This window comes from Eubalaena glacialis, chromosome 3, assembly GCF_028564815.1.
Source record: "Eubalaena glacialis isolate mEubGla1 chromosome 3, mEubGla1.1.hap2.+ XY, whole genome shotgun sequence".
Classification (NCBI taxonomy): domain Eukaryota; kingdom Metazoa; phylum Chordata; class Mammalia; order Artiodactyla; family Balaenidae; genus Eubalaena; species Eubalaena glacialis.
In genome coordinates this window covers 133,669,547-133,813,725 of record NC_083718.1, presented here as the reverse complement: position 1 = coordinate 133,813,725, position 144,179 = coordinate 133,669,547, and the positions used below count along the sequence as shown (strand labels likewise).

The window sequence follows — 144,179 nt, the reverse complement described above, 5'->3', positions numbered from 1 at the left end:
GTCTTTTAATTTCCATTTTTGATTGTTCATAGCTAGTGTACAGAAATGTTATTTATTTTCAAAATTTAACATTGTATCCCATAACCTTGCTAATCTCACTGGTTAGTTTCAATAGCTTATTAAAAATTCTTTAGGATTTTCTACAGACAATGAAGTCATCTATGAATAAAGAAAGTTTTATTTCTTTTTTTTTTAATTTTTAAAAAAATTTTTAAATTTTTTTTTGGGGGGGAATAGAATTTGATTTATTCAACTCAAAAATTTTATTTCTTTATTTCTGATCCATATTTCTTTTATTTCTTTTTCTTGCCTTACTTCCCTGGCTGGGTCTCCAGTACAATGTGAAATACAGAACAGACGTCTTTGTCTCATTCTCTATCTTGGGAGGAAAGCGTTCAGTTTTTAAATACTAAGTATGATATTAAGCTATAGAATTTCATTGATGCCATTTATCAGATTAAGGAAGTTACCTTTAACCTCAGGTTTGCTGAGAGATTTAATCAGGATTGAATGTTAGATTTTTTTCAAATGCTTTTTCTGCATGAATTGAGATAATCATATGGTTATTCTTCTTTAGTCCTTTGATATGAACTATATTGATCTTTGAATGTTAAGCCACCTGGCTTTTCTAGGGCAACTGCACTTAATCATGATGTGTTATGATTTTTTATGTCATTGGATTTGATTGACTAACACTTGTAAAATAATTTTTGTGTCTGTGTTCGTGAGAGATATTGGACTACAGTTTGTTTTCTTGTAATGTCTTTTTCTGGTTTTGGTGTCAGAATAATGCCAGCTTCATAGAATGAATTGGGAAGTATTCCATGGTATTCAATATTTTGTTTAACCAGCTGCTGGTTTGCCCTTTGTTACAGGTGATACACTTGTACTTTATCTAATATTATGTGTGTGTGGAAAGAGAAATAGATGAATGTGGCTGTAAGTAAAAGAGAGAAAAACACAATCTTTTAAGAATAAATTGTACTTATTGAATATTTGGATTTAATGAAAGACATTGTGCCTCCATTACCTGCAAACTGGAATTGATATTATCAATGTCATGGAATTGTTAGGATTTGTTTAAGATAACATGTAAAAATCATTTGGCACATTGCTGGAATGTAGTTGGGTCTAAATAAATGGTACCCATTTTTCTTTTTATTATTAACTTCATTATTGTCATAATTGACATCATCATAACCCTAGTTTTATAATGTCCATCATTTAATGATGAAGAATATGGGCATTTCAGAAACAAATATAGTCATTTGTCATTAGAAAATGTCACATCTCTGGCTCTGCACTATTCTCATAAACTTGCCACAGAATTCCCAAGGCTGGCATTCTGCAAGGGAGCAGTTTGATCACCTCTCTGATGTGATCTGATGGACTCTCTGATAAAAATTAGCTTCTCAGCTGAGGTGCAATGCCTAGAGAAACAGTCATCTTCTGCCTCAACTGATACCACTGTTAAGTTTGTTAATATATTGGGCAGTAGCTTCAGAAGTATTAATTAATTGAAATGCTTTATCTCAAGTAGATGGGACTCAAGGTAGATGAGAACCATTGCTCTGAGGAGCAAAGAGAGGGAATGGTCACAGCTGACACTGAATATGGATCCAACAGAATAAACACTGGTCTCAAGATTTGGACACCTGAGTTTAAAGCTCAGTTTCATATTAACTAGCTATGTTCAATCTTTCAGTCAAAAAATATTTATTGAGCTCCCTGTGTATGCCAGGAACTTGTGCACAAGTCACAGGGGGAACAGGACAGATATGGTCTCTGAGATTTACTGATAACATTTTAACCTCTTTGGGACCTCTGTTTATTCTGCCTACCTCACAAGCTTAGTGTAAGAAGCATTTACATAAAAGCACATTGTAATCTACCTTACTAGAGAAAATCACAGAACGGTGCAGATGATTCTCATGCGTATATCAACTTCAATCTCAGATTTTTGAATTGTCATTTTCTGTTACAATCTATGTTCCCCTTCCTGGGCTATGAACTCTGAGAAGAGAAACTGTCTTATACATCTCTGTGTCCTGGCATGTGATAATGTCTATGTGTGTGTTGAATAAATGATTTAATGAGCAAATGAATGAATGGAGAGTTTGGAAAGGAAATATACTGGTTAAGAATTACAAAAACCTTAAAAGAGATGACTATTCTTATAAAATAACCAAAAAGGAAGTGATGAGGATACAAATCTAGTATACTGGTTAAAAACAGAGAATATGGGGTCAAATTGTATCCGTTTAGATAGTTTGGAGAGCCTGATTATCTTCTGCCAACTTGTTAACAATCTCTGAAAGTCAGAACAAACTTAACAGTTATTGAGTCCCCAAACGTGTTAGCAATTATTAAGAGCCTCTAATATAATTGTTCATCTCACCAATTTCTGACAGAATTCAAATTTGGAAGCTGTTCACTTTGTTCCCAAACAAAAATTTACCTTTTCTCTGGAGCATCTGGAGTACTCTGATTAAGCAATGATCATTCTATATCTGAGTCATAGGAACTAGGCATCAGAAGTCTCAACCCCAGAGCTGGTCATACTTAAAGTCTAGGTATAGTTTTGGGCAAGTCCCTTCAAAACTCTGGGCCTCTCTCTTCTCATCAAGAACAGGAAACCATTAGAATAAACTATCCTGTGGCTTCTGACAGCACTAGCATGCTGATTCTATGGTCGGGTTTTGAACATGAACAAATAGGCTTCCAATTTGTGTTATACTTCATATTGAAGTTCCCACAGCAAATGATGATAGCTAATATGTAGGTAGACCTCCCTACATACCTACATGGGATACAAATGCCCAAGAAAAATGAAGCAAAGAATTAAAACAATTTGCAATTACATTTAAGCCTAAAATATCCATATTGGTGAAATACGCATAGTTTCTTAGACACTTATTCAGAGGTATAAACTGAAGCTCTGGCTTTCAGTAAGAAGTAGAATCACAAACAGCACAGAGCCAGGGACAGTGCCCTGAGCTCGTTTGGAATGACACTGCATTCTGTTCAAGCAGGCCATCTGTAAAGCCTGGGTTCTACATCCTTCTTCCCATTCCCCGACTCCTGCTAGGGCCATAGAAATTTATTTCTCTGATAATTTGACCCAGAGCCTCAACTCTGCCCTGCAATTAGTCTGCAGGGAACTAACCCAAACCAAAGAGGTCCTGGATTCTGAAATGGCGACAAAGAAGTAATTTTGCCAGTTGATTCTTCCCTTTCTTAAAAGGAAATTTCACTAGTCAGTGCATTTCGGTGATGGTCTTTTGGCTCATGTGATCAAGAGTCCATTCCTTGATTTGTTTTTCTAATTCTCAGAACCCATCACGAAATAACTTTTGCTTCCAGTAACCTGAGAGGAGCTGAGAAATCTGGGAACACAGATGATCAGTAAACAAAGAGAGTGGAAAACATATCTTCCAGAGCATATTTACCCAGGTAGAATGCATTTAGATTTCAAACACCTCTCTGATATGTCTGATTGTACGTATTTAAATGGTTAGATATCATTTCAATTAAGTCAGCAAACCATTCAGCCAGCATATCATTCACGGGGACTAAAATTCAGGCTGTTAAATAGGCATTTTTAATTTCTGCTTCTATTGAAGAAAAATGCCTTTATTTATTTATTTTTCATTTCAAGTTTTACTATATCTAGGGTACAAAAGAAGATGAACATAGGCTATGGCTATTGCCTACTGAATCTGCGTTTATTGGAAATACTATTTTATACTCTGTATAGTAGAGAGGAATATAATTAGAAGCCAGGGAAAGTTCCATCTATAGTGTCCAAGAAAAAGAGTCATAGAGGATTAGGGTTAACTCCCATTGATCACAGGCACAGAGCCATCATTAAACATCTTACCAAGTTTTATGTCCCACCAGCCTAAGGTGATAAGTGTCTTCACGAAAGAGGAAGGAGCCCTAGGTCTTACTGGGGCAGGGCTGGCTCACGGTGACTTTCTTGCCCTCTACAGCGGCTCTATCGATTGTGGCAAATTCTGGGGCTAAGAGTTGGGGGCCTGATTAATCTTGACAACTGTTTCTATTTCTTTGTTGTCTGTAGAAACTACCATGAGTTTTTCAAAAGAATATGAGTGACAATGCAAAGTGAATGTTCAGGAAACAGACTAAGAGTCTCTGGAGAAATTTTAGAGGTTGAGGATCCATTTTTCTACTCCACACCAAGCTCGTTATCCATGCCTTTCCAGCCTTTTGGTTAATTTCGTGTTTTGAGTGACAGTCTTCTCAGTGGGCTTAAGAAAATGCGGGACTGGCAGATTCCTACCCTTTCTGTAATTTAGCTGCTCAGGCTGCATTTCAAAGTCTCACTGTGACTGGGCAGGGCTTCAAAATAATTTTGACCAGGATTTTACTTTCTTAGGGTCTACATGCTAAAAGAAATCTCACAGAAACAAAATTGAACCAAGGTGTTAATGATTAATTATGGTTTACTTTGTTTCTCCCCCAGATTATGTTTGCATGTGGACATATAGTATCGATGTCCATAGCCCAAAATATAAGTAATATGGGAATTTTAGGTATAGATACAAAGACAAGGATTGAGATTGTTCTTGGTTACGAAAGCATTTTTCAACAACCCTAGTCAAGAGGGGAAGACACGTATATGAAAAAATAATTATATAGGAAAATTTAAAAATGCTGCTTCTGTGTCTGAATAGAAGCATGAATTTAGTTTCTTCATAGATATAAAATAGGGATAATATCACCATTTCAGATAGTTATTTTAAGAATTAAATGAAATAACTTGTGAAAGAATGTAGCACATCCTAGTAACAAAGTAAATGTTAGCGTCTGTTCTCCCTTTTGAAGCAGGAATACTGACTTTGGCAGCTGTTGGTCGTATTTTATTTCTGACCGTTAAATGTGGTCAGATGTCGAAGGACAAGAAGCACTAAAGGAAAAATCAAGAATCCGGACAACTTTTGTATATTGTTGATGCTACACATATTTTGTACAAGCTGACTCTTATGAATAAACTGGCTATAGATAAGACTATTCACGAAGCTGGTAAAGTTTAGTTACACACATTACTATGATTATTAAAGTCCTCCATTTATTTTTTTATTCATACACTCATTCACTTTTTCATTTAAATTGTAAATAAACATGATAAATGCTCAATATTTCTTTGAATAATGAGCGAAAGAGATTTACTAGGAACCGATTATGTCCTAAGTACTATTCTAAGTTCCAGCAATTAACAAAATAGAAAGTCTTTGCCCTCAGGGAGCTTACGGTCTTGTAGCAGATAGGAATACCCAGAAAAACATGGAAGCATCTCTGAATGTACAAAGGAGGAGGTGTCATGAGTATGTGTCTACACAGGCACTCAGTGTGCTGCCCACCCACAGAGCATCATTTCCTTGCTAACAAATCTGGGTCATCATTTATTCCAACTAGTATCTTACTAACGACCAGTATCTGTGCAGACCAAGCAAAAGAATCAGCCTAGTTTTTAAGTTCAAGTTATTGTCCAAATGTCTAGATTCTTCCCCAGCCAAGTAAATATTTGGACATAGAAGGGTGTTCCTTGAGGTAGTTTCTGGGTCTCTGATGAACAACCCATGCCTTTCAAAAAGGACGTTCATTAAATAGAGGGCCCAGTACACCTTGTACCCCAATGTGGAGAAAGAAGGGGGGCTGTAAGGCTAGAAATTCCAACAGAACAAGCTCACACCCAGCATCCCTGTTGTGCATATATAATGCATAGTTTCTCACTGGCAGAATATTTTTCTACCTGAAACAAGGGCTGATTTGCCCATAAGGTGTAGTTTGCTTTGGCATAGCAGTAAAATGTCAGGAGTTAAAACTACCTGCTGACTCCTCGTGCATGTGAGAAAGGCATGACTAATTGCGTCCTGTTTCTGTTCTCCTGCAAAGCTGTAGTCAGCAGTGATTTCACGACATGAGGGCACACATATAAATAAGCTTGTCCATGCTTGAAAGCTTGCTGTGTTAGGGCCAACCATGTTATTATTACCACTTCATTGCCTTTGGTGTCCTCCATCAGCTTTGTTGAGCTGCTGCAGGTACTAACAGTTGGTAACGATGCCCTGTAACTCTCCCTTCTTCTTCCAAATTGCTCCCCAGTGCTGACACCTTGAGAAAGCTTTGGAAAGGAAGGCTGTAACCTCCTTATCTCTACCAGAGTCCTCTCAAGCCATCCCAAATAAATTAAGAAGTAATAATGTGTTTGCTATGTAAATACAAATTCAGAAAACAAAACAAAGCAAAAAAAAAAAAAAAGAAAAAAACCGCCGCTGATCTCCTAGCCTCTCATCCCTGTTGGTAGGATTGTCTCACCTCATTTCTTACTGTGCTGACATTCTGGAGTCACCGCTATTGTGGCAGTATGGGAATGAGGCTAAGAGCGTAGTGTATGGAGTGAAAAACGATACCTATCTCATGGGGTAACTGTGAAGATTAAGTTAATCAATCATGCATTAATGTAGTTATTGGCACATATTAAGTGTTCAGTAAATATTATCTATTATTATTGTTATAAAAATTATTATTATTATTGATATTCTTATTGTCAACATCATAGTACTTGCCTAGTTAAATGTTTCTGTGATACCCATTAGCTCAATACAATAATTCAAACCCCAAATCCTTTATATTCTGGCTCTAACTTACCCTTCTTTCTGGCTTTATCTCCTGCTACATGCTGCCCCACATCCTGTATTTCTCCCACGATGACTAACTTATTATTTCCCAGATAGCATGTGTTTTACCTCCTTTGTCTTTGGTCTTGCTCTTTCCTTCTTTGTATGTCCTTTAACACAGCATCTACCTAGAAATCTCAATCATCTTTTAACATATTAGACTTCAATGGCATCTCTTTTGTGAGGTTTTCCCTGATCTTCATCCCAGGGAAAAAGTAGTCACTACTGTGTTACTGTCATTTATAGATTTTTGTATCTCCTGTACAAGATTTCAAGACCCTCCAACTGCTGACTATGTAATTCATCTTCTTTGGGGGTGTGTGTGTGTGTGTACAGAACAATGTATGTGCTAATTACTAAATAAATATTTGTTGAATGGAAAAAGTGTTAAAAACTATAAAACGTTCTCACATAGATTATCTCATTTGATTCTTTTAAAACTCCGGGAAAGAACCTAGATAAGTGACTTGTGACTTGTGTCTTAGGACCTTGAGGAAGTTGTATAATCTCTCCGATCCTCATTTACTCCTTCTGTAAAATGGGGTAAACTTTATGCTTATTATTAAATGAGATGATTCATGGAAAGTGCATATCACTCTGCCTGACACATGTTAATAAGCAATAGCTCTTTTAAATTATTACATGGATTGTCAAAGAAATTGAGCAATTTGTGTAAAATCACAAATACAGAACTGAGACAAATATTGGTCTGTCTGATTCCTAGCCCAGTTATCTTTCTGTTCTAACATAACCTTCTTCTTCTAGGAATATTGATAAAGAGAACATAAGTTAGAGACTGAAGAGAATTTTCACTGCTCTGCTACGGTGCTAGTGCACCTAAGGTGAAGATAAAGAGCAAATAGAGTGTTGACTTTCTTGATTAATTCTAAACTAAAACACAAGTTTTGATATTCAGGCTACAGAACACCATAGATCAAATTCTATCTTAAAGCACTAATGCTTAAATTTATATAATGCTTTTTTCCCAGAGTATACAGGATTTTCTTGTGATACTTCATTTCTCAGCTATATAAAATGGTATTCCTACCATTTACCTTAGTTCATTCATTCAATAAATATTTAAATTTGTGCTTACCATATGCTACCACTGCCAGGTACTAGAGATACAAAAATGAGTGAGACTAGAATTCTGAAAAGAAGTCTGTCCTTGACCATTAAGTCTAGGTGAGGAGATGGACAAGAAATAAACAACAACTACTCAACCTGATAAATACTATTATGGTGATACATGCAATGGAAGCTTGTAGCAGCAAGAGCCTAACAGGCTTATTTTGGAAAAATGGAAATGAAAGAGGGAATTTGGAGCTAGGTCTGGGAGTTTTATTTTATTCTATAAACCAGTGCATTTTTGATCACATACTCTTATTCAGAAAAAAAATGTTTTGGGCACTCACTCTTAATATATCTTTAATACATTTAAAAATAAAGTATATGCCTGTATAACTGCTAATATATTATGTTTTAGACATTTGCTTATTCTATAATACAACAATTCCACTGCCAAGTATATCCCTGAAAGTTTTACATGTGCACCCAAAGAATATACAATATTATCCATAGTGGACTTGTCCATACTAGCTAAACTTGGAAAGAATCCAAATATCCATCAATATATATATGAATGAATGAATATAAAGAGAAGTCCCAATATTTTCTTCCTGAACCTAACTGTACCCCCTGGGGTTACACAGAGACTACTAAATTATGCAATGGAAGTCACTGACATTTTTCAAGTAGAGGAATTAAATGTTCATATTCCTGATTTTTAAAAGTTTTTTTTTAATGGATGGATTGTATTTATTTATTTATTTATTTTTAATGTGTATTTATTTAATAATTTTTTGGCCATGCTGTACAGCATGTGGGATCTTAGTTCCCCCACAGGGATCAAACCCTCACCCCCTGTATTGGAAGCACAGAGTCCCAACCACTGGACCGCCAGGGAAGTCCCCTGATTGTTTTAAAAAAGATATTTTATCAGCATTGTAGAGGATAGACAATTCATGTGAGAGATCTTGAGGTTCTGGCTCAACACAGTGGCTTTGGAAACAAATTTTATGAGGCTGGTTTGAGAACTATTTAACAGGTAGAACTAACAAGAATTGGTGATATGTAAAGGATATGACAATCATTTAAAATGTGTCAGTTTCCTAGATTCAACAACCAATGTCATAAACCAAGATAGAGAAAAGAGAAAAAAAAAAAACCCTCATGACTATGGAGAATGATGACAGAAAAGATGGCATTATATACCTGAGAGTTTGAAACATCTAAATAACATAAAAATGGGGTTCTCTGGCAGCAGTTAGAAATCCTTTCTGGAACTCAGGAGAATGGTGAGCTTTGGAAATAAGGATCCAGAAGCTACCAACACACTAGTAACTAAGACCACAAAAGTAGACAAGATCATGTAAAAAAGAGCATGTCAAATAAAAAGGTGAAGAGAGCTATACTGGATTCCTAGAGATCATCCCCCATGAAGGACACTGAGGAGAAATTTTCTGGGGTGTAGAGGAGAACCAGGAAAGTATGGGAAAGCCGAGTGGCCGATGATGTCAAGTGCCTCCAGATAAGTCAAGTGAAATAGAAATTGCTACTGAAACACAGAGCGGCTATGCAAAACTCAAACCTGTAAACCAGATATCTTACTACTTTGTGGGAGCCCTATCCACTAAGTTAATGATTTTCAAATTGTGCACCAGAGAATGCTATAGCTACTTGAAATGTTTAGCGAAATATTATTCTTCATTCCACAAATACTGGGCAACTTTATATCTCCCAGGCACTATATAAGGTTCTGCTGTTATAGTGCTTAAGAATATTTTCTGTTGATAGTAAAGAAACTCATTCATCTATATCTGTACCTTTATCTGTATATATATTACATAATAGGGACTACAAATAGTCCCTATTATGTCACAAGGCTGCTAATAATAGAATGATAGTTAACTCACTCTGCCTCAAGGAACCTACAGCATTAAACCCCCCAAAAAATCCCTCAAGAATTTGTTATGAATCTAGTTTATGGGATAAAAATGACTTCCCAGGGGAAGTGACATTTAAGCTGAGATCAACCTTTAAGCATGGAAGTACCCTAATTTTCATGAAAGATTTAATTTGGAAAAAAAGAACTGTTAGCTGTAAAAATGATTGAAAACCACTGCATTATATAGAAATTCCAAATTGTAGATCATGTTGGCCATGTTAAAAATATCTAACTTTGATTCCTAATGTATAAGATGTGTCTTAAAAGATATGGAGGAACATATACAAGACACTTGTGGTTTTAAGGAAGGAAGGAAGGGAAGCAGGAGAAACTATAATATTTATCTTCATATGCTTCTGTATTGCTTGGCTTGCTAATATTAGAATGAACTTGTATTAATTATAATGAAAAAACAGCTATCAGTAGAAAAGTTTAGAAATTCATATTACTTCATTGGCCTGTTGTTTTATCTTAGGAATTTACAGATACTGTATTTTTTTAAACACACACAGTGACAACCTAGAAACTAGGGAGTTCAATTCTAAGATTTGATTTAAGAAAAATTCCTGCTAGTTGCTTTGAACTGAGAAAGTCCCCAGAACACAGATTTTTCAGAACTCCATTCCTCAGGAAAGCTGCAAACTAGAGCTTTGTAAATTGGCCTTGTGTATAATGTTCTGTTCTGTTCTGTTGTAGAAAACATATGACTCCTTTGACATTTTTAATGACTAATCTGAATTTATGAAATAAAGTAGCAGTAAAGACTAACAGACACAGTAGTGCTTTGATTCCATACTTTTCATGAAATCCACTCTCAGAGGCATTTTTCCCATTTATCTTCAAACCGTAAAAGCTGTGTAGTTCTTGTCTATCATCCTGCTGTCACATCCTGATGTGGGTTTTTAAAAAAGCATGGTGCTTTTTCTGAAGATTTTCTTTCTTACAGCAAACAACATGATTTTATAAGATGAGGTCAGCTATAGGTTTCTGATAAAATATGATTTTATGTGTAGATATGTAGATGTTTTACATAACATCAGATGGAGAATAGCGGGAAAAGTAATTAAAAGTAAAATGGGTAATAACTGAAAAACCTAGTAAAATATTGACCAAATAATTAACTTTCTCTTTGGCTACCCTAGTTAATCAAATACTTTGTGACACACATCACTCTGTACAAAATGACATTGCTTTCACCCTAAACCAAGTTTCTCTGAGTGGTGTTTATATCAGAGTGGTGAACTGGGAAATAGGTGGAAAGATAATCCTTTACTAAATTCCCAGAAGTTCACAAGGAAAGGCTCTTATCTCTGCTGCTCAGGTTACTGGTAACTAGATGGAGAAATAAATAATACTTTCAACTTGCAGTTATCTCCAATGCTTTATTTGATCTTCAAAAACTCCAGTAGAAAAAGAAGAATTAAAAGTGCTTGCAATAATACTTCTACCTGTAGGGGAGATTAGTGAACTGAACGAGTAAATGAAATATGATGTTAATGTTCCAAGAACAAAGGAAGTAAAGATTCTAAGCTATTCAAGGTGGAAGAAACCACTCCTGAACTATTACTCGACAAATAAAAAATCTCTTCTCGGTTTAAAAAAATGTATCCGTCTATACAGGACTGTTTTATGTCTCTTGATTTTCAGATCTAAATTACAACATCTGTATCCAAAGATGAAGCTAAGAATTCCAAACTAAGTAAAGTGTTATTTCATGTTCCCAAAGTTTTTCAAATAATACCAATAGATTCTGATTTCATGGCTCCTGAATTTGAGGGTATATATTTCAACGTAGCTGGCTGGGAGTGGGGTGAGGGGTGGCAGAGATGAACTAAATGCATCGGGTTGACCCCGACTCCTCCATGGCTGGCTCAGCCTCCCAGCAGCCACCTCAGTGACTCCCTGTGCTTAGAACAAAGCTTTCTATGATCTGAGCTTACCTGAGCTTTAGCTTCTTCTCCGTCATGTCTACATCATAATTCACACGCTCATTCCCACTCCCAGATCTCATTCCCCATCTCCTTATACTATACTCCTGACACTCCCTTTTTTGCAGTTTCCTAAGAATATTCATTTTCCTTCCTTCTTCACTTGGAATGCTCCTGTGTCTCCAACCCACTGGGCAGCTTTCTGAAGTTCTCTTCTTCAAGACTTAGCTCAAATGTCTTCTCTAGGAAGATTTTCCTGATTCGCCTTCCATACACAAATACACATATACACACACACACAGACACACACACACACATACACATGATTGAAGACCCAAGGTAGAATCAGGAATTCCTTCAGAAATTACATTACATTACATTACATTATATTATATTATATCAGTATGACATAATATATTAATTGTATTGTAATATTATAAATCTATTATAGTCTAATCATTTTTTACATGTCTGTCTCTTCCATGACTAGACTGTTAGCTCCTGAAGGGCAAAGCTATAGCTTCTCTGTATCTCAGATACTTGCCATAGTGCCTGATGCTTAGAAATGGTTTGATAAATAAACTGAATGGTTTGACAAATGCTTGATAGATGAATAAATAAATTTATTCTCATCTCTCAAGACCCACATCAGTTTCGAAGGAACTGTGAAGCCTTGCAGATTCATCTAAGATAGGAATAAATTCTGTCTTCTCTGAGTTCACATCACACTTTATTAATTGTTTGCTTGTGGCTGTTATCACTAACTTTCCTGGATTTTAATTGCATCTACCCTGTCATCTAGCCTGTCAGAAAAAAATCATGCCTTCTTCAATTATCTTTTTCCCCACATAGTACTGTGTTTTGGAAAACAGTTTCTCCATGATGTTTGCCAATATAAATTTACATATTTGCAGTTTTTCCCCAAATATACATTATCAAACAATGCAATGTGTTTTGGTTTTTTTGCAGGGCAAAGATGATCTCAGACTCATTTTTATTTGCCAGGACCCAGCACATAGCAGGTGCCAAATAAACAGGTGCTGGGTACATGAAATAAGAGAATGATAACTGGAGAAGCAAAGACCCTTTACTTGGTTCATCTGTGGGCAATGATCTGGTCCTTGAACAAGCAATGGGAGTGAGAACAGTTACAATCATCCAGTTTTAATAGCTAAATTCACTGTACTCTTTTACTTCCAGTGCTTAGGTATCGCTGGAAATAATGACTTTGGAAAGGGTAATGGTAGTTTTTTAACTCAGAAGTTAGGGAGGCATTAACTTTTTGATTTACTGCCATATCCCCACAGATGGTGACCACACTGCAAGCAGTCTTGAGATAGTCTCTTTCATGGTAGTTGACTGAGAAGTTAAAGGATGCTCTAAGCACTGAAATCAATAACCACATGGAAGAAGAGAATGGATCTAGTTACTGAGAATAAAATCTTCAAAGATCTCATTGTTCTTACAATGATAATAATAGCTCAATTTATTGAAAACTTTGGCATGCCATCCTGTTGCTAATCTCTTCACCTATATTCTCATGTAATTCTCTTGACATCCTACAGACCAAGTAGCATTACCACCTTACTACAGAGGAGAAAACTGAGGCTCAGAAATATTTATAAATTTACCCAACATTATGTAGCTATACTACTTTATCACAGGATATAATTCACTTCAGACTGAAAATTAGGGTGGGAAAAAGTCTTTATTGGCTCTCTTTCAGGGTCTTATTATGTCTAGTAAGGGACCCATACTTGTCTCTGTGACTTAAGAACAGAATTTTATTACCCTAGTTCATCAGAAGGACAGATAAAAATTAGAAACTTTAATTCTTAATTATCTGGAAAGGGGGACACATTAAACTACACACAAACCTATCCACAAGACGAAATGATCTCAACCAACAACTTCAGCCGAGACTTTTACCGAAGTTAACCAATAAATTGACCTACTAGATTCTATTCCTTTTATTTCACAGTCGTGTGTCTCTGAGCATACACAAGAGTAATATACATCATTGTGAAGATGTTGTACCATAAATATAACACTTATCTCAAAGTGAATGGTTCCACTTCAGGAATTCAGCTACTTCTGCTGAGTAAATTTAGTTTGCCAAAGCTGAACTTCTTTTAACCTTCTACATCCTTTAACTCTGTAGCTTCACGTTAACTGTATTTATGTTTGGGAAACTCAGTCTCTCCCTGCTTGGTTTTCATATCAGCAAAAGTGGCCTGCCCACACCAGCATAGCTTTAAGAATATTGAACTTCAAAAAAGCTCATGAATCGACAGTAAGGAAAATTAGAGGTCTCCACTGATACGTTAATAAAGGCAATACATGCAATATTACAAATTCCAGAGAATTTGCCTACATCAATGTGAAGATATAAATGTCATAGTTATATAAGATACTTTATCATTTGAATTATCACAAGCATGTTTTCTAAAACACTCTCCAGATCTCTTTTCCTGACAGAAGCAGCTATAACAGCAGAAACAAGACTTCCACAAGAAACAGTTGGTCAATTTTATAAGAAGCCGTAATGTCAGCTGTCAAAATGATTCCTTCCTCAAATGGACCTCCTCTAACCTAGCAGCTCTAAACTCTCTCTTCTTGACTCTTTAAGGTACATTTTGATCACCAGATCTAAAAGTAACCAGTCTGTACAAAATATCATTGAGGTTACAGGTGGTTTATATTTTAAACCAAAAATAAAGGGAGAAGTTTATGTCCAAAGTGAGCCCACCAAGGTGGCTTGATCCTGAAGTCACGTGTAATAAAGCATCCAAGAGATTTGAGGAAAAGAATCAAATCTTTGGGAGGAAGCACATTAAAGGCAGAAATGGTTAATAAGAGGTCATGGGAACTAATTTCAGAAATTTCTCACTTTGGATGATGTTAGAGATGCTTTTTTTTTTTGCACACAGTTATAATATACCAGCAAATCTAAATATTTCCTCACTTCCTCCTCTAATTTTCATCTAGGTAGTTTAATTTAGCCTAAGTGGAGATATTTCTCATTTCTTCTTGCCTAGTCTTTCTGCTCAGTACTTATAAACAGAAACAAAAATAAATATATCATTCTGTTATTTGGCATGCTTTTAGTCCAAATTATTTTCTTTTTACTGATGTATAGTTGATTTACGATATTGTGTTAGTTTCAGGTATACAGCAAAGTGATCCAGTTATATATATATACATTTTTTTCAGATTATTTTCCATTATAGGTTATTACAAGATATTGAATATAGTTTCCTGTGTTATATAGTAAGTCCTTGTTGCTTATCTGTTTTATGTATAGTAGTTTGTATCTGTTAATCACATACTCCTAATTTATCCCTCTCTCCCTCCCTTTCTCCACTGGTAACCATAAGGTTGTTTTCTGTCTGTGAGTCTGTTTCTGTTTTGTATATAGATTCATTTGTTTTATTTTTTTAGATTCCACACACAAGTGATATCATATAACATTTGCTTTCTCTGTCTGACTTACTTCACTTAGTATGATAATCTCTATGTCCATCCATGTTGCTGCAAATGGCAACATTTCATTCATTTTTATGGCTGAGTAACATTCCATTATATATATATATATATATATACCACATCTTAAACCAATCATCTGTTGATGAGCACTCAGGATGTTCCCATGTCTTCAGCCTAAATTATTAATAGAATCTGGAATTTTGCCTTAATAAGAGGGTCCACCTAGATTACTAACTGATTTTTCAATATTGGACATGGCAATTCAGTGGGGAAGTTATATCTATAGCACATTCCTTTTTGCTGTTGTTGTTTGGTTGTTTTGTTGTTGTTTTATTGATTGTGTTTGCTTTTATATCACACCTTACTTTACCAAAAATTGGTACTCTTTCAAAAAATGCCTTTAGTGAGGTACTGTGCTTGGTACTAGGGATTACACTATAAATATGATCTGCTTCCAGTCTCTTAGGAGTTCAGAATAAACATATACAGATACTTTCAATGGTATTGATTAAGTTCAGTGATCCATGAGAGCAAAGAAATGGGGTACAAGTGGTAATTACCAAGAAATTCAAAGAAGACTTTACAAAAGAGGGGACACTAGAACTAGGTCTCAGAGTTTACCAAGTTGAAAAAGATTAAAGGTAAGCTAGGGAAAGGAAATAACATGAAGTCACAATGATTCATGGTCTTTTCAAGGAGAATTGAGAAGTTCAGCATGGTTGGGGGTAGGATGTGAAAGCATCAAGTTATTGGATAACAGACTCATGTGTGATAAGTTTCTAAAAGTATAAAAAACTGAAGAAGGGGGCTTCCCTGGTGGCGCAGTGGTTGAGAATCTGCCTGCCAATGCAGGGGACACGGGTTCGAGCCCTGGTCTGGGAAGATCCCACATGCCGCGGAGCAACTAGGCCCGTGAGCCACAACTACTGAGCCTGCGCGTCTGGAGCCTGCGCGTCTGGAGCCTTTGCTCCGCAACTAGAGAGGCCGCGACAGTGAGAGGCCCGCGTACCGCGATGAAGAGTGGCCCCCGCTTGCCGCAACTAGAGAAAGCCCTCGCACAGAAACGAAGACCCAACACAGCCAAAAATAAATAAATAAATAAAATAAATAAACTTAAGAAATTCTCCCCTCAATTAAAAAAAAAAAAAAAAAATATATATATATATATATATATATATATCAAAACACCAGGATTCTTTTTAAAAAAAAAGAAAAGAAACTGAAGAAAAGGACTTATAAGTGGTAGAGAACAATACAGATTCAAATCATAGGAGAGAACATCACCCCCGCCCCCCCCAAACGTGAGATACAAGGTATGTCTCAGAAGTTACCTGAGCTCTAGGTAAGTGTTCTCAGTGTGGTCCCCAGACCAGTGTCATTCACATCTCTGGAGAACTTGTTCAAAATGCAGATTCTTGGGTCCCACCTTGGAACTCTGGGGTGAAGACAAGAAATCTTTGTTTTGACAAGCTCTCAGGTGATTCTAGTGCACACAACAACCACTGACGTAGAAGAAGAAAGTGTGCATGCCAGGTGCAAGATTAGCACAGGCAAAGGTGTAAAGGTTGAAGGGAGAATAGTGGAATCCAGAGAACAGGCACAACAATGTTTCATTCAGTAATGGTTTCATTTACGGATTCATTGTTTAATCAGAAGATTTAACAAATATAGCATACCAAAGCTAGATGGTACTCCTACACTAGGAACTTTATTTTGTAATATAATACCAGAATTCAAGACATCTAAAGTCTGGAAGAAAAATTGACTGCGAAGGTAAAATCAGATTGAGGATCTGACAGAGGAATGTTTAATTTTAATAGCCCGCAAAATGAAAGAGCATTCGTAGGTTCTTTGGATGGCAGCATAAATAAACCAAGATTTAAGGAACTTGGAGCTCTTTTGTTGAAGTAACGAAAGAGAACAGAGGTTGTTTAGATTCTTTTTAAGTGTTCTTTACTGGAAAGGCATGCTTGTTTGTGGCGAGACCTGCATTATTTAAAAGTGTCAGGAAAGACCCCACCTCCCAAGTATATCTACTTTATGCTTGGTTTTCTCTCAGCAATCCTCTGGGAGAATAAATACTTTATCCATTAAAATCTAGGAAAAGAGGAAATGGACAGCTGGCTGAAAGCAATGTTTCAGTCAGAGCGGAAGGAGCCGTAGCAACAAAAATACGCATAAGGGGGAGGAGTTCCTGCCCATGACACATTTTTCCCCATTTTGCACATTTAAGAGAGCTCCTTTGGCCCAAAACAAGATGCATGCTATTTAAAAACAAAAGAAAATTAGTATTAGAGACTGCAGCTGGTCTCAGAGTAAGATAGGAATGTTATGAGCATAAACATGGTGAGTTTGGGGTGAGGAAATACAGCAGATAAAAATCACTTGTGGCCATTGGAAATTCAGAACAGGACTTGATGCAAGCTGATGTAGTTTTTATTTAGTGCCACCAAACATGCCTATAACTCTGTGTTTTTGATCGACCGTGTAACATTTCTCAGTAAACTATTAAAAGAACATCACTTATTTGGTGTGAAGTATATTGTAAGGTACCTGATTCCAGTAACTTAAGTTAGTGCTTAGAGTGCAACATTTATCTTCTCTCAGCATAATAGATTTTTTAAGCAATAGAGCACAGCTAATAAATGTTCTGTGTGTAATGGCCATACCCTGAGTCCTTTACTGCTCGTGGGTTTAGGACAGTATGATTTGTGCCATTATATTTCAGACAAGCTCAGACTAGGTCATCAGAGTATAGAAAGCACAGGCCATGCTTTACTTCCAGACACTCCTAAATGCACATTGAAAACCCAAAGAAAAACCGACAACTCTTTCTGATGTGAGAGCTGGCTTCTATGCATCATTGCACATTTCTTCTACTCTTGGTACTCAGAAGAACACTGCTGTTGTTTTTCCAGACACTGGCACTGAAAAGAACCAGAGGAAGCCTTTCCTTTTTTCCTCTATTTTCTCAAACTTCCTAGGTGTCAGATTCTCCAGTTGCTTCCTCCCTCCAGCAATTTTCTAATAGTCACACTGTTTGCTACAATGTAAAAAACTAAATGTATTGATCACCATCTTAGTTTGTCCCAGTTATTGTTTCTATTTAAAGTCCACTTATTCCTAATTTATTTAAAGGTGATAACCTGAATTGGAAGAAAGTGGGATTGGAAGGAACTGAGTTTTTAAGGAATCCAGGTATTTATTCCTTCATATCAATCTTAAACAAATGGTTTTAAGAATTAAACCAGTTTCCTCACCTCCTTCCAGAGATATGTATTTCCGCACCTCCTACTAAAAGTGTATATATTTATTTGTTTCTTCATTTATCTATACATTTATTTATTTTTACCAAAATGAATGCTCCCCTCATGTCAAAATTTTAGGTACTAATTACAAACTGATAAGAGAATCCTTTCTGAGATAAGATGATGTTTGCAGGTAATAATCAAATTTAAACACCTGTCACATCTGTGTAAGGAGGATCTAATAGGTATCCATTGATTTAATCAACCAATATTAACTGAGTGCCTACTTTTTTTCAGGGTCTGTGCTAGACACTGAGGAGACATGGGTTAAAAAAAAAAGAATAGTCCCTGCCATCAAGGAGGACTTCAAGAAACTTGCAATCTATGAAGAAAGAGAGGAAATTTGATATGATGGGTGGAATGCTGGAGTAAGAACAGGGTGCTGAAGAAATACACAAGAAGAACATAAAATCCAACCTCGTCTGGTCAGAAAAAAATTCACCAGGGAAGTAAAATCAAAGCTAAGTCTTGAAAAAGACTATGAGATAAAGCAACCAGTTTGGGGGGGTGAGGGGGGGGGAGTTAGAATTTGAGGTGAGGAAAAACTTCATCCAAGTCCAAGATGCTATAGACGAGCCTGGTACATTTAAGGAACTAAACAAAGAATAGAATAGAAGTTTAAAGGGCCCCAATTATTAAGGACCATATATGTGGTGCTAATAAGTTTGGAATGTATTCTGGGAGAAATGAGAAACTCTTAAAACTTCTAATCAACAAAGTGCCAAGGTTATATTTATGCTTTAGAAATATCTCTCTGGCTGCCTCACAGAGAATTGATGTGGAAGAGAGGTCCTTTGGCTACACAGTGAATAGATTTTGGTGGGGGAAACTGAGGATTGGGTGAGGGCAACAAGAAAGCATTTGTGTAAGCAGTAATACAGGCAGCTTGAACTAATTTAGCTGCAGTGGGGAAAGAGACAAATGGACAGATTCAGGTATTAAAGAGACAGAATTGGCACATATATGGGTATAACAACAGGAGGGAATAGAGGTCATTCAGGTTGATTCTAGGGATGGTGGCCAGGGCACGGGAGTCCTGGGGAAGGAGCAGGCTTTGGGAAGCAGGCTTTGAGTGGGGTTAAGTTGAATGTGATGTCCAGCCAGCCATTAGTTGTACAGGTGGGAGATCCGAATAGGAGAGAGATGGGAGCCATTAGCATGTGGATGTGAATTTAAGCTACACAGTTGACGAAGAGTATGCTATCCAAAGGGAATCAGTTAAATCTCTGGGGAACATCAAAAGGACTATTTAGGTGAAGAGCAGCCTGCAAATGTAGATATACCTGAGACTGCATTTTAGGTATCTTCAATCCAATTTGAAGTTGGTCACCCCCCAAAAAACCTATTTAGATAGCCTCAGACTGTCTATGCCCATTAAAGAAATCCACGATGCTTCTTTTATCATTTTACATGGTGAATTAACTATAAAACATGAAAATGAAGGTTACTTTTAAAAACATAAAAATTAATCATATTTTATTATACTTATGCATCATTTAAATCAGTTGGCTAGTTTTGCTTTCAAGTATATTTCACTTTTATATTATCCCAGAGAATAGGAAGTTTGTTCTATAATTTCATACTCATCAAATTGGGTAAGAGTTCACTCTTACTCAACCTTTACTTTTGAAATAAAAGATGGCACTTTGGAGGCAAACTCAAATCCTATAGCTAAACGACTGCAGTATGGATTACAGATATCTATTTAAAAATACTATTTATATCCTTTTTTAAAAAAAGAAGGGGAAGATCATACTGCATTTTAGCAAAAGACTTCTTTAAAATACTTTGTGACATAGAAATAAAAATAGAAATCGGAACTCAAAAGAGGATGAAAATCTAAGAAATCAAATATAAATCAGAGCCCAAACATCACACTTAGCCTGAACACCACGTTAGCAGGCAAAAATCAGATCACTATAGAGGTTTTCAGTGCAATTAACTCAAAAATATTTTGTAAGTGACCCTTGTTAAAATTATAATGATGATTTATAAAATTTATCATAATTTCCTAATTGAAAGGAAATAGTGTTGGGGGAAGTATTCCATGATGGTGTCATATTTTAAAAACATTTTTCATTTTTATTTTCTGAATTTAGTAGCATCATCCGAAGAAATTTCAAGCATTTTTCTAACATCTGGATATTATTTAGTTGTTTATTTGGCATTTTTTATCACCTAATAGGAACTTTCATTGGAGTCTTTGATTCATGTTTCTAACTCAGTGGTCACATGATCATCTTTAATCTAGTAGTAATTACACTGGGCCCATCCTTAAATGAACAGGTTAATGAAAATATAAATGTAAGTGACTCAAGGTTTCCATAAAGGGGCTGGTTATTTGCCAGGAAGATGGATGGAAGAATAAACTGGCCACCTCTTGCTTTATGAACATACTTGACGGATATTTGCAAGAGCATAGGGTTATGAATTAACTTCATTGACTCTCTATATATAATGGCAATACTCAGGCATAAAGACTTGTCAAGTTCAGAAAATCTCTCTTAATTGAAACAATTTTCTGTTTCATGATAATTATCTTCTTTAAGTATTTGAATCTCTGATATTTGGTAAGAATTTTTTGTTTTCTTTTTGCCATTAAATACTTATAAAACAGCTAATCACTGCTTTCATAATCTGGCATTATTTAAACTTTCCCCTTTTACTTAAAACTTTCTTGGGGGTTTAAAATGGAAATTGGAAATCAACATTTTTCTGTCATTACATAAATCTATGATTACTGTGGATGACCTCATCCACATGTGATTTCAATTACCTCTTACCATTATTGTAATAATTATAAAATCAATTTTTAAGCTTCATCTTCTCTCTTGAAAATATAATTCACATATACAACAACCCATTGGATACTGCCATTTGGATAGCCCACAAAAGTCTCAAACTCAGTACATTTCAAAGTGAGACTTTCTCTCAACCTGTTTCCCCTCATTTAATGTTACCAAAATCTCATCATTCACCAAAGCCAGAAATCACTACACACCTAGAATTCTCCTCTTCCTCTTTCCTCATATGAAATCAGTCAGGAGTCATGATGAGTCTATTTCTGAAATATCACTGGAATCTGTTTCATCTTCTCCTCACCTACCAGCACTGCTTTAATTCAGAACCACCTGCCAGAATTTCCAAAACAACCTCAATGTTATATCTTTGCTTCTAGTATTGCCCCACAAATTCTTTCTTTTATTTTAAAATTAAAATTTAATCATGTCATTCTTGCTTAAAAATCCCCAGAGTTATGCTCTCTTTCTCAGTATAAAAGTCTAAATTTTTTTGTATGACTTACAAGACTGATGGAGACAGCTCCTACGTACAAAATGCTTTCCATAATAGAATTACATCCATGAAAGGCTTATCCAGCTAACCCCTCTTATGATATTATAACATCCATAACCAGGCAATCAGGGGAGATCATATGACTAGTTCTCACCAAGGACACAATAGCAGGAGTGAACTGTGCCACTTGCTGGTTCAGACCTTAAAGAGAAAGTGCTGGACATAGCAACCCAAACTTGACCACAGAGATGAGAGCCTTAACATGAAGGAAATCTGGTCCCTGAATCACTGTGTGGAAGAGAGCTCCTGGTGAATCAGTAACACTCACCCTGGACTGTTATTTGAGGGAGGAAAAAAAAACTGTTGTGTTTGGTCTATTACATTTTGAAGCATATTTGTTACCATGGTTTAGCCCACCCCAATACCAAACCTTTTATAATTCAATCCCTAATTACCTCTCCAATTCATCTTTTACCAAATTCCAACCTGTCATATGTATCCTGTGTTTCAGCCATACCAAACTACTTGAGATTCCATAGATAAGTCATGCTGCTCACTCTTGCTTTTACACCTTTGTTCCTGCAAGGTTAGACCCTCTCCTGCCTTATCATGTAAGGCTGAGTCAGGTATCACCCTTTTGGAAAATTTCTCTTTCTCTTTGTTAAGGGCTGAACTGTGTCCCCTCTCCTCCAAATTCACACATTGAAGCCCTACCCCCCAGTACCTTAGAATGTGACTGTATTTGGAGACAGGGACTTTAAAGAAGTGATTAAGGATAAATGAGGTCTTTAGGGTGGGCCTTAAATCCAATCCAACTAGTGTCATTATAGGAAGAGGAAATTTGGGCACGTAGAGAGGCATCAGGGTTGCTCTCACACAGAGAAAAGACCATGTGAGGACAAAGCAAGAAGACAGCCATCTGCAAGCCAAGGAGAGAGGCCACAGAAGAAACCAAACTTGCCAACACCTTGATCTTAGACTTCTGGCCTCAAGAACTGTGAGAAAATAAATTTCTGTTAAGTCACCCGTCTGTGGTATTTTGTTATGGCAGACCTAGCAAACTGATACACTCCTTGAGACAGGATGTTTGCTCCTCTGAAATCCAACAGCATTCTGAGCATGTGCCATTTTAGCACATATCACAGCTACTTTCCAATCATCAGTTTAGTTGTCTGTCTCCCTAACTAGTCTGTAAACCTTTGAGGCAAATCATTCTGTCTTATTCATCTGTTTCATTAACCTCTGACAATTCGTTTGAAAATTTGTAAGAAATGAATAAATGTTCTTTAGAATGAATTAATTTCTTGTCCACAACTTGCCAATAGGTAAGTAAGCAAGCGGTGTGGGTTTTCCTTTGTTGTCTAGCCTCCTGACATATCTGACCAGGGTGCTAAACATGCAGTATTGCTTTTGATATTGGATTTCATTGTTAGAGGCTCTCCCTTGAATTTTTTATATTGTTGTATGGGCATTACTTAAAGATGAAGTTTCTGTATCTTTGTGTATTTACTAAGGTCCAGAAGATGATGATGGGGTTTCATAGCAAGGACAAGGTCTTCTCTCAGAGTTGGTGAAGTTGTCGTAAGTGGACTATTTTTGGTATTTTATCCACATTATAATAGCCTCCTTTTTCCAAGAACTACCCCCTTATGCAGGAGTGGGTTTAACATAGTCTGCATGCCACACTTGGTTGGAACAAAGTGGTCCCTAGATCCGTGTTTGACTAATAAGATGCTATCTCCTAAATTTTGAATTGAGAGTGAGAGAAGGTAATCTTGGTCTCTTTCAATTGGCTGAGACCAAGGAGATATAAACTCCAGAACTGTGGGACAGTCTTGTGCCCATGGCTCTAGACCTTTTCTTCTCCAACCAATTTAACACAATGTAATGAGAGACATCTATCTAACCATGGTTTCTGGCTGTGGTTGTCATACAAATTACAGATAATGCATGTAAGGGAACTAACACTGTGCACGGCATGTCAATTAATAATAAAATCTCCACAACTATGAAGATAGTACAGGAATATTAATCGGGATTTTTTTAAAAGTACTGACTATATACTTGTTGCTTTACTCTAGCTACCTTACTCTAGCTACCTTACATTAACTCTTTGAGGAACTATTACAGGTGAAGAACCCAAAGCTCTGAGACTTTAAATAACTTGACTATAGTCATGTAATTAGCTAGTTGCTGAGATTATATTCAAACCCAGGGTTCCTGACTTCAGAATCTTTGCTTAATTTCCCTGCTATTATCTATTGCATCTGTCTATAATTCTTTTTTTTTTTATTAAAAATACTTTATTGCTGAAAAATGCTAACCATCATCTGAGGCTTCAGTGCATCGTAGTAGTAACACTAAAGATCGCTGATCACAGATCACCATACAAATATAATAATGATGAAAATGTTTGAAATACTGTGAGAATTACCAAAAGATGACACAGAGAAAGGAAATGAGGAAATGCTGCTGGAAAAATGGCGCTGATAGACTTGCTAAAAACAGGGTTGCCACAAAATTTTTATTTGTAAAAAAGTATAGTATCCATGAAGCACAATAAAGCTAAGCACAATAAAACTAGATATGCTGTATTAAGTTACATGATTAAAAAAACTACTTATAATTTACTTATTATATAAATCAGGTGGAGATGAGCATTCTATTGCTTGACATTGAAAAATTATTAACATTGCTTGACATTGAAAAATTAATTATTAAAATTAATTATTAATTAATTATTAATGGAGGAAGGCTATTATTTGTAATTCCTCACAGTCATTCTTCCAAACTATTCTTTCTGGTGATAGAGTACCTCTTTTCATTTTGGAAACTCTTCCTTCTCCCTGTGGTCTTGTGAATTTTGCCCCACCTCCTCCACAATCAGAGCCCTTTTAGAAGTCTTAGATGCACACTGAGGGTGAGAGGGTCATCCTGGAACTAACTAACAGGGAAGACAATGGAAGCCTGAAACTTCTCTATGGTCCTCTTCTCACTACAAAAAGAGAATCTAATAATCATTTAGCTGACAAGATGAAAACAGCATCGAGTGTAGAAGAACAAGGTCTTGATGGCATCACTGAGAAACCTATACCCAATTATTTCTGAAGCTGGATCCACCCCCTTGCAATTCCCAGCTATGAGAACCAATAAATTTCCTTTATTGGCTCAAACTGGCTTGAATTGGATTCCCAACATTTGTAGCTTGGACGGCACTAATGGGGACATTGAAACTCTCATAGATCCTTGAAGCTCTCTTGATGATTCTTGCCTCAGTGCCCTTGCATATGTTATTTCTACCCTCTAGAAGGTGATGTTTTGTTATTAAGTTTTTGCCATGTAACAACCCCTTCCAAAATTTTTCAGCTTGAAACAGCACTCATTTATTTGCTTCATGATTCTGTGTGGTAGAAATTTGGAACGAGCTAACCTGGATGGCTCTCTGGTCTCGGCTGGGATCATTGATGCAGTTCTGCAGCTAGGCTCTCTGCTTCTGGAGGTGGATGGCTATTATCTGGAGTGGTTGAGCCACATGTCTTTTATCCTCCAGCAGACAAGCCTACACTTGTTTGTATGGTTGTCTCAGGATTCCAAAGATAGAGTGGAAGCATGCAAGTCCTCTTGAGGTTGAAACTTAGGACTGATACAGCATTATTTCTTCTGTAGTCGCTTGGCCAAAGCAAGATCAGGTGGCCATCCCAGATCCATGGAGGGAAGAACAAGGTAGGAAAAAATGTAGACTTTAGTTCTTCATGAGAAGAGATACAGAATTCATTTCAAAGAGTCTCAGATACAAAGAAAGGAACAACTGCAGACATTTTCGCCAATTATCTACCACAGAGTCCAACTAGTAAAGTTTTCTTCACCCTTTGAAACACTGCTCATTTGCACTTTTGTCTTCAAAATCTTTCCTGATCCCACATCTGGGCAAAACATCATTTTGTTTGACACATAGTTAGCCCTCATGAAATATTTAGTGAATGAACAAATGAATGAATGAATGAATTTCTTCTCTGTGAATCCTTATTCATACTATTGTTGTACACATTATCTTCAACTGCAGTCTTCCTTTTAGAATGGAGAACTTTTTTTTTTCAATTAATTAATTAATTTATTTTTGGCTGCGTTGGGTCTTCGTTGCTGCATACGGGCTTTCTCTACTTGCAGTGAGTGGGAGCTGCTCTTCATTGCAGTGCACGGGCTTCTCATTGTGGTGCCTTCTCTTGTTGTGAAGCACGGGCTCTGGGCGTGTGAGCTTCAGTAGTTGTGGTGCGGAGGCTCAGTAGTTGTAGCTCGCAGGCTCTAGAGCGCAGGCTCAGTAGTTATGGCACATGGGCTTAGCTTCTCCACAGCATGTGGGATCTTCCCGGACCAGGGATCGAACCCTTGTCCCCTACACTGGCAGGCGGATTCTTAACTACTGCGCCACCAGGGAAGTCCATAGAATGGGGAGCTTTTTAATGGAAAAGGCCATATCTTTCTCATATTCCTATCCTTGGTACTGTTGTGTGCAGAGTAGGCATGTAAGTGTGCCTGGAGCAAACTTTCCTTTACCTTCCTTATCAAAAATGACCTGTTGATGTGGCCGGAGACTCTGTTCACTGACAAACTGGATTATAGTGGTCCAGAACCACAAAAATTACAAAACTCAGCTAACCATAAATAAATTAGCTCAGTGAGTCTCCATCTAAATCAAAACAAATATCCATTTTGTAGGCTTATGAACAGACACAGTCATTCTTGCAACACAAAGAGAGCTAGGGATAACGCAAGCACCAGCGAGGATGTGAAAGGGCTGATGTATCACTTTTTTTTTTAACATCTTAATTGGAGTATAATTGCTTTACAATGGTGTGTTAGTTTCTGCTGTATAACAAAGTGAATTAGCTATACATATACATATATCTCCATATCTCCTCCATCTTGCATCTCCCTCCACCCTCACTATCCCACCCCTGTAGGTGGTCACAAAGCACCGAGCTGATCTCCCTGTGCTATTCAGCTGCCTCCCACTAGCTATCTATTTTACATTTGGTAGTGTATATATGTCCATACCACTCTCTCACTTTGTCCCAGCTTACCCTTCCCCCTCCCCATGTCCTCAAGTCCATTCTCTATGTCTGTGTCTTTATTCCTGTCCTGCCCCTAGGTTCTTCAGAACCATTTTTTTTTAGATTCCATATATATGTGTTAGCATATGGTATTTGTTTTTCTCTTTCTGACATACTTCACTCTGTATGACAGACTCTAGGTCCATCCACTTCACTACAAATAACTCAATTTCATTTCTTTTTATGGCTGAGTAATATTCTATTGTATATATGTGTCACATCTTCTTTATCCATTCATCTGTTGATGGACAATTGGGTTGCTTCTATGTCCTGGCTATTGTAAATAGAGCTGCAATGAACATTGTGGTACATGACTCTTTTTGAATTATGGTTTTCTCAGGGTATATGCCCAGTAGTGGGATTGCTGGGTCATATGGTAGTTCTAGTTTTGGTTTTTTAAGGAACCTCCATACAGTTCTCCACAGTGGCTGTATCAATTTACATTCCCACCAACAGTGCAAGAGGGTTCCCTCTTCTCTACACCCTCTCCAGCATTTACTGTTTGTAGATTTTTAAATGATGGCCATTCTGACTGGTGTGGGGTGATAACTCATTGTAGATTTGATTTGCATTTCTCTAATTATTAGTGATGTTGAGCATCCTTTCATGTGTTTGATGGCAATCTGTGTATCTTCTTTGGAGAAAAGTCTATTTAGGTCTTCTGCTCATTTTTGAATTGGGTTGTTTGTTTTTCTGATATTGAGCTGCATGAGCTGCTTGTAAATTTTGGAGATTAATCCTTTGTCACTTGCTTCATTTGCAAATATTTTCTCTCATTCTGAGGGTTGTCTTTTCATCTTGTTTATGGTTTCCTTTGCTGTGTAAAAGCTTTTAAGTTTCATTAGGTCCCATTAGTTTATTTTTGTTTTTATTTCCATTTCTCTAGGAGGTGGATCAAAAAGAATCTTGCTGTGATTTATGTCATAGAGTGTTATGCCTATGTTTTCCTCTAAGAGTTTGATAGTGTCTGGCCTTACATTTAGATCTTTAATCCATTTTGAGTTTATTTTTGTGTATGGTGTTACAGAGTGTTCTAATTTCATTCTTTAACATGTAGCTGTCTAGTTTTCCAGGCACCACTTATTGAAGAGGCTGTTTTTCTCCATTGTATGTTCTTACCTCCTTTATCAAAGATAAGGTGACTATATGTGCATGTGTTTATCTCTGGGCTTTCTATTCTGTTCCATTAATCTATATTTCTGTTTTTGTGCCAGTACCATACTGTCTTGATTACTGTAGCTTTGGAGTATAGTTTAAAGTCTGGGAGCCTGATTCCTCCAGATCCGTTTTTCTTTCTCAAGAATGCTTTGGCTATTCGGGGTCTTTTGTGTTTCCATACAAAATGTGAAATTTTTTGTTCTAGTTCTGTGAAAAATGCCATTGGTAGTTTGCTAGGGATTGCATTGAATCTGTAGATTGCTTTGGGTAGTATAGTCATTTTCACAATGTTGATTCTTCCAATCCAAGAACATGGTATATCTCTCCATCTGTTTGTACCACCTTTAATTTCTTTCATCAGTGTCTTATAGTTTTCTGCATACAGGTCTTTTGTCTCCTTAGGTAGGTTTATTCCTAGGTATTTTATTCTTTTTGTTGCAATGGTAAATGGGAGTGTTACCTTAATTTCTCTTTCAGATTTTTCATCATTAATGTATAAGAATGCAAGAGATTTCTGTGCATTAATTTTGTATCCTGCTACTTTACCAAATTCACTGATTAGCTCTAGTAGTTTTCTGGTAGCATCTTTAGGATTCTCTATGTATAGTATCATGTCATCCGCAAACAGTGACAGGTTTACTTCTTTTCTCATTTGGATTCCTTTTATTTCTTTTTCTTCTCTGATGGCTGTGGCTTAAACTTCCAAAACTATGTTGAATAATAGTGGTGAAAGTGGACAACCTTGTCTTTTCCTGATCTTAGAGGAAATGGTTTCAGTTTTTCACCATTGAGAACGATGTTGGCTGTGCGTTTGTCATATATGGCCTTTATTATGTTGAGGAAAGTTCCCTCTATGCCTACTTTCTGGACGGTTTTTATCATAAATGGGTGTTGAATTTTGTCAAAAGCTTTTTCTGCATCTATTGAGATGATCATATGGTTTTTCTCCTTCAATTTGTTAGTATGGTGTATCACATTGATTGATTTGCATATATTGAAGAATCCTTGCATCCCTGGGATAAACCCCACTTGATCATGGTGTATGATCCTTTTAAAGTGCTGTTGGATTCTGTTTGCTAGTATTTTGTTGAGGATTTTTGCATCTATGTTCATCAGTGATATTGGCCTGTAGTTTTCTTTCTTTGTGACATCCTTGTCTGCTTTTGGTACCAGGGTGATGGTGGCCTCATAGAATGAGTTTGAGAGTATTCCTCCCTCTGCTCTATTTTGGAAGAGTTTGAGAAGGATAGGTGTTAGGTCTTCTCTAAATGTTTGATAGAATTTGCCTGTGAAGCCATCTGGTCCTGGGCTTTTTTTTTTGTTGGAAGATTTTTAATCACAGTCTCAATGTCAGTGCTTTTGATTGGTCTGTTTATATTTTCTATTTCTTCCTGGTTCAGTCTCAGAAGGTTGTGCTTTTCTAAGAATTTGTCCATTTCTTCCAGGTTGTCCATTTTATTGGCATAGAGTTGCTTGTAGTAATCTCTCATGATCCTTTGTATTTCTGCAGTGTCAATTGTTACTTCTCCTTTTTCATTTTTAATTCTGTTGATCTGAGTCTTCTCCCTTTTTTTCTTGATGAGTCTGGCTAATGGTTTATCAATTTTGTTTATCTTCTCAAAGAAGCAGCTTTTAGTTTTTTGATCTTTGCTATTGTTTCCTTCATTTCTGTTCCATTTATTTCTGATCTGATCTTTATGATTTCTTTCCTTCTGCTAACTTTGGGTTTTTTCTGTTCTTCTTTCTCTAATTGCTATAGGTGTAAAGTTAGGTTGTTTATTTGAGCATTTTCTTGTTTCTTGAGGTAGGATTGTATTGCTATAAACTTCCTTCTTAGAACTGCTTCTGCTGCATCCCATAGGTTTTGGGTCGTCGTGATTTCACTGTCATTTGTTTCTAGGTATTTTTTGATTTCCTCTTGATTTCTTCAGTGATCTCTTTGTTATTTAGCAATGTATTGTTTAGCCTCCACATGTTTGTAGTTTTTACAGATTTTTTCCTGTAATTGATATCTAGTCTCATAGTGTTGTGGTCAGAAAAGATACTTGATATGATTTCAATTTTCTTAATATTTACCAAGGCTTGATTTGTGACCCAAGATATGATCTATCCTGGGGAATATTCCATGAACACTTGAGAAGAAAGTGTATCCTGTTATTTTTGGATGGAATGTCCTATATATATCAATTAAGTCCATCTTGTTTAATGTATCATTTAAAGCTTGTGTTTCCTTATTTATTTTCCTTTTGGATGATCTGTCCATTGGTGAAAGTGGGGTGTTAAAGTCCCCTACTATGATAGTGCTACTGTCCATTTCTCCTTTTATGGCTGTTAGCATTTGCCTTATGTAAATGTACCTTATGAGGTGCTCCTATGTTGGGTGCATAAATATTTACAATTGTTATACCTTCTTCTTGGATTGATCCCTTGATCATTATGTAGTATCCTTCTTTGTCTCTTATAATAGTCTTTATTTTAAAGTCTATTTTGTCTGATATGAGAATTGCTACTCCAGCTTTCTTTGGATTTCCATTTGCATGGAATATCTTTTTCCATTCCCTCACTCTCAGTCTGTATGTGTCCCTAGGTCTGAAGTGGGTCTCTTGTAGTCAGCATATATACGGGTCTTGTTTTTGTATCCATTCAGCCAGTCTATGTCTTTTGGTGGGAGCATTTAATCCACTTACATTTAAGGTAGTTATCAATATGTATGTTCCTATTACCATTTTCTTAATTGTTTTGGGTTTGTTATTGTAGGTCTTTTCCTTCTCTTGTGTTTCCAGCCTAGAGATGTTCCTTTAGCATTTGTTATAAAGCTGGTTTGGTGGTGCTGAATTCTCTTAGCTTTTGCTTGTCTGTAAAGGTTTTGATTTCTCCATCAAATCTGAATGAGATCCTTGTTGGGTAGAGTAATCTTGGCTGTAGGTTTTTCCCTTTCACCACTTTAATTATGTCCTGCCACTCCCTTCTGACTTGCAGAGTTTCTGCTGAAACATCAGCTGGTAACCTTATGGGGATTCCCTTGTGTGTTATTTGTTGTTTTTCCCTTGCTGATTTTAATATTTTTTCTTTGTATTTAATTTTCTTTAGTTTGATTAATATGTGTCTTGGTGTGTTTCTCCTTGGATTTATCCTGTATGGGACTCTCTGCGCTTCCTGGACTTGATTGACTATTTCCTTTCCCATATTAGGGAAGTTTTCAACAATAATCTCTTCAAATATTTTCTCAATCCCTTTCTTTTTCTCTTCTTCTTCTGGGACCCCTATAATTCGAATGTTGGTGTGTTTAATATTGTCCCAGATGTCTCTGAGATTGTCCTCAATTCTTTTCTTTTGTTTTTTCTTTATTCTGCTCTGTGGTAGTTATTTCCACTATTTTATCTTCCAGGTCACTTATCCGTTCTTCTGCCTCAGTTATTCTGCTATTGATTCCTTCTAGAGAATTTTTAATTTCAATTATTTTGTTGTTTATCATTGTTTGTTTGCTCTTTAGTTCTTCTAGGTCTTTGTTAAATGTTTCTTGTGTTTTCTCCATTCTATTTCCAAGATTTTGCATCATCTTCATCTTTACTATCATTACTCTGAATTCTTTTTCAGGTAGACTGCCTATTTCCTCTTCACTTGTTTGGTCTTGTGGATTTTTACCATGCTCCTTCATCTGCTGTGTGTTTCTCTGTCTTCTCATTTTGCTTAACTTAGTGTGTTTGGGGTCTCCTTTTCACAGGCTGCAGGTTCGTAGTTCCTGTTGTTTTTGTTGTCTGCCTCCAGTGGCTAAGGTTGGTTCCGTGGGTTGTGTAGGCTTTCTGGTGGAGGGGACTGGTGCCTGTGTTTTGGTAGATGAAGCTGGAGCTTGTCTTTCTGGTGGGCAGGACCATGTCCAGTGGTGTGTTTTGGGGTGTCTGTGACCTTATGATTTTTGACAGCCTGTCTGCTAATGGGTGGGGTTGTGTTCCTGTCTTGCTAGTTGTTTGGCATAGGGTGTCCAGCACTGTAGCTTGCTGGTCGTTGAGTGAAGCTGGGTCTTAGTGTTGAGATGGAGATCTCTGTGAGAGCTTTCACCATTTGATATTACGTGGAGCTGGGAGGTCTCTGGTGGACCAATGTCCTGAACTTGGCTCTCCCATCTCAGAGGCACAGGCCTGACACCTGGCTGGAGCGCCAAGACCCTGTCAGTCACATGGCTCAGAAGAAAAGGGAGAAAAGAAGAAAAAAGTAAATAAAATAAAATAGTTATTAAAATAAAAAATAAAAATATTATAAAAAATTAAAAAGGAATTTTAAAAAACCAGACAAAGAGAACCCTAGGACAAATGGTAAAAGCAAAGCTATACAGACAAAATCACACAAAGAAGCATACACATACACACTCACAAAAAGAGAAAAAGGAAAAAATATATATATATATCTATATATATTAAAAAAAGGAAGAGAGCAACCAAATCAATAAACAAATCTACCAATGATAATAAACTCTAAATACTAAACTAAGAAAGATAAAACCAGAAACAAATTAGATGCAGAAAGCAAACCCCAAGTCTATATCTGGTCTCAAAGTCCACCGCCTCAATTTTGGGATGATTCTTTGTCTATTCAGGTATTCCACAGATGCAGGGTACATCAAGTTGATTGTGGAGATTTAATCCGCTGCTCCTGAGGCTGCTGGGAGAGATTTCCCTTTCTCTTTTTTGTTCACACAGCTCCTGGGGTTCAGCTTTGGATTTGGCCCCACCTCTGCGTGTAGGTCTCCTGAGGGCGTCTGTTCTTTGCTCAGACAGGACGGGGTTAAAGGAGCAGCTGATTTGGGGGCTCTGGCTCACTCAGGCCTGGGGGAGGGAGGGGTACGGATGCGGGGCGAACCTGCGGCGGCAGAGGCCAGCGTGATGTTGCACCAGCCTGAGGCGTGTCGTGTGTTCTCCCGGGGAAGTTGTCCCTGGATCCCGGGCCCCTGGCAGTGGCGGGCTGCACAGGCTCCCGGGAGAGGCGGTGTGGATAGTGACCTGTGCTTGCACACAGGCTTCTTGGTTATCACTCTTAGTTTACAAAGGAAGAAACTAGGTAACAGAAAAAGTAAGTTTCCCCAGCTAGAGAGTACAAGCCAGTAAGAGCCAGAAATCAGACCCAGGCAGTTTGGTTCCAGAGTCCATGTTCTTTACCACTACTCAACTGGCCAGGCTAAACTGGCAAATAATTTTGCTTCTTCATGGCTGTGGTGAGATTTAATTAAGATAATCCACACAAAACATCATACAATAACAGGCATAGATCCACAGTCAGTCTGTGGGTTCTGAAACTAGCCTGTTGCTATAAAGCTGGTATGTCTGGAAGGCCCTGAGTGTTCATGAGCTCTCCCCAGCAGTCCACCCTGCTGGCACAGTCTGCATACCTGGACTTCTGCTGCAGTTTTCCTGTTTGACATTCCTGTTTGCAATGTGACTGTGGCCCAAATCTGACCCCCAGATCGTTTGGCTGGGGTCCTGACTAGTTTTGTTCCAGGAGTCATGTGTGCCTGGTCACAGCTCTTATGTTTCACGTACTGCTACACTTTACTTTTCCTTGTTGATTTGCTCCTGCATGTCCTTGGGCAGGTTTATATCATTCCAGGTATAACTATGTAAGAAGATTTTTGGTGACCTGAAGTAGCATGATAAATTAGAACAGGAATAAACTCGAGGGGCTCAGACCTGGGTTTAAATCTTAGCCTCAGCGGCATGTTCTTGAGAAGTCAGTTATCTGCTGAGTGACTTAGTTCTCACTGGTAAAATAGGGATACGAATTTTTACTGTTAGGGTGATTGTTAGAATTAAACATGATATCGTATGTGAATATATCTAGCACCATGTTTAGGCTAAAGTAGACGCTCAACAAACTTACTTTCTCTCAGCTTCCAAAAGTAAAGGGGAGCTCCATGTGTCTAGAAAAATAACACAAGTTAACTTTTGCATCAGACCACACACACACTCAGGTTCTCACTCTGCTGTAGATTGGGATTATCGAGCTTCAGTTTGCATTGCTGGGACTTACCAAAGCTGATGGGATCACGCATGGCTTCATCAGTGCTGAGTACTTGCAGCTCAAATAAGCAGCATGATATCATTTAGAAACAGTCACACTCCATACACTTTTGTTTATTTATCTGTGTATGTGTTCTAAAAATTTATACTTTTACATGCTATGGTTTGTCTTGTTTTGATAGGATGCATGATTGTTTGTGCTTGGGAATCCTAAGAAACAAGATATTTTTTTTAAATGTCCATAGTAATCAAAACATAACCTAAGTACCAGAGAACACAATCATGGGTTTCATCGAGGCTGAAGATGTAGTGAGTGTAATGGAACAGTAGAGTTTTCCTGTAATGCCTGAGAAAGAGCCTGATCACCCCTCACTGCTGGGAGGAACAAGTACATGCTATCATACAAAACCAACACTCCCTGCAAAACAGAACATGAACATTTGAGCTTTACATGTTGCCATTAATCTGAAAATAGCTGCATACTAATTTACACTCGTTTTTGTAATATTTAAAGAAAGTGGAGGGACACAATCTAATCACAGAGACTGGAGACCGGCACAGTTCCACATGCAGTTAGTTTAGCAAGTGTGTCTGATGATTCTTTTATATACTTCATTTCTTGAACAAGACATTTTTTAATTATATAGAAACAGATAAGCATGCTTTTCTGAAATGGGCCTTGCATGAACTGAGAAAGAAAAATGATCAGCTTCATTTAACTTGAATTGTAAATAATTTCTCAAGTCGATCCACATGCTTGGCTTAATCAAGATTATGAGTTCCTGGTTCAAGTGCCTGAAAATTGAGGTGAATGTTCTGATCTTGGTCAAATTGGGATCCTTTGAATGGGGATTTGTAAAATCTTTGTTATAGTTACTGCATTTTCAGGATGATATTGCAACTACAGATGTGTTATAAAATCTAAGTTTTCTCTCCATTTTCTTACCAACCTGAGACATGCACATCAGGTTCAATTCTCAAGTCTTGAGTAAAAATGTCTGGTATGTTTGTCACACTGTAAACACATTTCCTGCAGAGACCTTTGTCCTCAGTCTCTGTACCTCAAAGATGGAGACAGGGAGACCAGGGAAAGCCAATGAATATCCACTCAAATATATTAGTACTAATCTATTTTAATACCAGAAAGTATCTTTATCTTCAGTGGGGGTATTACAACTCTCTGCATCCTTTGCTACAATTTAACCTCATCTTTAAATGCTGCTAACTAGATAGAGGTCAGGTGTGAATGAAAGGAAGGACCAGAGCCCAGATGGGAGCTGAGCTATTCCTGACAATTCTACTCTTGTTGTGGATGGTTCTCCTGCTGAAATGTTTTCTCTATGTATAGCTATCGTAAAGAAAAAAAAAGAAAAAAGATAAATTACAGCGTGTTTCTCAAAGGCTCTGCCAGTATTAGAATACGTTCTTAGAGTTAAATATTGGAATAGATTCAGACATAATTTATACCTTATCCACAGAACTCCACATGTCTCTTCATGTGTGGAGTAAAGGGTTTGAGAGAAAAGTTTTTAGTGATGGGGAGGGAGTCACACACACGCACACACACACATAAACACACGTACACGCATGGACATGCCTACAGGTATAAAGATACAAAATGTTTGTTTCTGTGCAAAACGCTTGGAACAGCTTAAGTCCCTAGAGTTAAGATCTTTTCCCTTAAGAAGTTTAGTATTTCATCATTTTCTATGTGTGAAATACAGTTCCACTTTCTCCCTAAGCCCTAAATCGCTTTCTGATGTTTAATGAAATGAATAGTCAAGCAACATCAAATTAACCCCACGTCTCTAAACTGTCCAGAGAGATGGAGGACCTCCTCTTCAGGTGTCCCACAACACCAGAGTATACTTGAGATACTGAGTGGGAACAGAAGAACAATCCGAACAAAAGGAATGGCATGTTTAAGATTGGAGTCAAGGATTGTAAAGTAGTTCAGAAGAGTACACTTGAAGGGAAGGAGGGATGGTAAAGTTAGACAAATGGTAAAGGTCAGGATGGATTTTGTAAGCTTTGTGAAAGAGTTTGGAAAGCAGTGATATGCATCATTAACTGAGAAGAGAAAAATGTCAAGGACATTTATACTGAGATTTAGCTTGCTAAGAGTTGTGTGGTCACTGATGCATTCCAGTCGGGGCTGCTCACATTTTGGTCAGGTTGTCATATGTTAAGAGACACACATGGAACAGATAAGTGAAGCTCTGTGTACTCCAGAGCAGCTCTATTCAGTACAGATTTCTGTACCTTTTAGACACAATACCTGATAATAAATTCTAGCAGTTCACAAATCCATTGAGAACTTGAAATGGGGCTAGTGCAATGAGGATGGTAATTTCAGTGAAGGAAAAATAGATAGGCTTGTTGGGGATCAAATGCTAGGAAATATGGGCATAATTCCAAAACCCATTCTGCAAATCCAGAGTAATATTAAGAAGATGGCCAATTTTGGTGACTGCAGGACAAGCCAAATCTAGAGAATGAATGAGTCACAGTCAAGAGGCAGATTCCCGCAGAATCTGGCAAAAGTTAAGGAGCACAGCAGGCTTGTAGGAAAGTCACAAACATTCTTCTAGACCTGATTCATAGAAGAAGAATTGTTTTAGAAACACAAGATGTGGTCCCCACAGGTTGACCTTCATCAATCTTAAAGGAGAACAGATGGAAATGAACATCCTATTGCCTATGAAGTGATCAACCAAGAAGAAAACAAGTGAAGAAGATATCTTGAGGGTCTTTCTTTTTGTGCATCTAGAACAATTGGCTGTACACTGGTAAATATTTCCCACTCCAAAATGGACACCATTTATAAATGAATATTAGTCCAGAACTACGAGAAGTTTCTTTTAAATAAATACTGGTCTCTCCACCTGCAGAACTCGACTCTAAAATAATTCAGGCAACTGATCAAGAAGAGTTAAGACATGCCTGTAGGACTAATTCCTTCACCTCACTGAGTCATAAATTCCTCATAAGTAAACTGAGGGAGTGGGTTTGTCCATCTTTCAGGGAGAAAAAGGAGCATGCTCCATTAGCAAACTACTACTTTCAGACAAAACCAGACTAAAAACATAAATGAAAGCCAAACATGCAAGAAGTGTATTTTAGAGTGAGATTCTGTTCCACACAGAGCTAAACTGATGTAAATTTCATAATTATGCCTCACCTTTCAGACATAATATCTGATAATAAATTCTAGCATTTCATGTTCTTTAAATTTATTCTTTTCCTTTTAAAATACAGTATTAATCATTTTAATTTCAATGTGTCCAATAAAATCTAAATGTTAACCATTCATTATATGTTTAATTATTTTCACCTTTGTCTTAATTGTATTCTTACCCTGACTTTTTAATCAGTAGTTTATGCATGTTTATATTTTCATTTCCACTATTAAATAAGAGACAATGGCAACAAAAGATTCAAATAATTTTGCATTACCATTGCTCAAGACAAATTTAGAGATACTGTAGCACCTATAGGAAGAGATAGTAAAAAATAAATGTTTGCTAGCTGATTACTAATCTCCAAATTTGGTATAGAAAAGGTCATGTAAGGATGTCAGTGCATAATTCACAAAAACACAGATGTACTTAAAGACAAATGTATCAAAGCCAAGAGTAACCTTTTCTGTTCTCTGTACTTCAGTATCACTTGCATTTATTTAGAGTTCTAGGACATTCATAGGTGATGGGGAGACATGCCAGTGTACCTTCAGCAGGGAAATGTATAGGTTAGAAAAGGTGGAGATTGATTGGGCAGCACTAGTAAAGAAAAGGGAAGGAATACCAATATTTACTGAGCGCCACCTAGGTACTTAATTATGCAATTAATTATCTCACTTACTCTTCACAACAGCTCCTTATATCATTGCACGTATATTTCTTGAACACCTGCAATGTGGCAGGCACTGGGCTGAACAAGAACAAGCCAGTCTCTGCCCTTGTGAAACTCACATTCTAGTACAGAAAACAAGGAAGTTAACAGACAAACAAAAACAAATGACAACAAATTGAAGGAGAAAAACCATAATATCATCTCAATAGATGCAGAGAAAGCTTTCGACAAAATTCAACACCCATTTATGATAAAAGTCCTGCAGAAAGTAGGCATAGAGGGAACTTTCCTCAACATAATAAAGGCCATATATGACAAACCCACAGCCAACATCATCCTCAATGGTGAAAAACTGAAACCATTTCCACTAAGATCAGGAACAAGACAAGGTTGCCCACTCTCACCACTATTATTCAACATAGTTTTGGAAGTGTTAGCCACATCAATCAGAGAAGAAAAAGAAATAAAAGGAATCCAAATCGGAAAAGAAGAAGTAAAGCTGTCACTGTTCGCAGATGACATGATACTATACATAGAGAATCCTAAAGATGCTACCAGAAAACTACTAGAGCTAATCAATGAATTTGGTAAAGTAGCAGGATACAAAATTAATGCACAGAAATCTCTTGCATTCCTATATACTAATGATGAAAAATCTGAAAGTGAAATTAAGAAAACACTCCCGTTTACCATTGCAACAAAAAGAATAAAATATCTAGGAATAAACCTACCTAAGGAGACAAAAGACCTGTATGCAGAAAATTATAGGACACTGATGAAAGAAATTAAAGATGATAGAAATAGATGGAGAGATATACCATGTTCTTGGATTGGAAGAATCAACATTGTGAAAATGACTCTGCTACCCAAAGCAATCTACAGATTCAATGCAATCCCTATCAAACTACCACTGGCATTTTTCACAGAACTAGATCAAAAAATTTCACATTTTGTATGGAAACACAAAAGACCCCGAATAGCCAAAGCAATCTTGAGAACGAAAAATGGAGCTGGAGGAATCAGGCTCCCTGACTTCAGACTATATTACAAAGCTACAGTAATCAAGACAGTTTGGTACTGGCACCAAAACAGAAATATAGATCAATGGAACAGGATAGAAAGCCCAGAGATAAGCCCACGCACATATGGTCACCTTATCTTTGATAAAGGAGGCAAGAATATACAGTGGAGAAAAGACAGCCTCTTCAATAAGTGGTGCTGGGAAAATTGGACAGGTACATGTAAAAGTATGAAATTAGAACACTCCCTGACACCATACACAAAAATAAACTCAAAATGGATTAAAGACCTAAGTGCAAGGCCAGACACTATCAAACTCTTAGAGGAAAACATAGGCAGAACACTCTATGACATAAATCACAGCAAGATCCTTTTTGACCCAGCTCCTAGAGAAATGGAAATAAAAATACAAATAAACAAATGGGACCTAATGAAACTGAAAAGCTTTTGCACAGCAAAGGAAACCATAAACAAGACCAAAAGACAACCCTCAGAATGGGAGAAAATATTTGCAAATGAAGCAACTGACAAAGGATTAATCTCCAAGATTTACAAGCAGCTCATGCAGCTCAATAACAAAAAAACAAACAACCCAATCCAAAAATGGGCAGAAGACCTAAATAGACATTTCTCCAAAGAAGATATACAGATTGCCAACAGATACATGAAAGAATGCTCAACATCATTAATCATTAGAGAAATGCAAATCAAAACTACAATGAGGTATCACCTCACACCGGTCAGAATGGCCATCATCAAAAAATCTAGAAACAATAAATGCTGGAGAGGGTGTGGAGAAAAGGGAACACTCTTGCACTGTTGGTAGGAATGTAAATTGATACAGCCACTATGGAGAACAGTATGGAGGTTCCTTAAAAAACTAAAAATAGAACTACCATACGACCCAGCAATCCCACTACTGGGCATATACCCTGAGAAAACCATAATTCAAAAAGAGTCATGTACCACAATGTTCATTGCAGCTCTGTTTACAATAGCCAGGACATGGAAGCAACCTAGGTGTCCATCATCGGATGAATGGATAAAGAAGATGTGGCACATATATACAATGGAATATTACTCAGCCATAAAAAGAAATGAAATGGAGGTATTTGTAATGAGGTGGATGGAGTTAGAGTCTGTCATACAGAGTGAAGTAAGTCAGAAAGGGAAAAAGAAATACAGTATGCTAACACATATATATGGAATCTAAGGAAAAAAAATTAAAAAAAAAGGTCATGAAGAACCTAGTGGCAAGACGGGAATAAAGACACAGACCTACTAGAGAATGGACTTGAGGATATGGGGAGGGGGAGGGGTGAGATGTGACAGGGTGAGAGAGTGTCATGGACATATATACACTACCAAGTGTAAAATACATAGCTAGTGGGAAGCAGCCGCATAGCACAGGGAGATCAGCTTGGTGCTTTGTGACCACCTAGAGGGGTGGGATAGGGAGGGTGGGAGGGAGGGAGATGCAAGAGGGAAGAGATATGGGAACATATGTATATGTATAACTGATTCACTTTGTTATAAAGCAGAAACTAACACACCATTGTAAAGCAATTATACTTCAATAAAGATGTTTAAAACAAAACAAAACAAAACAAATGACAAATTAGGATGGGCACACCATGAAGGAAGCAAATGAGCAGAAGTAGCAAATAATAAGAGGAAACAACAACAGATAGGAAGATCAAGAAAGACTGCTTTAAGAAAGGATTTAATTGCTAATCAAAGGAAGAAATAGAGCTGTCCAGATAGGAAATAGCAAAAAAAGTGGGGTAGCATGTGCAAAGGCCCTGGGATAAGAAAGATTCTTATGTCTACTGAGTTGGAGGCAAAAGCAGAAATGGAAAAATCATTAGGAGGCTATTGGTGGTGATCTAGCTGAGAGATGAGTTTCTCCTGAATTAGGAGCATTAAAGATGAAAAGAAGTGGACAGTATCAAGATGTATTTTGGAGGTAGAGATATATTTTGTGGTAGTACTTGCCACATTTATTTATTAATATCCCCCACATAACAGATGATAAATAGCCTAAAAGAATAGGAAATTAACTAAACTCTTATAGTAACTTCAGGATGGGGTTATGAACCCTGCTTTCTTTAAAGCCCTTTCCACTACATCACACTTCTTTGCTTTATTAATTCAAGGTCAATGTAGGCTTTATAGAGTCCTAAAAGTAGAAGCATTTGCCAGTCAAATGATTTTGAATTAGAATATTCTTTAATTACCTGGACAGTTTACAGATTTTCAGTTCGCAAATCCAAAACTTCATTTCATCTGAAACGGGCACCACATTCTATGAGCACTCCAATATATTTTTTCTGTACAAAATGTCAAAATACTCTTGCATTTCTTCCAAGGATGTGCTGAGTTATCCCCATACATGTGGAAAATTTTCTATTGACTAAAGCAGCAATCTGTAGCAATTCTGGACCATATGCTGTTCTTACCATAAGTCTTAATTGGGTAATTTGAGTGACCAAACTGTTTTTTTCAGCTTTGCTAAAAATATGCCTGTCTCTGCCCATATTTAAAATGACTGGGTGCTGATAATCTCTCACCTCGCCAAGTAAATCAACACGTGAATAAGGCTTGAAATAAGCAGGTTTGGGTTCAAAATCTAAGCTGGAAAGGACCTTGCTCTTCATAAACTCAGTACTTCTGCAGTTTGGGTTTTTATTATTATTCTACCTTTACTGTTGAGATTCTGCTCACCAGTACTTCCATTTCTCCTTTTTCTCTGTGCATGATAGGCTTGTACTTCCTCGTCCTCTTGGGTTGGCATGACGTAGTCCTTGCTCTGGAAGTAGCTAGGAGCTGCTATACATTTCTCCCCTCCCCCACTGCAGGGTCTAGTGACGTTCAGAGCCTTTGTTAGCCCGAGTCCCTGATGAGGATGACCTGCAGAGACTCTCCCCAACTAACCCTCAACAGATATGTTGTATGAGGGCAAAAGAGCTTTGCTGTTTTAAGACACTAAGATTTCGAGGTGTATTGTTGTCGTTGCTGCTGCATAACCTCATCTCTTTGACTGCTACAGGTTTCCTCACATTCTTGACATGAAGGAAAATACAAATTTCCAAATTAGAGAAGCATGACAGACAGTACCGTTGGCAGAAAATGAGGAGGTCTGGATTGAAATGGGTCTGGTTTTAATCCAGTCTCTGTACCTTACTTGCTCTTTGAGCCTTCTTTTTCTCAGCTGTAAAAAAGAGATAATAGCATAGTTGTGCTATGACAATTTAATATGTCAAGTGCCTAGCAGCATGCCAAACCATAGGTGATGTTCAATGAAAATAGCTATTTTGGGGAGGAGTAATGGTAAATAGACTAACGGTCCAGAAGGGTATACCCACGTAGGCAGGACTGAATCTGAAGAGACTGCAGAAATGGGGGGACAATTGCCATTTATCCCCTCGCTTCCCCTTTCTTCTCCCCCTGCAAGCTTCTTCCTAGTCATGAGCATGGCTTTCTGTCCCTCTGTGTACCCTGATGCTTTCTTTGCCCTCTTCCAACTCTGCTGTTACAAACTGCTCCCAGGAAGGTATGTATCACTCATTAAGTCATTCATTAAAATAGCTGCATTTTAACAGGAAATAACTTGAGTTAATAAACTAAAGCTCCAACATGGTATTCATCTCATGGTACTCAGGTGAAAAGCAGTGGGGTACCTTTCACCCAAACCCAGGATGGCAGAGAGGATTCCCCAAACTTGTTAGATCCACTAAGCCAGGTAGGTCTCCTGGGTAGTCTTTAGAGAAGGCTTTGATAAGCCTTCCATTTATGAGTCTGTCTGGAATCTGCTGGGAAAAGGACCATGATAGTTTGGCAGGGTCTTCCGTGGGCTCAGGAGTAGGGACAGGCAGGACCAGTACTGTGTGTTTGCATGACTTGAAAGTTTGCAGTGCCTTTACATGCTATCTCCACGTTAAGCCTCATTGCAGGTGATAGAACTAAAGCTTAAAGCTTTTAAATCATTTACCAAATTCACATAGAGGGGAAGTGGAGGAGTATATATCCAAAACCAGTACCTCTGATTTCAATTCTAACACACTTTCTCCTTTTTACTCTCACAGTTTTTTTTTCTGTCCCTGGAGGAGCAAATTTGATAATGTCTCTTGACTTTAAGAGCACATGCTATTATAAAATGAAGATATTTCTTTTTAGTCATATATTTGGGAATGTGAAATTATGCTTTCTACATTTATAAAGTAACTGAAAGAAGGTACATCAGGGTTAAAAAAAAACTATAAACATGCTCTTGAAAATAAAATTAAAGTGAGGTATCCTGTATAGCAATTTGTTCTGGCTGAGAATAATACCCACAGTTTCGGAGAATTTTCATCTCTTCCTACATGAATGAAAAGAGAAGGAAATGAGGAAGGATGCAAAATTTTTAAGTCCTATCATTTCTTTAAGAAACTATAGAGACTTCCCTGGCGGTGCACTGGTTGAAAATCGTCTGCCAATGCAGGGGATATGGGTTCGATCCCTGGTCAGGGAGGATGCCACATGCCGTGGAGCAACTAAGCCTGTGCGCCACAACTACTGAGCCTGCACTCTAGCGCCCGTGCTCTGCAACAAGAGAAGCCAACGCAGTGAGAAGACCGTGCACAACAATGAAGAGTAGCCCCTGCTCACCCCAACTAGAGAAAGCCCGTGTATAGCAACAAAGACCCAATGCAGCCAAAAATAAATAAATAAAATCAATAAATTTATATTAAAAAAAGAAACTATAATTATTTTCTTGTGGCTAATATAATTTCTAATATTCTATCTCTTCCCAATCAATTTTAAACACTGGAAACATCTTGAAAGATACAATGAAAATACAAGATTTGTAGCTAGGCAAGCCTGGGTTTGAACACTGGTTTGATCATCTAATATGCTGGGAAAGCAAGGTAATTAAATCCTAATTTAGAGATGGGCCTCAAGTTTTTCATCTTTAAAATGGAAGTTTACATTAACATTCTCATAGGATGGTAGTGAGTATTGTATGAGATAGTGAATAGAAAGCATTTATATATTGTAAATTTTAGAAAATGTTACTTCTCTTTTCCCTTTGCATCATATAGATTCACATTGTTCTCTGATTCCTATTCCCAAGTAACACACAGTCAAGATTTTATTAACTTAATAAATATAGGAAGGAAAGAAGGAAGGGAGGGAGAGAGGGAGGGAATGAAAGAAAAATCCCTATTAAGAAAAACAATTCAAAAATAGGGTAGAGATACTTTTCCGTCTCTGAATGATCTGATATTGTTCTATCAGCAGAGATTGGAAGGCCCTGGAGTTATCCTGCCCTTGGCCTCTTTCCCCAGTGGAGACATAAGAGATATAAAACCTCTTTATAACATTTCTGATAATATCACTAGAAACTGGTCATTTGTTCCAAAAGCGGAACCTCCTGCTTGAAAGACTTTTAGCCCTGTTTGATTTTGTCATTTATTAATGGATGAAATTTTCTCAGAAATATATTTTAGGGCTGCTAATCTCATCACTATACACAATTACACATTTGTCTTTCAGACAACTGACCAGATACCTAACGTAAACCTATGAGACAGAGGAATTTCCCAGTACCCAGTCTAGGACTGGTCTTAGCTGAAATTTTGCTGTTTATGCCACCTCAGGTAGCTATTTCCATCTTCACCTAATAGGAGAACCTCTATAGGTTTGGGCAGTTATCTCCACCATAAAGAAGGCTTAGTTTCTCATACAGTTTCAGAGTCTGAAATGTGAAATGTGAAATTGTTAAGTACGTGGTGAGTGTTGTCAAATGGATCATATCAATGTGTTCCCTCTATTTCCGACAATCATTGGTATATAGACAGATACCCTAGGAAATTATAGGCATTTACAATTAGGTTTTACTGGGGAACCATTTCAAGAAAATGATTTGTTCAGCTGTGTACTAGATTAGTAACACAGTTGGGTGTTGGCAAAATCTTCCACTGTGACTGTGAAAACACAGCAAGAAGTGTTGATACAAAAAAGAAATTTAGAAATATGCTGAAAGTTTCATTATTTTTCCAAAAACTATTGCATCACTTCCCAGAAACATAAGTCCACGTCTTTTCAACCACTATTTTTCTTTTTTTTAAACTATTTGGGGCGTACATAAATACAGCGATGAAATGAAAAAGTACAGCCAATGGAATTTTACTGGCACAACCTGTAAGTCAGGATTAGATTAACACTGAACAATGTTCTGTGTGATCATGAATAGCTTTTAGACACCTCCAGAGCACCCACATGACCTGGTGTCAACAGTCAGACCTACACATCAAAGAGACTAGGACAAACACTTGACCCTCTACCCAAGATGAGACTTCAATTAGCAGCTAAAACAGAGGTACCACTGCCTGTGATGCTCCTTTGAAGGTTTATCTGTGCACAGGCATGAAATCATAAATAAAAATCTCCAAATAAGCAAGCTGACTCAAGAAGGAAGTAGCTGGACCACCATTACCCTCTGGGCTCAGTAATAATATCATATACCTGTTTGAATGCCCACTTGTTCAAATGACTTTGTAAATCCTTAATTATCCTCTTTTAAATGAGTAGCATTTGGTTTCCCTTCAAACTTCAACCTCTAGATAAGTATATTGCTCTGATTTAGAACTTACCAGAGTAAAAATGTGGCTATTCAAAGCAGTGAAATCAATCTGAGTTGATAACATAAGTGCAGGAATTCTTACAAGCTCCCACTCTTCCCAACATAAATAGAGCAATTTGACTTTCATCTAATTTGTTCATTTAAAACCTGGTACAAACACAAATATCTTTCCCACCACTTGTTTTATGAGCTTTTTACTGTTTTTTTTTTTTTTTTTTATAGGAAAAACTTCCAGATATTTCAGTGTCAGAAATATGATCACTTTTGAATTGTCTTTCCTAATTGGAGCCAGGGCTGGCATGTGTCATTGAGATATTTATTCCTAACCCATTAAATCCCCAAAGCAACAGCATTTAGGTCTTGTGATCTTGGAGTTTAGATTTGGCTTCCTCCCTAAGTCAACCAACCATTTTGTTATGGTTGAATTGTTCCCCCTGCCCCAATCAAATCCATATGTTGAAGTCCTAACCCCTAGCACCTCACAATGTGACCTTATTTGAAAATGGGGTCATTGCAGATGCAATTAGTTAAGATGAGGTCCTGCTAGAGTAGAACGGGCCCCTAATCCAATATGACTGGTGTTCTTATAAAAAAGAGAAATTTGGACATGAGACACACACACAAGGAGAACGCTACGTGGGGCGATGTGTCTACAAGCCAAGGGATTCAAAGATTGCCAGCAAGCCACCAGAAACTAGGAGAGTAGCATGGAACAGAATCTCCCTCACAGTTCATGGAGGGAACCAACACTGCCAACTCCTTGATCTTGGGCTTCCAGCCTCCAGAACTGTGAGAAATAAATCCTGTTATTTAAGCCTTTCAGTCTCTGGTACTTTGTTATGGCAACCCTAGCAAACTAATACACCTTTTTCACTGCTGCAGCAGCAAATAGTCTCCTTGGCTGATTAGTGATTCCCTTTTTATCTCTGTTCCTATACATTAAATGAGAATATTTTGCACATTAGTGGTGCTCCCAGTTAGCCTTCAAAATGATGGACATGTTTTACAAAAAAGGACAATGTCTTTCAGCATTGCCTTGGCCTTCCATAAGGTGAAAAAAGATGAGACTTAGAAGAGAGAAGAAGACAGTTTGTTATCTGCTTACACCTTCCTCCAAGAAAATATCGTAGCCCCTGGCTGGGTACATACTAACATTGAGGAGCATTTTGATAGAAGTGTGAGCCTCAGTCATAAATAGTTAGAGCCAACTGGGCATTCAGCCAGTGTTTTTAAGGGGGGAGCTAAGCAACGGGAGGATTTCAAGTAGGAAAATAAATAACGAAGTATATTTGTAATCAGGAAAGAGAGAGGAGCACTACCCTGATCATTTGGAAAACCAAGGAATCCACAGAATCAAACTACTCTTTAGAAAATAGAAAAGGAGGACTGATGTCAAGCGAAAAGCAGCAGTCAGCACCGGGATTGAAGTCATGACTTTCCTAGTCCTAGGAGAATCTGGATCAAGTGAGTTTCCTAAACTGCAGCTACACTCCCGACTTCCAGCTCTCTGGACCACATTTGACATACGGAGTTCTCAAATTTTAGTGTGTGTGAGAATCACTCGGAGGGCTTCTAAAACACAGATTGCTGGGCTCTAGCCCTGGGGTTTCTCATTCGGTAGGTCAGATGGGGCCAAATAATTTGCATTTCTAATAAGTTCCCAGGTGATGCTAATACACTGGTCTAGCGATGTACTTTGAGAACCACTGGACTACATCAATGTTGTCACATCTGCTTGTTGAGAAGAATCACCTAGGAGAAGTTTATTTTAAAAATACAAAATCCTAGGTCCCATGCCAAATTTTCTGACTCATAACCTCCAGGGAAGGGACCAATATTTTCTATTTTAATAAACTTTGAGTGATTAGTATGATTAGGCAAGTTTGAGAAACACTGCACCAAGTCTTCATGAATTTCCTTTTTGCATCTGTCATTTTCCCACATGGTACCAGTGGATGGGTTTTGCAATATGGCAATAGTTGTACGAGAAGTTAAGAATAGCACAATCACTGAGTTCTGTAACCCTAATCTATTGATACTACCTATAGGCCAACCATAGAACTGCACTTCTCTTCATGGACAGATGCCCTGGGAGAAGTCTTTCTTAATACCAACTGGCCCTGGTACTGTGATGTAGTCCAGAGCCCACACCGAAATAGGCCCAGGTGATGTAGCTTTTGCTGGCAACTCTAATACTTCTCTTTTGCTCCTTATTATCCCATAACCATGTCTTGCTTCCAATATTAATGGGGTCTCTAGCCTCAGGTTGTTTCCTCTTTAACTTCACAAGTACTTAGTGTGAGTTATACTCTAGGAGTTTTATTTCAAAACCACTTTCTCTTTTTTTTCGGCAGGAATATTCTTGCTGGCACCTGCAGAGGAAATCTCATTGGTTCGGCAGCTGGTTGATGGTAATTCAAGTTAATTGTTTAAAGGGCGGTTGGGGATTTGCAAAGAGCTTGTAGTAAAATTGATTGGGGCCCAACTATACCCATGTGCTACTTTGGTACACATATAATTCCTCAGATCCAAATTCCAGCCACTTACTCAAAAGTGAGGCATCCTGTAAATGGCTTTCTTTGGACCATCTTTTACCTCTGGGGATTTATAGTGGTCTTAAGAATAGTGGCCTCAAACATATCATATCTAATCTTTTCAGCAACCCTAAAATGTGTTTGTTACTCTTTCACAAACAAGGAAACTGAGGCTAAATGAGATTAAATATAGAATCTTCAAGGTCACATGACTAGCTAGTGTCAGTCAGGATTCAAGGCCAACTGTCCAACTTCAAAGCCGGAGCTGTCTCTACAAGACTACAGTATTCTGCCTTTGAAGAAATTCAGGATCAAGTTGGAGAGCAATATTTCAATTTGTTATTTTTTTCTTGAGTTTCTAAGATTGCATCTAAACTTCAGTCAAGTGAGATAAGGTTGTGGCACTCTTTCTCAGTTTTGCCAGTTAATTCCACAGAATCTCTGCCAACTTCAAGTGTAAATAAAAACCTAGTTCTGTGACTGGAAAGTCAACAATTGGATGGTTATTCAGAAAGTGTGGCTAATTACCTGCTTTAAGTAACATAAAGACAGTTTGGACTTTGAATTATCTTGAACTTTTGCTTTTGCTCCAAGTCTCATTGCTGATTGTTTCACATCTTCTTTCTGTTCTTTCTTTCACCAGCAAGGACTTATTGAATACCAGTTCTATGCCATACACCAGACTCAGGGATGAAAAACATATCCCTGCCTTGGCTAGCAGAGAAGATGGGCAAATACACCAACAAACTACAACACAGATGGATGTTTTATCAAGAAGAAGGTTTCCTGATAGAAGTGGTACTTGAGTTGAAACTCATGAAAGATGAGTTAGGATTAACCATGTACAGAAGAGGAGAAGGGAGTATCCAGCCGAGAAGGAACATTATGAGCAAAGTACAAAAGGGTTGGACAGCAGTTTGGCATTGCTGGAAAACAAAGTGGATGTGGAAGAGGAGACCAGAGGCTCAGCAGAGACTAGATTGTAGAAAGCCCCATAGACTAAGTTAAGTTGTTTTAACTTTATCCCTAAGGCTATAGGAAAAGATTAAAGATGTTGTGAAGGAAAATAGCATAAACAGATTTTCATTTTATTAACAAAATATTACTCTGACAGCAGATGTGGAGGATGATTAAAGGGCCCAAGACCAGAATCAGGACATGGGTTACTGGGGTAATTCAGATGGGAAATGATGGAGGCATAGATTTAAAACATGGCAGTGATGATGAAGAGAATTGAGAAATACTGGTAGGATTAACAGAATTTAAAGGAAGGTTAGATATATAGAAAGAAGATTAACTCAATCTTTAATTTTTTTCCAAAGTCTTATTAAAAAATATTACTATGTTTTCCCTATTCCCTCCAAATTCTCTTAGTATGACATTTACTTAATTTTGCTTGAATATCTATTTCTATTCTTTACCAGCAGAAGCAGGAGCCTCTCCCACCACCACCACAACAATCAGCAAGTATTTATGGAGCACTTATTACTGAATCATACTTTGTCTAGTCTTATAACAAATTTACATCCCTTTGTTCTAATCCTGAATTTCTATTGGTAGTCTCTGTTTGGTTTAACCCTGTATTTTACATGGCATTGTGGTTTTTTAGTGTATAATCTCTTCTGCCCTTCCTGTGCCATAGTATTTTTGTGCTTATTATTTAAGTTCTCATGTTTTCTATGTATACCTGCAATTTTATTCTTTATTATTTTCTCTAAGTAATTCTGAATAAGTCCTTTTTGTCTATTTCCAAAGCATTTAAAAAGATTTAATATTTCAATTATAAGTTAAATACACTGATAAAAAACCATGATCAGCAACCACTAACTTTCTTTAAGAAATCAGCTAATGACTGTTATTCATTTACTATGGCTCTGGTATACTTATTCCGAAAAGGAAAACACTATACTTCGCTCAAAAAAGTCGTAAAATGAAAATTTTCTACTGCCCTCATATGTGCAAATTATGTTCATTTTATTCCGCAGGCTATATATCTTCAGCAATACCTTCATTTACTTCTAAGTGTAGTAAAATTCAGCTCATATACCAACGTAAGAAATAACTTAGCTAACCAAAAGACAAGTTAATTTTATATGTAGTTTCTATTTATCTCATTTATTTTTTTTTCTAACAGCAATCGCCCCATATTCAACAAATATTTGCAGTTGTTTTCTTCAAGAAGTGTAAAGAAGACTCTCTGCACCACTCAGATTCAAAGACTGACCGAGGGCTTCCCTGGTGGCACAGTGGTTAAGAATCTGCCTGCCAATGCAGGGGACATGGGTTCGAGCCCTGGTCTGGGAAGATCCCACATGCCGCGGAGCAACTAAGCCCGTGTGCCACCACTACTGAGCTCGCGCGTCTGGAGCCTGTGCTCCGCAACGGGAGAGGCCGCGACAGTGAGAGGCCCGCGCACCGCGATGAAGAGTGGCCCCCACTCGCTGCAACTGGAGAAAGCTCTCGCACAGAAACGAAGACCCAACACAGCCAAAAATAAATAAATTAAAAAAAAAAAAAAAAAAAGACTGACCGAAACAGCACATCAAAGAGGAAAAGTTAATAATCAACTGTCAACTAAATGCTACCTTTTCCCATACTGTGCATACCTAGTGTCTTAGGCATCACTCATGTAGATTGCAGTCTGGCAACTTAGACTCGCCATCAAGTTTTTATTGAGCAATTTCTATGTGCTTACCACAGTGCTAGGCTCTGTAGGTACAAAAGCAGAGGTCCTGCCCACAAGGGGCTTACAATATGGTTGAATATTAAAAAAAACAAACAAACTACAAAAGCACTTAAAAATGCATATTGTAAAAATTATTTTTATATAAAAAAGCATTTCAGATAATGACAATAAAATAAAGTCTTAGAACATTAATAAAGAGAGAAACATTTTAATCCATGGGGTAAGCCTAGACATATTTTGAATTAAAATATTTAATAAAAGCCTGGATTAATGAAACACATAAGCACAAATATTTTTTAAGACAGCTGTTAAACATTTAAGCATTCATAGTAATTAATTAAAAGCATATCAAGCAAGGTATATTTTATTCAGATCCTTAAGGTGTCTGAATAATTACAATTATCTTAACAATACACTTCTTTTAAATGTGCTTCCAACTACTGAAGATGTTGAAAAAATTTTTGTTCTCTTAGGTAGCTTATATGGTTTCCTTATAATCTAGTTTTCATTATTTATTTAATTTTTAAAAGTCGTTCTTGTAGACACTAAAAATGTAGACCAATTCAACACTGTCTGAATTTTCATATATTTCGTGGACCAAGGTCCCCTTATAAGATACATATACACATTTACATACAAAAGATAATGACTTTAATTTTCTCCTCCTTCCTTGGGAGAATTTGGATAAATATAACTTCTGATGGAAGCTCAGTCTTCTAACCCTAATATTCCCTGTTTCCTTTCCTTGCCCTGGCTCTGAGATCTCAGCATGGCTTGGCATGCCTCTTCACATTACCCTGTCCCAACCTCTTTTGGGAACAGCATAGCTGGATTTTTTTTGCTTTTGTTTATTTTGTTTCACACTGGGTTGCAGTGGTGCTGAATGAAATCACTGGCTCTGCAATAGAATGTTGGTAGAAGTAGGCAGGAGTTTATTTCTTCCAATGCAAAAGTCATAGGTCTATATGTAGTCAGGAACCAGGTCTATACAGCCCATTTTTTGTGGTGTCAAATACTGTACTAGTGCTATGAGACCCATGAAGAAAATATAAGAAATGTGTCTGTCAACCATGAAATAGAATTTTGTCAAGGGAAAAAGACATGCATAATGAAAATATTTAAGGAATAATACAGTAATTATCGAAATGAGCACTATATAACTTCAGAGCTGGGGAGAGAGGTAAGCAGATAACAAAGACAGAGTAGTCCTCCCTTATTTTCAGGGAATACATTCCAAGACCCTAGTGGATGACTGAAACCACAGATAGTATACCGCATCCTATATATAGTATGTTTTTTCCTATACATAAGTACCTATTTTAAAGTTCAATTTATAAATTAGGTACAGTAAGAGATTAACGATAATAAACAATAGTTATTGTACTAGCTCTTTTTCCTTCTTCACAATTTCAAGAATAGAAGATTTCTTCTTATGTAGATTTTAGCAACCTCAGCATATTTTTTTTTTCTTTCCTTATTAAATCAAGAACTTTCACTTAAAGGAAGCACTTTACACTTAAAGGAAGCACTTTACAATTTCTCTTTATTCGGCATATCCGAATGGCCAAGCATCACTACTCTTGGGCTTTGGGACTATTATTATTATTATTATTTTTGGCCACACCTCGCAGCTTGGGGGATCTTAGATCCCCGACCAGGGATTGAACCCCAGGCTGGTGGCAGAAAGCGCGGAGTCCTAACCACTGGAGCACCAGGGAATTCCCTGGGGCCATTATTAAGTAAAAAGCATATTAAGTGCTTGAACCCAAGCACTGCAAAACCTCAACAGTGGATCTGATAACTGAGTGGGCTACCATGTGACTAATGAGTGGGATACGGGGGACAAAGTGATGATTCACGTCCCAGGTAAGACAGAGCGGAACCCTAGGAGATTTCATCATGCTACTCAGAATGACATGCAATTTAACACTTATGAATTGTTTTTTTCTGGAATTTTCCACTTAATATTTTCAGGCTGCGCTTGACCACTGGTAACTGAAACCACAGATAAGGAGGGGCTTCTGTACTTAAATTGTCCAAGGCCTAAGGACAAGGTGAGATTCGAACATGTGGGAGATGAGTAGGTTTTGTGTGGGCAAAAGTAACCATGAGGTATTAGAATCAAGAAGAATAGCATCCAGGGATTTGTTGTTACATAATGTTGATTCTGTCCATGACATTTCAACCCACACAGTCAGGAAGCCAGTTTATAGTTGAAAGTGAGAACTTGTATTATACAGTTGGAGGTAAGTCTAGATAAAGAATTAATCACAGTTAATACTTATTGAGTACCTATTGTGTTACACTCACTTTATGTACCTTATCACAATAACCCCACAGGTAAGTATTATTGTCTTTAGTTTACAGATTAATTCATTGAGACTAAATGAAATTAATTAACTTTCTCAAGTTCACAGAGCTAATGAGTGGCACAGCCAGATTTAAATCCAAGTTTGATTCCAAAACCCATGCTTTTATTACTAAATCACATTGTCTTATAAATGGAGTATCATTGTAATAAGTCTCACATCCCACTCTGCTGTAGGGAGAACAGTAAACCTGGAATCAAAAAACTTAAACTTGGATCTGAATTCCTACTTATGTTAGCTAAGTGACATTGGGCAAGCCCTCTGTAAACCTTACCCTCTTTTGTAAAAATAAAATAGTAAATAGATGAAGCTAGACAACCATATAGCTGGATGATGGACAGATAGAGAGGTAACAGGAGTGTGGATATTCCTATGATGTTCTGCAAATTCTACTTGCTCAATAAAATATGTTGAATTTAAACCTGAATAAAGGGATTGTGTACAGCATCAGTTTCGTGCCAGTTACATGGTGCTTGAATTTCAATACATATTTAATGAAAATAATTGTAGTTTGCAGCTAATTCACACTGGTTCAACTAGTCAAAAGGAATGATTCAACTATTTTGGTTTCATCTCATTGACAGAAATGACAATGGAGTCACAGTATAGGGTCCTATTGCAAAACTACTGATACCATATTATCGTCTCTTTCCAAGATATCCTCGTAGGTGACAGCATGGCCCTTAGGTGCCTAAAGAAGGGACACTCAATAAATATGTGTTGAATTAAGTGAATGGGGTGAGGGAAAAGAAGGAGGAAGGGAGTGGGAAAGAAAGACAAGAGAAAGAAATGTTCGTTGAATTTATGAGCAGGTAAGGGCACATTAGCTGAGAGATAGTAGAGGACTCAAAGTATTTTTTTAAAGTTCACAGAATTTCTTATTTCAGACAAACTAGACCCTTTTATTTCATAAAAAAGTAACAAAGCTTCATAGTTGATAACTATGTCATTTATTAATTTTGTCTTTTGTATGCCACCCAAGAAGAAGTTGTAAGAAATGCTGAATTGATAGTGGTGGATCGGAGACTGCACCCGGATTTTTTAATGCTCCAACTCAACAGTTCACCCCTTAGCTTCATTATTATTTTCTATGACATTTCAAGACAGCCCTTCGTTGCATCACACCTTTCAGTCTTCAAAGACAGAGAAATAACAATTATGCTGATTCCTGAGTTACTAAATGACACATAACCAGAATACAGACTTAAGGGCTTTTAGTTCCCAGCTTAGCCCAGAAGAACACATCTCCAAAACAGTAATCACACATTTTGCATAAATATCTTTGGTCATGGTACCCTCCTGCCTTCATTTGGCATCCTTTTCTATCTCGTGAAGTTTATGTCTTATTAATTGAATTCTTGCTCTCAGTAAGTTGACTTTTCACTGACAAAAACTTTTACTGATTTTTTCAAACTCATATTGTAAAATCAAAACTACCATAAAATGTAAAGACATCCACATCAGTTGAGATTCACATAAGGGTTTGAGGTTGGGGGAAAACTCCTGAAGGATGGGGTTTTCTTTTTCTCATTTTTTCACCAGTCACCATCTGTGCAATCGTGCCCAGCTTCTTAAATATATGCTCAAAATCCAGTCCCAGAAACCAATTTTTAATACTCAAAGACACGTATTACAGTAATAAACTTGGTCTCAGTGGATATTACTGACAAGAAAAAACATTAAATTTTTTAAAAAGATGAAAAAGAAGAAACAATCCAAATCAAAATATAAAATTCTCCTTCTCGGGTAGGAAGAAATACACAAACTCAGGGAAGCAGGAATTACAATAAAAAGTCCAACTCCGTTCTTTCATTATCTGTTAGAATAAAGAGAAAAAGATATAATAAGCATGGATAGGAATACTTTTGTTTTTGTATGGTGTGAGGACTAAGACGTAAGTGCGAAATATAATGTCTTAGACATCAAAACATTCTTGTTTGAAGTAATTACATCTGTGTTTTGTAAATAAAAGCAATTTAAATAATTCTGGATCTTGGATCATGTAAGCCTCTGGATCATTTAATTATGCTAAGTGTATGCCTTCATTCTGAGCAATTTTTCTGGTTTCCAAGATTGTAATCCAGAAGAATAATCAAATTATAAAACTATATCAATTGTATAAACAGTGAATGGTCAAATAATCTTGCCTTAAAAACAAGCCCTAATTAGTATATAACCACACTCTAAAAGCATCAGGAAGAGTACTGATTGAAAGAGCCATGAAATACAATTTTTCTCCTATCAAACCAACAAAGTATTGTGTGTGTGTCTTAAGATACATACAGTGCTGGTTAGAATAAAGCAAAGTAGAAACTCTCACACATTGCTGAAGAAATTTTAAATCTCTAGTAATTCTTTTTGAAAGCAGACTATAGGCATCTTTCAAGAATATTAAAAATTTATATATTATTTATTCTTTAAAGTATACTTTTGGTAAAAAAATCACAAATATTTTTTTTTTTAATTCTGCATTTCAGTCTTTGGGTAATAGATACAACTCTATTCATCACGGTGCCAAATTTGAACACACATAATGATTAAGTAAACTATAGTATATTCTTTTAATAGGCTATTACATAAATATTAAATTTACTTTAAAAATAATTTGTAAATAATCTGAGGAATGCTTATTTTATGTTAAATGAAGTAAAAAAAAAAGACACAATAATGAGTATATATTATCATAAGTATGTAAAACTAAATCAAGGAAAGTGTAGGGGAAAATGAAGAGAGAAGTACACTAAAATGATGGTGGGTTTTTCTTGAGTAGTGGAAGTAAAGTTTAGTAAGTTGTCTTTCTTTCTAATTTTCTTTATTTCCCAAAGTTTCTATAGAGAGCCTGGCTTATTTGTATAATGAGGGGAAGTATGATAAGATTTACTTTAAAAAATTAAAAGTGGGATTAGCATGAACCTACCAATAATGAGATGGGAGCTGGGTATCTCCCTTCTTTTCCCTTCTTTTGTTTTCCAAGGGATCTGTGTTCATAGCAAAACAGTGCCTGTAATATGTATATTACAGGCAGATATCCAGGGGAAGGATATAAGACCATAAAAGTGAGTTGAGTAAAAACTTTATTGGCCTTGTGATTTTTGAGGTATGTTCCAGAAGCAACCAGCTTATTCTTATCCTTTGGGCATTGTTGCACAGTATTTATTGAAAAACACATTTAGATCTTGCCCTGAAGAACAGAAGTGATTATCTCTCAGTTACTGCCACTATGGGAGAACAAATGGTCAAAGAAATTGAGCTGCTTGAATGTCCACATCTCTCATAACAACTTATATTGAGTAGAGGAGCTATTGTACCCAGCTGTACCCAGGGAATGAAATAAAATGAACATGCTGACTTGCCATTAAAAATGAAGAGTTCAACTTATTTGAAAAGACATATGCTATCTTTGAAAATAAATTAAAACTTTTTACATGCTCTCATTAAAACAAAAAAGATCACACAATGCAATGATACACAGAAGACTATTCATTCAGTTAACCCTACAGTCAGTAACAAGAATATTGAAAGGAAATGTTTGAGGGAGGAAACTAATGCTCGAAATTTAGTCTGACCAAACGTGCATCACATTTGGCATTATGTTCTGCTTTCTGCAATGTTCATTCATTGAAATAGCTGTTTTATACAAAACAGACATAATCGAAAGGGCAAGTAAGAGTGTGCTAAACATATGGTGAACATGCTGAGTTCTGGTGCCTAAGCAAAACAGGGGTCACTTAGCTTTAAAATACTCCTGGAAGGATGGGATTAACATGTACACAATACTACGTACGAAATAGATAACCAATAAGGACCTACTGTATAGCACAGGGAACTATACTCAGTATTTTGTAATAACCTATAAGGGAAAAGAATTTGAAAACGAATATATATATATATATATTATATATATAATATATATATGTATGTATAATATATATGTATATATATATATAAAATATATATATGTATATAATATATATATGTATGAATTTCTGTGCTGTAGACCTGAAAATAACATGACATTGTAAATCACCTATACTTTAATTTAAAAAAAATTTAAGAAATACTCCTGGAGACTGTTCTTACTATGAAAAGTAAGTGATGTGCAGGCTCTTTCACTACATGGAGTTGGTCAGTTCCAAGAGCAGCCTGGAGCCAGTCTCAGAAAGTTCTTAATTGGAGGAAATGTAAGTGAAGTTGTAAAAAACAACAGTAGCTCCTTGGGGAATCTAGTCCTCCTTAATCAGATGTGTGTGCTTAGTTTGCATTTTAATTCTTAGAGATATTCTGCCTTTGTAACATGAACTCGGATCACAACAGAGAGATGGGGGAGGGCTAAGCTGTAGATCCAGACCGCTTCTACATCTCACCTTTCCAAGTGGTCACTCCACGTCAAGGTTGAGGAGCACTGGTGGGGTAAAGAGGTGGAGCTGGAGGCATAGTTGTTTGTGTGGTGCCTGATCTGTGAACAGACAGAGGGTTTCAGTGGATGAATTATTGATTATGACTCTTTTCATCAGATGACACTTCCCGGAACATCTTTTAAAAAACAGCAGAGCTCCAATCCATACATCAATGCCCATCGGTTATGACCGAGTAAACAAAGATGTTTTAGATATTATCTCCCCGAAACTGTCCCATTCCTGCCTCTGTGCTTTGACCCACATTCTATTTCTTCGCACACTGATACACCAGACATTACTTGAGAGCAGAAATCGGGTCTAATGTGACTTCGGGAGCCCTAGAGCATTTATCACAGCATTTGTTAAATGCCGAATGAAAGCTCACTGACTTCAAATGATCTTTATAGGTAAATCTAATTCTACCACTCTCCAGCTTTCAGTGGCTTCCTGTTGCTCTTAGGGTACAGATCAAAATTCTTAACATTATCTGCTTGATCTAGCCTCTGGCTGCAACTCCAGCTTTGCTTTGAACCTTTTGCTACCGTGTGCTCAGGCCACACTAGCCGTCCAGGAACGTCACAAACAAGGTCATCCTCCTCCCTACCTCAGGGCCTTTGCACTTGAAGCTTCCCCTACCCAGAGTGCTCTTCCGTTCCCTCATCACCTGGCTGACTACTACTTGTCCTTCCGGTCTTAACTTGGAAAATCACTTCCTCAGAGAATACCCTGTTGACTAGGACTGGTCTCCCACTGTGTGACCCACTATTTTCTTTTCAAGAATTCATTGTAGTTTGTAACGACTAGTTATTTGTGTGATTATTTGTTTAACACGAGTTGTTATCTCTAGGCTACAAGCTTCATGAGGGCAGAAACCATGCCTGGTTTAGCTTATCACTGCATCTCCAACAGCTACCACAGTGCCTGGCACATAGGTGACGGTCGGTAAGTATTTGTGGCCTGAATGAACAATGCTGCATAATTTGCCCTGAGGCCCGTCCCTCAACAGCATTCTACAAATAATCGCTTAAATTCATTCAATGCAATAAAATATTGAAATATACACATTTCGACAAAGTTGAAATACATAAATAGAAAATATACCTGAAAAATGTTTCCTTTTTATACATTTCTTAATAATTCTCTTACAAGAACTAGCAAAATGAAACGAAATTCTTATAAGAAATTGTTACAAGAAAGAACAAAAAGAAATTGAATTCAATGTATCCTTAGTCAGTCTTTTTTATCAGATTGCTAGAGTCCTTTTTTTCTCAAGAGTATAGCTAAGATCATCTTAAATAGCATGTCCAACCCAAGTGGCATGACATTATATAAAATGTCCAGACAGACATGTGGTTCTCCAGTTCTTGACTGTGTTAAGCAAATAGACAATTTTTTGTTTTAGGAAGGCAGTGTTATTTGAAGGACAATAAAATGACATGTCTTCATTGCAACAAAAAAATATAATTTGGCCAATATCTATTTCAGAGCAAACAGAAGATGTTCAGTGACACTTTTTATAGAAACATGGTGGATCTGGAAGAGTGGTCAGAGTCGAGGTCAAAGTAGAAAAGAAAAACAAAACAGGTTTTCCTCTTCATTCTCTGAGACTTTCAGAATCCCCTGTGTGCCCCTGTATGAGAAGACCCTTCATCTGTTAAAGAGCAATCTGGTTAGATTGGGTCCCTTCACTAGAGGACCGCTAAGTTTCTCTTCCTGCTGTCATGCTGCTTAGGTTCTCATTTAGAGGACTGCTTTAACTAAGTAAATACACTTGGGATTGCATTATTTGTTGGCTCAACTTTAAGAGCAAATATAACAGTAGGCATTTGGGTATCATATGCCTGTCCAATGTCAAGTAGCAGGAAAAGAAGGAACTAAAGAGAAATGAGGCACTGCAAGGTAATAGGTGAAGAGCCGTGAGTTCTGAAGCATGGTATGGCGCCCTGTTCCACCCCCTAAACCACCCCCTGGTGGAACCCATCTTCCTTATGGACATTCTCCGTGATTCACTCCGCCATTCACATTACAAAATTTTGCTTCACGGTCACAACTAATTCTGCAGCTTACTCTGCCCCTGCATTTCATGCCAATTTTCTCTCCTGCATGTCTCTTTTATTTCACTCCTTCTCTCCAGTCTTCACGTCATTGTTCAGAGTCTCACCCTCATTCTTTTTGTCCAGTGTATCAATCTGAACTATATGAAATTCACATTTTTGTTGGATCAGAAATGGTTGGATATTGGATATTATATCTGATTTAACCTAATAACGGCCTTCTAACTAACTAGTGTTTCTGACTGGAGTCTTTCTTTTCTCTAACACATCCTTCATATTGTTTCCAAGGCAAACCTTGGCAAATTCTAAACATCTTTGAAGGTTCCCCATTGCTACAGCATAAAATTCTGGAGTACCTAAGGTGCACCACTGAGTGGTTCCAACCTCCACCTCTGGGTTTATCTCCTGCTTCTCCTCTTCGTGTGACCCTTGATTCAATCCTGTAAACTACTCACACTTCCGGAAACCTGCCAATGCTCTTTTACACCTAATTACTATGGAGTTTGCTATTCCCTTTCTAAAATGCCTCTCCCTACTTCTGTCCAGAATCAATTGTACTTTTCCTCCAAGATCCAGTCTTTTGTTTTCTTGGAAAAGTATCTTTCCTTCTATCATATTTCCATGGCATCGTATACATTATTCAAGATGCAATTATCTCATTATATTGTCCTGGATTGGCCAAAACGTTCGTTTGGGTTTTTCTGTAACATCTTACAGAAAAACCCGAACAAACTTTTTGGCAAACCCAATACTTATGAGTGTGTCGGTTTCTCACTTTCTGATTCATAGCAGGAGCCCAATAAATGTTTGTGAGTAAAACAGCATTCTAAGAAATGATTGGCTCTCCTCAGTGGTCAACATTATGAGGCCAAGGACTAACCAAATCTTTTGGCACACATAAGAACCTACTAGGTAGAAATCACTTTATCAGGCATGATGATATGTTCATATTTTAAGTTTCTTTTGACTCTAGAAATGTGTAGTCTCTGTATGTCTCATATAATACTTGAGAATATCCATGGTTACATTTCACCTAACTATATATCTACTCTAACTCACTGCACTGGGATGAAAGCACTTAGACACTCAGTGCACTTTTTTGAATGAATAAATGAATGAATCAATGAATAATAAGTAAGGACTGTCTTGTGCTGAGTATTCCCAGAGGCAGACCCTGAGCCAAGGGCTTGTATGCAAGTGACTTATTAAGGATGTACTCCCAGGAGAAACAGTAAGGGAGTGGGAAAGTAGGACAGAGAAGGAGAAGAAGCCATGATGTGGTGAGATTTTAGGTAATTCCAGTCTCAGTCTGAAGCTTTGGGAAACTCTGGAGTGTAAACTACACTTCAGAGTTTATCCCATCTCTAGACAAAGGGTCTGGGCTTTCCTACTCCCATACCCATAAGTCATTGCTGCTTTGGGGAGGAGTAAGACCCGTAGGTTATGCTGGTTCTGCCTGTGGGCGAGCCTCTGAAGGTACTGGTGTGAACAGTTAGCAGCAAAACAAGCGGAAGCCGGGGATGGGTATAGAACTGGTGTACGGGATCCGATAGGTTCTGCGCAGGGATCCAGTCATGTGGGACACACTCCAAGCAAATATTTGGCAAGTTAAGTTTAGCTGGTAGTGGAGGAGACTGCCCATGTGTGTAGATTGGGGAGCTCTGCTCAGCGGGGTGTCCTGTTGAAAATAATCTCCTTCACTCCTGCTACTGATGCCTGGACTCCCTTTAGCTAGGGATAAAACTTCTTAATCTATATTGAGAAGCAATACTTAAAAGGGAATTACCTTGGGTAGAAGGGAGAAAAGGTAGAAATATTTATGTCAGGCAATGCCAAACTCTTTTACGTTTAATCCATTTAATGCTTTACCCCTTTAAGACACTGAATTTCATCCACATCAAAGTATGAGTCTTTCCTGAGAGTGTAGGATGTACAGGCGCTAATGGGCCTCTCTTAGACATCTTAGCTCTTATCACCATGAAGACACTGTCCAGCTCAAAATAAGTCCTCTTCCTCTTGTTTTAGCTAAGCTTATAGCTTTGTGTGTTCTTCCCAAATTACCAAATATGTATAATACCCAAGCTGCTAGCGAAGCTGGTCCTCTCTCTGGATATGAGAACCCAAAGATTTTCAGTTAAAGCAGCTTCATTTACTCAGCCTTCTTACAGGATATTTTTAAAGATTCCTGTTAAGATAGAAAAGACTGTGTGTGTGTGTGTGTGTGTGTGTGTGTGTGTGTGTGACCTTCACTTTGCATTTGACTCTTGGACCAAATTATTTTCCTGTGGCAATTGTGATAAAAAGATTGATGTATGAGTGGCCACTCCAGTCACCTGAACACAACCCAGTTGTTGGGTCTGCTGCCATGGCTTGTGGGTGGACCCTGGCTGTTAGTGGCTTGGCTGAGGATGCCGGATGCCTGTGTTCCTGGAGCCACCCTGCCTCTGTCTGGTGAACCCTGCGTTAGTCTGTCTGCGAGGTTCCTTTCAGAACGACCCAGCTGCACCACAGAGTGCGGACTACTCTTCAGCATGTTGCTTCAGTTCCCTCTGTTTACTTCGCATCATCTCACTAATTTCTCCCCATCCACTGTTTGATCCTGAACAGCGGAGGTGTATGGTCTGATCTATTGTCTTCAGGATTTCAATGCCAGACGTGTAATATATTATAAAGGCTAGCTGAATTCCTGAGGAACACAGAGAAAACTATTTGATGATTACTTACCTTCCAGCACCTCTAACTACCTGTGTCCTTGTTATAGATCACCCTGCGCCTATAGCTAACCCTCCCTCTTCCAACTTTCTGTTCACTGGCTCTATTCCACTGCCTTCAAAAGTCATAGGCTTCCCTTATCTTGGGAAATAAAATACACACAAACACCTGTTCTTGACTGCGTGTCCCTTCCCCTTTCTGTAAGTGTGGTCCCATCTCTCGCTCCCTTTACCACCAGCTTCTCTACATGATATATCCGCTGCTCTTATTTCCTCTCCCTTCAACTCCCTCCTAAAAGACAGCCCCAAATTATAAAGTTCTTTCCCTTTGTCAGGCACTGTTCTAAACATTTGACAAGTGTTCATTCTTTGAAGTTTGCACTACTATCATCTCTCCACTTGACAGATGAGGAAACTGAGGAAAAGAAAGGTAAAATAACTTGTCCAGGGTCACCCACAGGTAAGTGGCAGAGCTTGGATTCAAATGCAGACAGTCTGGTCCCAGAATACATGCTAACTACACTCTACACTTCTTCTATAATTGGATTTCATCCCAGTGACAGTAAAACCAGTCTCTTGGAAACTTTGGAATTTACTATCATCTCTGGTATTGTAGTACTTGAGCTAGATACACCTATGCTGCATACTAAGACCTAATATTTACAAGATTGTCCTCTTTTTATACAAGTATAATGAAACTTCATTAATTTTGAATGAACAAATCATTCTGATGAGGGCTGAACTAAATGTTTTATTTTCATGATGTATAAAAAGGGGTTAATTGGGGACTTTCCCGGTGGCGCAGTGGGTAAGAATCTGCCTGCCAATGCAGGGGACACGGGTTCGAGCCCTGGTCCGGGAAGACCTCACATGCTGCAGAGCAACTAAGCCTGTGAGCCACAACTGCTGAGCCCATGTGCCACAACTACCGAAGCCCGTGCGCCTAGAGCCCATGCTCCGCAACAAGAGAAGACCACGCACTGCAACAAAGAGTAGCTCCCGCTCACCACAACTAGAGAAAGCCCGCACTCAGCAACGAAGACCCAACGCAGCCAAAAATAAATAAATAAAATAAATAATTCTTTTTAAAAGAATTAAAAGGAATAAATAATTTAAATAAATAATAATAATAAATAATTTAAATTTTAAAAGAATAAATAATTCTTTTAAAAAGGGGTTAATTGATCAAAGAAATAAGTAAAATAAGTAGGGGCAGAATTTGACCTACTCCAGGAGAAAAAATATAGATAATTTTAGAATATTGAAATGCAAATATGTGACAAAGTTATTTTTTATAACTAAAAAGTAGAGCTAGCTAGCTTGCAGCAAAGTCTTGTCTGGAATTCAGCCTCCTTATTTCTGTTCCATCATAAGGCCCCATAATCAATCTATAGACTAGATTCACTTGTAAACACCCCCAGAGTATAACAGTTATTCAGCAAACACTTGTTTCATAAAAAAAGAAAGAGGTGGATAACTGAGCAGTGTGAAAAACTAAAATGTGACCTGGCCAATTATACTAGTCAGTGAACCCCACAAGGACAGAGATTTTTATCTGTTTTTGTTCACTGATGCACCCCCAGGGACTAGACCAGAGCCTGCCACAATGCAGCTTAATTACTGTTTAATGTTTAAATGAATGATTTCTATGTGTTTTTACATAGAGTGCCTGCAAGTGGGTGGATATTGTTTCCATTTTATGGATGAAAAAAAAAAATGAAAACTCAACAAAGTTAAGTAACTTGCTCAAGTCTAGACCTAGATCCAGGACTAGAAACTAGGCCTTTTGCTCCTAGCTCATTACTTAACAGTAAAAATATTGCTTTCTGATTTTTAAAAAATCAGTTAATTGTTCTATATAAGGGATAAAGATAGATATGGAAGCTTCAGCAACATTCTAAGGAAATGCGTACCGCTGGTGCATTACCTACTGTCCTTATGCACTTGCTGGTCTCGGAGTGAGGCATCGCTTCTACTCTGGGTCCTCCTATTCCACACTATCAAGAAGAAGAAACAGTTTTGCTTCTTACTCTTGAAAGCTTTCCTTCCCTTCATCTTTCTCTTCTCAGAGAAATGAAAGAGGTAGGTGCAGCGCCTTTTTTCTAATGATGGTCTTCATGCTCTCCCTGAGACTCTGAGCAGCTAAGGCTACATAAAGGCTCTAATGTCTGACAATCTCCTCCTCGGTAGAATTTCATCTTCGGGTTTTTACAGCCTTACCGTCCAAAAATATTACACTGAAACTCGGCTATGTGACCTCCAATGCTTCTGTTTTAACCTAGTCTTTTAAAGGCATTCTGCCTTTTTCTCCTTCTAAAACATTAAAATGTGTTCTAAAGAGAACAGACCTTAAATGTAATTCACACTGGTTTCCTCACAATAGTACAGATTGTAGAAACCCTAAGAATTCAGAGAAAGGGAAATAAAAGTGGCTTTTGTTTTGGGGGGGTGAGGTTTCATCAAGAGGGCTAAGGTGTGAAAAGAATTGGTAGGGAGGAGGGGGAAAGCTTGAACAAAGACAGATGCTTGAATGTACAAGAGTCAGAAAAGCACAAGTGGGCTTACCTGGTGGCGCAGTGGTTAAGAATTGGCCTGCCAATGCAGGGTACACGGGTTCGAGCCCTGGTCTGGGAAGATCCCACAAGCCGTGGAGCAACTAAGCCCGGGCACCACAACTACTGCGCCTGCGCTCTAGAGCCCGCGAGCCACAACTACTGAAGCCCGCACGCCTAGAGCCCGTGCTCCGCAACAAGAGAAACCACCGCAATGAGAAGCCTGCGCACCGCTACAAAGAGCAGCCCCCGCTCGCCGCAACTAGAGAAAGCCCGTGTGCAGCAACGAAGACCCAACGCAGCCCAAGTTAAATAAGTGAATTAAAAAAAAAAAAGAAAGAAAGAAAGAAAAGCACAAGTGCAGCTGGCAGTAATGGGCACTTCACTTCGGGACTAAGATTGGGTAAAGCTGGGCAGCAGCTGAGGAGGCAGAATGGCTTCCCACCTCAGAGAAGTCTAAGACTTTGACACAATTTGGGGGATTACAGACTGATAACTGGTAGCCAGAAACCTCATGCAGGAAGGAAGGCTAAATGTTAAAAATCCCATTCTGTATTACTCAGCCATAAAAAGGGACGAAATTGGGTCATTTGTAGAGACGTGGATGGATCTAGAGACTGTCATACAGAGTGAAGTAAGTCAGAAAGAGAAAAACAAATACTGTATATTAATGCATATATGTGGAACCTAGAAAAATGGTACAGATGAACTGGTTTACAGGGCAGAAATTGAGACACAGATGTAGAGAACAAACGTATGGACACCAAGAGGGGAAAGTGGCCGGGGGGGATGGTGTGGGGGTGGGGGTGGGGTGGTGGGGTGGTGGGGGGATGGTGGTGGGGGGATGGTGGTGGGGGGATGAATTGAGAGATTGGGATTGACATGTATACACTAATATGTATAAAATGGATAACTAATAAGAACCTGCTGTATAAAAAAATAAAGTGAAATTCAAAAATTCAAAAAAAAAAAAAATCCCATTCTGGGAGGAGCATCCCAGACTCTACAGGGAGCAATGGTTGCTCTAGCCTCTGGCTCCCAGGGAATACTATCCACCCCTCTACCACACCTGTTACAGTGCCTGCAACATCTGCTCTCACATCTGGCTTCTCAGGAGACTCTGAGACGCTGGAATATCAACACTGAGGTTGTACCTCACCCCCGAAATTTTCTTTATTTCATGCTACAAAGTAAGCGGGGGGGAAAGTTTTCCCTTCAGAAATCTGGCTTACATTATATAAATGAAATACGAGAGTTTCTCAATACCCTGAAATCTAGCCAGGCTTTTGTGGGTAATATCCAGAGGCGGGGAAATTTTGACTGAATACTACTTCTCTGGAAGAAGAATATAATAGTTTCTTCCACAGCATTTGATAAAATCTTTGGATACTATACTTCCCAAGAGCCAATTTAGTCATTTTTCCACTGCTAAGAAAATTTAAATCTCTTTTCCAACTAGTTTTTTTCATTAGGAGGGCACTTATAATGCATTTTACTTGAATATTTATTTCAAAATTCCAATTCCAACTTATCACCAAATCCAAGTGATTCTTGTTTTTTGTTTTTTGTTTTTAATGTACCTGGGAAATCCTTTCTTCCCTAACCATTCTGCGTCTTTCTTAGTTCCTCCTTTATTACCCACCCACAGTGTCACTGCAACCTTCTTTAGTCCCCTAAGTGATTTCTCTGCCTCTAGTCTCTGCTATAACCCAGCCCTCATAAAATCCCACATTCAGCCTATGGCATCGAAAAAAAATGGATTCTAAAACATACCTGGTTAGAATCCTGGTCCCAACAGTTATTAGCTGTGTGACCTTGAGGAAGTTAGTTGAATTTGCAGGGCGTCAGTTTCCTCCTCAGTTAAATGGGAACAGCAGTAGTTCTACCCCATAATATTATCAGTAGGATTAAAAGGGAGAATGTATAGGAAGTGCTTAAAACAGAAATTGACACAGAGTAAGCCCTCCGGAAGTATTAGCTATTTCAGCTACATTGGACATGTCATTCATTATACCACCTGCACCTACAGACCCTTATAAGGGAAGTTCCTCCACTCACAGCCCCACTGAAGGGGCATCCACATCCACAGGCTACCATGTTTTGTACAAGGATTCTGCATATCCCAGGAATACCCAGTTGGACAAGGTATACAAACCTAAGACATAGCCTTGCCAGTCAAGGAACAATGAGCTGACAAGGCAGATATTTCCTCTCTTGAGAATCTGAATTTGGAAATGTTGAAAAAATCAGGAAGTTAGCAGCAGGACCAGTGCCATGAGGAAGCAGATATTGTAAGTAAAGAAAAATTATAAAGTTAAGAAATTATATTGACAGTGGAGAGAAAGACTTGGCAGTTGGTAATGGAAACACAATCAAACAGGTAGAAAATAGCTAGGTCCAATGATGGCAGAGGATTAGCAAGGAACTCATTTATTCCAACAGTTGATTCTCTGGATCCTGATCTACCCTCCAACTCCAGCCTACGTACTCCAGGCCATGATATTCCATTATAATAAACCTCTCCTTGCTTGAGCTAACCTGAGTGGTGCTCCATTTCTTACATCGCAAAGAGACTAAATAACAACATTGGCCATTGCAGACACCTTAGTTGATGAGTTGGTAATCAGATCCCTACTTTAGCAGTTCTTACTGCCCATCAATCAACTCACTGCCCTCCAATTCACCCTGTACACTGTCCCTACAATTCTCCTCATCCCGAATGGGCTCCCATTCTTTTTTTTTTAATTTCTATTTATTTATTTTTGGCTGCGTTGGGTCTTTTCTTTTTTTTTTAACATCTTTATCGGAGTATAATTGCTTTAATGGTGTGTTAGTTTCTTCTTTATAACAAAGTGAATCAGCTATACGTATACATATATCCCCATATCTCCTCCCTCTTGCATCTCCCTCCCATCCTCCCTATCCCACCCCTCTAGGTGGTCACAAAGCACTGAGCTGATCTCCCTGTGCTATGCAGCTGCCTCCCACTAGCTATCTATTTTACATTTGGTAATGTATATATGTCCATGGCACTCTCTCACTTCGTCCCAGCTTACCCTTCCCCCTCCCTGTGTCCTCAAGTCCATTCTCTATGTCTGCGTCTTTATTCCTGTCCTGCCCTTAGGTCCTTCAGAACCATTGTTGTTTTTTTTTTTTAGATTCCATATATATGTGTTAGCATATGGTATTTGTTTTTCTCTTTCTGACTTACCTCACTCTGTATGACAGTTTCTAGGTCCATCCACCTCACTGCAAGTAACTCAATTTTGTTTCTTTTTATGGCTGAGTAATATTCCATTGTATATATGTTGGGCTCTCATTCTTTTGGGGAGTATGCACAGCCTACTTTTCTTTCAAGAACTAGGTCAAATCCCACTTTCTCCATGCATACCTGGGTACCATACCAGACAGAACTGGATTCAGACTTGCAGAACCTGAAGAATATACAACTTTCTTTAATGAAATGAATATAAAACCAGACCTTGGAAAAGGCCTGTGAAATGAGGGGCTTTGAGGCCTGAGCTTCATTAGCTTAACCATACATCTGCCTCTGGTACCAACTCAGGAGGAACTTTTTTTCCGTGAAATTATTCTACCAGGTACATTTACAGCAATGTGTATAATCACACAGAGCTGCTAGATAAATTATTACAGTCTTACACCTTGCCTCCCACTTTGGGAACATCATTTGTGACTGGGCTGCAACATTCTTCCTTCCATTTGGCTAGAATTGGGGTTATTCGGACATAGCCAAAGTCACTTAGAAGTATCAGTATCTCCTGATTGTAAGTTCCATGGAAGCAGGGTTCACATCTATTTTGTTTCTGCATCATGCCCACATATCACAGTGCCTGGAACAAAGGATGAACTCAATAAATATTTGCTGAGTGAATGAATGAATGCATGATCTTTTCATTAAGATTGTAGTTCTTTAAAAGCAGGGCCTGTATTATAAATACTCTCTAACTAACTCCAAAGAGCCCAGCATGATGTATGACACAGAGTGGCACTAGTTAGTATTTGCTGGCTGACTTATGATGCACTATGTATGTATAAGGGAGATTTTTTTTCTTTAAGCTTGGTGATAGCCATGCACACCTGGTCAAATTCACAACCTGCCTTATCTTGTATGCACTCCCCAGGTCTATAAAGGTAAACCATGCAAAAGGAAGAACAATTGATTGGCATCAACAAGATAGTAGACTAGAGACTAACCCTTTCCTACACCATCCTTGCTGCTCTCTGATCCATTGAATTTGGTTGGTTTGTTCCACATCTGCAGTTTTCTGGTTCTCAGAACCAGGAGGATATAGCCCTATACCCAGACATAGACTTTAATCTGAGCCTGGTTCCTGAAAAATCCTGGCCTGCAGGGATTTATTGTCATGGAGAACTTGAGCTGGCCAGAGGCCTATTAATGCCCATAATTGTCAGTTTGAATAATGAAAACTTGTTGTTACTGGGTATACAGTACTGCATGGCTTAGCTATTGTAGCTATCTGTTATGTTGCTAATTAATTTAAAAAATAACATTATTTAGATTGATCAAAATAACAAAATTATTTTAACTATTCAAAATTACTGAGAAAATAAAGGTAACCTAGGAACTCACAACCTACTCTCCAATTGAAAGGGAAAATATTTTTTAAACTTATTTTTTCAAAGGTGGGAAAAAATGAAGTTGTGCAGTTCAGAAAAATAGGGAAAGTATTTTGATGAAACAACAATATTCTTTAAAGCTTTAAATACCTCCTAGTTATTTTTCGGATCAGTAAAAGTATTGTTTCCCATTTCCTCCCCACAGCCATGGAAACCATTCCATCATCATAGCCCCAGGCAAATGGGACCATTTTAAGAAGGAGGAAATGGCATGGAGGCAGGCAAAAGCCTGTCTAGTGCTAGGAGGCGGGGATGATATAGGAAGAGAAGCAGGAGAGATGTCTTTACTTCTCCACCACAACTGCCTCAGCATCAAACCCCACAAGTGGGAGGGTGACACAAGAATAGAAACCTCAAGTAGAAAGAAGGGATGGTTACAAGTCTTTGAGGACACAGTCTCAGAGTGTGCCCTGGCACACATGTATGGATACTTCTGGAGAAGGGGAATAGCAGAGAGAGGCTATGATGATTGTCTGGGTGCCCCCAGCCCTCACATGGTAGAGAAGGTCCCCCAGAGTCTCCCTGGGGTTCATGGAAAAGAGAGGAAAGCTAAACGCCAGAGGAGCTGCCATGGAACTGCTATGTTCAGGACCAGAGTGACACCGTGGCAGAGATAGCAGTTCCTATGGGTTGGACAGCCCAAAGCAGTTTCCAGAGGAAGGAAGTGGCAGAGCCTTGAGGGTCTGCTGTGCCAGTGAGACAGCAATGGGGCTGAGTCAGCAAAGTAGGACCACAGGGCTCAAATGTGCTGAGGAAACAGTTCACAGGCTTCACCAGCCCTGAACCAACGGGGGATGCCAGCAGCTACCCAGCAACCAGGAAGACCAAAATCAACTCTAGGGAGGGTAGGGAGGACCCAGCGGACAGAACCAGGTCCCCTGTGTGGACAAGCTGCCTCTCTTTATCTGCCCCCATTGCCATGAGGGAATATAAGCTTCTTCCTTCACACAGATGCCATCTTGGCTAAGGAAAGAAGGAGCTGGGAGAAACCATGAAGAAAGAACACATCCCTTAAAGAGACTGAGTTAATGCAAACTGAGAAAACAGATGGACAACATACCTTCAACTGTAAGTTTAAGAACCTACCCTCTACTGTCCCACCTCCCAGCCCCTGACCCAGCCAGCAGAGAACATAGACTTGTAAGGAAGTTTTGTTCTGTATAGAAGATTTTTAAAGACATTTAAAAAATAACTAAGTTTAGACTGCACAATTACCACCCTAGCCTTTAGCAAAAGTAGAGACTCCAAGAGCCAAACAAATGCAAATAGCACTAAATAAATATAGTGACCACCTTTTAAATCTGTGAGTATGGGCCTTTGTTTTCCAGTTTAAGGCATTATAAGGGAGATGAAGAAGGAAGCTGAAACAATGCCCAAGATGACTAATAAAAGAAGCCCATCCTAATTCTAAACAAGTCAGGAGTATACAACTAAAGACAAATTAAATCTAATAATAGTTGCAAGTGTTGTTCTGTTGTATAACTTGTAATCAGAGACAGTCAATGGAAGGTCTCATTGCAATTTTACATCCAGTTTTTAAAAGGTAAGTCACAGGACATATGGCTCAAATAAAAAGAAAATAATCGAATGCATTCTTATCGTATATTACCAAATTGATAGCGGTGAAAGATTAAATAAGATTAAAAACTATCATAAATATGGTAATTGCACTGAGTAATGGATTTCGTGATAAATTAATCCTGATCCTCCAGTTCAGAGCTGATTTGCTTGATCTCTATGCACTTGGGCATTCCGGAGGATTTTCTAGTCCCTGAAGCTACAGGTGTGGTCACTGTCTGAGGTAAAACACTTGCATTCTTATGAAGTTACCTGATCACCTGCAGTCCCTTCTATGCATAGGGACCACCACAACCATCCAATACAATCAAATTAAATCAGTACCAGAATAACACTGTCATGAGGCTAATGATTGGATACTAGCAGAAGCTATCAAGGGTCTTTTATCCAACAGGCGAGTAAATTCCACAGAGTAGTGAAGGTTAATTCAATTCAGCACTCACTGATTACATATCGTCTACACGTAAGACACCGTGCGAGGCATTGAAGGAAAATCTTGACTCATCAATAAAAATGTTATAAGCTGTATATAATTAAATAGTATTCATTATGTGGTGTAAGTCATACATATTTAATGGTTATGATAAGTCTAAATTCTCGACATATTCCCATTTCTCTAAGTGATGACAGCAAAGAAAAATGGTTAAAGTCTCATTAGTCACAGTTTGGCCAATTGGAATCTGGATCTTATATAAAAGTAGTTTCAAAGCCAGTTGCTTATCTTTAAATACAAAATAATATAGCAAATTATTTAGTATTCAGCTTCTTTTGTTCTTAGTAATATAATAATAATATAGTATAATATATAGTAGAATAATATAATAACTATGATCCTCGGGCAGAAACTTGATAGATTCTTTTACATAAAATAACCAATACACATAAAAGACATTTAGAAAGTCATGTAATACGAGAAAGAAAGACATCCTGCCATTTGTGACAACACAGATGGACCCCGAGGACATTGTGCTAAGTGAGATGTCGGACAGAGAAAGGTATGGTATGATATCACTCATATGTGAAATCTAAAATAGACAAACTCATAGAAACAGAGAGTAAAGTGGTGGTTTACCAGGGGATGGTGGTGGTGGGGATGGGAGAGATGTTGTTTAAAAGTACAAACTTGCAACAGGTAGTAAACAAGCTCTAGACATCTAATACACAGTATAGTGTACTAGACAACACTATTGTATTATAATCATCAAATTTGCTAGGAGACTAGAACTTAGTTATTACAACCATCAAAAAAAATGATAATTATGTAGTGTGATAGAGGTGCTAATTGTTGCTACAATGGCACTCATATCATGATATATAAATGGATCAAAATAACATGTACACCTTAAATTTATGCTTTGTTATATGTCAAATATGTTTCAATAAATATAAAATTTAAAAATAATTTAAAAGGTACATAAAAATAAGGAACCATTCTTTGACTGTGGCAGGGATTGCCAGTTGTTTTCAAATATCCACTCTCCTCTTCTTTATAATAGAATCCTGATTATTAGCTGAGAAACAATTTAAATACTGCATTTCCAGCTCTGTCCCAGTTAGGTGTGGCCATGTGACTAAACTCTGGCCAATTATATGAAAGCGGGAAGGAGGATGCAGATTAGTGGCTAGAGCTCAAGCAACCATACTGGGCCATGAGTCAGTACACTAAGAATGACAGCTAAAAATAACATCAATCTCTGATGATGAGGAAGTGGCCAGATCATCCCTGGACGGACTATATACAGAGTTTATATAAGTAGGAGAGAAATATCCTTCTATGTTTTTCTTAGTTATTGTTATTTTAGATTTTTTTTTTTGCAGCCCATCAAAACCTAACATACATAACATAAAGCCATTGCATCAGCCAGTGTAAATTCTAGGCAATTGTCAAGAGAAAACCTGAAGTAGTGCAGAGAGAAGGCATACTAATAAAAGGAGATTAATAGTGCTTTCATCATGTCTAGCCTAAGATGAATCCATTATCTAAAATGTGCAATCCTCAAGGCTTCAGGAGTTGACATGAGGAGACTGATTTTTTGGCCCTAACCTAGGTTGTACCCAGCAGTTCAATGATGACTTCAAATTATTTGCAGGTAATTTCCCCAAAATTTGTACGGTCTTTCTGCATTTTCAAAGAGGAAAGGTGGCATAGCATGGTAAGCCTGCATAATTCAAATCTGCTCCTTCCCCATACCGTGTTTACAACACAGATGGTGACACCGGAAGGAGCTCAGAAACAGAAATCATAAAAGCTGGGCTTGAATCCTAACTCACTCTAAACCTGGACAAGCTTATTTACATTTTATAAATCTCCATTTCTTTGTTTATGTTATAGGGATAATGATAACGTTGGCCCCATTTTCCCCATAGGGAAGTCGGGATAATCAAATGAAATAGATATATGTCAAAGTGTTATCATTGTTACTAAAATCATTTTGGTATTTACTTAAGTTTCACTGGGAGAGGCACTTTCTTTTCAACTTTCTGGGATAATTAACTTTAGAAAGTGACTCTTTTCCCACATTAACTTCCATTCTCTAACCATCTCATTTTCATGATTCTGTAGAAAAAAATTTGTTTTTATGATGTTTGAGTTTTTAAGGGCTACATGTATGCAAGTATTTAAGCTAAAAGGATGTTATTGGGAATGGGTGTTTGGCTAACTTAACAACTGCTTCTTTTGAAACCAGCATGTAAGAAGCACTTAGACAGACATTTAAAATAAAAATAAATTTATTAACTAATTACAGAAGACTGCGCAGTTAAAATATATCATTTACTGATTGAAATCTAAGTGTTCTGTGCAGCAAATTCCCTTTAACCAGGAATTAAGCATCGAGGCGTTTCACATAGCAGTACATTTCACAGCATTGAGCAATTATCAATGGTCATAAAAATGACTCTGGACCTACAAAATACTGAAGCATTTTCTGAACTATCAAAGAATCAATGTATTTAACTAGCTGAAGTATACCACACCACTATCTTATTTATATAGCAGGAAAGTACATAGCAATAAAAAGACTAGATTATCTGAGATCTACATGGAGCAAAATAACAAAGGTTATAATTCCATTTTACAGGTAGTAAAAGTGAGATTGAACTTCTTGCTCAAAAGAAAGTAGCTTGTTTGAATTTGATTGTCAAGAACTGCCTTCTGGATTGTGATTCACTTCATAGGCTCCCTTCCTATTCAAACTAGATGAGTGGGGCTGTCATGTGATTAGCAGTGAAAGTCACCTTACTTCAACTCCACCTCTCTCTCTTTGCTTTCTCTCTCTCTCTCTAACACAAACACACACACACACACACATACCATTAGAACTTTCCCTCTTCAATATGATCTTGAAAAATGAGACACTCTACAAGGACATGAACTCGGGGGCTGGCCCTGGCCTCATACTTTAGAGCTAACAGTACAAGGAAACATATGGGAGAAGAGGAACTGACCAGTCATCTAACTGCTTTTTTTTGAAAACCCACCCACCTGCTGCTCACCGTCATCAAGGCTGACTGATAGGACATCCCCTGTCCTGGCTCCTCTCCAAACTCTGTCTTCCCTTATAAACTTGCTTTATTTCTTTTCTTTTTCACTGTGACTTTCAATACAGTATCTGAGCCAGAAGGTGAGGGAATAGGGGATGTATGTGGAGTGAGAAAGGAGGGGACGACTTACCCAGGGAGTGAGCACACGTAGACTGGGCCCCAGTCCTTTCTGGGAATTGTAGGGAGATTCATTCTGTGCCTCAGTCTCTGATGTGTGCCCAGAAGAGGATTTTGAAAGGGGTCACATTTGTTTCAGGCCTATGTTTTCTCTCACCAGTACCTCCCCTACAAACTTGGCCCCTCTTAGCCCTCATGGCTTTCCTCAGTTTTCTAAAGAAATCCTATCCCCAACTCATCATAAAGCTTAGGTGTTCTAAGTCTCATTCTTGTGAGGCTCTACTAAGTAATTAGAGCCAAAGGAAATAATTGTTTCTGAGATATTAGAGAGTGACAGTGCTTTACTATTTTATTTTTACCCAGATAATGCATTTACTTCCTAAGATGGGGTCTTCCATGTTCTTGCTTAAAGGAATAATAATTCTGGGATTTTAGATCCTATGATGGGTCCTATAGGGTCACGAGAGCTTTTTAAAATCTTTAGTGTCATAACTGAATTGCAGGATACCCAGCTGGTGTTGAAAAATAGCAGAACAATTTTTTAATGGAATTCCAATTAGAAGCCTAATAGACATGACAGACAAAAGAGAGATCTTGAGCTCAGGCTATACTAATAGCTGGTCTCATACTGTTCAAAGTCCAACCCATCACCACTTGCCCCTAATTCCACCTTACACACACACACACACACACACACACACACACACACACACACACGGTCATCCCTGTAGATAGGACTCTGTTGAACAGAACTGAAATTCTCTTGACTCCCAATCTCTTCTGCCTCTTCCAGCTGTAGGATTCTTTGCAACCAATTGTGTAGACACACCTAGCAGTAAAATCTCAAAATAGGCCCTCCTCTCTACAGTGCTCTCAAGTGGAAACAACCCAAGTTAGAGTCAGAAAAGAGGGCAAGCAAGCATTTCATCATTTCATTTGATTTCCTTTAGGGCTCAAGCAAATAAAGAAATATTCATTTAAAGCCTCACCCTATGCTATGAATCCCACTCAGGGAAACAGGAATGAGAAATGCAGTTTCTAAGCACTTAGCACAGTGACTGGTATCTTGGAAGCATTTGATGAATGATCATTGAGGCTGAGTTGAATATTATAGCAAAATATGTCCAAGGCTCACAACATAAATAGCTCCAACATCACTGTGGGCAGAACTCTTTGAGATTAATTCCATTAGATACTTGAAAATAAATTCCACTGGCTTTATTTTTTCTTTTACTTCAATTAAAGTACATATTTAGCCCCTCAGTGTTGAACTCCTCCCTCTTCTAACAGCAAATGCGATATTAGAGCTAGATATACTTCCTTCCCATCTCCAGGTAGCCTCTAAGAACCTCATCCTGGGACTTCCCTGGTGGTCCAGTGGTTAAGAATCCGCCTTCCAATGCAGGGAACATGGGTTCGATCCCTGGTCGAGGAACTAAGATCCCACATGCCACAGGGCAACTAAGCCCATGCGCCACAACTACTGAGCCCATGCGCTGCAACTACTGAGCCCACGCGCTGCAATGAAAGATCTCACATGCCACAAAGAAGATGCTGCATGCCGTAACTAAGACCTGACACAGCCAGATAAATAAATAAATATTTTAAAAAGAAAAAAAAGAACCTCACCCTTCCTTTCTGCACAGTGGAACACATTTGTCTTTAATTCATTTACTTTTCAGTATCATTGTCCTACCTTTGTTACGTGTTCTTCCCAAAAAGCAGAAGATGTAACAGATGATGTCTCTGTTAAAGGGAAAGATCCTGGAGAAACCAAGGAAAATCCCGTGGTTTTGGTTTGCTTTGTAAAGCGCCTGCCTGCACGTGGGTCACTGGTGAACACACCTCCGGTACCTGAGCTAGAGGACCCCTAGTGCCATGCTCACTTTCTTAGAAATTCACTACGAATTGCCAAGTGAACCAGTCTTAGGCAGCAATCTACATTTTGTGTGGTTAGGCTAGAACATCCAACAGACTCTCCTTTTGCTGCAGTGCCTTAATAAGCCTGGGTGTGGTTGAGGAGCATTAGTGGAAGTAAGATCTGCTGTCTCTGTCTGAAGGGCTCAGGGCAGAGTTTTTCAGGAATGACCTATGGAGGCTGCTCAGGTGTGCTTTTGGGTTTTTCAGTCTTCGAGGTGTGTGACATTCATGCTTTGCTCCTTGAGGGCAATCTGTATCCCTGTGTGGCCCAGCATAGTAACAGGCAGACAGGAGACGTGAGTGGGTGAATGAAAGACAGAGTGAGTTAGAAGTAGAATTGATGGGGAAACTGTGGTCTAGTGATATGAGTACTGAGAGGAAGCGGAAAAGCGTTTCCAAGTGTTAACAAAACAAAGCCTTGGAGCTGGGCTGAGAGGTCTCAGTTCAGCTTCCTTGCAGGTCAAAAGGAGAATTTGGTCAGAATTTGTTTCTCTTGAAAAGCTCCCCATTCTTGGAAAGAAAGTGTTCTTTCACCCTTTATCAGCCTCTGACTCCACAGCTGTGTTGCCAAAAGGGCTAGGAGCAAGCGTGTGGGATCCAAAGCTCAGACTATTCAGACCACGAAGCCAAGGGCTGCTCTGCCCCTCATACCATCCTGCTAACCACAGCTGCTTTCTCTTCTCTCTGCCAGCCTGGACGATTGCCTCTCAGCAGGCCCGTTCCCTGGGTTATTCCACAGACAGATGAATCAACAGACAGATGAATCAACACAGGCAAGGTTTTCCCTTCACGTTACCTTACAGGCTTATCATGAGTATAAGAAGTGTTGCACGCACTGAGACTAATGGTCCCTCCAATTTAATATTTTGTCCAATGGTGGCACCAAGGGACCTTTTACTGGGAAGGAATAAGGGACATTCTGAATGACATGTATGCCAAAAGTTTGGATGCTATCATCTCTAATTTCAGTCCCTAACGTAGTTAACAAATATCTGTTGAAACATGTACTGTATATCTAGCACTGTGGTAAGTTATGTAAGCCTTAATTTTTTTCAAACCCCTCCTTGGACATCCTTGCATTTTTGATTTGTACTATTTGTACTGTGGTCATTTAAATCAATCTAAAAGATATTTCTATGTCTACTATGTGTCTACAGTTCAAAGTTTGTGGGAGGAGAGGAAATGGAAGGGCCTGGGACGCTAAGATTAAAAAGATGTGGTCTCTCATTCAAGGAGCTAATAGTCCAGTAGGAGAGCTAGAAGCATGCATAGCTGACTCTAATACAAGTCAAGCAGGGAGACGTAATCACAGAGGCATAAATAAGGTATTATAGATGCACAAAGGGGGACTTAGTAATTCCAAATGAGGCATTAGGAAAGAATTTTTAGAATAGGTGTCATTTAAGCTGGGCCCTAATGAATGAGTAGAATTTTTTCCATTAAGAATACCAGTCAAGCAAAGAAAACGTAGAAACAGAACTGTGAAAGTACATAATGTGTGTGAGGAAAGTATTCCCAGAAGGCTGGGAATCTGTGTTGCCAGATAAATCTGGAAAGGTGGGTTGGGACTAGCTTAAAGAGAGCTTTGAAGAAGTGAAAACATTCATACTTTGTACCGTGGATACTGGGAAAGCATCAAAGGTTTTCTGAGTGCACTGCTACTATCTCCACTATCCAAATAATAAAACTGAGGCTTAGAAAGGGTATGAAAGTCACTCTTAGGCAAGTGTGGAGGTGGTAGTTGAACTGAAGCTTAACTCCAAAGTCCAAACACTACACCTAGTCTATTTTTTCTTTTTTTGAGATATAATTGATCACAATATTACATCAGTTTCAGGTGTAAGACATTATTTTATATTTGTATATATTGTAAAATAGTCACCACAATAGGTCTAGTTAGCATCTACCACCACATATAGTTATGATTTTTTTTTCTTGTGATGAGAACTCAAGATCTACTCTCTTAGCAACTTTCAAATATACATTCCAGTATTATTAACTAAAGTCACCGTGGTGTACATTACCTCCCATGACTTATTTATTTTATAACTGGAAGTTTATACCCATCCAGTCTTAGTCTTAGTTTTTACCTATAAAGTGATAATAATAACAGTACTTCTCTACCTACCTAAAAGTTTGATCAAATAAAACTACATATGCTAAAATGCTTTAGAAATTATAAAAGAATTCTGTAAGTATTAATTATTAGTATTATTTTATTGTTACCACTTACAAATAATATTATTGCTGAAGGTAGCATAAATGCATTTTTGCAAATGCAAGTAGTGTTATTTAATGTCAATACCGGCTATAAGTGATTGAGTTCTACTGTGCTTTGTACATGTATTATCTTATTTCCTTTCACCATACTGTGAGATAGGAATCATTATTTCCAATTTACAGATGAGTAAACAGAGGCGGAAAGAGATTAAAAATTTGCCCAGTCACGTAGCCTTTAAGTCAAGAACTAGGCTGCAAATCTATGTCTTTGAATCCCCAAACTCTTTCCATAAGGCTGCCTACTGCTTTCCCATTGATGATGGTATAAACCTTTCAGGTGGCAGTGGCACATGGAAATGATGTCTTCAGGAAGCAATTAATGCTGCCAGTGATTTCAACACTTCCAGCAAGGATGGCAGTGTCTCATTCTGTGTTTCAAAAAAGATGTAACTATTTCTAACCCAGTTAAGGATCATGCTGAATAAATAAGGAATATGTTTCCTTTAGGCTTAATTTTAACTGGAAAACATGACCTATTCTGTCCCACGCTCTAAAAATGAAATAAAGTCTTTCTTTGAGAATAATTCCTCTGTTGATTTAAAAAACAAAACAAAACTCCTTATTGATGCAATTGTATTGATTCTTTATAGTTATTTCAAATTTTAAAAGCTTCCTTAAACACCTACTGAATCATTTGTTTCTATATTTTAAAGTATATTTCTCTTTTTTCTTGGTCAAGAAACTTAAAAAATAACACTAAGTAGGATTGGTAATGTACAAAAATTTGATGAATATTATTCATGCTCAGTTTATTCTTCTAAAATACATGTTTTACACATAGTAAAAAATTATCAGAGTAGATAACAAGCTGACTTTGACCAAATTCATAATCTTGGCAGTTTTTCATATTTAATGAGGACAATCAGATACTCCAGGCAATAAAATCATTGATAATAAGGCCACCAGATATTCCAATTTAATGGGAAAATAATTGCTCTTGCTCTTTTTTTTTTTAATATAACATTCTTGTTTTCCTGAGTACAGTTTTCAAAAAATGTTGTAAACTAATAAGGTAAACACAGAGACCTTGAAAGGCTGGCTTTGAGATTAGATCCAACTATGATTCAGTTAGTGTCACATAAGGCAGAATATAAAGCACATAGGAATGGGGTTTGAAGCAGAGCACGGCTCAACAGCTAAATTCAGACAAATTTCTTTCTACCATTTCAAATATTTTAGCCATTTCATAACCGGTTTCATGCAATGAAATCACTTTGACAAAGGATGTTTTTTGTTTTTTGCCACACTGTGTGGTTTGTGGGATCTTAGTTCCCTGACCAGGGATTGAACCCCGGCCCTTGGCAGTGAAAGCATGGAATCTTAACCACTGGACCACCAGGGAATTCCCTCACATCCTTATTTTCTTACCCTAAGTCTTGAGAAGGTTGAGTAAAATTTGTATGCTTGTGAAGACATTCAGCCTCAGCTGGAAACTGAGCTTGATTTTGATATTAGTGATAATAATTTATAACATAATAATAACCATTGATTGAATGCTTATTATGTGCCAGGTGCTAGGTAAACACTTGCACGCATTGTTTCATTGAATCTTTGCAATAAATCTGTTAAACTTTAGATAACATTATTATCTTCATTTATAGTTAAAGAGACTGAGGTTTAGAAAGTTTAGGTTAATTAGCTTGATTAAGGTCAGCCTACTAATAAATTAACAGAACTAGGATGTGCCACCAAATTTAGTCTAATAACAGTTCCCATCCTCTCAAACACAATGCTATATGCTTGGGTCTCCCAAAATAATATTAAGGAATTAGTACAGAGGTTGGGATGTCTTTTTCCACATTCCCAATAAGGTTTATGGATTCCTCAAGCAGTTAAGATTGCTATTGTGGCTACTATTAGTACTATTAATACAGCATCAATAACAATGACCCCTGCATATTTATCATACCCACCAATCTTCTGGAATATTTACACATTTAATCTTCACAGCTACCCTATAAAGTAAGTGCAAAAATCCCAATTCTTCATATAAGGATTCAAAATCTTAGAGAGTTTAAGAAATTACTTTCAAGTTCCATAGCTATTAACCCAAACTTTGATCCAGGTCTGACTCCAAAACACATACTTTCATACCCCTGAAGGTAATCTGACCATGACACTTCTCACCCAAACGAAGTTCCTACTAATCTAGTTGGCATCCTAGTTGCTTCTTGCCTTTCTCCAAGGATATCACTCTCTCCCTTCCAAATGGTTGTCTCATGCAAATAAGAAAGATCCCCTAAGTTTGAGTGTATCATTCTCCATCCAATGAAATGGAGAATGGTGTTTCCCATTAAGAAACTTCAAGCAATGTAATCATCCACTGTTATTACATTTCTTTTTTTTCTGAACCCATTCTCTCATTAAAACTTACTTTCCTGAAATGAGGTCTGTAAATTACTACATTAATTTAAAAGTTATATTATTATTAACAACAAACCATTATGAAGATCTTCAGTCTCCATTTCTCATGCAAATTACATAGAAGTTGGCAGGCAGAGGGAATTTACCCTTCAAACATTTGCCCTAAGCTGTGACTCATTTGATTTGGTTTAATTAACTCCCGGGTCAGTAAAAAAAAAAAAAAAAATTTTAATAAAGGTTTACGTGTAATTGGGTTAAGCCTGTTCTGAATAGATCCTCATCGACCCCTGAGATGCCTGAGAATTGCTGACTATTGTTGCAATTGAAATAGTAGAGATAATGTGCAAAATTAGACCAAAGATAAATGCCAAGATGCACTGATTTTTTTTGATTTTTCAAGTTAAACTGCTATAGGTAGGTTGCCATTTGCATTCATTTGAAAACACAGAATTCAAGTTTTGGAGATGCTGAGATTTTATTCCCTTGAGCAAAATGTTCTGCACTGTTCTAATCAGCCTGACCAGTTCTGAAGAAAACAGAGCAGCCAGTTGAAGAGAAAACTGGTGAAGGAATAAAATGTCAAATATACCAAATAGATTTTGCTTGCTAGCAACAAGGGAAGAAAGACTCATACACTGGGGACAGCTTTTCTCTTTCTCAAAGATAAAATATGCTCCGCTCTGAAACTGCATTGTATTTTGCAGGAAGAAGCTAGAGCAAATTTCAAAATTAAACAGGAGGAGGTGATAAACAGAATGGTTTCACTGCAGACAAATGGCCGGCTCTGCCTCTGGCCGGTCCTGAATTTGACAGGTTCTCCCAGGAGTCCCTGTGTCATTAGGAAGCAAAAACACCTTCTCCTTAAGCCCGATCCTAAGTTACCTTACAAGCAGGCGAGAAAGTATGAAAGGAAAAACAAAACAAGAAACAAAAAGAAACAAAAGGACTGAAAAAGATGCATACTTAGTAACCCAGATCATGATAAGCTCTTAGTTTTTAGCAAAACTCACAGGCCTGGGCAGCAAGCGGAAGTGCCCTCTTTTTGTGCAGCCATCTGCTGCCGGCGGTGATATTCTCTCCACTGCAGAAGCGGCCCTGCATCCAACAGGGAAGGTCTGAATGTTCTCAGTAGTGTGCACATGCCTAGATTGGACATAAGGACTACATTTTTGCTGAAAATCTTGTTTGCTGAATCTAATCAGTACTGTTGGAAAAACCACCTTCCCACTGCTGCCCAAGATTATTTCTGGCTGCGGAAAAATGCCCAGGCATCAGAACAGAGTCAAAGCCTTTCTTTCATGAGGCCTTAGAGGATTTCTCCAAGATAAACTTGATGCTTCAGAAAATAATCATAGTAGTAGTTCTTCACTAAGTGAATTCACAACAATTACATTCTAACCTGAAATCAGGTGAGAAGCCCAGCTACAGTTCTCACTAACTCTGTGGACTTGGCCACGGGATTTACCCTCCCCGAGCCTCAGACTTCTCATCTGGAAAGCAGTGGTAATAACACCTACCTTGTGGCATTGACAGGAGAATTTGCTAACGTATGTAAAATATAGGTGCTCATAAAATGGTATCTGCCACTATTGTTATTATCACTATTATTGTTAGTGTTCATGTGTATTTAAAATCATTTTCTTTTCCAGGAGTTTGGTTCCTTACATTTTTTTTTCAATTCAAAAGCCCATTTTAAAGCCAGTGTGATCAAAAGAGTGAATTATTCAAGAAATACATCAAGACATGGAATCTAGGAAACAGGGTATCTAATAAAAAAGAGGCAATAGGCTGAATAGAAGAGAAACTTTAAAAAAAATCTTAGGCTCTAAAGGAGGTAAAGATTATCTGATAGGTTTGAGCACTTGGAAAACTGTTAAGATTTGGTCATTAGCACAAAGAAAGTTAAGCAAATTTAACTTGATAAGTTCTTAACTCTAGAAAATAAAAAATTTGTCTAAGAAAAGAAACATGATGACAGTTCTACTGATTCTGCAGTTAAGAATATTTACATTGTCATAAAAATGCAAACACTGAATTCTGATTTAATAAAATTGTGTTAGAACCATAATGGGACAATGCGTGAGGAGAGAGTTAAATCCAGCAAAATAGAAAATCAACCTACAAGGTCCAAAGTTGATTAAGCAGGATACAAAAACATAAATCAGTTATTTAGAAATATGATGGTATATTTCAGAAGAAATGTTGAAAAAAAGCTGAAAGTAGTGATGTTTGGAGAGCAGGCTGGTGGGGGGGTTAGAATGAGGAGTGTGGGTATCATAATAAGCTTTTTTTAACTGAATGAAAGGTTCTTTAAATTCTGTAGTGCTTTACAATTTTCAAAAGTTTCACATACATGACTTCATGTAATCCCATAACCCTTTTATTTATCCCCTAACCCTATATTGCCCCCATTCCCCCACTAGTAACCACTAGTTTGTTCTCTATATCTGTGAGTCTGCTTCTCTTTTGTTTTATTCACTAGTTTGTTGTATTTTTCAGATTCCACATATAAGTGATATCAGACAGTATTTGTCTTTCTCTGTCCAACTTATTTCACTCAGAATAATGCCTTCCAAGTCCATCCATGTTGCTGCAAATGGCAAAATTTCATTCTTTTTTATGGCTGAGTAGTATTCCATTGTGTGTGTGTGTGTGTGTGTGTGTGTGTGTATCACATCTTCTTTATCCATTCACCTGTCATAATAAGCATTTAGTGCCATTTGACTTTTTAAAGGGATGAACATAATATTGTGATTAAAAATGAAACATTGAAGAAAAGAAATGCACATTTGAGACATAATGGACATCCCATACACAGACACACAGACACACACACACATTGATAAGCCCAAGTCTACACACAATCTAATCTTTGTAATATTTCCTGAGCCAAAAATAAAGAAGTAAATGAGATCTATCATCTAACAATCAATATTATAGGATTTGGTAGTTTGGATGAGGAGGAAAAGTAAAGGAGGCAGAAAAACTTAAGAAATGGAAGGCATGGCCCCTGAATTCAATGATCCTCCAGTCTGGTAAGAGGACAATCTCAGAGGAGAAGGAGACTGGGAAACTAAAAATTCTTTTTAGGGAGAAAAGGAACAGAAACCTTTTATAGGCATTTCTGTCTATGTCGCCTAGAGATTTCCTATGAGTTGTTTTTCAAAATTCAAAAGAGAAAAACTTGTGTGTGTTTAGCTGACAAGTTGAGCTGCATGACATTCCAGAGAGAAAGGAAAATCATGGTTTTTCAGCTAGAAGATACCACATAGATCAACCAACCTCTGATTGTACAGATGAGGCAAATAAACTTAAAAGAAGCTATGTATCTTTCCCTATGTGGGACCAGAACTAGACTTCTAATATCACTTGTGTGTTCTGGTGAATGCCCAATACTAAGTTAGCCAGACTGTACTATAGTGGTTTGAGATGAGAAAAATCATAATTAAATTTAATGTTCCATTGATGAAATCCAGATAATAAAATAATATTAACCATTACCTACTTGTATAGTGCTTTCAAAAGTATCCTTATCTTCATTCTTATTTAATCCTAATAATCCTGTGCTGATAAGAAAATTCAAGTTCAGAGAGGTTTACTAAATTGTCAAGGGCAAACAACCACTGAATAGCAGATTAGATAAATGGACTTAAGTGTTCTGACTCCTTGTCCAACACTGGGAGTTTTTCTTTTTCATTATGACCCACTAAACTTTAGAGAACATTTTAGAGAAATGACGTTGCTTTAAAAATGCTTTAAAATATTTTAAACATGCAATCTCTTAGTAGTGGTCAAATATTAATTAATTAAATTAATAAATGAATTATTTTAGGTTTCAATGACAATTCTGCTGAAGGGATAGTAGCAGAAATATGCAAAATGGCTATGGTGGGAGAAAATCTATCATAAGGAGAGGAGCCATGCATGTCTAACTAAGGCTGCAAAACATTTAAGGCAGCGTTTCCCCTTCAGAGCTTGGCAATAAATGAATATTATTTCTCCAAAATTTTTCAAGTAAAAATTAATTCTGTCACTGCAATTCTTAAAATAAAGAGGCCAGGCAAAAAAAAAATTTTTTTAATGGTCAAGGAATGTTGAAAATAAGTAACAAAGAGCAATTGCTCTTCCTCTAAAAATGGCTTTTCATGGATCTTCTAAGGAGAAGACTCCAAACCACTGACTTATGAAAACCAACTTGCAATTTCATGCATACTATGTACAGCTGTCCAATTCACATACACACATCCAGAATGTAGGATGCTCTGGTATCAAAGTGTGGGGTTTCCAAAATATAAATATTTCAGTGCTCTAAGATGGTACTTTTTTCCTCAATAAGGCAAGAAAAATGCAAAGATAAATGTCATTAATTGCTCCAGATGTTTCCCTCTAGAGAAGTACAAACTATAAACATCAATACTGCATTCCACTAATAGCTTCAAGCATTGGCTTAAAGCATCATTAATTTTACATTTGTAAGAAGGTCTGCAAGTATATGCCTTGCATTTTACTGAAAGTTTCAATCAATAGGTCCTCCTTGCTGCTTTCATTCTAAATAGCAACACAAAACTATAGTACATGCAGAAGTGTAAATATGTATTTATACATATACATAACATAACATAAAGTCATGTAACAGAAAGTAACTGGAAGTTAGATTCTAACCATTTTAGACCTTGCATTTTTCAGGTGAGGTGTTATTTTTTTTAATTGATTATTTTAATAGTTGGTTTTAAATCTCTCTTGCTGGATCAACACAAGGCAGAACTAAAACTCTGTGTAAGGCAAATGTGTCATTGGATAACGTGTAATTCTTTTTCAAAAAATGGTCCTTTCATTTTTCAACCTGTTTTTGGCAAGTAACCTATATTGCTCCTCTTCTGTTTGGGATTGTGTTGTTTCTTTTCCCCACATGATGGCAATTTTTAAAAATGATTGCAGTTCCTTTTAATAATTCTACCCCCCATTATGTTGATTTACTATTATGGGCATTATGCTGATTGACTATTATGGGCATGTCATTCCTTGACATGAGATGTCAAGGAATTTTGGCCTTCACAGGGAAGTAATTATGTTGATTTAGCTGCAGTTTTCGATTTTAGTTTTCAAACCAAACATGGACACTTGTGAGGTTCCTTGAATCACAAAGATTCTCTCACAGTGAGAATTCTTAACCTGTGTGTATAAATTTCCAAGACATCTGTAGACAGACTTTAGGAGGACTGCACAATCTCTGACACTGTAAAAAAATTCTCTGTGCTTTTTGTGAGAAGGGGATCCAAAACTTTCACCAGATTATCAGAGGGGTCTCTGACCCCACAGTGTTTAAGAACCAGGGTTCCACTGGGTACTTCTAGTTAAATCTAATTTTAAAAGGCCTCAATGGGTGGTAATGGTTTCAGAATTATTTTCTTCCAATGTTCTTTTCAAAACTGAATTCAAACAAACTTGTATGTTATATTCAAAGACTTCTTTTTAAAAGATTGCATAATAATATTAGGCATAAGCACTGACTATCCATAGCCCTTCCCTGCTTTGCCTCAGAAATTTACAGTAAACTAATGGGTACCTTTGTTTTCATTTTAATTTTGGGTCAGATTTGTGGTTTAAGTTTTTCAACTTCCCATTTCATGCAAACTAGAGTTTAAATGTCAGTTATAGAGATCATGACTTGAACTCTGTCAGCAAAATGTATGGTAGTAGCTCTACACCTGAGGTACTGCAGACTGGCACGAACTCAGAAAGGCACAGGCTGATAAAGAGACATTTGCCCCAGATTTGCCTGCTCTTTGATAAAAATTATGTCTCAGATTAAATAAAGCTCTTACAACTCTGTAACACAGATCAAACATGCAAAATTTCCGTTAAAGACAGAATTTGGTAAATTAGTTCTCTCTTACCAAGGCACCTTGCCTGGAAATATGAACTTAATTAAGAGGAATTATAACAGATTTTCGAGGTCCTGAGAGAAATGGACCATCTTTAGATATCCCTTTCAGAGACATATAACCCTAGGGCCTCTTATCAAGAACAAAATAGGGATTGGAGGCATCAATAGAAAGATGATACTTTCTAAGAAATTGTACCTCTTTGTCTGTGAATAGGTTTATGTGATTTCGGAAGTGGATCAGGGCCCATGGTGATCAGGGCACTGCTGTAGTGGTAGTGCCACATTTTTGTGCGGTCAGACACAAACTGGCATTTTAATGCCTGCTTCCTTGAGAAATGCCACAATGGTGCCTGTCAGGACCAAGATCCCACAGATGGCCTTGTCCTGCAAACCCTTACACACCTCGCTTCCTCCTAGTGGCCATGGCCCTTGCCCTAAGGCAGAGGCTCCCAACTAGGGGCCAATATGTCCTCCATGCTGCATTTGGCAATGTCTGGGGACATTTTTGATTGTCACAACTAGGGCGGTATTACTGGCATCCAGTGAGTAAAGGTCAGGGTAGCTGCTAAACAGCTTACAACGTACAGGACAACACCCCACAACAAAGAATTATCTGCCCCAATGTGTCAAGAGTTCCATGGTTCAGAAATCCTGCCCTAAGGCCAAGTCACTTTTCCCCACTCTGTGAGATTACAGAGGTATGCACGATTCAGACCCACACTTTTTACAGGGCCACTAGAATTTAGTCAGTTTGAATGCCTTGGAAATTGTGCTGCTTTGGGCAGAGTGGAGTGAAAAAATATCCTAAAATGTGCCTCCACCTTCCTGGTTAATACCAACTCCTTTCTTCAAAATGCAGATTAAATGTCAACTCCTACAGGAAACTATTACCTATTTCAGCATCACCTCCCACATATGCTTTCATTACCATAGGCTTACCCCAATAGCAGCTCTGTTCAAATGATTTCCTATTCCCCTACTAGATTATAAGTTCATTGAAAGCTGGGTTTGTTTGTTTTTTAAATCCCTGTGTCTTAGTGCCTACCAGAATGCTTAGCCCATAATAGGTACACAACAAATATATGTTGAAGAAAAGAACAAGTCTGGAGGACTGGCTTGGATTCTGAGTACCTTCCTCCAAAATAGGTTTACTCAAGACTGTTTTAGGTGAGCACAACAACCCCCAAGATACCTAAGGATGCCTGACTCCTTGTCCTCCAAGAACATGAAACTGGGCAATGTCATTCCATGGCATGTAGGTTCATCAGCGTTGTAGTGGAAATTCTTGGTATACCAGAAGATAGCCATAATGATGTTTACCTCAAATGCTACAAGACAAAGACTGTAGAGATCATAAGATCTGGTCGGGGACTTCCCTGGTGGTCCAGTGGTTAAGAATCCACCTTCCAATGCAGGGGATGTGGGTTTGATCCTTGGTTGGGGAACTAAAATCCCACATGCCACGGGGCAACTAAGCCAGCGTGCCGCAACTATTCAGACTACTGAGGCCGTGAGCGCTGCAGCCTGTGTGCCACAACTAGAGAAGTCCACGTACCTCAACAATAAAGAGCCCGTGCGCAGCAATGAAGACCCAGTGCAGCCAAAAAAAAAAGATGTGGTCAGGGGTCTACGGCAGAGCTCTCCCTAAATGTCTTTTCTTAGGAGGAAGGAGGGCAAGCTCGGCGTGTTACTTATAATGAGCTTGGCTTTGCAGTCTATGTTCTACAGAGCTTCTCCCATCACTGAGGGAGGAAGAAGTAGAGTTGAGCTGAATAAGCACATGGAATAGGGTAGTGGGGTAGCCCAACACATCCCTACCAGTAATCAGCTCACATCAATACACAGGTACAAGTCTGCTAAAGGAGCTGACTATGAACAAGGACAATTCTTATGTTGGCTGCCTGTAGATTATACTCAAATCCACAAGAAAGTAGGAGAACTAAGTTTAGAATAATTTATAAATGTGCTTTTGTATTAAAAACAAAAATTCTGAGATTATAACATGGCTAGGTATCATATTGAAAAGCACCTCTCAAGTTTATAGCACATCAGTGATAATTTGTACTATATGTTATTATGGAATATAAAACAAAATGATTTAAATATTACAGATAGGATGATGCTATTGCATTACATTGTGCTGTTATTTTGGCAAAGCACATCAAATAGGATTTTAGCAAAATACTTAATGTGATTATAAGTAAAACATTCCTGACATGAGTTGGCATCAGGAAAGAAAGACAGGGACATTTCAGAACATTTGACTTTATTTTCCATTGACAAGCACAACATAAATAACGTACATTTGTTAAGTACACAGACTAGCTATGACTAGAATGCCATCAAAATTCTGATGTACTTTTCATAGTCTCTTTTATTTTTTGTCTCCACCATATTGAAGACTACCCTTTAAAACATACTGGAAGATATGTTTAAATACACTTAAGATAACTAACTACATACAGGTGACAACAGTATACCTTCCCATTTAACCAAGTGTGTAGGGATGGGATGCTGAGTAGGAGAGGTGGAGAAATGTACACTTTCTATATACTGAGCTTTACATGATTGATTAAAGTGCCAATGATTTCAATTCTTACTTAGATACATTTTGAAAATAATATATTCATTTGTTGTAAACAGATCAAAATAATCAGTGCCTATTTTTAATTTGTTTCCTTAAAGAAATGTTCAACTTTATGTTATTTGTACAAAATTGTTTGGTTAAAGAAGAGGGAGAAGGTAAGATATTTCATATATATGCAGGAAGATTGGGAAGAAAAAGAGTTTAGCAGTCAGTGATGACTTGAGTGAATTTAACATTCACTCTTACAGAAAAGAACACTGGCCACTCCTTGCTTTGTCCTACCGATGCTCAATTATGAAAAGATAAATGTGGCCTCTTCCTCTCCTTCCTTCTCTGAAATGGCCTAAAAGGATGAAGAATCTTGACAAGTTAGAAATATACAGGTTTTCCTTCACCTCTTTCTCTTTGTTCTCTGTCCCACCCTCCATGCCTGTTCCATATGAGTGTCCTTTCAAAAGCTGAAAGAACATTGAAGTCCATCAGTAAGTCATACACATTTTCTCCTGCTGAACATTACAGCTTTGATTTCTACAGAAACTGAAAACCATAGAAAGAAACTATTTTCAAATAACTATTAAAGGCTGGTGATTGGCTAGCTTTTGGCTAGATATCTGATTCACTTTAATTAAAAAGCCAAAATATTCTAATTCTAAAACAATTAACAAAAGAATTTAAGATCTGCTCTAAAAAAATTTAAAAGTGCTATCATCTCTAAAATGCTCAAAAAGCCTGAAAAGGCTAATTTGTATCTGATGGTAATCTCTTTCCTTCTTATCTTTACTCCCATAATAAAATTATTTCATCAAAGCAGATATTAAAAAGCAGACTCAGATGTTTCATATATTAGGACGTTAGCATATTAGAAATGTGAAACCATTCTCTCTCTTAAAAGCAATCCCAGCTTCATCATAGTAAATATTTCTGTTACTTTTTCTCCATGAGAAAATGGAAAAACAGGCTGGAGGCAAGGGCACTGGGGGAACAGTCTCGTTCCTAATGAAGAAATAAGCATTCCAGTGGATATTTGAGTTGTTTATGATTTGAAACAGATTGATGTAAACCTTCTGAAAATAAAATAATTTTCATTCTCAATAGATAAAATGTTTGATTTATATATGAATAAATATGGTATATGTCTGATTGAACTGCATTTCTAGAGAATCAAAATGTACTTGGCCTGTGGTATCATAATGTAATGGTTTACAACTCAACTTGTATAAATTATAAGCCTTTAAATAGAATTCTCACTTTAGGAATTATAAAATCGAGACTATATAAAATAAAAATTCTGTGCTCTTTCATTACTTAAAAGAGTAGAGAACAGGGAAGAGTGAGAAAGGAAATGTAAAGTAGCATGCTTTGAAGATGTATTTCCATGTGACTTAAAAACTAACTGTTGACCTCTTTTGGAAAAAAAATGCCGCACTTCTAGACTTGTTGAAGTCTTTCATAAATATGTATAGTTTCAGTTTTCCCTTTGTCACTTTGAGAACAAAGTCACCCTGTACTACTCTTCTTACTTTCTTCAGTTTTATTCAAGGAGGACTCAATCCAAAAAAGGCATTCAGGGAAGGCATGTGAAAGATTTTACTTAATAACTACAACATGAATCATTATAAAATTGAAACCTTTTGCATGAGAGTAATCCAGGGGAAATGAACTTTTACATGTAATTAGTAACTATACTAATGATACCAGTATAATGGAGTTTTAATTTTTGAATTTTCCCTAATTCTCTGTTTCATGCTTCATATGTAATCACCACCTGTCAGTAGTCTCAGAATTCTGAACTGATAGCAGCTTCGTAACAAATGTGCATGTGAGTTTTAGATTGATTTCCAAATTTTGTAAATAGACTCTATCATAACCTATGTTAGGAAACATCACAGATTATGTCACCTCTTATTAGCATTGTATTGCAACTCAGAAAACAGTTCTGTCGATCTAGCCACAATATTACTCTTCATTTAAAAAATGTTATAATCTCGTTCATTGAACAATTCTTTTCATTTATTTAGACCTCAATTTTTGCAGATTTGAGATATAACACAATCACAAAGCTAGCAATAAACAAGCAGTTGTGAAGATTGGGCATGGTTGGTGACCTAAACTTTTCACAGAGGTAAATCATGGAAATTTTAATTATTCCATACTAAGCTTTTTATATGTTTGTAGTAATAAATACTCTCTGTAGTAATAAAGTCTCTCTGTGTCACTCATCTTCTAGTAATCTGTATATTTCAAGAGAAGCTTTGGGGTTAAAATATGAGAATAAATGGGCAATATATGTGCCTAAAATTTCAAAAAACAAAATTTTTCTATTTTCTGTAGCTGACTTAATCCCAATATGAAGAACTATGATTACTGACATGGGGAAGACTGAAAGCAGATCACTAATCTGGGGTCAAAACCAACAAAAACATATAAAGTATTAAATAAATAAAATTCCTAATTCTTGAAAATTTAATATTAGAATACTGCCACAGATTGTCCACCTTATTAAAATACTGTTTTGTCAAAGTTTTTAGTTTGTCTATTACTCAATGCCAGTGTGGCCACAGGGTCTTTTATAGTTAACTTTTATATGAGCTTCCACAATTTTATTCCATAACATGGTCAAGAGGTCTTTTATATAATAAAGAAGTGTTCAGTATATATGTATACTTTTAAATTGACAATCATTTAAATCTGGCATGATTAAATGTTTACACTTAAAATAACTTCATATATAGCATTAGGTAAATTTGATAAATCTTGGGACAACACATTTTGTTTCTTCAATTTAAAATATTTTAAAGATATCCACCATACTTATTTTATTTGAAAAGTAAACTGTTCTAATTGGTTGATGTGTCATCATTCTCTTCTGTGACACAACATAGCAGTATAAATTCACCGTTTGGAAAATCAAAACTGCTTCGTAAAATCTATGACAGCTGACTTTACATATATTTCTACATTGCATTCACTCACTACTTTCTATTTAGTTTCCTAGGTCTCTATTTTTTTTTTAACCAATACTGAGAAGTTTTGGAATTCTCATAATTTATGCATGCATTTTTTTCCTGCTCAGATATATGCATGGATAAACTAAGTATATGCGAGTGAATTTAAAGGCCAATGAACTTAAATGTGGAAACTGACATACTCTTCTGCAGTGACTTTAGATGTTTACTTCCTAACCACATCTAGGGCCTCTGAACAACATCTCTGACATCTAACCTCAACTATCACCCAAAGGCTGATATCATTTAGGACTTAACATTTCTTATCAGGTTTTCCATGTACCAACAAATGGCTGCCTACATAACAAAACTCACAAGCTGTTTACATAATTCTTCCTTTTCCATCTCCTCTTTTTTTTTTGACAATAATATTATATTTTAAAGTCTCTACTAAAAAGATAGCCTCTTATCTCCAGATCTTTCTTCCAGAATTACTTGTTTCAATTATTTTATTCATTAATTCTTTTTTTTTAACATCTTTTTGGAGTATAATTGTTTTACAATGGTGTGTTAGTTTCTGCTTTATAACAAAATGAATCAGCTATACATATACATATATCCCCATATCTCCTCCCTCTTGTGTCTCCTCCCACCCTCCATATCCCACCCCTCTAGGTGGTCACAAAGCACCGAGCTGATCTCCCTGTGCTATGCAGCTGCTTCCCACTAGCTATCTATTTTACATTTGGTAGTGTATGTATGTCCATGCCACTCTCTCACTTCGTCCCAGCTTACCCTTCCCCCTCCCCGTATCCTCAAGTCCATTCTCTATGTCTGCGTCTTTATTCCTGTCCTGCCCCTAGGTTCTTCAGAACCATTTTTTTTTTTTTTTTTCAGATTCCTTTTCAAGCTTGTTCAAAAACTGCCATCATCCACAATTACCATGTATCCCTGGGCAGGAATTTGTTTTGTAGTTAAGCATGAGTTTTAGGCTGTTTTGTCTTTATGCATTTCTGTGGTTTGATGAAAAGTGATATTTCTTTGACAATAATCTCAATTACCACTTGGGAGTATCAGTCTCTTAAATTATTAATACAAATAACGCACTTTGTTATGCAGCAATATGACACTGCACATTTGAAGATAAATTTGTGTTTCTGTAATTAAACAAGCAGAGATCATTCACTTTATCAGCTTGATGGTCTGTAATGGCATGAAGCGCTTCAACCATACTGTGGGGCCCCACCAATGTGCACTTGGTTTTGGCAGATAATGATTCATTCATTCTCTGAACAAATAGTCATTGAACACTTTCTATATTCCAAGTGCTGTACTAGGTGCTGGAAGAAATAACCCAATCAAGTTCATACCACTTGAATCTATACTATGTGTATATCTAAACCTAGGGTCTGAGGACCACCCAAGAGGTAAAACCTCTTCACTATAAGATCATTTAAGTGCACTTTTTTCCTGAAAAAAAAAGTATGTAGTTTTGTTTCATCCTCCATGAGGTGACCTGTAGGATAATCCAATTCTATGGCATAGAGAGATTTTATAATGGGGTTTTAGTATAGGTTATTTATCATCATTTTTTCCAAAACTTAGACTAGTGGAATGATCATGAGTTACAAAAGTGCTCCCAGCAGATTTTTTTTCTTTTATTTGAATTTTTGAATTTTATTTTATTTATTTATTTTTTATACAGCAGGTTCTCATTAGTTATCTATTTCATACATATTAGTGTATATATGTCACTCCCAATCTCCCAGTTCATCCCACCACCACCCACCCCCCCGCCACTTTCCCCCTTTGGCGTCCATACGTTTGTTCTCTACATCTGTGTCTCTATTTCTGCTCCTAGCAGATCTTGCCTTCTCACTCAATTTGACATGGTCATTTAAATTGATTCCTCCTGATTGACTTAGAGTGGTGTACATATTAATCTAATAGATATTTTGTAACTCTTAAAATTAATTCTCCCCCAAATGCTTATTGAACACAAACACAAATGTAGTTACTATAAAGGAGTATAAATAGATCTCAAGTTTCTAAAAACTAGGAAAGCAATAAAGGAAAAAGCAAATTAAAATCTTCATGAGAAAATGTTAGTAAGTTTCCAAAATGAATGCTCTAGAGAGTATGAAGAACATTTTGTGTAGGTCTGATTTGAAAGATTGTTGTGTTTGTTGGGGAAATCTTTTTTTTAAGTGTAATTCTCAAAACTTAATGTAGTGACCTACTTGTGCCAAAAAGATATCAAGCTTAGCTATCAAGGTTTGTACACATGTAGACCCTGAGAGAAACATTTTAAGAATAAATATTTAGATAGAGCTACTTTGAGAAGAGGGCAGAGAAAGTGCTGTGAGGGATCAATATTATTAATTTCCTAATCCTATAAATAGGCCAAACTATGGAAGCTTCAAAATATTTATTGGTCTTAGAATCAGAGTTAGAATTTAAATACCCAAAATACTGAAGAGAATACTTTTGGTGGAAAATCAGGGAAGATAATTAGCCAGAGTACCTATATTTAGTGCTCAAATCAGTCCTTAAATAGCATTTTGAAAAATCACTTCACTGACTCCCAAGCACAGTTTTATGAATCTTCTGCAGACTTATAGAAATTAAAAATGTAATCAAAAGGAAGAACATTTAGCAATTTGGATGGTCACAGATTCTGTCATTTTTGAAATAAATGGAATTGACTCTTATTCAGATAATGAGTAAACCTAATTACCAACCCAACCAAAACTTAAACTTTGTAAGGTTAGCAGCTAATTTACATATTGAGCAATATTTAAATAACATCAGTACCAATGAACACTGTGGATACGTTATAGATTTTTTTTTATCCTAACTCAACTTTTTAAAAAAATGTAAGGGGAATAAGAGTGACACAGAGAGAAAGAGAGAGAGAGAGTAAAAGAGAAAGCAGAAGGCCAAGGTCTTTGAGCAAAAACAAACCTTGTCTTCAACGATCTGTTCGTTAAATTCAGAATACTAGAATATTAACTATTCCCATCCTGCCCCCATCACAGACCAAGATCATTTATATAGAAAAAAAAGTCTTCACCTAATAAATAATCACATATTCAGCTACAAATGACAGAGTCCCCCAAACACTAGACTATTATTTATCTATTTTCCTTTGTTTGTGTTTGAATACTTCTGGCACATGGGGGATTATCTATGCTTCTGAGACCATTTAGCCTTATATCAAAAATTCTACTTCAATGCATAAACAGTGGCATGCCAGAGATGCCTAAATTCACAGTATGGTTTAGGGCTATTTGTTGCCGAAAGCTGTGAACATGCAAGTTGATTAAGAGTTCTCTTTCATGCCTCTGTCTGTGTTATTTCATTGGATAGTGAGATAGTCTGTACTTTCTTTCCATTACTACAGCAGCTGGAGACAGCATTTGCTACCTGGCAAAACTTTTGAAGAAGGATCTTTCTTAGCAGCAGATAAACCCAGGGATCCAAGATCTGGTTCAGTGAAGCCAGGCGAACAGCTATTAAGAAGAAGCTGCACTCTTTCTGCTTTTCTGTGTACGTCTTGCAGTGCTCAACTGATGTATGATTGAAGATCATTTTCAACATCATTATCTAAGAAAAAGGGACAAATTATTATTCCAAAGATTAATAAAGTCATATGCATCTCCCCTACATGGTACTTTGCACATAAATTAACAATAAATTGGTTATTGGATTGAAATGATTAATTCAAGCAACATTTATACTCACATAACACAACCCTGAATTATATAAGATATTTCTCTGGATTTTCCCACATTTTTGCCTATTCAACGTGATGCAGATTTTTTAAAAGTACATGTACTCAGGCTCTTGGTTCTTGGGATTTAAGAAGTTGGAAAACAACACATCTCAAAATTAGCCAAAGTCATCTGTCTTGCTGCAGAAAATACCAGGAGGTTGACACCTAAATGAGAGCCAATGCTTCAAAAAAACCAAAACATATGTAATCTTAAACTTCAGTAGTTGTAACTGGAAAAAAAGAAAAAAAACCCTTGAAGAAAAAATAGAAGCAAGAAAGGGGAAAATAGTAGTTATATTTTCTTCTTCTTCTTCTTCTTCTTCTTCTTCTTCTTCTTCTTCTTCTTCTCCTTCTCCTTCTTATTGTCATTAGCATTTGCCAAATCCTTACAATTTGCCTGACACTGTGTCAAGTTCTTCATATGCATTTAATAAACAATAGAAGATAAATATTATTGCCATCTCCTTTTTACAATTGCAGAAACCAAGGTTTAATGACGTAAAATGGCTGAGCCAGACTTAAACCCAGGTTCACTAACATACGTCAGACGGCATTTTACCTTTTTTTGGTCTCTCCCTGGTCACTGCACACACACTAGAATGTAAACTCCATGAAGGCAGAATTTGGGACTATATCTTTTTTTCCTCACTAGTTCATTCCCAGTACCTAGACCAGTATTTAGCAGAGGGTGTTCAATAACCATTTGTAAATGAATATATGACCCATATACAAATATAATATATGACATCTATAACATACATAATATAAATATACTTATATTTGAATGAATAAATATTTGTGATTTCCACAGAAGAGAAAAAAATGAAGATTCAAATGTATCTGAAAAGGTATTCAAGCTCATTAATCATCAGAGAAATGAATATTATGACAGAGTAAGAAACCATTTTACACCCACTAGTTTGACAAAAATGGAACGTGACTTTTCCAAATGTCGGTGAGGATGTGGAGCAATGTGGATGCTTTTACATACTATTAGCAGGAGCGTGAGCTGGAGCGGCCACGTCGGAAGACAACGAGGCCCCATCTCCGCTGCTACTGTGCAGAAGTCCCACTCCCAAGAGTACGCTGCCCCTAACTCCTGCACCAGAAGTTGTGTGTATGACTGTTCATTACAGCATTGTTCATAACAGCAAAAAACAAGCAGGAACAACCCAAACATGGGTTCACGCCTGCAAACAAAGAAAGGTGCTGACTTTATTACCAGCTCCTAAACTGGTCTTTCTAGACGTACATGACTATTAAGCACTTGAAACGTGGCTGGAGAAAATTGAGATGCTGGGATATGTAATGACTAATGAAATGATAATATTTTTGATATAGTGTGTTAAATAAAGTACACTATTAAAATTAGCATCACTTGTTTCTCGTTACTTTTTAAAAAATGACATTACTAGAAAATGTAAAATTATATATGTGGCTTGTATTTGTTGCTCACGGTACATTTCTATTGAACCCAAAATGTCTCTCTCTTAAGGCTCACATTTATTTGGATGTTCTGTCCTCAGGTCACACATCCCAAATTGAAGGGGTCCCAACATCCCTGGGCATCCCAAACACCCACAAACCTACTATCCCAACAATGGCACTTTCTTTCTTACACAGTCACCCTGGCTCAACACGTCAGAGTCACCTTCGAATCCTTCTTTTGCCTTGTCGTCTGCACTGCCATTTGCTCTTGTTCTAGTCTCATCCTAGTTCAGCTCCTCCTCTCATCTGAATTATAGTGATAACAGACACCCCGATGGTGCAAATAGATGTCAGCACGACGCAGATTCAGCCTTCTAAATCTCGGCTCTGATCAAATCCTCACCAGCTATAAAAATTTTAGCTTAGTCTTACTGGACAGAATTGAGTCACAGGTAATTCTTAAACCAATCACTGGCAAAGGAGATGGAAATTTCCAGGTTTGGCTTATAAGACAAATCCATTCTCTGGGGCTTACACCCTGGTCCTTGACCAATTTACCACCTAATACCTGAACAAAATTATGGCTCTATAAACAAATAAGAAGAGAAAAATGGGTAGGCATATATTCTGACTCTGTAATTTCTTTCAAAGAAATTTTTTCCAAGGGATTTATTCAATAAAAGGAAAAAGCTGGACAAATAAGTGAATGTTCAGTGAAGAATTATCTAATCTAGTAAGAAACTGCAAACAAATAAATCTCTAGTATCAGGAGTAAAGTTTAATAAAATACAGCCTGTTTGCCTAATAATAGATATATGAAGTAAGTGAAAAGAACAGAATGCAAGATACTATCATGTATATAAAATTATATTGTTATTACAATTAAATTATGTAAAATACGTAGACTTGCAGAAGGCAATGGAATTATTATTATTAAACAATTATTAAATTATTTAAAATTTTTTATGTACATAAAAACATTTCAAGCAATTTAGGAAAGTCTTTTGTTTAAAGGGAGTTGATTATTCCCTTTATTAATAAATATGAATTATTATACACGAAAATTATTTAAAATAAATATATCTACATTAGTATCTTCTGATGCTGGCTCGGAGCCCTGTGAACTGAACACTACCTCCCACATGTGATGAATGTTAAGGGCCTCGAGATGGGGCGATTATCCTGAATAATCTGGGTAGGCTCAATGTAATCACACAGATCCTTAAAATCTGAGAACCTTTCTAGCTGTGGTCAGAGGGAGATGGGTCCACAGAAGAAAGGTCAGAGAGATGCAGTGTTGCTGGTTTTGAAGATGAAGGAAAGGAGCCATGAGTTAAGGAATTATAGACGGCCTCTAGAAATTGAAAGAAAAAGAAAAAAAAAAGCAAGGAAACAAGTCTGATTCTTCTTCAGAGCTTCCAGAAAGTAATGCAGCCCTGTGCATACCTTGATATTAGCCCAGTGAGACCCATGTCAGGCTTCCAACCTACAGAACTGTAAGATAAATTTGTATTGTTTTAAGCCACCAAGTTTGTAGTAATTTGTTAAAGAGCTACAGTAGAAAACTAATACACCCACAGAGTGAGTTCTCAACAAATGCTGAAAGGGGATGGGGAGGTATGAGCTTGAAAATGACTTATTCTCTCTCACAGATAAAACATCCTAGCAATTTTCCTTACTTTGTGCACTTTCTTAGGAAACTTTTTTTTAACATAAATAAAGTAAAAGTAAACTTCACCCTAACTTTTATCTAAATTATCTCAATTTCTATATTTGCAACATGTAAAAATGCATTCCTGTTATTCAAGTTATATCAGTTAGATCTCAGTCTTTGACTAAAAGGTATAAAACTATATTTTCAGTTCAGTTACCTTTACGAAAAACACATGCTTATTAATTCTTTCGTCTTCTTTTTATAAGCTATTGGTGCTAACTCTTTCAGTCCCTCACCTCATCCAATAATTAAATATATTTGACCACTTACCATCTTTCAGGAAGTGTTCTGAGCCTCATCTAGAATGATTTAAAAACTCACTTAAGTTACATTTTCATTTTCTTTTACAAAATAAAGTATTGGATTTCTCCAACTTTTTATAATCAGGAAAATTCACAACATTACTTATTAAAATGGGATTTCAGTCATTTTACACAGTCCTCCTTGATTATTTAAAAATTAATTTTTATGAGGCTAATAATTTAAAATTATTTTTATTAGGCTAATACAGGTTTCATATGCCTTACATTGGCTAGTCCACTGTAATTTCCCATAATTTCCTATTGACAATGCAGTGATTATGAAATTATGAAAACAAGCTCTGTAAGCAATAGCTGGCACATGGGAAGAGACACTTGAGCTTTCCCAGAACTCATGAGATGTGCAGTATGAAGATAATTGGAATTAGATGCAGTGAGCATGATATTGTCATTTCCAAATGGCAGCAGGGATGGAAGTAGAACTCTTAATTCCTTGTTTAATTTTAAACATAAATACAAGTTAACATCCATGAAAAAAGCAAGGAAAGGAGACTCCAATGCTCCTGCAGAGCTTCCAGCAGGGAATAGAGCCCTGTGGACACCTTGATATTAGATGTCCTATATTAGACGTCCTTCTATTTAAGGAGCTGATCAGTGATGACAGTTTCTGAAATATTTTTTAGACGATCAGACTTTGCGAGAAAAACTTTGGCATCAACATATAGACTTCTGGTAGATTATTCCTATTAGTCCCATTCTACAAGGGAGAAGGGACAAACAGAAACCAGGATGCTTGGCCACCACTGAAGCTATTTTTTCAGCAAACACGCTGCACAACTGCTCCTTCTAAACAGCCTCATATAACAATCTGGTCAAGGGAGCCGTGAGACCAGCTGTGGTTAAACAGAGCTGCCGCTCTTCTGTCAGCATCTTCTCCAGGCTCCATGTGACTCTCCCAGGCCTCTTGCCTCTCCTCCGGTTATCAGCAGGAAGAGAGAGTTCTTTTTGTACCGTGATAGCGAGGAACACAACTACATCAGTAACCCCTAAATTCTCCATCCCTGCCTAGTGTCAAGGGCAATTACTTTTCTCCATCCTAAAGGAAGATTTGTCCGATTTGTCCCTTCCCCAGTGATAATGATCTTTTAAATGTACAAAACACTAACCAGGGAGACTTTTTTTTTTTTTTTGGTCACACTGCACAGCTTGTGGGATCTTAGTTCCCCGACCAGGGACTGAACCCAGGCCCTGGAAGTGAAAGCGCGGAGTCCTAACCACTGAACCGCCAGGGAATCCCTGGAAGATTGTTTTTAATATTCTGCATTTGGATTTTATTTTACTGCAGTAGGATTTAAAAGTACACATTTAAAAACCTTCAGTACTTTATTTCTTGGTTCAAAAATGCCTTGGGCTATAGGCTACATATATCTATTGAAGATGATGAATGAGAAAACCCAGAAAAATTAATTTGTGGGGAGGGAATAAAATTTTTATTTTCCCTTAGGCTCCATTATGTGGTTTTTATGCATTTCCAGATTATTCCTAATATAATGTGTAAGAGAACTTTCCTCACAGCCAATTTTTATTTATGATGTTTTGTTTTCCATAATCTCCGGTTGTCAGGCTATGGGAGAATAACCTGCTCCACTGGAAACTCCCTGCATAGTTTGATAAATGTGCTACATTATAATACATTGAAACCAGTCTGGGAGCTTTGAACCACTTAATTACATAATTTGAAGGACTTTGATGAGAAGAAGTTTCACTGCAGATTTAAGAAATAATTGTAGTCTTTTCAATCTGATTACAACTCTGTTCTCAGATTGCCAAGTCACCTCAGCATTCTAGACTTTGTTTCAGAAGCTTCTCCTCTTTATCTAATCTGGAAAAGTTGGAAATAAACAGTTCATACACATTAAGAAAAGTTACTAGAAGTTGCATTACTTCATCTTTACTATCAACGCAATTTTATTAAATGTTTCAAAACAACAATGGACTAAGAATCAGAAGAAGCAAATCCTACCCGGGCTCTGCCACCAATTATGACTTTAGGCAAGTCATTCACTCTCTGTGCTTTATTAAATTTACTAGTAAACCATGGGGTTCGACTGGATGGTCTCTTACATATACTTCTATGGCTAAATTTTTTCTGATGAATTCTGGGGCAAAACTGGAAAATGAATAAGGATTTAATTTGAAAAGAAAAGAAACTGAAAAGTAAAAGATGTGGAACAAAAGACAAAACTCTTCTGCAGGAAAACCCCAAATGTGTCTTTTGGGAAATGGAAGAGAGAGGAAAACTACAAAGTTAGAAAGTGGACAGTGTAAGAAGACAAGGGACAAGAATTCATTAAACTTCAGGAGGAGATATTTTAGAAGTTCAGGCTTAGGCAAACACACTGATCAAGAGTTAAAGACCTGGACTTCCCTGGTGGCGCAGTGGTTAAGAGTCCGCCTGCTAATGCAGGGGACATGGGTTCGAACCCTGGTCCGGGAAGATCCCACATGCTGTGAAGCCACCGCAATGAGAAGCATGTGCACCACAAGGAAGAGTAGCCCCAGCTCACCGCAACTAGAGAAAGCCTGTGTGCAGCAAGGAAGATCCAAAGCAGCCAAATAGAAATAAATAAAATATAAATTAAAAAAAAAAAAAGAGTTAAAGACCTGCCATAAATCTGACTCAGCTCTGCTTCTAGTTTGGGGACAAGTTACCTAACTTTGAATCTTGATTTCTCTTCTTCTCTAAAACATGATTAATACATGCTTACAAAGCATCTTCTCCATCTAGTAATGCAGTTGCAAAAATTAAAATGAGGTAAGGATAATTAACACCTTCAATCTACAGAGCATACCTCTCCCCAAGCCCCAGGCTACTGCTCTATTGTATAGGTTTCTAGAACAGAATGCTTTGAGGTTCAAAGAAAGAATAGGGGACACTTAGGGGAATAGTGCAAGGAAATGAATGTATGATCTATAAGTCTGCTTTCCTTAAATTTCTACCTAGTAGAGTTATTTCAAAAAAACCTTCAAATTTGCACTTTAAAAATATTTGGTAATGCAGAATTATTATCCAATCACTACACAGGGGAACTCAAAATTGTAAAGAAGGCTGCAGCTTGCCACCACATTATTTGGTACCTAGGAATTACTTTCTTCTCTCAATTAGTATGCTCTGTAAAATCTGTGTGGCTCAGTATAGCTCAGTACATATGTCTAGATAAATATTTATCTTTCTATTAGAATAGTCAAAAAATGTCAGTAACAAGTATTCAAATTCTGGCTGAAAGGGGGAAGGCAAAATCTACTCTATAAAAACATTCATTCCTTGGATTATGGATGATAGATTAGCTTTGTAATACTCATGTCAGGAGAGGTATCTTTATTATATTTCAAACTTTTGTATCTCAGGTGTCAAGAGAAAGTCTAGACAATATGTCTTTGTCAAGGTTTAAGGAACATTAATGTTTAAAAATGTTTAGAATTAGGATAGTTTTTTTTTTCTTCCAAAATATAGTTTCATTTAAACCCAAAATGCTCTATACTACTATCTTACACTCAGACAGAACCACAGTATTAGTGACGATTAAGAGCAGCTAAATGGTTAAGGAAGGAATCAGAGATGTGGGCTAAGTTTTGTGTGCAGGGATAGTCTCCTCAATATAAAAGAAAATTAAAAACTTAAATGGCCAACAAAAGGACAATGTTCAAATTATGGAACATCTCTCAATGTGCATAATATATAGTATGCTTTCCAATGTTAACATTTAAAATCATGTTTTTGAAGAATATTTAATAACGTGAAGAAATGTTCAGGATGTGAAAAGTGGAAACAAATGTTTATTACATAATATAATCCATTAAAAAAAACAATTCTGGGTGTATATATAGAAAAATACTAGAAGCAGTTAACTCTGAGTAGGAAATTAGGGTGATTTCTATTTTCTTATCTATGTTTTTCTTTGTTTTCCAAATTCTCCACAACAAATGTGTTATTTTCACACTTCGAAAAGAAGCATTAATATTAGAGTACTTGAAAGCTTAGGTATAAAAAATAACTTACTATATAATTTATTGGCAAAATTTTAGCGTCACAATCCATCCTAGAACCATCACGTGGTCATTTTAAGTTGAATTCTTAGGTAGTCAATGTGTGACTAATTTAACAACTAATAGGTAAACAGTCTGACACTCTTATAATGGGTCAAAACATTTAACTTAATAGACAAATTCAGTTTGGTTTATTAAAGGGAATGTGATGTTTAGTGGTAAAGTACTGGCGTCTGAGATTCATGGACAGTACAGCCATGATATACAAAAGAATCCCCTCCTGTGCCACAGTAAGTATACAACACAGGCTAATACTGTGATACTAACCTGATATAACTTCTTATTTAACTTTGTTTCGTGTCCAAATGACACTCATTTTTAGATCTGTGCTGTGGGAGAACTTTACCTCATAGGGGGATCCAAATAGATGCATGATGTACTTGGGATGGGCACTGGGTAAATATGGGCACACTGGGATCTCTTTTAGAATCCATGATCCCCAACCTCCTTATCTCATTCCCTAGTTAGCTCATCTCTCCCCCTCGCTCTCTCTCTTTCATTCACCACAGTGGCTATTTTACACATTTTCTACTGTACTAATTCACATCACAGAAAAAAAAAGCTGTTTAGGGTCCTTTCACCTTCTTAGGACCAAATTCAGCATCTGTAGCTCTCCATTCCTCCTTTCCTCTTGTTCAAACAGAAGACGTGTCCCGTCTCCTAGCTAAGACCAACCTCTGTCTGTGCCCTGGATCCTATCCTTCATGAATGTTAGAAGCCTTATTTTCTCAATTATCTCCTTCCTCTTTTATCTTTAACTTTTGGCTTTTTCCCATTATCATTTTAACATATCTAAATTTATCCTACCTTGAGAAAATAAAACGTCCTGTGGAATTCTTACCTCCCTACACATACTGCTCCAGAAGTTACAGCTGAACTTCTCCAAAGAGTTGTCTATCCTCTTTATCTTCAAATTTATTTCTAAACCTACTATAGCCTGACCTCAGTGCCCATAAATCCTCAAGAAGGGCTTTTTGAAATCCACCAGACACTTACCAGCCTTTCTTGAAACATTCTGTTCCCTAAGATTCAAGTTGCCAAATAAGTTCAGGTTGCCATTACCCAAATATTCTCAAGTATTCAGATTACCATTTGTTCCGATTTTCTTACTAATTTTCCTGGTACCTCTCTGAGTGCCCCTTTGCAGTCTCCTTTATGGCTCCTATTTCTCTATCCATCCTGAAAGTGTTAGCATTTTTCAGTCCTATATCATATAATGGGAGGGAGCTTCTACGCATAAACTCATTGGGTGATTTCTTCTACCCCAATGTCTTCAAAACCCATCTATGTGCTCTAGGCTGTACCTCTTCTCTGAGCTCCAGATTGATTGATTTAGCTGCCTAAAGCCCAGATCTTCCTAGATGTCTCACATCAAATTCAGCAGGTTCAAACTGAAATCATTTTCTTCTTCAAAGTTGCTCCTCCACTAATCTTCTCTCAGTAAACCCAGTACCCTGAAACAGAAACTGAAGAGTTATCCTTGATTCATCTTGATTTATTTATCTCTGTATGTTCCTCTCTGTCTAGCTTTTTCTCTCTCATTCCACCTCATTAGTCATATTCCTCACATCCAATCAATCACAAATTCTCCAATTAACTTCCTAATACTTTAAAAATCTATCACTTCTTTCATTTTCACTCCCATTGACCCTAAATTCAAACCATCATCATCTCTTATATAAACTACCACAGTAGTCTATTACATGATTCGTTAGCCTCCATTCTGGGCCCCTCCGTGCTATTTACAAGATGTTCCTGAAATGAAAATTTGACTGTGTTATTCCACTTTGAAAAGTTTTTTCAATGGCTTTTAATTGCCCTGAGTATAAAGTCTAAACCCTTTAAAATGGGCATTGAAGGCTCATTATCATTTGGCCCCTGTAGAGATTTCTAGCCTAAATTCTCACCATTTGTTACTCCCACATCTATATTCCAATTACTTTGAACTTCTTTGAGTTCTTTAAAAGTGCCAGTTCTTCTTTCTTCTAGACTTTTATAAATGTGGATCCCTAGGTCCTATAACTCTCACTCTCCTCTTCTTTTCTTGACCAATTCCAACTTATTTTTTGTGTATATTTGAAAAATCAATTTATCTGCTGTTTCCCCTGCCAAAAGCCTAGCAGATAATTCGTAATATGTACTCCCAAAATTCTTGACTACTTTTATCACTCCTACACACTTTATATTGTTGCTTAATTGCCAGCCTCTTCTAGTAGACGAAAATTGTTACAAGAGTAGGGCTTACTTCTATCCTTTTAGGTATATCTCAGGACAGGCCTAGCCCAGAATATATTAACACTGTAGATTTATAAATAGTTTTGAGGGACTTCCCTGGTGGTCCAGTAGTAAAGAATCTGCCTTGCAATGCAGGGGTTGCAGGTTCGATCCCTGGTCAGGGAACTAAGATCCCACATGCCGCAGGGCAACTAAGGCTACACGCCACAACTACTGAGCTCACATACCTCAACTAGAGCCCGCGTGCCACAAACTACAGAGCCCATGCACTCTGGAACCCGCACACCACACCTACAGAGCCCATGTGACCTGGAGCCTGTGTGCCACAGCTAGGGAAGAGAAAACCCACACGCCACAACTAGAGAGAAGCCCGTGCACCACAACAAAGAGCCTGCGCGCCACAATGAGAGATCCTGCATGCCTCAGCAAAGGTCCTGCAGGCCGCAACTAAGACCCGACACAGCCAAAAATAAATAAATAAACCTTAAAAAAATAAATAGTTTTGAATTAACAAATGAATGAATAATAATAGTAGAGTGTATCCTACCCATTTGTGGGTAACAGATTTTAGTTTCACCTAATGAACAAATTCACTAATATTTATCTCTATTCAAGACTCTGGTCTCTTTTTTTTCCTTTCTGTTATTATAATTAGCCAAGATGACAGCTTCAATTTAGGTATTAATAGAACTAAGCACACCTTATTACTCATAATTTTAACTAGAATGTTCATAGCTACAGCAGTAACCTTGAAGAGGCTGGAGAGTTGGGCTATAAAATCAACAGGAGAAGCAAATATTTAAAATAAAACAGAGGTGTGGGTAAGATGATGGAGTAGGAAGACCCTGAGCTCACCTCCTCTGATAGGCGCACCAAAATTACAACTTTTTACAGAGACGCTATCTATGAGAACTGCCTGAAGACTAGCAGAAAAGATTTTCCACAACTAAAGAGATAAAGAAGGAACCACAACAAGACAAGTAGGAGGGATGGAGATGCAGTATAGTCAAGACCCACACCCCTGAGTTGGTGATCCATAAACAGGAGGATAATTACAACTGCAGAAGTTCTCCCCAAGGATTGAGGGGTCCAAGCCCCACATAGGGCTCCTCAGCCCAGGGGTCCTGCACTGGGAGGATGAGCACCCAGATGTCTGGCTTTGAAGGCCAGCAGGGCTTGTGTATGGGAGAGCTACAGGGCTGTAGGAAACAGGGACTCCACTCTAAAAGAGTGCATGCAAAATCTCACACCCTCCAAAACCCAGCTCAGAGGCAGGAATTTGAAAGGAGCCTGGGTCATACCCATTTGCTGATCTTGGAGAGCTTCCCAGAGAGGGAGGAGGCAACTGGGACACCCTTTGGGGACAGAAGCAGATCCTGGCAGCAGCCATTTTGGGGAGCTCGTTCTACCACAAGGAAACTGGTGCTGAAAAGTGCCATTTTGGAATCCTCTCTTTGCCTATTAATGCCAGGGGTTTACCTGCCCACCAGTGTGTTGGCACCAGCCCAGACGCCCCCCACCAACCCCAGTCCCCCACAGCCAGCAGCCCCAGGACCTGGTCCTGCCACCAGCAGGCTAGCAGCCACCTGGGTCAGAGCCAGCCTTGCCTACCAGTGCACCCACGGTAGTGTGCCCTGCCACAACAGAAGAGCCTACACAGCCCACAGAGAGGGTACCCCTAGAGCATATAGCTCTGGTGAGCGGATGGGAGTGTGCTGATGGGCCCCATAGGACATCTCCTCCATAAGGCCACTTCTCCAAGATCAGGGAATGTAACTGACCAACTTAATACTTAGAAATAAACACAGAGAGTTAGGCAAAATGAGAAGACAGAAGAATATATTCCAAACAAAGGAACAAGACAAAACTTCAAAAAAACAAAACAAAACAAAACTGAAAGAAGTGGACATAAGCAAGGTACCCAATAAAGAGTTCAAGATAATGATCATAAAGATGCTCAACAAACTCAGAAGAATGGATGAACACCGTGAGAATTTTAACAAAGAGTTAGAAAATACAGAGAAGAACCAAACAGAGGTGAAGAATACAATCACTGAAATAAAAAATACACTAGAAAGCATCAAGAGTAGAGTAGACGATACAGAGGAAAGGATCAGTGGACTGGAAGACAGAGTAGTAGAAATCACTCAAGCTGAACATAAAAAAGAAAAAAGAATTTTAAAAAATGAAGATAGTTTAAGAGACCTTTGGGACAACATCAAGCATCCCAGCATTCACATTATAAAGGTCCAAGAAGGAGGAGAGAGAGAAAAAGACAGAAAACTTATTTAAAGAAATAATAGCTGAAAACATTCCTAAACTGGGAAAAGAAACAGACATTCAGGTCCAAAAAGCACAGAGAGTCCCAAACAAGATGAATCCAAAGAGGTCCACATGAGGATTAATTATAATTAAAATGGCAAAAATTAAATATAAAGAGAGAATCTTAAAAGTAACAAGAGAAAAGCAACCAGGTATGTACAAGGAAACTCCCATCAGACTATCAGCTGTCTTTTCGGTAGAAAATCTGCAGGCCAGAAGGGAGTGGCATGATATATTCAAAATGATGACAGGAAAAAACTTACACCCTGAAAGGCTGACATTCAGATTTGAAGGAGAGATAAAGAGTTTAGTGGTGCTAAAAGAGTTCAGCACCACTAAACTGGTTTAACAAGAAATGTTAAAGGGACTTCTCTAAGAAGAAAAGAAAAAATCACAATTAGAAACATGAAAATTACAAAAGGAAAAATCTCATTGGTAAAGGCAAATATACAGCAAAGGTAGTAGATCAACTACTTATAAAGCTAGTAGGAAGGTTAAAAGACAAAAGTAGTAAAATCATCTATATCCACAATAAGTAGTTAAGGTATACACAAAACAAAAAGATGTAAAATATGATGTCAAAAACAAAAGTGGTAGAGGGTAGTAAAAGTAGAGGGTTGTTAAAATGTGTTTGAACTTAAGAGATCATCAACTTAAAATAATCATGTATAACATAATAAACATGAACCTTGTGGCTATCACAAACCAAAAACCTATAATGGATACACTCACAAAAAAGAGAAAGGGATTTAAACATAACACTAAAGATAGTTATCAAATAACAACAGAAGAGAGCAAAAGAAGAAGAAAGAAAAAAAAAACCTATAAAACTGACCAGAAAACAATTAACAAGTATATCTATTAATAATTAATTTAAATGTATATGGACTAAATGCTCCAATCAAAAGACATATAGTGGCTGACTGAATTAAAAAAAAAAAAAGACCCATATATATGCTGCCTGTAAAAGACTCACTTCAGATCTAAAGACACACAGACTGTAAGTGAGGGGATGGAAAAAGGTATCCCATACAAATGGAAACAAAAAGAAATGTGGGGTAGCAATACTTATAAAAGGGACAAAATAGACTTAAAAAAAAAAGACTGTAGCAGAGACATAGAAGGACATTACATAATGACAAAGGGATTGATATAACAATTGAAAATGTATATGCACCCAACATAGGAGCACCTAAATACATAAAGCATATATTAACAAAAATAAAGGGAAAAATTGACAGTAACACAATAATAGTAGGGAACTTTAACACCCCACTTACATCAATGGATAGACCAGCCAGACAGAATACTGATAAGAAAGCACTGGTCTTAAATGACACATTATACCAGATGGTCTTAATAAATATATATAGATCATTCCATCTAAAAGCCACAGAATACACATTCTTTTCAAGTGCACCTGGAAAATTTTCCAGGATAGATCTCATGCTAGCCAAAATACAAGTCTCCATAAATTTAGGAAAACTGAAATTATATCAAGCATTTTTTCTGACCACAACAGAATGAGACTAGAAATCAACTAAGAGAAAAAAGCTGCAAAAAACACAAACACATGGAGGCTAAACAAATGCTACTAAACAACCAATGGGGGACTGAAGCATCAAAGAGGAAATTAAATTCCTGGAGACAAATAAAAATGGAAATACAACAATTCAAAATCTGTGGGACATAGTAAAAGTAACTCTAAGAAGGAAGTTTATAGCAATGCAATTCTATCTCAGGAAACAAACAAAAGAAAATCTAAAATAAACAATCTAACCTTACACCTAAAGGAAGTAGAAAAAAAAGAACAAACAAAACCCAAAGTTATTAGGAGGAAAGAAATAATAAAGATTGGAAAAGAAATAAATGAAATAGAGACTAAAAAACAATAGAAAACAGACCCATCAATACAGAGAAAAATTGGTTGCCAGAAGGGAGGGAGGTGGGAGCACAAAATAGTTGAAGGGGATTAAGAGGTACAAGCCTCCAGTTATATAATAAATAGTAACGGGGATGTAATATACAGCATAAGGAATATGGTCAATAATATTGTAATAACTTTGTATGTGACAGATGGCTACTAATGTATGCAAATGTCAAATCATTATATAGTGCACCTAAAACTAACATAATATTGTATGTCAACTATATTTCAAGAAAAAATAAAAATAAATAAAAATCAAAGAAGTCTACAAATAATAAATGCTGGAGAGGGTGTGGAGAAAACCCTCCTACTGTTGGTGGGAATGTAAATTGGTATAGCCACTACGGAGCACAGTATGAAGGTTCCTTAAAAAACTAAAAACAGTTACCATATGATCCTGCAATCCCAATATTGGGCATATATCTGGAGAAAACTATAATTCGAAAAGATACATGCGCCCCAATGTTCATTGCAGCACTATTTACAATAGCCAAGACACGGAAGCAAACTAAATGTCCAAAGACAGATGAATGGATAAAGAAGATGTGGTATATATATATATATATATACATACAAAGGAGTATTACTCAGCCATAAAAAAGAATGAAATAATTCCATTTGTAGCAACATGGATGGACCTAGAGATTATCATACTAAGTGAAGTAAGCCAAAGACAAATATCATGTGATATCACTAATATGTGGAATCTGAAAAAAAAAAAAGAAGATACAAATGAACTTATTTATAAAACAGAAACAGACTCACAGATTTAGAGAATGAACTTATGGTTACTAGGGGGGGAAGATGGGGGGAAGGGATAGTTAGGGAGTTTGGGATCAACATGTACACACTGCTATACTTAAAATGGATAAACAACAAGGACCTACTGTACAGCACAGGGAACTCTGCTCAATGTTGTATGCCAGCCTGGATGGGAGGGGAGTTTGGGGGAGAATGGATACATGTAGTGTATGGCTAAGTCCCTTTGCTGTGCACCTGAAACTATCACAACATTGTTAACTGGCTCTACTCCAATATAAAATAAAAAGATAAAAAAAAACAAAACAGAAATAGACCCACAGACAAAGAAAACAAATTTATGGTTACCAAACGGGTAGGGGCAGGATAAATTAGGTTAGGATTAGCATATACACACTACTATATATAAAATGGATAACCATCAAGGACTTACTGTATAGCAGAGGGAACTATACTCAAAATTTTGCAATAACCTATAACAGAATAGAATCTGAAAAAGAATATATATATTCTTTTAGTATTAGCATGGGAACTTCTTGACATTATTTTCTTTTTCCCAACACAAAACACTCCCTCATAAAATTTACCAGCTTTCTTTATAGTTAACTCTCATTCTGTTGACTATAAATAGGGGCTAGGTAATTGTGCAATGCCAGATCCACAACTTGAGGGGAGTAAAGTGTCACACAGTGGCATCCTTTTTTCTTTGACATTAAGAAGAACTTTCTATGATTTCCTGACTGTGACAGGAAGCTCAGCCTCCAATGCCTCAACCTTTTTAAAGAGAACTGTGTTTTACTGGGTTTAACTTCCACTTTTATTGCTTGGCCTTTGTGAGGGGGGAAAGTGACAACCAAAATTTTTGATGACTATCCTTTTGGGTTTCCAAGTAGCAGCACTGAAGACGTTGATTCCTGCAACCCACTCACCTTCCAGGTTTGCTGTGTTAACAGATATGGACGTATATCGTAACCTGAGTTATAGTAAGTACTGTGTAAGTATTAGTTGTTATTGTTTCGGTATTATTAAAATTCAGATGTTAAATATAATAAAAGGAAGCATAAAAGGTCCCTTCACTGTCACCTCTTAGCTAGTACATGAATTCCGATGAGGAAGAATGTGGCTATGACACACGACAGAATGGTAACTTTCCATGTCCAGTAGAGGTACAAGTCCCTTTTTGACTCCATCATCCATTAAGGTTTATGCAGCAGCCTTGTAATACATCTTCACAATCACTCTTCCCTTTCAGGCACTATGTAGATGGCAGATGAACACCATCAAGTACCATGTGATATTTGCACTACAAATGATAAACTTTATTTTTCAAAATGCTCTTCTGAAAAGATTCTGCTTTCCATTTGCAGGAGATCAGACTTTACAAAATCACATAAATTATAGTTAACACTTATAATTTTTTACCAGATTTGAGCAAAGTTTGAAGAAGATTAAATTCATATTATATGTAATGCAGGAACATGGAAACTTGTAACCTGTTCATCTTCTATGTTTTCCCCCATTCGGCTGCTTTTTTCTCATCTGTTGATTTAGTTGGATTCATAACATTTGGTCCAACAGCAAAGTAAATAATAGGAACCAGAATTAAGCAAACATGAGGAAGAAATCTATTTTTCCCATGACTCAAATGTCAAACTCTTATGAGAATTATAGGCTTCTATGGAAGATAAACAGATCCCAACACTTGAATCCATTAGCTCCCTCTCTCCTTAACCTGTGAGTTCCGAGAGGAATTTTATTGCAGTACTAATTTCCCAGGGGAGATCTTAAAAAATTAATAGGAGTAATTGTAAAATTATTCCTGTTATTATCTTAGGGACTTTTGTTGATTTCGTTTAAAAACCTATATTTGATGTAAATATTTTCAAGAATAATTTTGCAGGAATTAGTGAACAGATATTATTGGGACTTGGAAATATCCAGCTCCCCACCCCATTGAACCAGAACAGCTTTGTTTGCATGTGTTACTCTACGGATACTTATTGAAGTAATTTTCCCAGATAAAACAATTGGAAGATCATTGATCTAATGCAGCTCTGTCCAAAAGAAAATAATTCAAGCCACAAATGTGAGCCACATGTATGCTTTTAAGTTTTATAGTAACCACATTTTAAAAAGTAAAAAGAAACATGTAGAATTGATTTTAATAATATTTTTAAATTTATCAAATATATCTGAAATATTATTTCAACATGTAATCAATATAAAAATTATAAGATATTTTACTTTCTTTTTGTACATAATCTTCAAAATCTGATATGTATTTTACACTTATATCTCAATTTGGAGTATTCATATTCAAGTGTCCAATAACCAAGTACTCCGGGCTACCATATGGGACAGTGCAGGTCTAGTGCTTTATACTTTTTGACTGCCTTCCACCTGTATTCTCTCAATTAAACTGCATAGATGTCATCACTATAGTGTCCATTATTGGTTGCCTGTTCAACATCCAGTCTCCCATCTCCGCTTCTCCCAGCACATCTATTTTCATTGAAGTCTAAGTGCTTCAGGGCTGACCCCATCCCTAGCTGCTGGAAGTGTCTGGATCAGGGATGATGATATGACCCCATACTAGGAAATGAGTCCCATGAGGAAGTTCCCTAAGGACATCTGGGGAAAAGTTTCTTCATTATTAGGGGAGAGCTATAGAAAAAACACGGCTTCTCTCTCCTGCTAGAGGTGAACTAGGAAGCATGTACTAGCAACCATCCTACTACCTGAGGGGAACAAGCCATAGGATGAGGCCAGACTGCAAAAGAAGGGGCAAGCTTGATGACAATGCTGAGCTTCTGGATTAATCAACTCTGAAGGCTGCCCCAACTCTGGGTTTGCAGTTATGTTTTTTATTCTGAAGACACCATATTATACCATCTCTAATAACAACTAAGGGCAACATAAATATACTGACACTTTTGAGCATATATTTTTTTTTAAATTAGAAATACGTGTTTTTTGTTTTTATTTATTTATTTATGGCTGTGTTGGGTCTTCGTTTCTGTGTGAGGGCTTTCTCTAGTTTCGGCGAGCGGGGGCCACTCTTCATCGCGGTGCGCGGGCCTCTCACTATCGCCATCTCTCTTGTTGCGGAGAACAGGCTCCAGATGTGCAGGCTCAGTAATTGTGGCTCACGGGCCTAGTTGCTCCGCGGCATGTGGGATCTTCCCAGACCAGGGCTCGAACCCGTGTCTCCTGCATTGGCAGGCGGATTCTCAACCACTGCGCCACCAGGGAAGCCCCTTGAGCATATTTTGAAGCATGTTATCCCCCTCCTTTGTTAGTTTTACTGTTTCCCTATTGTTGCTAAAATTCCTCATTGTTTAATTGTTATCCCCAGGGCACCTTTCCAAATATCCTTTTTGTTTTTTTCTTCTTCGGTTACCAGGCATTAGAACAGCTGTTTTCTAGTGCTTCTACCCACTGCTTCTAATTAACTTCTCTCTTGTTTTACAAAAACAATGCTGTTTCTCCCATCCTTGTATTTTTCAGTCTTTATAAGAATTTTTATTACTAAGAACAATGTGGAAACAATAAAAGTTAACAAATAAAAGGAAAGGTGTAATTTTTTTAAAAAATGCTCACAGTTTTACTGTATAAGTTAGTACCATTATTCATTAGATACAAGCTGCACTGGTGGCTTTGGAATAAAAAAGCGTTGGGTTTGATTTGCTCAATACCATTTACCAACTGTGGGACTTAAAGCAAGGTGCTTACTCAGCAAATGAAAAAATAATATAATAAAATAAAATAGATAAATATCTTCTACCTTGAAAAGTTTATGTGAAGATTAAAAACCATGTAACATACGTAAAACTCTTAAGGCCAAATTTAAACCTCAATTTTCTGATTCCAAATCTAGCATCCTCTTCAGTTTATTGCAACTTCATTTCTTTATTCATTCCACGATCATTTATTGAGTGCCTGCTATGGGCCACGAAGATTTATAGACAAATAAGGCAAGGTCTCTGCTCTTTAGCAGTTTACAGTTTATAGTACATCAGACGAATAAATGGATATTAACAAGAGGGAGGCCATTTCATTTAGCGGTTCATTACATAGGCTATAAAGTCAGACAAATCTAGATTTGAAGGTCAGCTCTGCTTTTTGTTAACTTTGTGACCTTGGGAAAGCTACTTAACATCACAAAACCAATTTCCTCATCTGACAAAGGAGATAACAGTATCCTCTTGTAGTGTTGTTGACAGAAGAAAATGAGATTATGTCTGTGAAATGCTAAGCTCAGTGCCCGTTGTAAAGCAAGCACTTGTCTACTGTGGGCAGTCATCCTCACTGTCATAATAAACACTATGACAATTGTAAATATAACTGTGCATAATTAAGTAAAAAGGGTATGTGCATGCACTATGGAGTATAGAAGCAGGGCATTTAAATCGGTCTCCAGGATTAAGGAAGCTCTGTCCCCTAAAACAGCAGAAGCTTCTGGAGAGTTTTGAAATACGGACTTCACACTTCTAAGTGTGAAATTGTGCGAGTCATTCTAGGAACTTCAGATTGATTTCTATGACTGAAGATAGGGATGCTAGGGGAGGAATGGAAAATGAGTGGTAAATGTGGCCAAATCCAAGATCTTAAGGATTAAACTAAGGAATCTGAAGCCTTTTAATCTGGGTGAGAGGGTGCTGGATGGAAACATGCCTGAATTCCATGTTACAGAGTCACTGTGAACACACTAAGGTTCAGTAAGGTTCAGGCTCTTTTTCTACTCTATAATTATAAGAAAAAAAAAAAAAGACGAAAGCAGGTTTGCAAGAATCCCAATTGTACTGTATCATGCTAGAAGTTTTAAGACTGTCAAAACAAATTTTCTAATTTTGACTTTAGTCAGACACTTTCCCACTAAGCAATGAGAACTCAATAAACAGTTTTATTTGTTTTATAAATAGTTTAGTAAAAAGAATAATATTTGTGAATTGTACTAGCTGAAAAATGTTTGCCTAGTAAAACTTTACCACTGTATGTGAGTGTTCTAAACCTGAAGAGACAGACAGGATGAAATTGATGCTGCCCCTTAACAGAAAAAACCTCCTAAATTGTAGGTATCGTGTTGAATGGAATCCTTTAACAGTCTGCTGTAGGACAAGCAAAATTTCTTGTCATTTCTACAGGGATTTTGACAGTATCTTCTCTAGAAACCCAAGCTCCTAAGAAGGGCAATCAATTAATGAATGAACGAAGATACTGCAGGAAAACTTTAATCACTGTAATTATGTGACCCATCCAGTTTCTGTGATTATTGACTATTCTCAATCAATCTGTTCTTTTTTGTGTGACATTTTCAATGAAGTAACTTGAAAACGTTTTAGTAAACTAATAAAGAAAAGACAACCAACGTGAAAGAGATTATTACAGCATAAAAAATCTAGCTGCTACCAATTTCTAGGGGTAGGATTGGGGAGAATTTTTTAATTGTTTAAATTTTATTATGTGCAACTGAAAGATGGGGATAAACATACCAAACTGATAAACTTGTGAAGATTAAATGAGATAATAAACTAATTCTCAAGTACTTGCATATAGTAGGCATTCAATAAATATGTCCTTTTGTTTTGTGGGTCTCTTCAGCTTCCTCTCCACCAGTCTCACTACACTCCAACTCCTCAATAAGTGACATGAACACACACATACACACAACACACACAGGACTTGAAAGATACAACATTACTGTCATAATGTTTCTAAGGATGAATTAGATGATAACAGTGAACTCCCATCTTTTATTATTAATGCCCCAATTTTGACGAACTTTTTCTATATATTCTGGGTGGGAGAGAAATCTCAGCATATACCTCTCACTATCAGTTCCTACTTCAAAAACAAGTTGCTGCACGTGCCTGATCCTTCTTCTAGTAACCCCTTCATATAGCCGGGGGGGGGGGGGCAAAAAGCAGTCAGGTTTGCCCCCAGGACACAGAGACACAAAGAGCAATGGAGTTCATACTTCATCCTAGCAGCACGCAGCAAACTGTTTTGCAGCAGGATCTTGGCAGTGTGGCCTGATGCTCAGTATCTAGAATAGTCTGTGTCCTGCCTCTTCCAAACCTGGCCTGCCAGCTTTCCCTCCGATATCCTTTTCACATAGGCCCTTTGTGCTTGGAATCAGATTCTGTTGTTTGCAACCAAGAATCAAGTTGAGGGAGAAGACAAGAGATCTGATGTCAGAGGATATTCCCGCACTTCCTGAAATTGATCTACAGCAGAATTTAATTACAAGTAGATGCTAAAGAAAAAAAAAATCAAGATGTTCCCTAATATCTTTTATAGAACAAAAGTGAAGAAATTAAGAAATTTACTTCTGGATCCAGGCAAATCCTTAGTCTATTCTGGAGGAAATTATTACCATTAAGTAAATTCAAAAATATGCCACCCAGCCTGTTGACTGTTAGCACATCCACTGATTTATAAAGAGAAAGTCGCCAGATTAACATCAAACCCAGACTGCAATTCACCCTTTATGGAAAAACCAAGAAAGAGCTTCTTTTATCTTCTCCTATTGCCTCACTGTGGTGTTGATGGCGTATTTGTGAGCTTTCAGAGCCTGTACAGCTACCTCTGTTCCATTGGAAACTTCACATTACACTCTTAACTCACTTCTGGACAACTCTCTGAGCCTAAATCTTTTATCATAGCTTAACAAAACTCACAATAGTCTTTGAAGATGAAGTGCGGTCCTGAAACTTTATGTCATGTGTAACTGTTTCTTGTACTTACAAAAAAAAAATAAGAAAGAAGGAGTGAGGGAGGCAGGGCCAAAGGGAGGAAGAGAGGAAGAAAGAGAGAAAGAAAGGGAGGAAGGAAGGGAGGGAGGGAGGAAAGAAGGGTGGGAGGGAGGAAGGACGGAAGGAAGGAAGGAAAAGAAATTTGTTGAAACAGTCCTTCAAGAAGATATAGTCGGGCTTCCCTGGTGGCACAGTGGTTGAGAATCTGCCTGCCAATGCAGGGGACACGGGTTCGAGCCCTGGTCTGGGAAGATCCCACATGCCACAGAGCAACTAGGCCCGTGAGCCACAAGTACTGAGCCTGCGCGTCTGGAGCCTGTGCTCCGCAACAAGAGAGGCTGCGATAGTGCGAGGCCCGCGCACCGCGATGAAGAGTGGTCCCCGCTTGCCGCAACTAGAGAAAGCCCTCGCACAGAAACCCAAGACCCAAAGACCCAACACAGCCAAAAATAAGTAAATAAATTATATTAAAAAAAAAGAAGACATAGTCACTGAAATACTGTATTGCTACAAAGGCAAAATTAAACCCCTACATGCAGGCTGTAAATATAAACCTATTAACCAAAAGCTCTGAAAAAAAGTATATGGGACTTGGCCAATGAGCTGCGAAGCTATGTTTTAGGTTGGTTCCTTAGAAGCAGAGCCTGAATTGGAGATTCTGACACAGGCAAGAAGTCAAAGTGAGAGATACAGAAAGAGAGAGTCCTGGCTTCTGTCTTCCACAAGGCCACCTCCACTCTGGGCACCCCCAGCAATTTATGTAAATCAAGAAATCCTCCCCCCCCCCCTTTTTTTTCTTAAACTAGCTTGCTTTAGCTTGGTCTGGATCTTCTTTGGGGATGATGATTCTTATAACATTCTACTATTGTATAAGCAAACTTCGCTTATTTCCCTTTCTCTCTGACTATTCCAATTCACATCTCAGAAAAAAAAAAAAAATAGCACCCATTAGATAGAACTTAATCCTAAATCTGCCCATTGCTAGCTGTGTAAGCCTGGAGCGGTCACTTCCATTTTAAGGAGTCACATGAAAAGTCATTTGTGGACAGATAGCCAGCTCCCTACTAGAGGCTCAGAGAGGAAGACAGGACCCTATTTCTTGTCATAGTTACAGGACAAGGATTAGAGAAATCACAGAATGTCTTGTAAACTCTTATCTCCAAAATGCTCTATGTGAATATATCCACTTCTCCACTCCAACCTCAGCTGTCATCATCCCTCACTTGGAGAACTTCAACACCTTCTGTCTGGTCTCCTTGCTCCCACTCTGGCCTTTCTGCAATCCAGTCTTCACACAGCTTTGAGAAGGATCTTTTAAAAATGTAAATCCAATAATGTCACTCCCCTGCTTCAAGTCTTCCACTGTTCTCTTAAAATCATAGCAAAACTCCTCTGCATGGCCTCACACAATCTGGCCCCCAACACAGTCTCTGACCTCAATTCATGGCACTCTACTCTCTCCCTGCTCATCTCACTTCAGCCACACTGGACTTCTTTCTATCCCTTGAGCCCACCGTGAGGTGAGGGCCTTTGCTCTTCCCTCTGCTTAGAATGTTCTTCCTGGAGATCATTCATACCTGGTTCTTTCCTTTCACTCAGATCTCAGCTTAAATGTTACCTCTCATTCAAGAGGCACCTTTCTCTCAAGACCCCATCTACAAAAGTTTCCCAGGCTACCACTATCACATCACATTGCTTTATTTTCTCAACAGTATTTATCACAATCTGACTTTCATCTAATTTAGTGATTGACTTTCTCCTTCCACTAGAATGCATTTTCCCTGAGAGCAGGAAACTAGTCTGCCTATTTAACTACTATATTTCCAGCACCTAGAACTGTGCCTAACACATAGTAGTTACTCAATAAACAATCACTGAATGCATGAATGGATAAATTCTGAATGGTCCCCAGCTTTTTTCCTATATTCAAAATTGACAATGGAAAATAATGTTGCTTTTTTGAGTCACAACCTCAAGTTTCTCCAGGGAATCATTCAGTAAACAACACATTCTTTGAGGACAAGGACCATGCCATTGTTCTGTCAGGTTGTAGCACAGTGCCTCGTACACAACTGATATTCAATAAAGTGTCACTTAAATGAATTAACACATCATGGCTCCTGCCCCTGACATTGTCAAGATAATTTCCTGTTATTTTACTGTTTATTTACATTGATTTAGTAGAACTCCTTGATACCTAACTTAGTAGTGTCATATAACTTTAAAAATAAAAGATATCTCTAATTAAATTTAGTATTGTTCCACATAAACCAAGGACTAGAATTAGCAACACTCCAATTCAACCAATATAAGGGAAATTAAATTTTTCTAATAGAAAGAACAACTCAAGATGAATTGGGCTACGTTGAGTCACCATGACTTAGAGAAAAGAGCTTGGCCATTGATTCCCAGTTTGACTGCTTACATTGAGTGTTACCTTGAATGAATCACTCAACCTCTTTTAGCTTTGGTTTCTTCGTTATCTGTATATTGGAACCTCATAGGGTTGTTGTAAGAAATAAAGAAAATTATTTGTGAGAAAGAGCCCAGAACATGAATGTAAGACCTGAAACCATAAAACCCCTAGAGGAAAACATAGGTGGTAAGCTCTTTGACATAGGTCTTCGTGATGATTTTTTGAATCTGACACCCAAAGCAAAAATAAACAAGTGGGACTACATCAAATTAAAAAGTTCTTCACAGCAAAGGAAACCATCAACAAAATGAAAAGGCAACCTACTGAATGGAAAAAAAAAATTGTAATTCATATATCTGATAAGGGACTAATATCCAAAATATATAAAGAACTCATACAACTAAATAGCAAATAAACAATCATTTAAAAATGGGCAGAGGATCTGAATAGACATTTTTCCAAAGAAGACATACAGATGGCCAAAAAGCACATGAAAAGATGCTCGACATCACTAATCATCAGGAAAATGCAAACCAAAGTTACAATGAGATATTACCTCACACCTCTTAGAATGGCTATTATCAAAAAGATAAGAATTAACAAGAGCTAGTGAGGATGTGAAGAAAAGGAGACCCTTGTGCACTGTTGGTGGGAATGTAAATTGGTGCAACCACTGTGGAAAATGGTATGGAGGTTCTTCAAAAAGTTAAAAATAGAGCTACCATACAATCCAGCAATTCCACTTCTGGGTAGTTATCGAAGAAAACAAAAACAATAACTTGGAAAGATATATGCACCCTCATGTTCACTGCAGTATTATTTACAATAGCCAAGATACGGAAACAAAGTGCCCACGGATGGATGAACGAATAAAGAAGATACACCCACACACACAATGGAGTATTACTCAGTTACTCAGCCATGAAAAAAGAATAAAACTTGCCAATCGTGACAAAATGCATGGGCTTCCAAGACATTATGCCAAGTGAAATAAGTCAGAGAAAGACAAATATCGTATGTTCTCACTTATATGTAGAATCTAAAAAAATAACAACAACCAAGCTCAGAGACAGAGAGAACAGATGGGTAGTTAACAGAGGTGAGGGTGGGGGTGAGAGAAATGGGTCAAAAGGTAAAAAGAAAAAAATTAATAATAATAATAGAAGAATATGTTGGAGGGTGAGAATTTACTGTGTGCCTAATGTTGTTTCCAGATCCTCAAAAATAAATAGATAGATAAATAAATAAATAAATTTTAAAAATAGAAGAAAAAAAGAAATGATACACAGTAGTATTTTATATTGTGTATATTGTATTATACAATACAATATATAGTATTTATATTTATATTTTATATAATATATTAAAAACACTTAAAATGAATATACTAGATTCATTTGTGTCAACATGGATAAATCACAAAACATCACTGCTAATTGAAAAAAGGCAAACTGCAGAATAATATGTATAATATGACACCATTTTGTCATATACACACAAACAATACTAAAACAGTGTTCTGGAAAATCATAATAGTGGTTACTTCTGGAAACTGAGGAGAAGAAGTATCTGTCACAAGTTGGAAGTGGGATAATGAAGCTAACATTTATTAAGTGCTTATTAGTGTGATATGATGTTTAAGTGTTTTACATATATTATTACATTTGATCATAAAAGAAAGAGAGAGAGAGAGAGAGAGAGAGAGAAAGAAAGGAAAAGAAAGAAAGAAGGAAAGAAAGAGCCTAGCACAATGCTTGCCTCTAAGAAAATTTTTTGTGCCCCTTAAAAAGCAATAAATTTCCTATAAGTAAATGTATTCAAACAAAGCTTGGACAATTTCACCAAGAATATTCTAGAAAGAGATCAAACAAAACATTTGTTTTACTAAATGACCTTTTATAAACCAAGAGATTTTATAAGGTCAACCTTCTTATTTTACAAACATACAACAGAAGTACAGACAAGCAATACAACCTGTGCAAGATGAAATACAAACTTCTATTTCTAATTTTCAAGGCAATCTACCAACGCACTCCGCCCTCCCTTATCCCTCAGTCCCTATTTGACTCATAATATTTCTTGACTTTCTCAAGCATACTTCAACAAAAACAGATTTGCTTACCATTCCCAGCACATCTGGCTCAATTTTTCCCTCTGTGCTTCTGCACTGACTCTCACTCCCACTGCCAATTCTATACCAAGCTATGTCCCTCCTTCTTTCAAAGCAACACTTAAGGGAAAAAAGTTTATCCTTATTAATGTCTCTACATCTCCATCTGACCTCAGTACTCAAGGGCTCTGACGCCTCACTTTTCTAATTCATAAGGCAACCTGAGTGATCTTCTTAATACACAAAACAGAACAAATCACTCCCTTACTCAAAGCTAGTTGTTTTCCATCATACTTGAGATAAAAATCTATAAACTCCCAAACAAAAATGAGAAAGTTATACATGGTTTGGCCCTGTCTACCTCCCTAGCTTCACCTTAAAGGCACTGCCCGTTTTACTCACTCAGATGTACCCATCTGGCCCTCTTTAAGTTACTCTAATGCTTCCAGCTCTTTCCTACACTGATGGCTTCACAAGCTGCTCTTTCTTCCTCAAGTAACATCTTTCAAGATTCACCATAAATGACATTTTCTTAGGGAAGCCCTCCTTAACCACCCCTGCATCCACCAATGCATCAAGAGAAGGTCCTCTTTGACACTTTCCCAAAGCACCTTTTTCTTGCCTTCATAACACACCCATTGTTTTAATGATGTATGTAAGGGAATGTCAGAAGCTGCCCCCCTCTTCTCTGTTCAAGTGGGCAGAGCAAGCCACATTGGAGCAGATGTTACAGAAGTAAGAAACATTTACTTTGATAAATGTAGAATGAGTAGATTTACACAGTGGAAACTTGTGTGGTACAACAAAGGAAAATCCATGCAACACACCTGGTGTAAACTGCTGATCACTTGGGAAGAGGTAGACCATCATATTTTCTGGATAAAAGAGGCTGAGAAATCTAACCTCCTCTCTCAATATCTGAAGCCAAGAAACTTAAAGCACAGTAACTTTGGCTACATTCAGTAGAGGGAAAAGACATGGAAAGCCTTAAAAGAAAATTTACTGGAAGAGAAAGACAAACTTGTGAGGGGATGATCTGAGTACAACCCAGAGCCTAAGGACCCAAGAGCGAGGGCTGGTTCCAGGCAGTATGTGGCCTGAGGTCAGCTACTCTCTGGGTCCTTACCCTCTAGCACAGTGGTTGCGCTCCAGGGAATTGCTGGTGAGCTTCAGGGCTGAAGTTATGGGTGTGAATTAAGGTGCTCTCTAATGATTGCACCCAAGCACGGACCCACTACAGCCTGGACAGGGACGTGCTCCATCAGGGCCTCACAGCCGCAGTGGACCAGCACTGCCCTTCAGCCCAGACGAGGCCAACCTGCAAAAGCTGTACCACGTGGCACTGAAAGCGACCAGGGTAATGACCCATCAGACTGGTTACATTTGTTTATTGGAAGGATTGTTTATTCACTGTCGGTCTACCTTAGTGGATTGAAAGCTTCATGGAAGAAGCTAACATGTCTGTTTGGCTTACTCTCAGGGCTACCAAGTACAGCACAGATGGCACCCTGCTCCACAAGGACTGTCATTCACATAGAGCATGATGTGAAGAGTGCCCCCTAGAGCCACGTAACCGTTCAGCACCTACAACCGTACGCGTCAGCCCTGGTCACCACCGTATCACCAGAGTGGCAGGCATGTAGCAAGCAGTAAATATTCACAGAATAATTGTATAACAGAATGCATGATCTAGTGTGTCCATTTGCATACATTTCTATGATTTTTCTTAAGAAGTCTTTGGGTATGTTCCCCCACATATTTAATACAGTATGTCCAAAAGGAAGGATTTTATTTATTTCGAGCCACAGGAAGTCAGAACCGGAAGGAAGGTTAGAGTGATAACTGTTTTATCTTACTGATGAGGAAAGGGAAAACCAGAAAGATACAGTGACTTTTATCCTGTGGTAAAAAAGCCAAGACGAGAACCCTGGGCTCTTGCCTTCCAGTGCCTTATTCTATGGCCCTCACCTGCTTCTTCAATCACTTTCTCTTTTTTTTTTTTTTTAACATCTTTATTGAAGTATAATTGCTTTACAATGGTGTGTTAGTTTCTGCTGTATGACAAAGTGAATCAGCTATACATATACATATATCCCCATATCTCCTCCCTCTTGCATCTCCCTCCCACCCTCCCTATCCCACCCCTCTAGGTGGTCACAAAGCACCGAGGTGATCCCTGTGCTATGCAGCTGCTTCCCACTAGCTATCTATTTTACATTTAGTAGTGTGTATATGTCAATGCCACTCTCTCACTTCGTCCCAGCTTACCCTTCCCCCTCCCCGTGTCCTCAAGTCCCTTCTCTACATCTGCGTCTTTATTCCTGTCCTGCCCATAGGTTCTTCAGAACCATTTTTTTTTTAGATTCCATACATATGTGTTAGCATACAGTATTTGTTTTTCTCTTTCTGACTTACTTCACTCTGTATGACAGACTCTAGGTCCATGCAGCTCTATTTACAATAGCCAGGACATGGAAGCAACCACTTTCTCTTGCTCTTCTTACGAAACACAGGCAGAGGTCACTTAATCACTAACTGCTGTTTGTGCCTTTGACTGCTGAGGCACTAGTTTATTTGGGGAAATACGGACGTGTGTGCTCTACTTGACCCAAACAAGGTGGTTGGTAGCAGGATGTTATCAGGGAAATTTCATACATCAAGACCACAATGAAAGCTCCACTCTACTGTCTGGTGAATTTTTCAAGACGTGTCGTATCTTTCAGAATCTCTCTTTCAGCATTAACAACATACTCCTTTTTCCAAATTTTCATGAATTTCACCAACAGCAGCATATTCTCAACCACAGAAAATGACACATTGAGTATTCAGAAAGAGGGACAGAAAAATCAAATTTACTTTTAGGAAATAAAAGATTAGTAAAAAGTATATTTTTAAAATTATACTTTATTTTTATTAGATCAATAATTGCTTAAAATAAATAGGCTTCCAGCTCCAATTTGGCTCCTTCCAGCTCCTTCTGTCTTTGTATTATCAAGATTTATAAAAATAGTAATGCTATTTGGTGTAGAATTTATCCTATACTTATATTACACGGCTCTTACCTTAATTAGTATCTAATTTCCTTCTTTCTAACAGAATTAAAGTGTGAAAAATCAAGCCTCCTCTTCTGTCTCTGCCACCATCTTTCATTTTTAGATTTACAGTCCTCAAACACCTATCATAAAAATCAGTATGGTAAAATAATATATAGATTTTGAATAAGTGACAAGATCAGCCACTGAAATGTCCTCCTTATAAATGTTGCCCAAGAGAATTCTGGGAGGGCCACTGGATGGGAAAATTACACTTTGTGCTACTTGCAGATTGCAAATAATGTTAATGTCTTGTCAGGACCTGGTCTAACTGTGAGGCAGTTTACAGCTCTGTGTTTCTCATGCTTTGGTCTGATTTAAGGCTTGTGTGAACTCAGTTCTGGGCTGTGAGTCAGTGGTGGAGATTCTGTGCAGTCCCAACACTCCTGATCACCTGTGAAGAGATGAGGACAGCCAAGGCACAGGCTCTATCCTTAAGACGTCTGCAGAATAATCCGACCTAGGACAGCAACTAGATGCATAATTAATTTGACTCATTTACATGAGGACAGGTCTGAGCACGCCACGTCCCTGACTGGAAAGACGGGAGACACATTCTAGACAGAGGCCTTCAGAGCACGAGGTAGCAGGCACTCCTCCAGGTTCAAAGGAAGCGTGAGATGGGATCCAGCATGTTTTAGATTTAGAGGGTTACCTGGCAGCTGTGTGGGGGAAAGCATTCCAGAGCTGAGAGAATGCAGAAGAGTGATGGCGACAGGGGGAGAAGAGGGGGAATGAATTACAGTACCTTGTAAAAATTTATGCACCATTTTTCTTATTTTATTTTTTTCTGAAAAGTTACATTCTCCACCACATTTCCCCACCAGTTAACTATAACTAATCAAGCTGTGAAACATCACTTGTCTCTTTTCTCCAGTTTCCTGGGGGGAAGGTCTATCTGAAGACAAGAAGTCAACATTATCATCCAGTAAAATGTCATAGTAGTATTCCTAATATGGAAGAAATATTCCCTATTATTTTCACATACATTTATTTTGGTTTTCATTACAATCCTGTGAAATAGGCCGAGTAGGTGTTTTTACTCTTATTTTACAAAAAAAAGGAAAATAGTTCCCAAAGATATCAAGTAAACTGTCTAAGGTCACACAATGAATTATGTATGTCACTGGGACCAGACACTGTCTTTTGATTTACGTGCTCAGATATTCAGCTAATAAGATCCTCTAGAGAGGATCAAGCAAGGCTCCTCTAACAAAGTGACTGCTAACTTGGGAACTTAACCAGTCCAAGATGGGTGACTGCTCGGCAGCAATAGCTGAATGATTGAGGGGTGAAGTGTAAAGTGGGAAAATGCAGACAAAAGTGTTCTGAGTAAAGGGAACAGATTCACCATTCCATACTGCTACTTCCGTGTGCGTGTGTCCCTCTCATGAAAAAAGTCACACGCTGTTCAACTGTCATTTCTATGTAAGAATGAATTACTGTGTTTACTATAAAATGTTGACATATACTCAAGAGACAAGATATAAGAGGAATCCCCAAAATTAGGTTCCTTCTTTGGTTACCTTCATTAATCTATGAAAACTGGAATTTTCTAGGGAAAAGGGGGACTTGAGAGGCCATCTAATAATCCTCAAGAAGCATGGTAGGAGTTGAAATACAAACTTCTTACTTACCTCTATGATAAAGAATTGAGGGGAAAAGGGGGATTCGGAATGCGACATGCTACAGTTGTAGATCTTAAGCGTTGCAAGGCAAGAATGAGATGCATGTGGAACCCTGGTGGCTTATAAAAATGCTACCCGTTATGTGAGGAGTTTGAGGGAGGACTCCCCTCCCTGCTTCCCCACACTGTAAGGCAAGGACTAAAAACTGAAACATGACACCCAGTACCCCTCACTACTACCTCTCAGCTCTCCCAGACGAATCATCAATCATCCTCTGTTACAAATGCCTGTAGTGCATATTCCTGAGTGTTATTCCCAGAAAACTGATCCTATGGAAACTTTCATAATTGAGTTATTGACCTTCACAGCTTTTTCAAAAGAGAAAGGCCAATGAGTCACAATTATGCTACAACTCTAGACCATCTGAATTTCTTCAAATATGATGGCTTAAGAATTTGTTTAATTCTTGGCTCTCTCTGACAAACTCAAAATTTTAAAAATCTACATTTGTAAGCCCTGATTTATGCCATTAATTTTCAAGTTATATTTGCTTCCAGATATATCATTTAGATAATCTGCCATCTGCATACGCATGGTGTCCAAAAACCCTAGAAGCCCCCATTCTTATAAAAAAACAATTGACCAAGCAGTCTCCTTCCCAAATTTCTCATTCTGGATCATTAAACCATGATTCTCCCAAATCTCTCATAATTCTCCTGAGCATAACAAATGGAAAAAGACCTTAGATATCTATTAGCCCTACTTTTGCACTTTACAGATAAGAGGATACATAACTTGCCCAGTACTACTATTAGGACTAGAATTCCTGGCCTTTATCTAAGCTAAACAAACAGATCAATGACAACAACAAAAAATTAAAAATAAACTCAGAGTCAGATATCTTGAATTAGAAACCTGGTTCTAATATTCTTTATACTTGAGTTCTTCATCTGAATGATGTAGAAAATAGTGGCAATCTCACAGCATGCAGTTAAATGAGGTAGTATATGTGAAAATATTTACCGCAAAGAATAGGACACAGTAGATGTGTAAGAAATGTTTGGTGAATCAATCGCTCCTTAAATTGACAATTTCTAACAGCATTAGTTCTCTCTTACCTTTCTTTCCCTGACTTATCTCTTCCCATGGTATCTACCCTTAGAGCCTAACCCACCTGCAGAAGCCAGTTGTAACTGATCTCACATTCCCGTTCTCCAGTCCAAATCTATCCACACACTACAGCCCTGCCAATGTTTTTGAAAACTCATTCCCCTATTCAAAACCCCAAAATAGAGGTTCCATGGCCTACTGGCAAAAGAACACGGTCCTCATCCTGTGTTCATCCTAACTACCTCAATCCGGCCACGGGAACCTTTTCAAACCATTCCTCTCGTGGTTCTGGTGTGCACCCTCTGTGCTCATGGGCTGGGTCCACAGACACACACATTCTCAGCCATCAGGTCAAGCTATGCCATCCCAGTTCTTCCTGGAAGCCTACTCTGGCAAATTCAGAGAGACTTTCTTCCCAGAGCCAAGGGCACTATTAATTACATCCAATCTTGTATTGTTCTCTAAGTGTTTCACTCATAAATGTGGGAATTCTACTTCTCTGAACAGATTATAACGCTTTGACCAGTTGTTAATAAGTCTACTTAATATCCCTTCCACAGTGCTTAAAATGTATTGTAGTAAACTCCAAAAAAAATAAAATAAAGTCTGAGTAATCTCAATTCTTATAAAAACAAATTATAGAAGTTTTTTCCTATAATGTCGATTCACATGTTTAATCATTTTCCCTGAAGCAACACCCTGAACATGGCAGAAATTAATAGGCAGAGAAAATTAGCAATTTAATAATACTTTTTAATACTATAAAATAGCATTAGTTCTGTAAAATAATGTATTGCATCTATTTATCACATGAAGTATATTTAAGACAAATTTCCTTTGTCAAAATATATCCTTAAATTAAAAGAAAAATTACATCTATATTGCAAAATATCTCCTTGAATCAAAGCATCCCTGTCGGCATCTGTGGATGTTGAGCAGGGAATTTGCTGGTTCAAGATTAAAGGCAAAAGTTTCTAAGACTGCTTTTATCCAGTTCCAAAGTTGTAGACAAGAAACTCTGTTCCTCATACCTCTCTTTTCACAATGTTGATAGTTAGCTTTATATCTACTATTTTTAAGACAGCTACAGTATTAGCCACGTTCTACCTGTTTGAGGAGTACCAGGTGTACAAAAGTATAAAATGTAGTCATGGCTTCCTCTGAACAACAGCCTCAGGTTATTCCTGCTTCTGAAAACTTGGCTATCATGTCAAACAACTGGACTATTTGGTGAGTGTAGTTCATTAAAAAATGTAATGATAATAATAAGTCAAATAGATTGCATTGCTGAGTCAACTGTCTGATTCCAACAGAATTTGATGCCTCACATAAATATCGACTAAGAACTGTAGTTCATCTGCCAACGATGACATCATTTCCCACTGTAGTCTCACTTAATTTCACATTTTCTATTGTACTTTGTAAAGTTTCTGGGAAAAAAAGGTAAAAAAGCTTCTGTCTGCACCATAGATAAACCCTCCATTTAAGTATTTGCGTAGCAGGAACTTGTAGCAGTTGGGATGTTTTCTTATTATGGTATCTCTACTCTGCTAAGTTCTTTAGCAATGACAACTGAATATTATTATAGTCATGATAGTTTTCCAAGATAAGATATACTCAGGGTCCTTTTAAGTAAGGAGTTTGGATAATTAGATTAGTATCCTATGCCCAATTCAGAGAAAACTAATAGGGAATCTATATTTTATAGTTAGGAAAAAAGTATAAAAGACAATCTCTCACTTCAACATTAATACACTGAAAATTCAATTCACTAAATTCTAGTGTTTTCATTCTTATAATTCCCTAACCTATTAAGAAAGCAGTTTTGCCAGTTTCTTTCCTTTGAAATAATTCCAACTTTGTACTGTAGATCTTTCTGAAGATAGGTGGAGATTTAATTTCAATGGTGCACAAAACAGAAGATAGAATAATTTCCTTTAGTTTAAAAAATACCTATTTTGGAAACCACGAATTTCTTCTCTTTGATATGATGACATGTTGAATTTATTTTAAGTTTAATGTTTTTATGAGAACTGAATGCATAAAGTGTCTGATAAAATGCAGCAAACCAACAAATATTTTAATTGCAGCTATTAATTGAAATTAAATAAGATAAATTCCAAATACAGTCTTTCTTAAGAGAGTGAGTTTGGCCATCCTAGATTGCAATTTTCAGAACTGATCTAAAGTCTTCCTAAGGCTGCTATGCTCATCATATTAGGATCAAAGTTTTGAAATAAAAACCACACTACATAGTTTCTCTTCTACTTAAAAAAAAAAAAATCAACAACTATAAGTCTGGTTAACTGTATGAGTAAGCACTTTATTTGCATGATTTACCTTTTTTCTTGGATATATAGAGTACAGATATAAAGAGTGTGATAGAACAAACTCAGATATGTAGGACTCAAATGACTGTTGTGAAAAATTCAAATACTCTGTTTGCCTTTAAAGTTGTGTTAATTATCAACTTTAGCAAAGTGCTTATTATTTAGAACTTTTTTTCCTTCTATTTGGTCACCGACACACCACAGAAGTAAATATGTCTAAAATTGGTGCTGGCTTTGATAAGCCATGGTGATGACATCGGCCTAAGTTCTAGCTCCCAGAATGCAGAACTGAGACCTTACAGCGATTTGTGGGCTATGAGGTTCCAACATAACTCTCCTTGTCACCACCTATTACTGATTGGGAGACAAAACTCCTGCTCTAAATATACTACACCAGTTAAATACAGGTATTTTGTAATATCTTTGTTGTCAAATGCAGGGGAGGGTGAGGGGGAAAAGGAACTACAGTTCTCTTATAAAATACCAGGGATTTAAAACTATACATAGTGCACAACAATGTTAATGTACTCAATACCATTTAACTGTACACTTAAAAGTGATTAAAATGGCAAATTTCATGTTATGTGTATTTTATCACAATTAAAAAAAGAAAACTACGGGATTTCTCTGGCGGTCCAGTGGTTAAGACTCCATGGTCCCAATGCAGGGGGCACGGGTTCCATCCCTTGTGGGGGGAAGTAAGATCTTGGGTGCTGCTGGGCCCGTCCAAAAAATTTAAAAAACAGAAGACAAGAAAACAAAAAGAAAAAATATACGTGGGTGGGTTCTGAAAACCGTGCCATGGGATTCAGGAGTTTTTCACAACTGTCTAATAAATTTCCAGGTCCAATATATCATCTGTTATAACCCTGTCACAGTGACCAGATTGCTCTTTCAGGAACATCTACTAAGCCAGGCTGCTTGGGGCCTAAAAAAGCAACCATTCATCAGGAATTAGTAAACAGCACTTATACAAAATGTCTAGCTAAAAGTATCCCAGAGGAAAACATGGAAAGTACGAATGTAAGAGAGAGCATTAGACTAGGAGCGTGTGGAAACTCACTTGCTCCCGAGCTGTGGCCCTCGTGGGGAGCCGGGAAGTGCACAAACCTCTACTTCCTATCCCAGGATTGGCCTTGCCATCAGCCCTGCGCGGTAGCCACAAGGACAAGCAAAGGCTGGTCAGGGGGAGTTACCAGGTCTCAGGGCCCACTGGCTGACTGTCGGTTCAAGCATTTCCTAGCGGGAGAGAGTGCAGCACAATTCGAAAGGGCTGAGGCTGCCCGAGCGGCAGGATGCTTCTTCACTCTCCTGCTTCCCTTCAGGAGTGAGCCTGTAAGCAACGTGAGCGCCGGCTGCTCCAGGAGGGCAAGCAGTGGCTCAGAGACTGCAAGACGGCTGTGCCTGTCTGCAGTGGGTCGCAGGTAAAGTACTTCTGCAGACTGAAAATCGACTCAGCGTGCGAGAGGTATCTGAAATAGGAGAAAACCCAGAGCACCGAGCTACCGTTGTCATCGCCATCCTGCTCCCAATGCACCCGGGAGAAACCTCTATTTCTGCACAAGCACTGAAATAATACCTGGGTATCCTCTTACTCTCTCCGGTTAGAACGTGAGCAGCCTTGTGGTCTCCATGCGTGTACAACCAGAGCCTAATGCGATGCCTGGCACTTGGAAGGTGCTCAGCAAGTGAGGAGCTCAGCTCTGAAGCCGCGACCAAGATGGCACAGGCAGAGCCCTCTCCAAAGTTCTGTGCTTGCAAACACATCCCCGCAGGTGCTGCCATTTCCAAAAGTCTCCATTGCCCGCCGGCGCGCACGCTCCCACCCCGAACTCCCCACGCCCTGGGACTACCTACCAGCAACGGCGACCAGCAGACCGACAGCACGCACATGATCCCCATGAGCTGGATAGCCGTCTCGGTCGTGATCCGGCCCCACTGGGCGCTGGACTGAGACGCCGTGGCCTTGGCCCGGCAGCGGGACACTAGGGCCTTAATGGTGGCCAAGTTGCAGGCGAAGGTGACGGCCAGCGCTGACAGCCCCAGGAAAGCAAAGGAGGAAGCGAAGAACATGTTGCCCCAGTTGTGCGAAGGGCTAGTCCCATTGCCCCCTGCCCCGGTGCTAATGAAGCACCACGTCCCGGGCCACTGGATGGTGTACTGACCCACGCCCAGCACCGGCAACAGGGCGAAGGCGAGCACCGCCAGCCACACGCCGAGCAGCACGGAGCGGGTGGCGCTCGTCTTCATGTGGCTCGAGTACCAGTGCGGCGCCCGGGTGGCCAGCGCCCGCTCGACGGCCATGGCGCTGGCGATGAAGAGCGAGGAGAGCCCGAAGACGGTCATGGTCAGTCCGAAGAAGGTGCACAGCCTCCCCGACGGGTCGAGCTGCTCCCAGCGCTGGTGGGACAGGTACAGGACGATGACCACCGGGCTGGTGAGCAGCTGCCCGACCAGGTCGGTGAGCGCCAGCCAGCCGATGCATAGCAGGAACGACTTCTTGCGCTTGCTCTCCCGGCGCCGGTAGCTCTGCGACACGAGCAGCATGGCCAACGCGTTGCCCACGAAGCCAGTGATCAGCATGGTCATCGGGAAGGCTACGGACACCGAGTCGCAATCCTCGCCGGGCCCCGCGGGACGCGTTAGGTTGCTCCGCGCCTCAGCGGAGCGCTCGGGCGCCCAGATGCCGGGGTAGGAGTGGTTGAGGCGCGTGCAGAAAGGGGCACTTGCGTGGCCCCGGGTCTCCTTCATACTGTCTTCGAGGTGAGGAAGGAACGGAGCCCTGAGAGCAGCGACGAGAGCCGGCAGACCGGACGCGGGAGGCGGCGGCTGTCGGTGGCGACCGGGGCTGGGGCTGGGGCCGCGGCGGAGCTGCCCTCCATGATGCGGGGCTCGGCCGCCGCCTCACTTCGCCACTTCGGCGGCGGCGGCGGCGGGGCTTTCAGGCGACACAGGCAGCCGCGCCGTCGGCTCAGAGAAGCGTCCGGCTCCCAGGCGTGCGGAGGTGCCCGGCCGGTTCTATAAGCCCGAGAGGGGCGGGGCGCCCGTGGGTGTCGGCCAAAGTGCTGTGGGAGGGGATGCGGCAGAAACTGAGCGCCTCTCTCGGCTGCTGCGCGACCAATGCCTTGGCCGCCTGGGCTCGGCAACCCCCCCGGAGGACTCCTCTCGAAATGTTCCAACTCCTGGCCGGAGCGGACGCCCAGCCAGGCCGCCGTGCCCGGCTCCGCGCCTCCTCCGGTTCTCTGCCAGAGGAGCGTCCGTGGGCGGCGGGGGCTACAGTGTCTCCCGGGTCTACCCCACCTCAGCCAAGTTGCCAAGGCGGACCTGAGCGCCGGCCCTCCTCCTTCTCCATCCACAGACGCTCGTGCAAGGAACAGGTCTTCCTCCTGAAGCTCTTTTGTAACCCTGGCAAGTGTCATTCACCTGACGCTGCGCAATCTAAGCAGACCACTCTCCCGTTGCATAGATGAGCCCGAACATTTTTCCCTTTCTGCTTCGGGACTCTAGCATGATCATGAGCGGGCCAAGTTGCTCTGTCCCCAGGGACGCACAGAAACTATAAAACTAATAGTGCCTCGAGATTTAAGGGGATAGGTAAAGGAGAACAAAATAAAATCAGATGGTCGAATTCAAAAATAAAGAAATCCCAACTACCAACCTACCCCCATCCCCCGCCTAAATTCTTCCCCTTCATTAAAAAAAAAAAAAAAAAAGTTAGCTAGGGCAAAAGTGGCTAGAGGCAGGTGGCAGCCACTCACTACCTCACTCTTCACTATCTCAGTGCATCTGAGATACTGAAATCAAAGGCTGCTTGCCTTTGGGAGTGAAGGCGGGGTGGGGCGTAGGAAAAAGGCAAGTTCTTACAAAGTCTCCAACCATCTTTCTCCACCCCTGGTCCATTCCTATGCAATTAGGACTGGAAACTGCATTTAGATGTTATGTAGGCCTTCACATTTAGTGAAAATGGGCATAATCGCCTAGTAACATCTTTTACTAAGCCAATATTTTATGTTTCACAACCATTTTCCCATTTTTTTCCAGACATCCTCCAAGGTCCTGTTGCTATTATTATTCCCCTTTTAAGGTGAGGTAACTGAGGCTGCATGAAGTTAAAGGATGTGCCCAAGTCTTTCAGCAATTCTCCAGTCTCCATCTTCTTATTTGAAGCAGTGTTCTTTACATAGGTACCATAACCACTCTCAACAGGTGAAAATCAGTGGTAAGACCAGCTGTTCTCAAATCTAGGGAAAGCCTGGTTTTTCTGCCTCTTCATCTTGACCGGGAAATGAAAAGATTTTAAAAATTATTTACAAACTTCATTTTCCCTCATATTTAAGAAATTAGACCTAATCATATAGCACTATGAAGACCATTACTCAGACTTCAGCTTGACTTTCAGAGCAAGCCCCGGTCAGTTCAGTTCTTCATGTTGATATTCTTATTGGGTGTAAATCAGTGGTAGGAAATGAGAATGGAATATGTTCCCCTGCATTCTTTCTTTCTATGCTGTTGTTTTGATTCTGTATGAGAGTTTGAAAAAAAAAAAAAAAAAGAAACATTATAGGGCTATATAGTTTTTAAAGGAGAAAAAAGCAAAAATGTAATGTAAACTCTATTTTAACAACATACATTAATCATATCACTAATTTCACTTTGTGTTTTACTGTTAAAATTTTTTACACTTTTGAAATTTATTTCTCTTTTAAATGTCATGTTTCTAATGAGAACAATAGCTAGGAAAGAATGAAGTGGTTTACCTTTTAAATCTTTCCCCAAACTTTCATCTTATTAGTTTTAATTACTCTCAAACCCATATTTGGGAAAATGTTTTTCTAAAATGTCCTTTGAAAAGTAAAATAATTTTGATGGTATTCGTAGAAACAAGCTTTATCCAAAACAATGGGATGAAAGTACGTATCAAAATTTAATGTTACAGCAATAAAATTCTAGTGTAACTATGTATTTTAAAATTTAAGACCTTTTTATGATTCACACATCAAAGAAAGCAAAGCCAATCTCCAGTTACATCAAAAATTATTCTCATTTTTATTTATGAATATTTGACTTCTTTGAAACTTTTGTTTCCCCCATTGCAGTATACACAAATTAGATTTCATAAGAGATACAAGCATAAGGACATACAGTTATCGAAGAATTGTTAGCCTCTCTTAACTCACCTCTACACCAATGCTTTAAATGTGTTGCATTTAAGATCTTTTGTGTAACACTTTCCTCCTTTTGGTGTTTTGCTTCACCCCATCCTAAGCTGTAGCTATTCACCTTGCAAACAAGTAATTTGGGGGAACTGAAGAGTCACACAATAGAATGCTGGCAGTTGGATTCTGATCGGCATTTTTTTGGTGTCAGAGTAGAAGAAGTCTGAATTGTGTTGGTCTGAAACACCAGTACCCTCTAGTGCCCAAAAGGTTAATAACATGCTATGCAATTTGTAAATAACAAATATATGCTTTGCTTAGGGACCTCTGATATCTTTCGCAGGGGCCTAAATCATTAATACGTAACTGTGGTCATTCTGTCTTCGAGTGTCTGCTTAATCAATAGACCAGTGAGGATTAAAGTTATAGAGTCAGATAATTGAAAGACCACATATTCAAAAACTTTTAAAAAGATTTTAAAGCATGTATTCACCCATTATATATTTTTAACTGATATTATGCCCTAGAAGTAATTTTAGTCCATAAATTTAAATCCCCTCTTGTATCTTACATTTAAAAATTCACGACATATGTCAATATTTAGCTAGTGTTGATGAATTTATTCTATTTACTTCTACTGAACTTCTATTAAGAAATCTTAAAATAGATAAAAAAATTAATAACTAGTTTCATACAATCAGGCCCTTTTCTGCAATTCTTACTCCACAGAGCCAACTACTAATTTCAGCATGTTTTTAAGTCATTTATTCAATAAATATTGAGTACCTACTCTATGTCAGACACTATACTAGTCATTAAGGATACAAAAGAAAAACACAAACGTCTCGACATTTATGGAGTTTATATTTTAGTGCAAAACTCTTGAGTTTTTTTTTTACCCAAAATAACAGAAGAAAGAATGCTAATCTCAGTGGCTTTTGTGATTTGCCATGGAGGTAGGATCTTATAAGAAACACTCTTAAAAACAATGTACAGTTTTCATGAAAAAGTGGAAAAAATATGTACAGTTTTCATGATCAAATAAGATTTATCTCAGGAACCCAAGGTAGATGTAGCACTCAAACATTAATCAATATAATTAGCACTTCAACAAAATAAAGGAGATGCTTTAAGTCTTTTCTAAATCAAACATCTGGGTACCCTAAGTCCTTTTCTATTGACTGCCTTTTCTCCAAAGTTTTCTTCCTGTTTCTTTACATGCCTAGTAATTTTTAATTGAAAACTGGACATTGAAGTTCATATACTGTAGTGACCGTGGATTCCACATTTTTTCTTCTGAGGATTATTGATTTGGGGGGCTTCTTTTGGCAGTGCCTGGATTCAAAATGCCAACATTTTCTCTCCTGTGATAGACAGCTGCTGCTGTTTCTTAGTATATCTATGTTTTTATAGATACATAAATATAGATATAGAGATATAGATACAAAGATATGTATACACACATACGTAAATACAAATTCAATTAATTTTCAGCAAAGTGTTAAGGTAATTCAATAGAGAAAAATGTTTTCAACAAATGGTGCTGGAAAAACTGGATACAGTACCTATATGCAAATAAAATTGAACACAATCCTTATCTTACACCACACACAAAATGGATTATACATTAAGTGTAATTACATTTAATCTTAAAATTATAAATCTTCTAGATTAAAACAGGAGAAAAATCCTTGTGATTTCTTTACCTTCCCATTGTTACTGGAAGTACTCCTGCAACTTATTTTTTGTCTTTTGCTTTTAAAAATTTAACAAAATGTGATTATCTCTCTGGTCAATTTGTATAGAAATTCTTCACAATCTTTTTAAATACCAAGAATAATCTAACAAATTTTTTCTGAATGTTTGGGTTATTTATATTTTTTGCTATAAGCAGCAATGGTACAATAACATTCTTGTATATATTGGTGTGTATATCTGTGGGGCTTATTTTTACATGATAAATCCTTAGAAGAGGACTGATGTGTCCCAAGTTTGTATCTGCAGCTTATACTTCTCCTTTGAATTCCAGCCTCATATATCCAATTGACTATTTGTCATCCCATTTGGTTAGCCCGTTGACACCTCAATATGTTCAAACGGAACTTCAAATTTTCTTCCCCACTCCTGGTTCTACCCGAGGCTTCCCCATTGCAGTATATAATAATACCATCCACTTACTCAAGCCAGAAATCCAATGGCCATCCTTGAGTCTTTGTTTTCCATTATCACTGTCTTCCAATCCATCATCCAGTAGTATTAATTCTAATTCCAAAATATATCTCAGGTACATTCACTTGTCTCCATCTCCTCAGCTACTATCCTGGTTCAGGTCACTACCATCGTTTACCTAATCTACTGCAATCTTTTTTTTTAATTACCTTTATTTTATCATTTTAAATTTTAACAAAATAAGCTAGCAAAAAAAGTTTAAACAGCATGTAGATTACTTTTTTTAAAGGTTAATGATATCTTCTACCCCGTCCTCATTTTCAATCCCAAATTAACCAATATAAACAGGTTGGGGTGTATTCCTTCAGATTTTTCTTTATGCTCATACAAAGATACATCCACTCAAAATACATGGGTTTCTGCTTCTCTGTTTGCCAGCTCTGTATATTATTGCTGTCTGAAATATTTACAATCTGAATGAAATATATTTTACTGTTAATTTGGATCTCCCTAACTAGTGAAGTTAAATCCATTTTCACATGTCTATTAACTTCCTCTTCGACTAATTGATCTTTGTGCATTTCCTATTGGATTATCATTATGCTATTAATTTGCAGGAGCTCCTTGGATAGTTAGAGATACCGCCTGTTTCTAATTTTCCTACCTTATCATTTCCTTTTTTACTTTTTGTGTAATGTCTATTACCATATATAAAAAAATTTATTCAGAAAAATGTTCATCTTTTCCTTTATGATTTTTAGGATTACTGCTTAAGAAAGTTTCTCCTTCTTAACTTCTACACTCAAGTTACATTTTGGAAAATATTGCTTTAATAGTCATATCTTTTAATCAGATAGATTTAAATTCTTACATTTTAGCAAATGGTAATAAGACGGAAGTTTAATTTTTTTTGATGGGTTACCATATGAATAGCTAGCACTATTTATTAGCTAAATCATAATTCTTCTCTTAATTGAAATACCATTTTATCAAATAATAAATTTCCATATAGCCTAGAATCTAGATCTTGCTTTCTAAATATCATTCTCCAGTAAGAACAACCAGGGCTCCTTGGAGAAATGGCTGATTTATGGCTGTGGTAGGGAAAATATAAGATGAGCCTAGAGCATCTTGTATTACCAAAAATTAAAGAAGTGCTCAAAAGACAAAAGGATGGGGACACGTGCAAGGGACACAGAAGCCAACCTGAAAGAATTCCCAATGGCCAACTGGAACAATTTGAGCAACAAAATATATAATGTAATATTGAATGTAATCCAAATATAAAATATACATAAGTCCATACTGATATGATTGATTAAATAAATGGGAAAGAGGAGGCAAACCTCCTTAATATATGTAGATATTCCCCCCTCCAGAACTGAAGCATAATTCCCCTTGTGCCTTGAGGGTATGCTTGACTTCATGACTTTCAGGAATTTATTGTACTTTGCTTTATCCAGCTTTGCGGATACTGCATTTTTTACAGATTGAAGGTTGGTGGCAATCCTGCATTGTCAGAAAATGGTTAGTATTTTTTAGCAATATAGTATTTTAAAATTAAGGTATGTACATTGTCTTTTAGACATAATGATATCACACACTTAATAGACTATAGTATAGCATAAACATAACTTCTATATGTACTGGCAAACCAAAAAATTTGTGTGACTCACTTTACTGTGATATTTGCTTTATTGTGGTGGTCTGGAATCGAACCTGCAGCATCTCCGAGGTATGCCTGTACTTCCAAATGATATAGTATGAAAAGAAAAAAATAGTACCTTTACAATGGAGAAATCTAGCAAACACTATCTTAACCAAGTGATGGTTAACATCACCAGTAATGTCATGTGGATATTATGCACCTCCTGATATGTGATGAGGAGATGGCACTTCACTCCTGTAGTAATCTTTCCAGTCTAATCACGAAAAGAAAGTAATAGATTAACCCCAAATGAGGGTCATTCTACAGGATACCTGGCCAGTACTCCTTAAGATTGTTAAGGTCATGAAAAACAAGAATGAGAAAATGTCACAAACCAGAAGAAAATGGGGGACATAACTATATGCAATGTACCACCCTCTATTGGATCCTGGAATAGAAAGAGGACATTAGTGGAAAAACTGGTGGAATTCAAAAAAAATCTGGAGTTAACAGTAATGTTTGAATATTGATTTCTTGGTTTTTGCAAATGTATTATGGTAATGTAAAATATTAACACTGTAAGGGTATGTACGTTTTCTATATATCTAAAATTATTCCCCAAATAAAGTTATTTAAAATTCCTATATAGGTGTGTCTTCTTCTCTGTAATTTCTTATTCTATTCTATTACGCTATTTGTATTTCTAGGTGAATACTATTTTGAGGTATAACATTCATACACGAAGTGCAAAAATCTTAACTCTATAGATCAGTGATTGTTAAAAACATATATGCACAGTTGTAACCACCATCCAGATTTATACACAATTCTAGCAACCTAGGTTTCTTGTGCCCCGACCCAATCAATAACCAGCACAACGCCCCACAAGGTAATCACTATTTTGACTTCCATCACAACAGCTAAATGTCTGTTCTTGAGCTTCATATAAATGGAATCATACAGTATGTATATACTTGTTTGTGCTCTAGTTTATCTGCATAAATGTCCCACGTGTATTTGAAAAGAATGATTTCTGTTATTGGGTAGTGTGTTCTATAAATATCAACTAGGTCAAGTTGATTGTTTGTCATCTTCTATATTCTGACTTTCCTGCTTGTTTTATCAATTACTGAGAAGTGTAGAAATCTCTAATTGTGGATTTCCCTATTTTTGCCATGCAGTTCTATCAATTTTTGCTTCATATATTTTGAAGACTAGAACATTCATAAACGTTTGTTATGCTTTTGTGATTGACTTATTATGACGTGACATTCTTTACCTCTATTCTTTGCTCTGTTTTTACTAGAATTATAGTTATTTTCCACCCTTCCACTTTTAACCTATTTGTCTTTATGTTTACAGTGGGTTTCTTGTAAGATCATGTAAGTCTTGCTTCATTTATCCAGTCTGACAATCAGTACTTTATAATTGGGGGTGTTTGATCATTTATATTTAATGCAATCATTGATGTGGTTGGGTTTAAACCTACAAGCCTGTTTGTTTTCTGTCACGTTTCCTTTTTCTACCTCCTTTTGCATTATTTGTGATTCCACTTTTTCCCTCCTTTACATTATGTATAACTCTTGGTTATGTTCAGTGGTTGCTTTTAGAGCATCTCTCTTGTCACACTACCTTCAAGATGCCTACAACTTTGTGTATAACCTTACAATAGCTCACTTCCATTTCTCCCCTCTGGACCTGTGAGCAATTTTTGCTGCATATTTTACTCGTACATAAAAGTCTCACAGTGTATTTGCTTTAAACAATTACCTTTTAAAGAGACTTAAATAGTAAGTGGGAAAAAACCCCATAACTATATTTAGCCACATAGCACTTTCTGTGCTATTTGTGTAGACCCAATTTCCATCTGATACCAGTTTTCTTCTGCCAAAAGAATCTCAATACTTTTTGTATTAGAGATTCAGCTTTTGAGTAGCTGAAAAATTTGTATTTTTATATTCTTGAAGGAGTAAATATAGAATAGTAGGCTAATTGCACGATCTGGTTTGCACTGCTCTGACAATGTTGGCTGTCATTCTTATGATTTCTGTATAAACATCTTTTTCTCTGGCTGCTTTTCATCTTTATCACAGGCTTTAAACAATTTGATTATGAATAGTTCTGCTCTAATTTTCTTCATGTCTATGCTTAGACCTTGATATGGAATGCTTTGTGAGAAGCATTTAAACTCAAGGATTTAACTTAATTGAAAGGATTTAAACTCATTTATTAATTTGGGGAAATATTAAAACATAACTATTACAAGTGAAACGTCCCAATCTTCTCTCAGCATTTTTTCCATTGTAGGGTTTTAGTACTACAGGTACTGCAGCACTGAATATGTAGCCTGAGAAGTACTTATGTGGTCTCCATTTCTGGTAGAAAATGAACTAAACACTTTTTGACCTTTCCTTTTTGGTGATTCTAATGTATTAAGAACAGTGTAATAAAGGGCAACGCAATTTTGTGATTCCAACCACACCATTTACAGAGTTGCAAATATTTCATTTTCTCTGATCATGGTCACTAGAATCACATTAAAATTCTTAAGCTCTAATAGCCACAGATTCCAAATTACAAGAATGCAGATGATTTATCTTCCCTGCTCAGAATTCTGATGTGAAGTATTTAATCATTGAAAAGGCAACATTTTCAGCAGGTTTGAAGTCAACAGCTAGATTGTATACAGAGGTAATAATGTCACTAAGAGGATTAATATAATTAAAGACTAATTTGTCAGACTCATTTCATCCAAACCACTTCCATTTTTGATTTTCAGGCTTTCATTTCACTAATGAGCAAATAACTTATAATTTACTTTTCTCATAATAAATGTCCAAATCCTTTTTGCCAGTAAAATGAACTTCACTGGTGTAGTTATCAATGAATAATATTTTATGCTATTTTCTTCTATTAAAAGCTTTTAAGGCCTTAAAGCCATACTTATTAAACATGGTTAAAACTAGTATGTAATACGTTTACTGTTCTAAAGACTTAAGTACATTTATGACAGTTATTTTAATACACACTAAACCATTTTGACCTCTATTATCTGGTCCTACACCAGAACACTAAGGCTAATTTTTAAATTCACTGCTTATTTTGCATATGATGCACCCCAATGCACTTAGTTCAAGAGTCATACATTCTACAGGAACTCAATTTACCAATTCATAAGCAAAGTTGCTTAGGTTAGTATTTCTGCAGAGACATGTTAGGAAAAAACCAATAATTGACCAAAAAATCTTACTTCCAGAATAATTTTTAGTGCTTCTGTCCTTGGTGACATAAAAAGAAACTAAAACAGATCTCAAAATGTATACCAGTGAAGCTTTGTTTCCAACCTTATCTAAGCTGTTTACAATAAACGTTAAGTTGGCATACTTTAAATAGAACATTGAGGACAATGAACAGTGTTTACATGCAATTTCTACAGATTCTATACTACACTGAAGCACAGCTGGATAAGTAAATTCAAACCTTATCAGCTTGTGAAGAAATGGACCTATTAAACCTTAATAGAAAAAAAAAAATGAGACCTGTTTGGTAACTGGCTGTCATGACATAACTTCAGGAAAAAACTCCTGCAATCAAATGTTTTCCAGTAAAGAATAAGCATTTATTAGTAGCATTGGAGGAAAAAAAATTAAAACCTCGTAAGAAACATGACGGATATTGACACCCTTGTCAAACACCGAGTGCTTGCTGTGAGAGAACACTGAAAGGGCTGGAAATACTGGGTAAGGCCTTTCAAGAAATTCACCTAATTCCTATGGAAACTCGGGAACCAGGGACAGCAATCCTAGTGTTCTGAATTGTCATGAAGGCCAAGTGAAAAAGGGATGGTAATGAGGAGTGTGCAGGGCATTTCAGGCATAGGAAACCTGTACGTGGATGAAAATCTATCACAAGTAGTTCAGCATGGCTCATGTGGCTAGCTATATAGGCTATGTGCCCAAGCTTGCTGGAATTGGCAGGGCTGGGGGAAGGGACGGTGACACAAAGGATTTCAGTTTAATCCTGAAACCCATAGGAAAGATGTTAAGCAAGGAAATAACATGAACAGAAACTGCTTGTTAATAAGACCACTCTGGTATGAGTAATGAAAGGATCACTGCTTGGTTAAATTAGCATTTAGCAAATACTGTGGAAAACCTACTATACATGTCAGACAGGACTGGAGGCCAAATGACCATTTAGGAGGCAACTGTAGTTATCTTACCCCATAAACCAAAGCAGTGATAGCAGTAATGGAGCAGTGCAGGCTTGAGGGTTAAGAACTATCGATTCTAGGGTAAGTCAGATTTATTTGGTATGGAGTGGGGAGGCAAAAGAGAAATCTAAGAGGATCCCCAAGTTACTGATAATGGTGTTTATTGATGTGAAATATACTAGTTTTGATGGACAGATTGCATGGGGAGAATTCAGGTACGGTGAAATTGTTTGATATTTAAAAGGAGATACACAGTAGGCAGTGAGAGAAATGCATCTGGTGCCGTAGAAAGGAGTAAGTAGGAAATAAACATTTGAGTATTAGTATATATGAAA

The 144,179-nt window shown here is 37.7% G+C and overlaps 1 protein-coding gene across 3 annotated transcripts; it reads right to left on the bottom strand.

Annotated features, from left to right (window-relative positions):
- Positions 1–50,690: 50,690 nt before the first annotated feature.
- Positions 50,691–133,959, bottom strand: PTGER3 (prostaglandin E receptor 3). 3 transcript variants are annotated; one of them, XM_061184023.1, is made up of 4 exons: positions 132,516–133,875; positions 96,117–96,296; positions 57,461–57,552; positions 50,691–54,912 (listed from the first exon to the last, which is right to left on the bottom strand). In XM_061184023.1, the coding sequence occupies exons 1-4, from the start codon at positions 133,407–133,409 to the stop codon at positions 54,909–54,911; spliced, it is 1,170 nt and encodes a 389-aa protein (XP_061040006.1). In that variant the 5' UTR covers positions 133,410–133,875; the 3' UTR covers positions 50,691–54,908. The 3 variants fall into 3 exon arrangements, with proteins under 3 accessions (XP_061040006.1, XP_061040007.1, XP_061040008.1); XM_061184024.1 differs by lacking the exon at positions 96,117–96,296 and having other exon boundaries at positions 132,516–133,953; XM_061184025.1 differs by lacking the exons at positions 50,691–54,912; positions 57,461–57,552 and adding an exon at positions 89,507–90,203 and having other exon boundaries at positions 132,516–133,959.
- Between the last annotated feature and the right edge of the window lie 10,220 nt (positions 133,960–144,179).

Excerpts from the sequence above, each read along its gene's own strand:
- PTGER3 (XM_061184025.1), bottom strand. The coding sequence starts at position 133,409 with ATGAAGGAGACCCGGGGCCACGCAAGTGCCCCTTTCTGCACGCGCCTC. Across the intron at positions 96,297-132,515 it reads TCTGCTGGTCGCCGTTGCTG|ATAATGATGTTGAAAATGAT; the intron begins GTAGGTAGTCCC and ends CCTTTTTCTTAG. Across the intron at positions 90,204-96,116 it reads TTCTTCAAAAGTTTTGCCAG|CTTTTGAAAGGACACTCATA; the intron begins GTAGCAAATGCT and ends ATGTTCTTTCAG.